At 47.0% G+C, this 136,822-nt stretch overlaps 13 protein-coding genes and 1 pseudogene across 29 annotated transcripts in view; 8 read left to right on the top strand and 6 right to left on the bottom strand.

Annotated features, from left to right (window-relative positions):
- The window catches only part of STAG3 (STAG3 cohesin complex component), a 27,360-nt gene extending 16,651 nt beyond the window's left edge, over window positions 1-10,709 (bottom strand). For 2 of the 8 annotated variants that reach the window (XM_037011794.2, XM_037011801.2), the window contains exons 1-7: window positions 9,204-10,345; window positions 8,216-8,318; window positions 7,706-7,822; window positions 2,675-2,771; window positions 1,891-1,967; window positions 1,391-1,595; window positions 793-944 (exon numbers count right to left, since the gene is read on the bottom strand). In XM_037011794.2, coding sequence (XP_036867689.1) covers window positions 793-944; window positions 1,391-1,595; window positions 1,891-1,967; window positions 2,675-2,771; window positions 7,706-7,822; window positions 8,216-8,318; window positions 9,204-9,493 — 1,041 coding nt within the window. In that variant the 5' untranslated portion in view covers window positions 9,494-10,345. Of the gene's footprint in view, window positions 1-792; window positions 945-1,390; window positions 1,596-1,890; window positions 1,968-2,674; window positions 2,772-7,705; window positions 7,823-8,215; window positions 8,319-9,203; window positions 10,348-10,624 lie in introns of those variants that run through there. The other 6 variants (XM_073215112.1, XM_037011798.2, XM_037011797.2 and 3 more) reach the window with 6 other exon arrangements.
- On the top strand, window positions 10,674-17,068 carry GPC2 (glypican 2). The gene is made up of 10 exons (XM_037011804.2): window positions 10,674-11,020; window positions 11,665-11,823; window positions 12,172-12,494; window positions 13,290-13,370; window positions 14,104-14,266; window positions 14,474-14,604; window positions 14,837-14,986; window positions 15,069-15,208; window positions 15,302-15,477; window positions 16,206-17,068. The coding sequence occupies exons 1-10, from the start codon at window positions 10,858-10,860 to the stop codon at window positions 16,451-16,453; spliced, it is 1,734 nt and encodes a 577-aa protein (XP_036867699.1). The 5' UTR covers window positions 10,674-10,857; the 3' UTR covers window positions 16,454-17,068.
- Window positions 16,142-23,323, top strand: GAL3ST4 (galactose-3-O-sulfotransferase 4). Of its 2 annotated transcripts, none has more exons than XM_073215114.1 (4): window positions 16,142-16,330; window positions 18,892-19,203; window positions 19,382-19,685; window positions 21,893-23,323. In XM_073215114.1, exons 2-4 carry the CDS (start codon window positions 19,079-19,081, stop codon window positions 22,904-22,906), a joined length of 1,443 nt encoding a protein of 480 aa, XP_073071215.1. In that variant the 5' UTR covers window positions 16,142-16,330; window positions 18,892-19,078; the 3' UTR covers window positions 22,907-23,323. The 2 variants fall into 2 exon arrangements, with proteins under 2 accessions (XP_073071215.1, XP_073071214.1); XM_073215113.1 differs by lacking the exon at window positions 16,142-16,330 and adding an exon at window positions 17,626-17,755.
- A 205-nt stretch (window positions 23,324-23,528) lies between these two features.
- On the top strand, window positions 23,529-27,870 carry TRAPPC14 (trafficking protein particle complex subunit 14). Of its 3 annotated transcripts, none has more exons than XM_017666122.3 (11): window positions 23,529-24,157; window positions 24,357-24,452; window positions 24,559-24,688; window positions 24,788-24,874; window positions 25,032-25,152; window positions 25,337-25,406; window positions 25,551-25,633; window positions 25,722-25,885; window positions 26,421-26,575; window positions 26,804-26,997; window positions 27,093-27,870. In XM_017666122.3, the coding sequence occupies exons 1-11, from the start codon at window positions 23,759-23,761 to the stop codon at window positions 27,244-27,246; spliced, it is 1,653 nt and encodes a 550-aa protein (XP_017521611.1). In that variant the 5' UTR covers window positions 23,529-23,758; the 3' UTR covers window positions 27,247-27,870. The 3 variants fall into 3 exon arrangements, with proteins under 3 accessions (XP_017521611.1, XP_017521610.1, XP_036867702.1); XM_017666121.3 differs by having other exon boundaries at window positions 25,259-25,406; XM_037011807.2 differs by lacking the exon at window positions 24,559-24,688 and having other exon boundaries at window positions 24,088-24,157; window positions 25,259-25,406.
- A 215-nt stretch (window positions 27,871-28,085) lies between these two features.
- Window positions 28,086-31,366, bottom strand: LAMTOR4 (late endosomal/lysosomal adaptor, MAPK and MTOR activator 4). Its single transcript, XM_017666124.3, has 4 exons — window positions 31,220-31,366; window positions 30,634-30,714; window positions 28,758-28,875; window positions 28,086-28,415 (listed from the first exon to the last, which is right to left on the bottom strand). The coding sequence occupies exons 1-4, from the start codon at window positions 31,220-31,222 to the stop codon at window positions 28,318-28,320; spliced, it is 300 nt and encodes a 99-aa protein (XP_017521613.1). The 5' UTR covers window positions 31,223-31,366; the 3' UTR covers window positions 28,086-28,317.
- Window positions 31,367-58,938: 27,572 nt separating this feature from the next.
- MBLAC1 (metallo-beta-lactamase domain containing 1) lies at window positions 58,939-88,292 on the bottom strand. Its single transcript, XM_073215110.1, is given in 5 exon segments — window positions 58,939-59,320; window positions 71,531-71,602; window positions 81,247-81,404; window positions 86,740-87,058; window positions 87,060-88,292. Coding segments are annotated over 4 exon segments (1,257 nt in total). The 5' UTR covers window positions 87,815-88,292; the 3' UTR covers window positions 58,939-59,320; window positions 71,531-71,577.
- Window positions 67,308-75,805, top strand: LOC108392038 (paired immunoglobulin-like type 2 receptor beta). 2 transcript variants are annotated; one of them, XM_017652001.3, is made up of 4 exons: window positions 67,308-67,492; window positions 67,794-68,183; window positions 73,277-73,472; window positions 73,622-75,805. In XM_017652001.3, exons 1-4 carry the CDS (start codon window positions 67,438-67,440, stop codon window positions 73,656-73,658), a joined length of 678 nt encoding a protein of 225 aa, XP_017507490.2. In that variant the 5' UTR covers window positions 67,308-67,437; the 3' UTR covers window positions 73,659-75,805. The 2 variants fall into 2 exon arrangements, with proteins under 2 accessions (XP_017507490.2, XP_036867688.1); XM_037011793.2 differs by lacking the exons at window positions 73,277-73,472; window positions 73,622-75,805 and adding an exon at window positions 68,915-69,045.
- Window positions 84,965-85,513, top strand: LOC140843684 (NXPE family member 3-like; annotated as a pseudogene).
- Window positions 88,293-88,413: 121 nt separating the features above from the next.
- CNPY4 (canopy FGF signaling regulator 4) lies at window positions 88,414-93,010 on the bottom strand. Its single transcript, XM_017651999.3, has 6 exons — window positions 92,765-93,010; window positions 90,427-90,553; window positions 90,232-90,328; window positions 89,874-89,996; window positions 89,256-89,373; window positions 88,414-89,168 (listed from the first exon to the last, which is right to left on the bottom strand). The coding sequence occupies exons 1-6, from the start codon at window positions 92,877-92,879 to the stop codon at window positions 88,996-88,998; spliced, it is 753 nt and encodes a 250-aa protein (XP_017507488.1). The 5' UTR covers window positions 92,880-93,010; the 3' UTR covers window positions 88,414-88,995.
- A 3,605-nt stretch (window positions 93,011-96,615) lies between these two features.
- Window positions 96,616-101,318, top strand: TAF6 (TATA-box binding protein associated factor 6). The gene is made up of 14 exons (XM_037011788.1): window positions 96,616-96,796; window positions 96,888-96,974; window positions 97,067-97,220; window positions 97,432-97,488; window positions 97,592-97,711; window positions 97,980-98,125; window positions 98,228-98,305; window positions 98,419-98,520; window positions 98,624-98,806; window positions 99,038-99,112; window positions 99,238-99,363; window positions 99,856-100,029; window positions 100,285-100,482; window positions 100,806-101,318. Exons 1-14 carry the CDS (start codon window positions 96,641-96,643, stop codon window positions 101,184-101,186), a joined length of 2,037 nt encoding a protein of 678 aa, XP_036867683.1. The 5' UTR covers window positions 96,616-96,640; the 3' UTR covers window positions 101,187-101,318.
- AP4M1 (adaptor related protein complex 4 subunit mu 1) lies at window positions 101,253-105,312 on the bottom strand. 2 transcript variants are annotated; one of them, XM_017651997.3, is made up of 15 exons: window positions 105,069-105,312; window positions 104,879-104,967; window positions 104,402-104,508; window positions 104,226-104,322; window positions 103,991-104,101; window positions 103,820-103,900; window positions 103,527-103,589; window positions 103,363-103,429; window positions 103,202-103,255; window positions 102,950-103,056; window positions 102,751-102,845; window positions 102,402-102,446; window positions 102,125-102,175; window positions 101,864-101,975; window positions 101,253-101,707 (listed from the first exon to the last, which is right to left on the bottom strand). In XM_017651997.3, exons 1-15 carry the CDS (start codon window positions 105,310-105,312, stop codon window positions 101,483-101,485), a joined length of 1,548 nt encoding a protein of 515 aa, XP_017507486.3. In that variant the 3' UTR covers window positions 101,253-101,482. The 2 variants fall into 2 exon arrangements, with proteins under 2 accessions (XP_017507486.3, XP_017507487.3); XM_017651998.3 differs by lacking the exon at window positions 103,202-103,255.
- A 115-nt stretch (window positions 105,313-105,427) lies between these two features.
- Window positions 105,428-112,860, top strand: MCM7 (minichromosome maintenance complex component 7). 5 transcript variants are annotated; one of them, XM_017651992.3, is made up of 15 exons: window positions 105,428-105,570; window positions 106,761-106,840; window positions 107,136-107,300; window positions 107,478-107,602; window positions 107,675-107,855; window positions 108,161-108,298; window positions 108,596-108,745; window positions 108,946-109,057; window positions 109,143-109,274; window positions 109,487-109,570; window positions 109,816-110,209; window positions 110,504-110,587; window positions 111,309-111,477; window positions 112,223-112,332; window positions 112,511-112,860. In XM_017651992.3, the coding sequence occupies exons 1-15, from the start codon at window positions 105,540-105,542 to the stop codon at window positions 112,710-112,712; spliced, it is 2,157 nt and encodes a 718-aa protein (XP_017507481.2). In that variant the 5' UTR covers window positions 105,428-105,539; the 3' UTR covers window positions 112,713-112,860. The 5 variants fall into 5 exon arrangements, with proteins under 5 accessions (XP_017507481.2, XP_017507480.3, XP_017507483.2 ...); XM_017651991.3 differs by lacking the exon at window positions 105,428-105,570 and adding an exon at window positions 106,048-106,165; XM_017651994.3 differs by lacking the exon at window positions 105,428-105,570 and adding an exon at window positions 106,096-106,116.
- A 489-nt stretch (window positions 112,861-113,349) lies between these two features.
- Window positions 113,350-116,025, bottom strand: COPS6 (COP9 signalosome subunit 6). The gene is made up of 10 exons (XM_017651978.3): window positions 115,867-116,025; window positions 115,535-115,660; window positions 115,180-115,311; window positions 114,789-114,877; window positions 114,647-114,709; window positions 114,279-114,326; window positions 114,085-114,199; window positions 113,902-113,994; window positions 113,714-113,814; window positions 113,350-113,604 (listed from the first exon to the last, which is right to left on the bottom strand). Exons 1-10 carry the CDS (start codon window positions 115,922-115,924, stop codon window positions 113,464-113,466), a joined length of 966 nt encoding a protein of 321 aa, XP_017507467.1. The 5' UTR covers window positions 115,925-116,025; the 3' UTR covers window positions 113,350-113,463.
- Window positions 116,026-125,547: 9,522 nt separating this feature from the next.
- Window positions 125,548-134,392, top strand: ZNF3 (zinc finger protein 3). The gene is given in 8 exon segments (XM_037011787.2): window positions 125,548-125,683; window positions 126,869-126,987; window positions 128,323-128,398; window positions 128,862-128,992; window positions 130,126-130,202; window positions 130,476-130,602; window positions 132,279-133,259; window positions 133,262-134,392. Coding segments are annotated over 6 exon segments (1,512 nt in total). The 5' UTR covers window positions 125,548-125,683; window positions 126,869-126,987; window positions 128,323-128,336; the 3' UTR covers window positions 133,396-134,392.
- The last annotated feature ends 2,430 nt before the right edge of the window (window positions 134,393-136,822 follow it).

The raw sequence follows: 136,822 nt of genomic DNA, 5'->3' as shown, positions 1-136,822 counted from the left end.
AGCTGGGAAAGCAGCCGACTGGTTCAGTCAGGTCTGAAATCCCGTGGGCCTCATGGTGGGGGAGTCTCAGATACTAAGAGAGGGTGTGTGGTGGGGAATCAGTGCTAGTCTCACTACAGACCCAGCTGCTTAAAGGTTTAATCAGCATGAAAGATTCTGTTAAGAAACACAGGAAGTACCTACCATGTGCCAAGTTAGGCAATTCACTCATCTCATTTAATCTTCACAAATGGTACAATTATCCCCCTTTTAAAGAGAAGGAAACTGAAGCTCAGAGGCTACAGAAGGCCATGGAGCTAGTAGCTAATTGGAACAGAATTAAAATCCAGGAGTGAAAGGCCTGTGCCCTTTCCATTCCTTGAAACCCTGGCCTCCCTTGTCAGTGGGGGTCTTTAGTACTCCTGTAGTGACCTGCAGACTCTGCACTTGACAAAGTATCCAAAGTCAAAACTGAACTCCTTGCACAAGATGCAGGCACAATACTTACACACTTCTGATAATGAATGTAGACAACAGAAACTGAGCAAAAGTGGAATTAGAGAGAATTTTAACATTTACTCTAAATTAGATTTACTGTGCCCATATCCCAGAAACAAGATGAGCATGCAATGACCTCTGGGAGAAGGACAGGTCTGCTAAACTATTGCCAGACTCCATCATTCACAACCTGCAAGGTCGCATAGGGGCTTGTACCTAACTGGGAGAAGTGCTTGGGATCCACGCGGGATGAGGCCGGGAGGGGTTGGCACTGGATGAGCTGGGAGGGAGGGAAGGGGCAGGGCTGGTTTTCACCTCCTTGCGTTTCTCCAACAGGCTCTCCAACCGCTCAGGTGCTCTCTGTCCTGGCCCCTTGTTTCGTTCAGCCTCATACTGACGCTGATTGTTGTCTTTGTGCAGACTCAGTTGGAGGGCAACTCTTACCAGGGAGGTCATTAGCTTCATGGCTTTGTCAGGGAAAAAAGATAAAGGAATCATCACTGAAGTCAAGGAGGGAGGGTAGGCTCAAAAAAGAAAGAACAGGGCAGTGAAAATGAAAAGCTAGAGCAGGGTGAACCTAAAATCCTAAGACTGACTGTTCTGGAGTGGACTTTTTTCCTCCCTAACTCTTTTGGGCTTCTTGTAATCCTCAGCATATTCCCAGTGCTGAGCTATGAGAAACATGCTAAGGCTGGAAACTGTCACTGTAATCCACCCATTTACAATTCCACTAGTGAGAAACTGGACCAAGGCTCAGGATAAAAGCAGCATGGCCTTGAAGTAAAGAGCTAAGATGCAGGTAGGAAAGAAGATCCAGGACTGGAGAACAGAGGAAAGTCCTACCAAATCCCAGAAGATCTATAAAATTTATAAAAATGAGTATTTTTATACATTTGTAAAAACTAGTGCTCACCGGCCAGTGTGCTAGTGTGACGGAAGGCACGGACTTGGGAGTCTGAAAGGCCAGTGAGCAGGGAGATGAGCTTGTCCATAGGGAAGCCATCATAGAGGAGGCTGTACTGGCACTGATAGACCAATGTCTTCACAAACTCACAGAAGCTGCTCTGGAACTTCTTCCAGGAAGGACCTGGAGCTGTCAAGGGATAGTCTCCTGAGTCCTAGGGGTTTGTGAAAAGGATGGGGAAAGTTATCACCAGGTCTATGAAGCCACAAGGACTTTGGACATCAAAACCCAATAGTAGAGTAAAAATGTACCTCTGTTATCCCTCAATTTCCTGCTATTTTTAACTCTACAGGCATATTCAGATAATATCTATGGGTCCCATTTGCCTCCAGGAGACTGAACTCCTCCTTCCAAAAGCTACCCTATTTCCCAGATTTAGAAAAAATGGGATAATGGGCCTTGTATTTTGAAATAAGAGTGGCAAGAAGATCCTGATTGTCTTTCTGCACCTCATTAAACTGTTCTGTTAGGTGCTGGATGATCTCAGAGTTGGACATCTTCTTGAACATCTCGCGGGTCACAGTGCCTGAAGAATGGAGAAGATGAGGTACTTAAAAGGAACATAACACGACACTATGACCATTTACACATACATCTAAAGGCAAGGTAGGGAATATACTGAAATATCCCAGAGACCTGAATCCTTGTCATAAATCTGCCGCCATCTAACTTGTATATCTGTTGTTAGGCAACCTCTCTAGAAAATCCAAAGTAATCAATCAGTAGAAAACAATGGTGGAAAAAAATCCAAACCAAAAAACAAAGCAATAAAACTATACTGATTGTAGATTCTTATAATACCACCTGCCTGAGACTATCTTGCCCCAATAAATTAGGTCATACATAGCCTCTGGGATATGGGCACCCACAGTTTCAGTGGAGAAATATAGGATGAGGTGACTAATAAGGAATAAGAAGATAAAAGATGATTCTATCTAGAGGAAGGAAGGCTAAGGCATCTGATGGTCATTTTCAAATATGTGAGTATCACTTTTATCACAGTAGCATGATTAATTATTTTTCCACAAAGGGTCCTGTCTCCAAACCATGTAATTCCCCCCAGATCACTTACCTATTTACCAATAAACAATGTAGTTACATACATGAAAATTTCTTTATGCTTTACCTTCTCCTTTTACTTGGGAAACACCAAATCCCATTCATTTCAATGGAGGAGACGTTTCGTAACATAGGTGCAAAAGGCTAAGCACTAGAAAGGGATAGTTTACTCACCTTTACATCCACAAGATTGGATGAAAAAGTTAATGAGCTCCAGGAATCCTGCATCCTGGTCTTGCTTGTAGCTATCCAGCCACTCATCCACCAAAGACTAGGAAAACAATGTGGATGATTTCTATTTCTGGCAATGGGACTAGAAATCCTGTATGATCTTCTCAATTGAAGCATCTAAACTTCTGAAACATCTTTTAAAATGTATCACTGAACTGGAATTAAAGGTAGGATTCTATATAGCTCAAAAACAAAGTGAAGGTAACAGTCCTGGGACATAGCAAGTTGATTTTTGCACTAAGGGGTCTGTTAAACTCTGGGAACCCTGACCTCCTGTCCAGATGGCTACATGAAATGCAGAACATAGGAGATAGACCCTAATGGCTTTCCAAGAAGACTAGTCCAAAAGAAGGTCCTGCATAAAGTTGATTCCTAAAAAAAAATCTCATTCTCCTGAAAGCAAAAATGAGAAATAAATCTACAGGTCAGAAGGGGAAGCCAGAAAACTAGCTTATTATGACCTTACTAGGCAGCTGAGAAAAAAAAACTCACCCTTGAGACTTAACCATAAGCCAGCTAGCTCTCAGGTCTGGATTTGCAGTCCAGATCCTCAATACCTACAGGTCAGAATAACGTTAATCAGGGAATTTAATTAAAAGTGATTCTAGAGTGTTTCTAGTTAACTGCCAGAAGCAAATGCAGGTTCCTCTCTTAGAAACCCACCTTCAACCCAGACCCCAAAGAATTTCAACATACAGAGCTTCATGGAAAATCAGCAGCTCACAGTAAAACCTAGTAAAGAAATAAGCCCCTGAAAGGAAGACTCAGCAGGAAAAAACAGAATTCTATTCACAGACTTAAGACACTGACATTATCACAGATTATAAAATTATTATGCTATGACTAAGGAAATAAAAGCTTGGAAGCAGAAGCAAAGAATAATATCTAAAAAGGCCAAACACAACTTGTAGAAGTGAAAATAACTAAAATTTAAAACTTCAGTGAATGGATTAAAAGCAGATTGGACACAGGAACAACAAATGCTGGCAAGGATGCAGAGAAAGGGGAATGTAAAACAGTTCAAGCACTGTGGAAAGCAGTATGGAGGTTCCTAAAAAAAAACTCAAAATAGAAATACCATTTGACCCAGGGATTCCACTCCTAGGAATTTACCCTAAGAATGCAGCATCCCAGTTTGAAAAAGACATATGCACCCCTATTTTTATTGCAGCACTATTTACAATAGCCAAGAAATGGAAGCAACTTAAGTGTCCATCAGTAGATGAATGGATAAAGAAGATGTGGTACATATACACAATGGAATATTATTCAGCCATAAGAAGAAAACAAATCCTATCATTTGCAACAACATGGATGGAGCTAAAGAGTATTATGCTCAGTGAAATAAGCCAGGCAGAACTAAGAACAACAAATGCTGGTGAGGATGCGGAGAAAGGGGAACCCTCCTACACTGCTGGTGGGAATGTACGCTAGTTCAACCATTGTGGAAAGCAATATGGAGGTTCCTTAAAAAACTAAAAATAGAAATACCATTTGACCCCAGAATCCCATTCCTTGGAATTTACCCAAAGAATACAACTTCTCAGATTCAAAAAGACATATGCACCCCTATGTTTATTGCAGCACTTTTTACAATAGCCAAGAAATGGAAGCAACCTAAGTGTCCATCAGTAGATGAATGGATAAAGAAGATGTGGTACATATACACAATGGAATACTATTCAGCCATAAAAAAGAAAGAAATCCTACCATTTGCAACAACATGGATGGAGCTGGAGGACATTATGCTTAGTGAAATAAGCCATGTGGAGAAAGACAAATGCCAAATGATTTCCCTCATTTGTGGAGTATAACAATGAAGCAAAACTGAAGGAACAAAATGGCAGCAGACTCAGAGACTCCAAGAATGAACTAGTGGTTACCATAGGGGAGGGGTGTGGGAGGGTAGGTGGGGAGGGAGGAAGAAGGGAATTGAGAGATATTATGTTTAGTACACATGGTGTGGGGGATCATGGGGAGAACAGTGTAGCACAGAGAAGGCACATAGTGGATCTGTTGCATCTTACTACACTGACGGACAGTGACTGCATTGGGGGTATGGGTGGGGACTTGATAATATGAGTATATGTAGTAACCACGTTGTTTTTTCATATGAAACCTTCATAAGAGTGTATATCAATCATACCTTAATAAAAAATTAAAAAAAAAAAAAAGAAAGAAGCCAGGCAGAGAAAGACAAGTACTAAATGATTTCAGTCATACATGGAGCGTAAGAACAAAGCAAAAACTGAAGGAACAAAACAACAACAGACTCACAGAACCCAAGAATGGACTAACCGTTGCCAAAGGGAAAGGGACTGGGGAGGGTGGGTGGGGAAGGAGGGAGAAGAGGAATAAGGGGCATTACAATTAGCACACATAATGTGGGGGGGTCAAGGGGAAGGCAGTATAGCACAGAAAAGACAAGCAGTGACTCTATAGTATCCTACTATGCTGATGGACAATGACTGTAATGGGGTATGTGATGGGGACTTGATAATGGGGGGAATCTAGTAATCACAATGTTGCTCATGTGATTCTATATTAATGATACCAAAAAAAAGGCACATTGGACACAGAATAGAAGATGAATGAACTGGAAGATTAAATCACAAAAATTATTCAAAATGTAGCTTAGTAAGACTAGCAGAAATAGTGAAGAGGTATAAGAAACATGGAGAACAGAATGAGAAGTTCTAATGATATCTTAATGGAATTCCAGAAGAAGACAGAATAAGGAAGAGAGAATATTTGAAAAGAATTTTCTGTAGTTGTTGAAAGATACCAATTCTCAGAGCCTGGAAGCTAATGGATCTCAAGCATGACAAATTGAAAAGGGTATTTATACATATAAACATCCTATAAAAACATCAGAACAAAAAAGCAAAATGGATCTTGGAAAATGTAATAGCAAAAGAGATCTTTAACAATGGATTTGCATTTAATACTTACAAAATATTTATAAATTACATCTGCACAAATAATTAGCTCTTAGCCATATGTGGCTACTAATACTAAATCAGATAAAAATTAAGAATCTAGCTCTTCAGTCACACCAGCCACATTTCAAGTGCTTAGTAGCCACACGTGGCTAGTGGATACTACACTAGACAATATGATATCATTCCCATTGTTACAAATTGTTGTATTAGACAGTGCTAATGTAGACTGATAGCTGACTTTCAGCAGCAATAAGGGAGTTAGAAGGCAGTGGCATAATCTCTTAAATGTGTTGAGAACTATCATCTTAGAATTCTATAGGCAGAAAATAACCTTTCAAGAACAAGGGCAAAATACATTTTATACAAGCAAAAAATGAATTTGTTAACAAACTCTATCTAAGGGAAATTTTAAAGGATAAAGTCTGGGCAGCAAGAGAATGATTCTGTATGTAAGATTTGAGAGAAATGACGAACAAAGAAAATAAATGTACATAAGTACTATATGTAAACATATAAAACAGTAATGTCTGCTGTGTTGGGAAAGGGGGAATGGACAGAAGTGAAACACTATAACAACATGTAAGTTGGAACGGGCAAATGGATTTAAGTGTGCTTAGGTCATTACAGAAGACAAATCCAAAATCAATCAAGGAAAAAGGAAAAAGAAACAGAAAATGCATGATAAAGTGAAAGCTCATAAAGTGGTAGAAATAAATTAATCAGTAGAGACAATACATGTAAATGAATTAAATTCCTTGTAAGGAGATTGGCAAAATGGATTAAAGAACATAATCTAGATTCACGTTGTATGCAGGAGACAGACTCCAAACATACATAGAAAGACAGATAGGAAGATACTAGGCAAATATTAACCAAAAATAAAGCTAGTGTATACATATTAATATATAACAAAACAATTTTTGTCTTAAAGTATAAAAAAGTGTCACTATATAACAATAAAAAGTTTTATATACCAGGAAACAAAGCCTCAAAATATCTAGCAGAGAGGGGCATGAAAATGAAAGGAATAACTGATAAAAGTCACCCTTGTTTTAACATACCTTTTTCTGTAATTGTTATACCAGACCAGAAAAAAAGAAAGAAACCCAGTAGAAATATCAATATCACATTTAACAATTTGATGTCACCCAAGAGAACATTGTAGCCAACAACTAGAGAACACACGTCTTCTTCAAGCTCATGCAAAATAGTTTTAGAAATGGACTAAATACTAGGTCATAAAGCAGGTCCTTTTAAATTTCAAAGACCACATATTCTGAACACAATTCAATGAAGTCAAGTAACAAAAATATAAACAGAAAAACTCCATGCTTGAAATTTTGAAACTTTTCTAAAAATTTTAAGAATCAACTTTACATACCTACATGGCTGAATCTCAAACAACTAAAATAATTAAGTCACAGAATGCTATATGAAGAATGATTCATTTTTAAGTTAAGAACACATTCCTTAGTGATAAACTATAATAATATAGAAAATTTGCTCTAGTGGTTACCTCTTAGTGGATGGTGTGGGCAGAGGTGGAGAGAAGCTATACTACAGCACTATTAATGTTTCATTTCTTGAGTTGACCCTAGAGATGTGGGTGATCATTTAAAAGAATTTTTAACTACATGTAAGCCTTACACAATTTTAGGTTATAACACAATTACAATAAAATTACAGGAAAACAATGGAGGGAAAAAAGAATATTGTTCAAAGTGGAGCTAATAAGTGATGGGGTGAAGAAGATGCCACCCATATTTCCAAGCTTATTCTCTTGATTACCCAATGTCCCTCCCTTGCCTCCTCCATCAGTCACTACAGGCAAAATCGATCCCACTCTGTGATACTTCTAGGAAACTCATGCACAGCCTCCCTTCTAACACTCCAAGTCACTCTATAGTTTTATCTGTCCTTTCTGATATAGGCTATGTTCTCTAAAATATCTACATTAAATCAAGTTTGTAGACAATGGTCCTATAAAAGTTATGATGGTATCAAGAAACAGAAGTGAGACAATCTATTTTACCTGCATGTCACTTTTGGCAGCTTTCACAGCATCAAAGAGATAACTGGCTGGTGGCTTGGACTCTTTCTGGCTATGCCCACGTACCATTTGGGACCCCTTTTTTGGCTGTTTTGCCACCTAGGAAGTATAAAGAGATCAGGAATGTTTTTAAAAAGTGAAGTAACATTAACACTTGGTGTCATTATTGCACAGGTAGACTTAAGCTGCCAATTCCACAGCAGTTTGAGTTACTGACTCAGATCTGAAATAGCTGATTTTTATATTGTGAACTTGATTATTTATAACTTTATCTCTTTTTAAAAAGTCCCCAAGCCCCATTTCTGTTCCTCTATACCCTAACACCTTCTTCTTTCATTCTTATCTCTTTAAAATTTACCTTTTTCCTACTCTGTCCCTTGACACTCCTTAAGTCTTATCCTTTCATCAAATATATTTCCTGAGCCTCTTGTGGGCTTTCTTTTGTCACTTCCCAGACCAGATTCAAAAACAAAACAACACTGACTGACTCACTGGGGTTGTTTTGAGTGGTCGTTTTGCAGCTCTCTTCTTCACATTGCGTCTCAAGCTGTCTTCAAAGTCACTGCCTTCATCGGCTGACAAAGAATCACTATTCCTAGGAGGGAGTACGGGTCTCTTTAGATACAACACCCAGTCCCTCCAGGTGAAAGGGTAAATGAATTACAGTTTCTGTCTCTAACTATACCTCCTCTCCCTGAGAAAAATATATTCAGATTTCCTTCAAGAAGAGATGAGTTTACTGTTACCTGGAAGTAGGGACAGTATTAAAGGAAAACTTTCACTTGAATAAAGCAATGAAGGTGAAGAATGAGGAACTGAGGTGGGTGAAGGACAATCCCTTCCTAATCTCTCTGAATAAGATGATCAAATGATACTTCAGCAGGCAGAGGGAAAAAAATCAGTGTGGTTCAGGAAGTCATATACTACTTATACATACACTGGAGAAAACAGGAATGACTCAGAGGAGGCCAATTAAAATAACCAGGGGACAAATCAGATCTTGTATGATATTATTTTTCCCTGAAAAGATTTTTAGAAAGATATGCTATTACAACCTTCACAGAACAAGCTCGTAAATGGTAATAGGTAAGGATAGACATACCTGTTTATGAAGTCCCCAAATAAAGGCTCTACAGGACACCAACTAAAAAATGTATACCATTCTCAGGTTACAAATAAACAACTCTTTACTTCCCCTTCCCCATCTTCCACCAGAGGTCGTATACGCCCAACATAGAAATGTGTTCAAGAAAGGTATGGACAAGCTGGATGATGAATTTAGAACAGGATGTATTATTCTTGATGCCTACAACATGTAGAGCAGCCAAGAAACAGCCAGTGTAGGTGGAGGGGGTCACTGTTCTGATCCAGGACAGCATCTCGTTTCCACGAGGTCACTTGCAGGGGGAGGGCAAAGCTGCCCCTGCCTGCTGCAGGAGAAGGCCAGACAAGGTAACAATCTCTCCCCAACTCCACTCACCCCTCTGAAGCCTGGTCCGAGTTCCTGTCGTCACAGGGCACATTGACAGATGAACTAGAAGATGCAGACAAGCCCCTCTGCCCACCTCCTATTTCTCTCTGCAGTGGGGAGGACACGCTGCTTGGGGACGAGGAGCTATGCAGCCGGGAGGAGGACCGGAGGGTAAGCATAGTGGTCCAGCTAGGGGAAGACAAGAGAGGCAAAGGCTCCTGCCCCACCACTTCTCCATCCCCAGCCATGACCATCCCCCTTCCTTCCAAGCGAACTGCTCTGGAATTCCGGGTGGGCATGAAAAACTTTTGACCTAAGGCAACTTTAATCCTAAGGGGATTAAAGACCTACCACCCAGACACCCACAATGGGTTTGGAGTTGCTCCCCAAGCACAGAGCAAGGCACACACCAGGGCCCCTAAACAGATCCCGCTCCCGAGGCTTCGGAAACGTCAATTGCCTGGTGCAAGGGAACCAGCTCAAACAGAAAAAAATGAACAAGCAAAACTCCAAAGCACCCAGGCTTTCACTCCTAGAAAGTTGGACCCTGATTCCACATGGAATGGCTGAGAGGTGCCATTAGAACAGGGCCGGTAATGCTGTTGGAGTGAGAAAAGCTGGCGTTCTCTCCTCTTCCTGAGCCTGGTTTCTCTGACCCTGCGGTAAGTGTGCTGTGAAGCCTTCTAAAACGCTCGTTAGATCGGCTCTGGGGCCGGGTTTCTTGGCCTCGGTGGAGCAGGCCACTGAGGCCTGCGTCCCTCTCAGGGCCGGGAACTCCCGGAAGGAGGCGCGTCGTATTCTTGGGTCAAAGAGGAGCCTCACTGTCTGAACCCGGAACGGGGACTTGTGGCCGAGCAGGGTTGAGGAAAGGTCGCGGCCTCGGGACCCACAGGTTTCTGCAGTCACACCACCTCCAGCACAGACGCCCGCCGCTTCCCTTCCGGTGGCGGAAGAATCCAGAAAAACGCGGGAAGAAGTGAGGCGGCCGTGCGCAGGCGCGAGTTTAAGGACTAGTCTCAGGGCTGGTAATTGTCGCGAGGTTTGAGCCTGTGCATACTTGTGCCTCACCACGTTCCAGTCACACCGCTCCAGCAGCCTCGTGCGGCCTTGAGCTCTGCCGTCACGTGGGTTTGGGCGCGCGGGCCGCCCACTTAGCCCTACTCCACCCGGTTCCGCCCCTCGGCCCCCAATCCGTTGGCGGGGCTTCGTACTAGACTACTTGCAGCTCCTTCAATCTGGCTTCTCAACTGCCATTGGCTGGGTTCTACACGGGCTCCGTCTTTCGAACCGGATAGCCACGCCCCCCAAAAAGGCCACGCCCCTCCCCACCAACCTCCTTAGTTCTACTGAGTCCCGCCCCCCCTGCCGAGCTTCCCCACGACATTGGCTTAATTTCTCCCTCGACCCCGCCCCTGAGGCCGACTCCTTACCGTCACTGGCAGGACCCGGTCTCGGACCCCGCCCCCTGATCGGCTCCCCGCTCCCATTGTCTCCGCAGATGTCGCCTGGTCTGGCTGTGGTGCTCTCGGTGTTCAGTTTTCGGAGGTTGCGCTCTTTCTCTGGACGGCGGAGCTGTTCCGCGGCAGGGAAGCAGCTTCCGAAGTTTGGGCGGCTCTTCTTTCCTCTGTAGGACCCTCTTTGCTGAACCAGGGCGGCTGCAGCTATGTCCGCGCTGAGATCTCTTCTGCTTCTGCTTCCGCTGTGTCCCGGTCCTGGTTCTGGACCCGGGAGCGAGGCAAAGGTCACCCGGAGTTGCACTGAGACCCGGCAGGTGCTGGGAGCCCGGGGATATAGCTTAAGCCTACTCCCTCCCGCCGTGATCTCAGGTGAGGAGAAAGAGGAAGACTAGAGAATTGGGGGCGAGGGAGGGGCGGGATGGATCCTCAACTCACAGTAACTCTCTTCCCCTTTCAAAGTGACCATTATAATAACCTTTTCATCCCATGTCCTTCTCCTGAACTTCCTTACCAAGATCACAGTAACCTTCCTAGGAGTCCACATCACAGCTCCCTCACTCCACTCCTACCTCAGGACTCCCTTTTCAGTAACAAGAGCCCTTCTCTGCTTTCTTCACAGCCCAATTTGCTCCCGTCGCTATTTCTAAGAGCCCCTTCCATGATAATACTTTCTTGCTTACGAAGTAACTCCACCCCTCCAAACCCCATTCTTTTCATAGAAGCTGTCCTGTAGTCCTTCGAGGCCCAGAGTGTGCGACGTTGGGGAGGTCACCTGGAGACTTTCTGATCCCTAATTTGGCCCATCACTGTTTGATCCCATGGCTAATGGCAATGGACTTGGGATGGGCGAGGGACAGTAAGGTGCGGGTAGGGTCAGGTGGGGATGAGAGGGCAGACAATGGAAAAGAGACCTGACAGAGGTGGAAGAGAAAGGCTAGCTCCCAAAGATCAGCAGGAGAAAGAAGGATTTCATGATATACTTCCCTTCATTCCTCCTCGTCTCTTCTGTCCAGGTGAGCACCTCCGGATCTGCCCCCAGGAATACACCTGCTGTTCCAGTGAGATAGAGCAGAGGCTGACCTGGGAGACTGAGTCCATCTTCCGAAGCTTGGTAGAGGAGAGTGGCTCCTTTCTGGTTCACACACTGGATGTCCGACACAGAAAATTTGATGGTGAGGACTTGGGGTCCCCAAACCTGGCCTCTCCTTTCTGTGCTCATGACCCCAGGAAGCATCCTGTCCCCATTCCCTGTTCCATCCCTAAGGCGCCCCAGCCCTGGCTTAGCCCCCACCCCATCCCAGGCTCTCTCCAGGGTCCTGTGCCCTCCCCCTCCACCCCCCACCAGTTCCAGTCTGCCCAGGGCTCTGAGAGTTGCTCAATTTCTAACTCACCTATCTTTTCTCTCCCCATCCCTATCTCTTTCTGCCTTTGTCCTTTCACTTCCCATCCTTCTCTGGCCTAATCCCCACCTACCCCACACCACCACCCCACAACCATCCCTTTCTCTGGATTTGCCACAGAGGTTTTTCGAGAAGTGCTCTCGTCTACTGAGCACTCCCTGACCCTGCTCTTCCACCGTTCCTATGGCCGCTTATATGCCCAGCACACCCCCATATTCAGTGCCCTGTTCTCCCAGCTGCGGGACTACTATGAGAGTTCCGGTGAGGGGTTAGATGATGCCTTGATGGATTTCTGGGCCCAGCTCCTGGAGAGAACATTTCCCCTGCTGCACCCACAGTACATCTTCTCTCCCGACTACCTGTTCTGCCTTACACGTCTCTCCTCCTCTGCTGGTGACTCTCTGAAGCCTTTTGGGGACTCACCTCGCCGTCTCCACCTGCAGGTGAGGGACCCCAAGGCCTGAGCTTCAGCCGCCTCTGACCTGATGACCTCTGAACTGTGCACCACTCACCTCCAATCCAGTGACACCTCCTCCATGCCCCAGTCACCCCTCACTGGTGATTCCCCCTATCCTGGATGGTAGTCATCTCTGACCTGGTGACCCCTGTCTACAGCCCCGGTCACCTCTGCCTGACCCAGTACTCCTTGGTCTCCTTTAATTGGACATTCTGTGCCCTAGTTTCATGCACTGAAACTAGTTTTAAATCTCTGACCCACTCACCTGCTCTTGGCCCCCAGCCACCTTTCTGCCACCTCCTCCCAAGTCCTAATATCTTGACTTCCTTTGGTTAAATTCAATGTGAGTTAGGCACTTAATAGTTGAGAAGGATTTTCATTTATGTTATTTCCTTTACTATCATCATCACTCTACCAGGTAGGTAGTAGTGTCCCTATTTTACATATGAGAAAACTGAGATTCCCAGAGGCTAAGATCTCACAGCCAGTAAATGGTAGAGCTGTGTGTCACACCCAGGTCTTTTGGCTTAAAGTTCATTGTTTGTTCTGATACACAGTTCTTCCATTGCTTCCCAAGCTCAGTTTCCCCTGATCCTTCTAGACTGCAATTCCTTTGAGCCTCTTGAACCCTCCTCCCTGTACCACTTGATACTCTAACTACCCCAATATAACCCCACAAACCTAACCACTACTGCTTGTCATCTTGGTGCAATCTCTTGGCTCCAGTCTTGATTGAACCTCAACTGACCCTGTGGTTTTTCTCACCTTTCCCTTCCTCCAGATAATTCGAGCCATGGTCGCTGCCCGGGCTTTTATTCTGGGCCTGGAGACTGGAAGAGATGTGGTCAGTGAGACCCTTAAGGTTAGAGGGGTCTGGGTTTGGGCAGGGTGGTAGGATGGAGAGGCAGAAATAGGAGAGGCCCCAGGAGGAAGAGTCAGGAGCCATCTGGCAGGAGAGTCTGGGGGCCTTCCCATATCAGCCTCCATGCCATGGCACCCCATGGTGAATTAGGAAGGAGGGGAGTGTAGGGAAGTCTCCCTTGTGTTATGATCCATGAGCTTCTCCTACCTCTGACCCACTGACCCTCTCCTGCCCTCTGACTACTCATCTCCCCAAACCCCCCCGCCAGCCTCTGGGGGCCTGCGCATCTCCATAGCAGCCCAAGATTGTAGTACCTGCGCCCCCTAGTTTCCTCCAGGACCCCTCAGTGGCCACTCAATAACAGATTCCTGGCTTAGCCTTCAAGGCCCTGACCTCTCACCTTGCATCCTGTCTCCTCTGTCCCTAACCATGATGGCCTCACTCTTGTCCTTGAACCTTTTGTCAGACCCCACTCTGCCTCTCTAATATATCCCTTCCAAGAAGCAGTGTCTGCAGCCTGGTCCCTATCAACCCCCTTTCTCAGGTGTGGCATTCTTGAGGTCTCCCCTGCTGCCACATAGTTCACCAACGCTGGATATTCACATCCGGCTCTCCATATAGAGGCTAAGGGAGGTGGAGAGGGATATTTGATTACCTTCTGTGCCCAGCACCAAGCTTGGCTGAGAGCAGCCACTGTGTTTGTGGATGACTGAGCTCTGTTCTCTACCCACAGGTGCCAATGAATGAAGCCTGCAGGCGGGCTGTAATGCGGCTGACTGGCTGCCCACTTTGTCGGGGGGTCCCCTCACTGCCACCTTGCCGGGGCTTCTGCCTCAACGTGGCCTATGGCTGTCTCAGCCCCCAGGGACTGGATCCTGACTGGGGAGCCTATCTGGGTGAGGGGATTCAGGAAAGCCTGGGAAGACTGTCAGTTTTGGAGGTGGGTGGGCGGGGGAGGGACTTTTAAGCCATATTGAGGAGGCCTCTTTTCAAGTGAGTTTCCCCCATCCAACACTTGCTGCTTCCCTCCAGAGTTTGTGGGAACATGCTAGTTCAGTGTCTCTTTGGCTGTCCCCTCATTTTGCCTCTACTCCTCCTTCAAGACAGTCTCCTGTTCCTGGCTGAGAAGGTCCAGGGCCCCTTCTCCTTTGAGGGGGCAGCCCAGTCTATTGCAGTGAAGATCTCCGAGGGCTTGATGTTTCTGCAGGAAAACAGTGTGACCCTGTCAGCCCAGGTACAGGGGCATGAGCAGGCTGGGGGTGTCAGCCTGGGGGTGGGAGAGACAGTAGGGGGTGTCAGCTCGAGGACAGGAAAGAGAAGGGTGGAGGTGAGGGCCTTGAGTTGGGGGACAGCGTGGGTGTCAGGAGACAGTGCAGGATATCTGGGGAGATTGGGGCACTGGAGCAGGGACATGTGTGGGTTTCACTGCAGCGTGACCCATATGGGTTCTCTTCCCCGTGTGGCAGGTGTTTCACCAATGTGGGACCCCTCCCCATGCACCGGCGCGCACCCGCCGAGCCCCAGCGCCGCGGGAAGAGGTGGGCCGGCTTTGGGCGGCGGCGGCGGCGTTGGAGGAACAACCCACGACGGCGGCGGGCACTAGCCTGCCTCGCCTAGTGAGTGGGACGGCGCGGGCGGGCGGCCTGGCGGGTGGCCGGTGGGGCGCGCTCCAGCTGCCGCCGCTCTCTGCCCGCCCAGGTGTGGGAGCTCCGCGAGCGACTGGGCCGCGTGAGGGGCTTCTGGGCTGGACTGCCCCTGACGGTGTGTGGAGACCCCCGCATGGCGGCGGACATCTCGCAGGAGGCGGCGCCCTGCTGGACGGGAGCTGGGCGGGGCCGGTGAGACCTGGGCGGTGGCTGCAGCGGGTGAGCCAACTCCGGGGTCGGGTCGGGCCGGGCCCGGCGGAAGCTTCGGGGCTACTCTGCTCACAGGTACGTGTCGCCAGTGGTCGGGGGCTCCCTGCCAGAGCAGCTCAACAACCCAGAGCTGGATGTGGAAACTTCGAGCCCCGACGTCCAGACGCGGAGGCGGCGGCTGCAGCTTCGGACGGCCACAATCAGGATGCGGGCTGCCGCCCTGGGTCACGACCTGGAACTGGAGGACTCGGGTGAGCCCAGGGCGCCCCGGGCCTCGCCCTCCAGGCCTCCGGAAAGCCAGCCTGGGCCCCGCCCACTGCCCTCAACCCCACCCCTCGCATCTGGCTCAGCTGTCATTCATTCATTCACTCGTTCGTTTAAGGCGCGTTTACTGAACACTTGCCTCAAAGGTGAGGGGAGGAAGGCCGGTGAGGGTCCCTCCTTTCATTCCTGGCCCAATGGGGGAGACACCGAAACATCTTAACAGAAAGCTTCTCAGGAGCGACGTGCTATGGGTTGGGGAGGGCAGGCAGCCTGGAGGAGTTGGAGAAGTGGGTGGGGAAGCTGTTGGGCTGGCTCCCCAAGTCAGTTTGCCAGAGAAGCAAGGCACTGACTTTCATTTTTCTATTGCACTTGTCTCTCCTGTCTTTCCTACCCTACCCCACCCGACTTCACCCCACCCCACCCCATTCGCATCTGCTCGTTGCTTCTGTGTAAGTCTTCTTTCTCTGTCTTCCCTGTTTATCCTCTCTCCTCATCTGTCCGTCTCCCTCTTTTCTGTCTCTGTCTCCTGTCTCTTCATCTCATTCTCTAATTCTGTGTCTTATCCCTCTCTTTTCCTGCCTGTCACTTTCTCCCTCCCAATTTCCATCTCTGTGTCTCTCCTGCCTTCCTTTTTCTTTGTTTTTAATTCGAGTTCTCTTCCTGTTTGTGTGTGTATCTTACTCAACCTTATCTCTGACCCGCTCCCTTTTTACAGATGAGGATGCCAGTGGTTCTGGAGGGGGCCAGCATTATGCGGATGACTGGATGGCCAGGGCAGGAGCTGTGGCACCGCCAGTTAGGCTTCCTCGCCCTCCTCGAAGGGATGGCACTGGGGGCAAAGTAGGTGTCCTTGTCCACCACAACAGGGGCAGGGGCAGCTCTGGGGGTTCATCTCTCTGTTTTCACACCCAGCCCGTCCTCATTCTCATCCTCTCAGTCCTGGCTCTGCTTGGACCTCGATAACATGGGAGGGGTGCCCTAGCATCAGAAGGGTTCACGGCCTTTCCCCTCCTCCCTTGACAGCTGGGTTTGGGGAGGAGTTGAAGGGGGCTGCAGAGAGGGTAGAGAGGGGACTTTTTGGGTGAATGGCTGGGGCCCCAAATTCAGGAGATTTTCATTGGTGGGTTGGGGATGGGGGTGTTCACAATATTTATTTTTTCATTTAGTGTCTTGGGGGAGGGGCTGGGGGTATTTATTTATTTAGCAAGGAGGTATGGTCTCTCCAGCCAAGCCTTTACAGTTGGGCCAGTGATCGGCCCCAACAAGGAGAAAGGGAAGAGTTTTAGTTCCAGTTGGGGATGTGTTTGAAGGAAGCTGGAAGTGGGGAGGGGTGGGGGCACCCAGTCTAAGAACTGGATAAAGCTGGGTGCTAATAGGGTGCAGGACAGGGTTATATGTGAATAGGATGTCAGGATCCATATGGACCTGGGTGCTGTTGAGTTTTCCCATCAGTTTCTTAAAGATAGCAAAAAATAAGTAAATGAATATTATGACCTCTGCTAGCCACATTTTTCACAAGCTTCCTCATTTCATGTTTCAGTATTTGACTCAGTGTTTACAAATAAATGGCTAATTGGACCGTATGTGTGACTTTCTGTACCTTCAGCATCCCCTCCCTGAGCCCTGGCTCCTGGCAGAGGCCCCAGAGCCTCTGTGACCAGCTCCTCTGCCTGCTTCTCTCTTTTGGAACCTGTCTCCTGGGTTGCATTTGGGCAAGTTGTCCACCCTCCCATTCTGAGCACCTTCCTCTGTAAATGGGAGAACTGTCGGGACTGGCATAGTTCTTTGAACACGAGGCATCATTAATATTACCATACCTTGCCTGCATGGTGGGGGCCCCTGTTCTCTGTGTGTCAGCCTCTGGCACCCTTGTCACATCCTTGACAATGTCTGCTTTGAACTCTTGTTTGTTACTTTCTCCTTAACTTTCTTTCTGTCACCTGAATGAATCTTTTGTTCTGCCGAAAGCCCAGAGGAAAAGGTGTAATTGATTCCTAAGTGTAAACGGAGGTAGAAGTGGTGTCTTCCAAGGGCGGGCTGGGTGCCCTGACGGAGAAGGCAAGATGCAAGGAGGAAGAGACCAGAGAGTGATCAAAGCCGAAAGCAGCTGCAGGGACTGGCGGGACAAAGGGAGGGTGGGGGAGGAGCCTGGGCGCTGAGAAAGTTTATGGGGAAAGTTGAGCTGAGCTAGGAGTGGGGCGGTGGCTGCAGCGGGCGGGCGGCAGGGCCAGACTCGGCTTTCCCTGCTGCTGCTCAGGTGACCTGGTGAGTGGCCACGTGAAGCTGAAGCCGCAGCCAGCGGGGGGCTCTAGAACTTATGGGAGGAGGCTTAGGGGGGGTCATAGATCCTCGGAGGGCGCCAACCAAGGGCTGGCGGCAGACTTGAGCAGTCATCAAAGCTGGAGGGAACAGGGCTGGGATCAGGGTAACCAGAGGAGACAGATGGAAGCAATAGAAGAAATCTGGACAGGGGAGGGAGTCCTTCCTGTTGGGGGGCTGGTTCCTGGGAGCTGTTTCGGTGGGGTGATGCCAGGTCTCTAGGTAGCAAGTGTGGGTTCTCTCTGCATGGGGTTACTCCCGCCTTATCCTAGAAGGGTGTTGTCGGAGCTGTGGCCTATGATTGTGGGTTGTAATCTGAAGGGATGAGTCTGGACTCTCAGAGGAAGCAGAGGACCTGGAAAAAACTTGAAACTCAGTGTTTTTGTCTGTCTTTTGATATCTTGTGCAGCAGAGTCTTTCTCCCCCTCCCTCTCATTCTCTCTCTCCAGCCCCACCCTGTCAATCATCTCTGAAGACCCACTGGGGTTGGCAAGTGGGAAGGGGGTGTCAAGGGGTCTGGGCTTCACAAGTAACCCCACGTCCACCCGAGCCCTGCACACACTGGGGGCTGCCCCATGCTGAGAACTCTGTGAGGGAGAAGAGATGCCCAAATTCGGATGAGATGGCTGACTCCTACTCATTACAAAGTTGCTTCTGCAGGCTGACCTCTCTGGGCTCATCAGACTGTGCCCTGTCTGACCTTCATTCCCTCCTTACGGCTGCCCCAGTCAGCTTCAGAATGGGGCCGGCCCTTCATCCCCATCTGTCACAGATGGAAGCGCTCAGGAGGAAGCCTGCGAAGGCCACCTCACTGTCATATGAGCAGACTGGTCGGTTTGTCTCACAGGGTCTCTGTTTCTCCCCACATGTCCCAACCTCTGAGGCCCAGGGAGAAACTAGGTGGGGATTGGGGGAACTGGAGGCTGTCAGGAGAGGAGTAGTTGAGGGGCCACCTGGAAGATGTGGGTGTAGAAAGCACACACCCCTGGCCTCAGGCTCCTACTCCCTGAAAAAGAGACGGCAACAGGAGAGAAGGCTCTACCCTCTCCTTAGACTCCCTTCCCCCCTCATTTCCCTTCTAGACGCTGACCAAAGCAAAATCGGCTAATCCAGGGGGCAGACAAAAGCAGGACTGCGAGCAGGCCTGGGGAATGACCCCCCGATCTCGAACCAGCGCCTTCCGCGGCTGCACGGCTGTCACCAGCTGTCCCTGCCTCTGTGCCTGGCCCGTGCCCTGTCCCTCTCTAGCACTACCCTTCCCTCTGCCACATGGGCCCCCTGTCTCCAACCAGGACCATGTGCCTCCGGGGGCCTCGGAGCCTGGGGGTGGCTCTGGGCATCTTCATGACCATTGGATTTGCCCTCCAGTTCTGGGGGGGGCCCTTCCAGAGGAGGTGAGTTCCCATCTTGCCCTGAGACCCGATAGATGTCCCCCACTTGTTCCTCCCCATCCTACCTAGGGCTGTGACTCTTGGGGACTCAGGAGGCTCTGTGCCTTCTGTCTTTGCTCCACAAGACCCCCACCCACCTGCTGGTGAGGGACAGGACACTTCCTTTCTCATGTCTCCCCAGGGTACCTGGGCTGCAGCTCCAACAGCCCTGGGCCAGGTCCCCGGAACCAGCTGTTCCATCCTGCCAACCCCTTCAGCGACTTGTTTTCCTGAAGACGCATAAATCTGGGAGCAGTTCTGTGCTAAGCCTGCTTCATCGCTATGGGGACCGGCACGGGCTGCGCTTCGCCCTCCCTGTCCGCTACCAGTTTGGCTACCCAAGGCTTTTCCAGGCCTCTCGGGTCAAAGGCTACCGCCCTCAGGATGGAGACACCCAGCCCCCCTTCCACATCCTCTGTCATCACATGAGGTTCAACCTGAAAGAGGTGAGGGGTATGGAGGGCTGGGTGGGGCTGGAGATAGAGGGCCCTAGGTGGGGGCTCCCCAAGATCCCTTCACTCAGAAGGTGGGCATGGGGGCCACAAGGTGAGATTAGTTCCCTGTCTTCAGCTGACCCTTCCCCAGTGGTTTTTGGGAGTCAAAGTCCTGCCTTCCCCACTCGGGAGCTCACTCCAGCTCTCCTCAGTCAGTTTCTCCCATTAGTAACCTGCTCTGAAGACTCCAACCCCCCCCAAACTTTCCCTCCAGATGCCCCTTGCCCTTCCTTGTTGGTCCTTCCACCGACACGACCAGGGCCCAGCACTGCTCAGCACTGCCTTCTGACCTGTCTTCCTCTCCCTTCTTTAATACATCTGCCAGACTTAAGGAGCAGCTAAATGCCAAGCCCTAGCCCAGCCCTGACCACTCCCGTCAGCCTCAGTTCTAAAGACGTGTGCATGCACTTACATGTTCATCTGTACACACACAGGAACCTGAGCGCTCTTGAAGGAAGAGAACAAAGGTGCAAATGAAAACATACAGAGAGGAAACAAAACTTTCACTGAATACTGAGTGTTGGGTACTAATCTTACTATCACCTTGCCAGGAAGGCATTATAAATGTCTCCATTGCAGAGATGAGATCAAGTCTCAGAGAGATCAGGTGACTGGCCTCCATCAACAGATAGCAGCAGAGCTAGGATTTGAACCTGTCTGCTCCAAGAACCCATCTGCTCCAAAGTCAAAGTGCCTTCTGTGGCATGTGTGGGTGAATATATGTGTTTGTATTCGGAACTGTGAGGACAATATTTGTGAAAAGAGATGGGGCTTTCTGAAGAGGTGGGTTTTAAGGGGGGAGTGGACATGACTTACTAAGGAGAGTATCAGGAATTCGTGGAGCAAAACATAGGCAAAGACATGGTTATGGTGGTGCTGGTATGTGTGAGAGAAAGGGGGTAGAGAGGTGTGTGGAGGTGGTAGAACTTGAGTGGGAGCTGCAAGATACTCCTATTGAGGCTGGAGCTGGAGCAAGCAGCTGAGAAGCATGAGAGTGATCTAAGAGGCAGCCAGGGGCCACAGCGAATGAGGCGATGGCAGTGATCTTTGAGGCACATTTCTCCAGGGGTTAGGATGATGACCTTCATCGTCACCACCATTCACTGAGTACCTACCATGTTCCACGCACTTCCACATTCTTCAGTGCAAGTATTAACTGATTTATAGATGGAGGAAAGAATGCTCTGAGAAGTTCAAAGTTACGTAACTGGCATATGGCTGACCTGGGATTTTATTCCAGGTCTACCTGATGCCACAGACTGTTCTTGATACTGTTCTCCTTTGCCTTCAAAAAGATACACAGTTCACAGGCTCTGCCCTGCAGGCATGCCCTAGGAGAACAGATTGGAGGACATCATGTCAGGGAGACAGGTTCAACAATAGAAGCTAGTTCAGAGGGAGAAATCCTTAGGGGTGCCCAGGAGTTGGATCTGCCTACAGTACCATGTTAGGGTATGGCTCAGCCCAAATCCCACCTTTCTTCTTGCTGAGAAGTGGGATCACATGTCCCTGGCCTCAGGGCAGCACCCTACCAAATGGCCACGACCCCAGTGCCCAGTCCAGGGTTATCTTTTGCTCTCCAAGATGCCTCAGAGCCCAGAAGTGTCCTGTCCTTCAGCCATCCTGGACTTGCCCTGCTGACCTGACACCTATATCTGAGCAGCATTATGATTGCCTGCTTCCTCTCTCTTTGCTGCCAGTGACTCCTCCCCACCAACCCCCTTCAAGGAGCTCTGAGGCCAGTTCCTTTCTTGGAGCTGTGACCAAGAGTCTCAGGTAGGCACTTATTAGGTTTTTGTTGGAGAAGTGGACACAGAGTTTGATGCCTAGAGGTTTTACTGACCAAGGCAGATAGAAAGGCCCAAGGAAAGGAATGTTTGCCAAGAGCATTTCATGTTCCAGGTATCTTCAGAGCCTTCATCTCATGTAACCTCCAAAATCAGCTGGGAAGTTATGAGTAACCCCATTTTACAGATAAGCAAATTGAGTGTCACAGACATTGAGTAATTTGCCCAGTATCCATCAGGTAGTGAAGGAGCTGGGGGTTCCCAGCAGAGCTGTTGGAAGGCATGAGGAGGCTGCAGGATCAGCAGGCACTGGGCTTGCTCTTAGTTTCTCTCTGGCCCAGTCCTTTCTCCCTATGTCTGTTTTCTCTGCAGGTACTTCAGGTCATGCCTTCTGACAGCTTCTTCTTTTCCATTGTCCGAGACCCAGCGGCTCTTGCTCGCTCTGCCTTCTCCTACTATAAATCCACCTCATCAGCTTTCCGCAAGGCGCCGTCCTTGGCTGCCTTCCTGGTCAGTCCTCAAGCCTTCTACCGGCCTGGGGCCCGTGGGGACCACTACGCACGCAACTTGTTATGGTTTGACTTTGGCCTCCCCTTACCACCAGAGATGATGACCAAGAGAGGGAATCCTCATCTCCCCCGAGAACCCACCCCCCGACAGCTGCATGTCTTGCCTTCTGGCGCTGACCCTCGAGCCCACACCCTGGAGCCCAGTGCTCTCTTCCATCCTGCTGCCACTGTTGCTGATGGTCACAGCCAGATGTCTAGCCCTGCCTCTTTAAATGTGGGGTCTCCATCCTTCATCCAGTGGAACCTGGCTTGGCTGGACTCTGTTTTTGACCTGGTTTTAGTGGCCGAGTACTTTGACGAGTCATTGGTTCTGCTGGCAGACGCCCTGTGTTGGAGTCTGGATGATGTGGTGGGCTTCATGCACAATGCCCAGGCTGGAGGTGTGCATGGCAGAAGCACTGTCAGTGATGGCGGGCTGACTGCTGAGGACAGGCAGCTCACTGCACGGGCCCGAGCCTGGAACAACCTGGATTGGGCTCTCTATGTTCATTTCAACCACAGTCTGTGGGCACGAATAAAGCAATATGGCCAGAGTCGGCTGGAGAGTGCCGTGGCACAGCTCCGGGCTCGCCGAGAAGCCCTGGCTAAACACTGCCTTGTTGGGGGTGAGGCTTTAGAACCCAAATACATCACTGACCGACAGTTCCGCCCTTTCCAGTTTGGGTCAGGTAAGGTTTTGGGTTATGTACTTCGGAGTGGACTGAGCCTCCAAGACAGGGAGGAGTGTGAGCGCCTGGCTACTCCTGAGCTACAGTACAAGGACAAGTTAGATGCCAAGCAGTTTCCCCCAGCTGTCTCTCTGCCCCTCAAGACTTAAAGGCTTCTCTGCCCCTAGGCATCAGACCACTAAATCTTAGGCTGAGGAGCAGCTAAGCTACACGTGATGAGTATGGGGGCAGCCAGATACACTTCTGCTTCCTTCAGAAAGCATGTCTGCTCCCTAGAGGAATGGACCTTTGCACAGATGCAGGCCCCAAGTCCCCCAGCCACTGCCAAGGAATCCCAGTTGTTCAGCAATTAGCAGCCCCCATTTTGTACCTCCCCCTTTCTAGCCCCAGGCATATCCGATCAGCGTCAAAAGCCCCTAGAGGAGCAAACCATGGTGTAAGCCAGAGAAAGTTTGGGAAATGGTGGATTGGAATAATGTGTCCATTTCTTTCTGAAATATTTGCTACCGGGCTATGCGTTTCACTATAAAATGTTTTTTGAATGAATAAATAATTTGAAACTTCGACCTGCTTTACGAATAGCTGAAAGGTGAGGGGATGGCGCATCTTCCTGGGAGAAGCGGGGCTGGAGGGGGTCTTCTTACTTCTCTAAGAAGTAGTGAAGTGCTATAGTGCCCCCTGAATGCCTCCAGCGGCAGCCAGAAGCCCGACGGAGCCTGCCCCCTCTCCTCCGCGGTCAGGTCACCCAGAGATTTGGAGGCCACGCCCCTTTCTTTCCGCTTCCGGTCTCTCCAGTCATTCGGCCCCGCAGCCCGGCTCCGGCCCCGCCGGGTCTCGGTTCCGGGTTCGTTGCCCCGGTTCCCGGCCCGGGCTGGTCCCTCGGGCCGGCTTGACCGCGCGCAGCACCAACCGGGTATCGGGACACCCGGCCCACTCCAGCGGTCCCTCGACCTCCGCTGCCCGACCCACCTCGCTCCGGCCCGCGCCATCCTCGCCGTCCCATGGAGTCCCAGTGCGACTACTCGATGTACTTCCCGGCCGTGCCGCTGCCGCCGCGTGCGGAGCTGGCGGGGGACCCGGGCCGGTACCGGGCACTGCCCCGGCGCAACCATCTCTACCTGGGGGAAACTGTCCGCTTCCTGCTGGTGCTGCGCTGCCGGGGCGGCGCGGGGGGCTGTGCGGGCTTGGGCTCCCGAGGGGCCTGGGCAGAGCTGGCAACCGCCCTTGCCGCCCTGGCCTCGGTCAGCGCCGGGGACGCGGCGTCCGGGGGAGGTAGCACCGGAGACCAGGATTCCGAACCCCCCGGGGGTGGAGATCCTGGCGGTGGGGGGTTGTTTCGCAGCTGCAGCCCACTCCTCACCCATGGCCCGGGTCCTGCTACCTCAGGGGGAGCGACCACGGTGAGGAGCTTGGGATGACAACAGCACAGGACGGAGGGGCGGCTTGCTGGGCTCCAAAGACTTGAGGGGAAGGACTCCAGCGGCCTGAAGCAGCGGCAGATGATGGATGAGAAGGGAGGGACTGCGGATTCTTAAAGGGAAGGCTGCAGGCTGCCTTTTTGACTCTATCCTGCCCTCTTCACCCCTTTCACAACCCCAGCTGCCTGTGGAGGAACCAATTGTGTCCACAGATGAGGTCATCTTCCCACTCACCGTGTCACTGGACAGATTGCCCCCAGGGACACCTAAGGCCAAGGTAAGATTGGCAAGGGGTGGAGCTGTCAGCCTAATTCACACTCCCTTTCTAAGGCCAGGCTGGCTGTCTCTCCTCTTGACTGTGGACCTGTGTCCCCTGTGCTCAGATTGTAGTAACCGTGTGGAAGAGGGAGGTTGAGGCACCAGAGGTCAGAGATCAAGGCTACTTGCGCTTACTGCAGACCCGATCTCCTGGGGAGACCTTCCGGGGCGAGCAGAGTGCTTTCAAGGCCCAAGGTGGGGGAGAATGCAGAGAGGAAATGTTAGTCTAGAACCATGGATCAGATGTGAGGTCAGTGCCCAACCCATCAGCCTTTGCTTCCGCCCTCCCTGCAGTGAGCACCCTGCTGACACTACTGCCCCCTCCTGTTCTGAAATGCCGCCAGTTCACTGTGGCTGGAAAACACTTGACCGTGCTCAAGGGTGAGTAGATGGGTGACTCAGGTCTTGGATAGCAGCAAGGGCATTGGGTGGCAGTTACTCAGGTGAGACTGTTGGGGATAGGTTTGTTTTGGGGAGATGGTAAAGATAGAGTCTGAGGGGTCCAGATACTCTGAGCTGAGCTGGGTACCTCCCACAGTGCTGAATGGCTCGTCCCAGGAGGAAATTTCCATCTGGGACATCCACATTCTCCCAAACTTCAATGCCAGTTATCTACCTGTTATGCCTGACGGCTCTGTGCTTCTGGTGGACAATGTCTGGTGAGGTCCTGGGGAAGGGCAGGGCCACAAAGTGGTGGGGATGGAGGCAGGGCCAGGAGCCCGGCAGGGCAAGGAGCCAGCTCTGTCCATCTTTCTTCTGAACTAGTCACCAGTCTGGGGAGGTCTCCATGGGCTCCTTCTGCCGGCTCCCTGGCACATCTGGCTGCTTCCCCTGCCCGCTTAGTGCCCTGGAGGAACACAACTTCCTGTTTCAGCTGAGAGCGGGTGAGCAGCCCCCTCCTGGGGCCAAGGAGGTGAGTACAAGGGGCTGGCTGTTGAAGGAAAAAGGTTAAGACAAAGCAGAGGGAAAGGCGGGGGAGAAGCGGGGAGGGACAGTGTGACTAGGTATGAGAAGGGACCTCTGATACCTGAGAGTGTACCCTGTGTCCTTCACACAGGGCCTAGAAGTTCCCCTGATTGCTGTGGTTCAGTGGTCTACCCCAAAGCTGCCCTTCACCCAGAGCATATACACCCACTACCGGTGAGTTTGTGGGACCACCCCAACTAGGCACCATCCCGTCCACCTTTGTCCCGCATCACACATCCTGCTTCCCTCTCACTGCTCCCAGCCTGCCTAGCATCCGCCTAGACCGCCCGTGCTTTGTGATGACTGCTTCTTGTGAGTCCCCTGTTCGGACCTATGAGCGTTTCACTGTCACCTACACGCTGCTCAACAATCTCCAAGACTTTCTTGCTGTGAGGCTTGTGTGGACCCCAGAGCACGCACAGGCTGGTAGGTCCACTGCCAGGCTCTGGGATCTTATCCTGAAGGCAAGGAGGGGAAAAGAAGAAGTCATGGGGGTGACTGGCTTGTGGCAGACGGCTTCAGCTCTGTACTGGGATGGTCTCCATATGGTAATAGATGGAGAGTTCGGAGAGGCAGTGAAGCAGGTGATGTTAAGGACACTGACCTGGGTGCTGGGCTCCTTGGTATGTTTGATTTCTGTCTCTGTCTCTGCCATTTACTAGCTGTATGACCATGGGTAGTTTACTTAACCTCCCTGAGGCTCAGACTCCTCATCTGTAATGCAGAGAAATAATACCTCATGGGGTTGTTATGGTGATTTAATAATTTAATATATGGTTAGAATAGACCTCAGCATGCAGTTTTAGCTATTGTTACTTACAAAATTTAGCAAAAGATAACATATACTCAGTTTACTCCACGGAGTGGCTTTGAGGACCAAATGAGACCCAGCTCGGGAAAGCCCTTTGTGAACCAAAGAACACTGCACAGATGTGTTCACTGTCGCCGTTTCTGCCCCCAGGAAAGCAGCTGTGTGAGGAGGAGCGCCGGGCCATGCAGGCAGCCCTGGACTCCATTGTCTGCCACACGCCCCTCAACAACCTCGGCTTTTCCCGGAAGGGCAGCGCGCTCACCTTCAGTGTGGCCTTCCAAGCTCTAAGAACAGGGCTCTTCGAGGTAGGCTGAGCTGGGCAGGGTGGGCTAAAGGGGTGCTGAATGTTGAGGTGGGAGGAGGCAGGGCCATCTGTTTCTGTGGATGAAATTGATGGGAGGCACTGATTTCAAAAGCTGGGCAGGGGGAAGGTGGTATTTGGATCCAATACTTGGCCTAGCATGTGGGGAAGGTGATTTGAAAGGAGAGCTGGGGCCTGGAAGCTGAGCTGATACTCTGTATCTCCATCCCAGCTGAGCCAGCACATGAAACTGAAGCTGCAGTTCACTGCCAGCGTGTCCCACCCTCCACCCGAGGCCCGACCCCTCTCTCGCAAGAGCAGCCCCAGCAGCCCTGCCGTCCGGGACTTGGTGGAGAGGCACCAGGCTAGCCTGGGCCGCTCTCAGTCCTTCTCCCACCAACAGCCCTCCCGCAGCCACCTCATGAGGTATGGAACCACCGGAGGGGTGGCAGCCGGAGTTGGCGGGAGCAGGAAGGGGTCCTGGGCTCTGACTAGAGCTCACAGCCTCTGCTTTCCTCCAGGTCAGGCAGTGTGATGGAGCGCAGGGCCATCACACCCCCTGTGGCCTCTCCTGTGGGCCGCCCCCTCTATCTACCCCCGGACAAGGCTGTGCTCTCTCTGGACAAGATTGCCAAGCGTGAGTGCAAGGTCCTGGTGGTGGAGCCTGTCAAGTAGCACCCTGCTGGCTGTCCTCCCTCTTACACTCCCAGAAATTGAAAGCCCCCGAGCGGGTCCTCACTCCAGGCTGTGCCTCTCCTGGGATGCCTCCCGCTGTGGGTGAGGAGGCCCAAGGGCTGGCCACCTGTCTGTGTCTGCTGATGAGGGACAAGGGAAGAAGCTGTGAAATGGGAGGGTATGGCTGCAGCACGAAACCAAGAGTATTTCCCTAACTTCCTGGGGCGGCTGGCCCCACCCCTCGGCCAGGGCAAGGGCTCCAAGTGCTCCCTTGCCCCCCACCTTGTACCTTGGTTCTAAGTTTACAAAGTGTTTTCTTCAGTCCTAGTGAGTTCTTTTCCGCCTCTGATACTCCCACCCACCCACCTGCAGGGCTGAAATTAGAGGGTGGTGGTGGTAAAGGGACCCTGACAATGACCCTCCTGTCTCAGGGGTCAGGGGAGATAGCAAGGTGGCCTCCCCGGCCCTTCATGTTTACGTTTGCAGCCCAAAGCACTTTAAGTTGTGTGGGGGTTTTATTGTCTGTCTTTTTTTTTTTGGTCTGTCTGTTTCTGTAACTTATTCTCCAACTACTGCTTCCAACTGAAATAAGACTATTAAATGCCTGTTCAGGAGGGAGAAAAATGACTGTCATTTGTGTTTTGGTGGCAGAAGTCAAGACCAGGGGTTCAGAATACAGCTCCCCTCAGCTGCCTTACTGACTTTTATCCTCTGATTTCCAGTGTTACACAATAGGTCCACCCCCCTGGGCCCAGGTACATGACTTTCTCCCTAGGAGATGGCAAACGGATGTGTACTATGACTCTGCTCTCCCCATAACACACATCCCTGGGCCTGGCAACATCATACTCATGTTTATTAAGAAGGAGGGAGGGAAGAGGGAGGTCCTCTTGCCCTCAAGCTTCTTAACATGGTTCCTTAACACAGCATGAAGTCCCCAAGCCTCTGTCCTTCCAGGTAGTGGTGGGGAAGAGGGTGAGCAGCAGGCCACAAAAGAGGTGGAGATTTGCATCCTCCCATCACAGAGGCTCCTGGACCCGGTCCACCTGTGTGCCTTGCCATCTGGCAGGCTCAGACATCAATGGGCTCCCGGCCTCGGTTCTGCCTCTTCACCACAAACACTCTTTGTCCTGACACAGTCACCAGCAGAGTGTGTTCTCCAAAGACCACTGGAGGGGAGATACCACCCGCCCCCCGAGAGGGGAAGGGAGCACAGTTAGTGGGGTGTTATGTGGGGTCTCACACTTCCTGGCTCTGGGGTCAAATGCCAAAGAAACATAACAGTTCAAGGCTCAGAGATTTGAAGATGGGAGGGTCTCCATTAAATCACCTTCTTTCTCTTGCTTTCTCAGAACCTGATGTAGGAGTGAATCCCAAAGGGGAGGACACAGCCAGAACTGGGGACCCCATGGGAAGATGGTGAGAGGTTGGGAGGAGACAGGTGTTTTTCCCAAAGAAGCCTCTGGGGAGCACCCCTTCCACGGCTCCCTGGGGTCAGGGCAGGGCCTCACCAGAAAGGCGTTTGAAGGGTATATTTGAGCTGTGGTGCAGTCGGAACCCACAGGCTGTGCTGACCAGCTCAGAGATGGCACTGGCTGCCTGCTCGTCATTCTCCAGATCCCCAGATGACTGCATGCACACAGAGGAAGGAGGAGAGCAGGGAACACAATTAGGAAAGAATTCCAGGAACATCACATGGCTCTAGCTTTTGTAACCTCTCTCTGAAGATCACCCCATTTTGGAAAAACAAACCTGAAACTTTCCTATGATGCTGCCCCTCTTGATGCCATCCTGTTTCTCGTCCATGTACTACTCATGTCCCCCACAAGCAAAGACTCATCCATTTCTTTACTGACCATTCTTCCCTAATCTCTTGAAACTCAGTTTTTCTCCCTGTCCCCACTTACATGATAAAACCACATTCATCAGTGCCCACCCACCACTGACTTGGTCAAGGCCCCATCTTTTCCTCAGCCTTTCCACTGGGTGCTCTGTCTGCAGACTCTGAAATTAAATATCCCCTTTGTCACTGAGCCCTTCTCTACTACCTAGGCCTTGGGCTTCCTCTTTTCTAGTGACTGTCTCAACTTATTCTTTCTACCTCCTCAATTACCTCCCTCTAGGAGATAGTGGCCTTTACTCTCTTGAACATTTTGTACCTCACAGTTTCCTTATCTGTAATCTGGGGACAATGGTACCTATTGTATAGTCATGTTGTGAGGGTTATGTGACACAATGTTGGGGAGATACTTAGAAAGCTCCCAGCAATATATACAAACTTGCTGTTAGTCTACAGTAAACTCAGTGTCTAAAGTCAAGCCATCAAAATTTCCCTTACCTCCCCCCACCCCAACCAATTTCCTTTCTTAATTCCCTGTTAAGGCACCATTGCCGTTATTCTAGGCTTGACATCAAAGTCTTACTGGATAGAGAAGTATCTCTTCTATTACCTGTTTCTAGACACTACAAAGAATATGTAGATTCTTCCTTTAAAATCTCTCTCTTTGCTCCTCTCTCACTAACACCAGCCCAGTCTTATACCTGGATTTTGGCAGCACCTTTCTGCTTCTGAATCCTACCCCTTCCAGCCCACCTTCACAGCTAATAGAAAAATCCTGTTCAACTGTTTCTTCAGATCATGTTCTGTTCAAAAACCTTTCAAAGCTCCTATTACCCTCAAAATTAACCCAAATTTCTTAACCAAGCCCTGAAAGTTGTCCACAGCAGATCCTTCCTCATCATATCCTCTTCTTCCCCCAAAGCTTTCCAAATATTTTCAAGACCAACCCACCACCAATTCAGACAGCCTGCTGTCACACTCCTACCATCGTATCAACCTTCTAGCCCTGAACACTCTCCTTTTCTGCCTGTTCATAACCATCCATCCTTTAAGCCCAAAGAAAGCCTCTAAAGAAAGTTTCCTTGTCTTAACACAAGGTAACAGAAAGGATTGAATCCTTCCTTTTCCAGACTCCTTCAGTAACCTGTACCACTCCATTGCTTTTGACTTTCAACCCTAAGCATGTCTCTCTAGCTTGATGGAGAACTTTTAGAGTTAACAATGTAACACTAATACTATATTGCACTATGGAGCAAAATACAAAACCCCTCCAATAAATACCAGATAAAGACATATTTGAGAATGACTTGGACAGTATGAGTCATCCACAAACCTGTAACTAGTTGTTTGACTTTGGTAAAATTAGTAAACCTTTTACCTCAGAACCGTTACCAGACTAAGAGTTGAGATTTATTTAATTACTGAACGCTTACTATGTGCCAGAAATAAAACCATCAAGACCAAACAGAAACAAATTAGGCCAAACTGGGCAATGTCCGAAGGGGCCATGTATATTTGGGGGACTCCCTCCCTTGCCCAGAACGCACCGCCAGCACTGCGCCTTCACTCAGCACCAGGTAGCCGAGCTGATCTGGGATTCGCTCCAACCCCTGGGTCAGTGCAGAAGTCTAATGGGTAAAGATGCAATCAATGAGAAGCATGCCAGAAGGATGGCCCTCCACACCCTTCCCTTGCAAACCCACCTCTCCTGACAGTGGCCCCCCAAGCCCTTCCATTTCCCAGCCCTTCCGACCCTCTTGTATCCACATAGCCTTCAACACGGATCTTCTGGAGCCTCCACCTGTCTCATCCGGGACCCCTGGGATTCCCCAGGCTTCTATACCCAACTTTTGCTAACCCCGAGAGGCCTTCGCAGCCTCACGGCCCCTTGCTTCCTCTCCAAGTCTCCCTGCGGCCCTCCCTCCCCCGCATACTACTCCCCAGCCCCCCGTTCACCTCCCACAGTTCCCTCCTTAGCCCTCTACGTCGCTTCTCCTATCTCCATTCCCCCTCTATCCCGGGGTGGATAAGCAGTGAAAGCGGAGTGCAGGCCCAGGAGAAGACAACCAAAAAGGATGCGGAGCAGGGTCGCAGAACCCCCAGCGCGTACTTAGCGAATGCGCCTTCACTCACCATCGCAGCCTCAGTTGCTGGGGGAGCTCCCTACCAGACCGGTAGCTTCCGGCTCCGGAGCCAGGTCACGTGCTTCTGCCAGGCGGTTTTCCTCCTCCTGCCTACCTGCTTTATCCCCGCCCCCAGAATGCGGATTGGCGCATAAACGTCATTAGACAATCTACCAATGCGGAGCGCCGCTTCCTACAGACGCAGGCGTATTGGCCTCAGCCCTTCTTTGACGCCCATCTCCGCGCCTCTTAGCTTCCCGCCCCTCCAGGAGAAGGCGTGTCGGTGAAGGGGTGGGGCTCAGGGCAGGCGCCTGCGCCTAGAGAGACTCGGTGATTTGGCTAGACTGCCAGCGTGACCGCAGGCAAAAGGATAAATTGAGAAGTGGGTGAAATGCTATTCAAATGCTACTCTTACACCTACTCAGGCGGTTACCTGTTTAAGACCAGTTTGTTCCCAAAGCGGTTTTTCCTCCTGGGATCTTGTGAGGGGTGTGATGGTGAATTGAGTCCCGCGCTGGTCCAGGCAGCTGCAATACTTAATATTCGCCAGGCAAAGTTAGAAACTGTACCTTCGAGCCATTTTTTAATATTCGAGTGTCACACAGAAGTTTTTTGTTTTAATTGAAATAGTTTGTAGAGCTCCAAGACTAATGTGACTAAGGGAGTGTTGGTGAGGATAAACGAAGGGTGATTCTAGAAATAATAAGTACTTGGCGAGGATATGGAGAAGCTGGAGCACTCGCACATTGCTGGTGGGGATGTAAAGCGGTGCAGCTGCTCTGGAAAACGGATCAGTGGTTCCTGGAAAAGTTAAGAGTTACTCTGTGACCTAGCAATTCCACTCCTAGGTATGTATCTCAGAGAATTGAAAACACACGTCCACACAAAAACTTGCACACAAATGTTAATAGCAGCGTTTCTCATAACAGTTCCCAAATGGAGACAACCCAAATATCTGTAGATTAAAGAATATTTAAATAAAATATGGCCTATCCATACAATTGAATATTATCCAGCCATAAAAATGAAGTACTGACATATGCTCAATGTGGATAAACTTTGAATGTACTATGCTAAATGAAGGAAATCACACACATGGCCACATACTGTATGATTCTACTTATATGAAATGTTTAGGTAGGCAATCCATAGAGACAGATAAGGGGTTGCCAGGGGCAGAGGGGGAGGGAGAAATGGTGAGAGATGCTAACAGGTGATGAAGATGTTCTAGAATTATATCAGTGATGATCACAACCCTGTGAATGTAATTTAAAAAACCACTGAATTGTACACTCCAAAATGGTGACTTTTCAAGTTTTAAAGCAAACAAAATTTTTAAAAATCTGGATTGAGAAAACGAAGAGTGCTACGGTAGGCAGCAAAGATGGAAGACTGACAGAAACAAACTAAATTCATCACTGTGCTAGGGTTCTTCAGAAAATATGGGAGATTATATATGTATGTATATGTATATAAAATTTTGTTACATAATATATAACATTATATGATACATAACATATTGTAAAACATGTTATTTTATTCCTTAAAATCTCTCTCTCTCATTCTCTTATGTTACCTGTTACATTAATTAACTTACACAATTGTAAGGCCTGGCAAGTCTGAAATCTGAAGGGTAGACCAGCATTCTGGAAATTCGGGAAAGAGATGAGTCTGAATCCCACAGGGCAGCAGGCTGAAACTTACACAGGGTTTCTGTGTTATCATGTGGAAGAGAATTCATTCTTCTCTCGGAAATCTTTTTTCGTAAGGCCTTCAACTGATGGGATGAGCTGACTCAGATGATGGAGGCTAACGTGCTTTATTCAAAATTAAATATTCATCATATCTAACAAATACCTTTCTGGTGCAGGGGAAGCAAAAATTTACCTCTACCTTCTTAGGGATTTCAGCTAGGTCTGAGAATTAAATTGACATAAGACAGATTAACAAGAGAAAAGCATACAAATTTACTTAATATAAGTTTTACGTGATTCAGGAGCTTTCATAAAGAAATGAAGACCTAAAGAAGTGGCAAAACTCACATGTTTTTACACTAGGTTGAACAAAGAGAGGCAACTGTGGAAAAGTAACTGAACTATATATGGGGAGGCTTAAGGAAGCAAGGATTATTTTAATAATGTCTGTTTTATGGAATTTTCTAGGTCTCAACTTCCAGTCCTTGATGATAGGAACGTTACTTTACTTCTGGCATAGGGAGGACAGCTTCCATATGACCATCTCATCTCATGCGGAAAGGAAGAAAAAGGGGAGAGTCAGAGCTTCCTCCCCACACCTGTGGTTTTTATCGGTGTCTTTAGCTCAAAATAATTTTTATACCCAAGAGTCATGTTTTGAGATAACATATTCTGGTTCCCTTCAACAGCAACATTTTGACTGGTATTTGATCAAACAACTTGGTACCATAGCCTTGCCAGTTTGACACATAAAACGAACCATCACAGCCACAAAGCCCAAAGACGGTGGGTGCCTCTTTGCTGTGATGGTGTCTGTGGCAGCATGTAGACTGGGCCTGCACTCCTAGGAAACCCTTTCCTGCCAGCTTTCTGTATTTTACCCCAACCTCCACTAAGGATTATTATGGGATAACTGAGCAAAAAATGAAGGAATGTGCTTTATAAGTACATGTCTGGGGGAAAGCTTTGGTGAGTCAGGAGGGGAGGAGTCATTTGAGGGTTTGGGGCCTGGCAGCCTATGGGTGCTGCAGCCCATATCATGTTGCAGAGGCCATTTCCTTCATTCTCCTGTGGCCAAGAGGGGACAAAGCCTATCTGATATATGCAGGCTTTTGCAAAGCCCAGGCCATTTCCATTTCTCAAACTTAATAATATGTGAAAAAAAACAAAGAGAAGCAAAAGCAGGGTTCGAAAATTGTGGCATGATTGAAATAGCAACATTTAACAAATGAATGCTTTTAACTCAGGGACATTACGAAGCTTTATGATTTTGATAGCCATGCAATAAATTATAGGTTTAAAAAGTTACTCCATGGGGGGAGATTCAAGATGGCGGAGTGAGCGGTGAGATGGAGAATTCCTCCCAAAACCATAGATAGTATGAAAATGTAGTTAATTGATACAACTAACCCTAAAACAACAAGAAAGAAGACTGAACCAGACTGCACACAGACCTCATGAACAGAGCAGACCTCACGAAACAGGGTAACCTACCAAAGCCTTAATCAGGCGGGACCCGAGCCCTTTCCCCACCCCAGCTGACCACTAGGAGGAAGAGAAATGGAGCGGGGGTGGAGGCGGAAGCCTGGGACTGCTGAACACCCAGCCCTGGAGTTCTGTTTTTGGGGAAGAAACCTACAGTGTGTGGTGCTCTGGACATAGGGGAGCTCAAACAGGTGGAGTGCTTGAGAGACAGATTCTGGCCATTTCTGGAGGATGGGATCCACACCCGGCCACTCTGGAAGAAGGGAAAGGCAGGCAGTCTGAGAGGCTTCCTAGCAGCGGGAGGGCTGCTGAAGGAGCGGGTTTGCATGGAGCTTGCTGCACAGGGGAGGGGAGAGCTGGACAAGGTTGTCTGGGTGTGCTCTGCCCAGCTGGTTGGGAACTTTGAGGAGCTTCAGGTGCCCCATCCCCCCGGCTGCCTACTCAGCTCTGAGGCCCCCCACTGTGTCACGCAGCCTGCTGCGCCTTCCTCCTAGCCTGCCAACACCGGTTCACAAACCTGCAGTCACTGTGCTGGCATCAGGCCAGCCAGAGGGAGGCCCTGCCTATAACAGCTAGAGAAGCAAAGCACAGAGGCTTACACCTGTGTGCTTGGCCCACTGGCTCTGACTTGGGAGACAGGCACGCAGATGGGAATCAGTAAACAGATCTTTCCTCACCCCAGGTACCAGCTCTGCTCCCCTACAAGCCCCAACCTCACTCAAGGGGCTGAGCAGCTCCAGAGACTGGAGCCTCTGGGCACTAGTGGGCACCACACAGAAATATGAAACATCAAAAGAACATGGTTCAGACCAAAATCTCACAAACCCCAGAAAAAGGGTCAAGTGAAACTGAACTCATCAATCTGCCTGAAAGAGAGTTCAAAATAAAAATCATAAACATGCTTATGGAGGTACAGAAAAATATTCAAGGACTCAGGAACAAATTTAGGTCAGAGATTTAATCATTAAGAAATTCCACATATGAAATGAAACAGACAATGGAGGGATTTAAAAGAAGATTAGATGTAGTAGAAGAGATGGTAAATGGAATAGAAATTAGAGAAGAAGAATACAAAGAAGCTGAGGCAAAAAGAGAAAAAAGAATCTCTAAGAGTGAAAGAATATTGAGAGAATTGTGTGATGAATCTAAATGGAACAATATTCATATTATAGGGGTACCAGAAGAAGGAGAGAGAAAAGGGGATAGAAAGCATCATTGAGGAGGTAATTGCTGAAAACTTCCCCAATCTGGGGAAGGAGACAGTCTCTCAAGCCGAAGAGGTGCAAAGATCTCCCAACACAAGGGACCCAAGGAAGACAACATCAAGACATATAATTAAAATGGCAAAGATCAAGGATAAAGACAGACTTTTAAAAGCAGCTAGAGAGAGAAAAAAAATCACATATAAAGGAAAACCCATCAGACTATCATCAGACTTCTCAACAGAAACCTTACAGGCCAGAAGGGAGTGGCAAGATATATTTAATGCAATGAAGCAGAAGGGCCTTGAACCAAGAATACTATACCCTGCAAGGTTATCATTTAAATTTGAAGGAGGGATTAAACAATTTTCAGATAAAAAGTTGAAAGAATTTACCTCCCACAAACCATCTCTACAGTGCATTTTGGAGGGACTCCTATAGATGGAAGTGTTCCTAGGACTTACATAATGATAAAGGGGTCAATCCAACAAGAAGATATAACCATTATAAATATCTATGCTCCCAACATACAAGCACCCACATATGTGAAACAAATACTAACAGAATTAAAAGGGGAAATAGGATGCCATGCATTCATTCTAGGAGACTTCAACACTCAACTCACTCTGAAGGACAGATGTGTTCTTATGGCTAAATAGATGTCACTCAAGGTATAGACAAAGAGTACAGAATATGATTCATAACATACAAATAATACAGTAGGAAGAAAAAGGAAAAAAAAAAAGAACCTTTAGGTTGTGTTTTTAATAGCACACAAAGTGAGTTAAATTAGACTGTTAGAAAGTAAGGGAATTAGCCTTGAACATTTGGTACCACGAATCTAAAGCCTGCAATGGCAATAAGTACATACCTATCGATAATCACTCTAAATGTAAATGGTCTAAATGCGCCAATCAAAAGACATAGAGTCACGAATGGATAAAAAGAAACAAGACCTGTCTATATACTGCTTACAAAAGATTCACTTCAAACCCAAAGACATACACAGACTTAAAGTAAAGGGATGGTAAAAGATATTTCATGCAACTAACAGGGAGGAAAAAGCAGGAGTTGTAGTACTTGTATCAGACAAAATAGACTTCAAAACAAAGAAAGCAACAAGAAACAAAGAAGGACATTACATAATGATAAAGGGGTCAGTCCAACAAGAGGATATAACTGTTATAAATATCTATGCACCCAACACAGGATCACCTACATATGGGAAACAAATACTAACAGAATTCAAGGGGGAAATAGAGTGTAATGCATTCATTTTAGGAGACTTCAACACACCAATCACACCACTCACTCCAAAGGACAGATCAACCACACAGAAAATAAGAGACAGAGGCACTGAACAATGTATTAGAACAGATGGACCTAACAGACATCTACAGAACACTCCATCCAAAAGCAACAGGATACACATTCTTCTCCAGTGCACATGAAACATTTTCAAGAATAGATCATATACTAGGCCTCAAAAAGAACCTCAGTAAACTCAAAAAGATTGAAATTGTACCAAACAGCTTCTCAGATCACAAAGGTATGAAACTAGAAATAAACTGCACAAAAAAAACCAAAAAAGCTCACAAACACATGGAGGCTTAATAACATGTTCCTAAATAATCAGTGGATCAATGACCAAATAAAAACAGAGATCAAGCAATATATGGAGACAAATGACAACAATGATTCAACAACACAAAAATCTGTAGGATGCAGCAAAGGCCGTGCTAAGAGGGAAATATATTGCAATACAGGCCTACCTCAGGAAAAAAGAACAATCCCAAATGAACAGTCTAAACTTACAATTAATGAAATTAGAAAAGGAAGAACAAATGAGGCCCAAAGTCAGTAGAAGGAGGTTACATAATAAATATTAAAGCAGAAATAAATAAAATTGAGAAGAGGACAGAAACCACATGATCATTTTCATAGATGCTGAAAAAGCATTCGACAAAATTCAACATCCATTCATGATAAAAACTCACAACAAAATGGGTATACAGGGCAAGTACCTCAACATAATAAAGGCCATATACAACAAACCCACAGCCAACATCATACTGAACAGCAAGAAGCTGAAGCCTTTCCTCTAAGATCCGGAACAAGACAGGGATGCCCACTCTCCCCACTGTTACTCAACATAGTACTAGAGGTCCTAGCCATGGCAATCAGGCAAAACAAAGAAATACAAGGCATCCAGATTGGTAAAGGAGAAGTCAAACTGTCACTATCTGCAGATGACATGATATTGTACATAAAAAACCCTAAAGACTCCATTCCCAAACTACTGGAACTAATATTTGAATTCAGCAAAGTTACAGGATACAAAATTAATACACAGAAATCTGTGGCTTTTCTATACACTAACAATGAACTAATAGAAAGAGAAATCAGGAAAACAATTCCATTCACAATTGCATCAAAAAGAATAAAATACCTAGGAATAAACCTAACCAAGGACGTGAAAGACCTATACCCTGAAAACTACAAGGCACTCTTAAGAGAAATTAAAGAGGACACTAACAAATGGAAACCCCTTCCATGCTCTTGGCTAGGAAGAATTAATATTGTCAAAATGGTCATCCTGCCTAAAGCAATCTACAGATTCAATGCAATCCCTATCAAACCAACAGCATTCTTCAACGAACTGGAACAAATAGTTCTAAAATTCACGTGGAACCACCAAAGACCCCAAATAGCCAAAGCAATCCTGAGAAGGAAGAATAAAGTAGGGGGAATCTTGCTCCCCAACTTCAAGCTCTACTACAAAGCCACAGTAATCAAGACAATTTGGTACTGGCACAAGAACAGACCCACAGACCAATGGAACAGAATAGAGATTCCAGACATTAACCCAAACATATATGGTCAATTAATATATGATAAAGGAGCCATGGACATACAATGGGGAAATGACAACCTCTTTAACGTTGGTGTTGGCAAAACTGGATAGCTACATGTAAGAGAATGAAACTGGATCATTGTCTAACCCTATACACAAAAGTAAATTCGAAATGGATCAAAGACCTGAATGTAAGCCATGAAACCACAAAACTCTTAGAAAAAAACATAGGTAAAAATCTCTTGGACATAAGTATGAGTGACTTCTTCATGAACACATCTCCTTGGGCAAGGGAAACAAAGCAAAAATGAACAAGTGGGACTATATCAAGCTGAAAAGCTTCTGTACAGCAAAGGATACCATCAATAGAACAAAAAGGCATCCTACAGTATGGGAGAATATATTCATAAATGACAGATCTGATAAAGGGCTGACATCCAAAATATATAAGGAGCTCACACACCTCAACAAAAAAAAAGAAAATAATCCAATTAAAAAATGGGCAGAGGAGCTGAACAGACAGTTCTCCAAAGAAGAAATTCCGATGGCCAACAGACACATGAAAAGATGCTCCACATCACTAGTCATCAGAGAAATGCAAATTAAAACCACAATGAGATATCACCTCATACCAGTTAGGATGGCCAACATCCAAAAGACAAACAACAACAAATGTTGGTGAGGTTGTGGAGAAAGGGGAACCCTCCTATACTGCTGGGGGGAATGTAAACTAGTTCAACCATTGTGGAAAGCAGTATAGAGGTTCCTCAAAAAACTCAAAATAGAAATACCATTTGACCCAGGAATTCCACTCCTAGGAATTTAACCTAAGAATGCAGTAGCCCAGTTTGAAAAGACATATGCACTCCTATGTTTATTGCAACACTATTTACAATAGCCAAGAAATGGAAGCAACCTAAGTGTCCATCAGTAGATGAATGGATAAAGAAGATGTGGTACATATACACAATGGAATATTATTCAGCCATAAGAAGAAAACAAATCCTACCATTTGCAACAACTTGGATGGAACTAGAGGGTATTATGCTCAGTGAAATAAGCCAGGCAGAGAAAGACAAGTATCAAATGATTTCACTCATCTGTGGAGTATAAGAACAAAGAAAAAACTGAAGGAACAAAACAGCAGCAGAATCACAGATTCCAAGAATGGACTAACAGTTACCAAGGGGAAAGGGACTGAGGAGGGTGGGTGGGAAGGGAGGGATAAGGGGGAAAATAGGGCATTACAATTAGCACACACAATGTAGGTGGCGGAATAGGGGAAAGGCAGTATATACGGAAAAGTCAAGTAATGATTCTATAGCATCTTACTGCGCTGATGGACAGTGACTGTAATGGGGTATGTGGGGGGGACGTGATAGTGGGGGAAGTCTAGTTACCATAATGTTCAAGTAATTGTACATTGATGATATCAATCAATCAATCAATCAATCAATAAGTTACTCCATGGGACAGAATGCTGTAATATGTTTCCAGTTAAGTTGTAAACTGAAAGTCTTCTTCCCTTCTTGTGGGCATGTCTCTATCTGGATATATAAACAACCCCCAGTAGAAAGAATGTTCAAAACCTACATTTGAGGTTTTCATGAATGTGATGTCTAGGCAACAAGTCCTTCTTGCCCTGGGCTAGGCTCCAGATGCAGTGTTAATATGCCTCAATTTCTAGTTATTCTCATGTTTGTAAGAAGGGGTTCCCAGACAGATTTAATAATATGGTCATGAATCACATCCTCAGCTCTGGCCTCATACTTTTTTCCCAGTTACAGATTCACACTTAACTGAATTTATAGTTCCTTCTAGGATTTAAGTTTTCCCCCTCAGGCTTGATAGGCTGCATTTGTTCATCATTGAGAGCTACTTTGTGGCAGGCATTGTAATACGGGCTGTGGATAGAACAGATATAGACAGATCTCTACCTCATGGAGTTTATACTAACAAATGGAGTCAGAAAATAAGCAATACATATAAAAAGAAAAATAATATGTTAGAAAATGATAAGAGCTATGGGGAAAAAAAGCAAAGTAGATCAGGGTGAACAGGATCCATAGTGTAGAGGTAAGGGTGGGCATGGTAGGTCTTTCTGCAGAAACATTGAGAAAAGTCAAGTGAAGATTTGAAGGAGGTGAGGGAGTCAGCCTGGAGAAAATCTTGGAGTAGCCACAGCAGAGGTAACAGTAAATGCAAAGGTCAGTGTGTCCACATGTGTGCGTGCCTGGTGTACTTGAGAATCAGCAAGAACATCAATGTGGTTGGAACTGAATGATCAGGAGAAAGAATAGTAGGAGATGAGTTCAGAGATGTAATGGGGGATCACGCAGGGCTGTATAGGAATTTGGTTTTTCCTCTGAGTTAGTGTTTGCCAACCTTTTTCATTATTTATGCCCTTTAGGAATCTTCTTATAGAGTTTATTTTCCTAATTGCTACCCTCACATAAAATTTGAATACCATAAATATGACATATATTTATGTATGGTGGCTGTTTGGGAGGCCACAAACCACTATAATATCCAAGATTTTTTTTTACCCCCTTTTCCCCCAGGAAATAACTTTCTTCCCCTTGGAGATGATACTGCTTTCATTGAGAGTACATGTTCTGAGTGGAATAGACAGCCACTGGGGAGTCTAAACAGAGGAATGCCATGATCTCACTTTTAAAAGTATCATTCTGGCTGTTTTGCTTAGAAAACATTAGGAAGACAAGTGTGGAAGCAAGGAGACCTATTAGGTAAGAGGTTTAACATACTAAAAGAGAGTATGTTATTACTGAAAGTAAAAATAGTTACATAAACTAAATAGTGTGCTTAGTGATTGTGATGGTTCATGTTATGTGTCAAATTGGAGGATGTTTTGGATGAGATTATATTTAAATCAGTGGATTTTGAGTAAATCAGATTGCTCCCAATAATGTGAATGGGTCTCATCTAATCAGTTAAAGGCACGAATATAACAAAAAGACTGACCTCCCTGAGCAAGAGGGAATTCTCCAGTAGACTGCCTCCAGACCTCATCTGCACCATCAGCTCTCATGGATCTCCAGCTCATTGGCTCACACGGCAGAGCTTTGACTTGCCAGCCTCCACAATTGCAAAATTTTGCAAAATAAGAAATGTTTGGTACTAAAGCTTTTGAGATGTGATGTACATAACCAGATTTGCTTGTTTGTGTGATAATTTCAGTATCAGTGATCTTGGTCACACGCAAGGAAGCAATGTAAATATATTTTTCAATGGCAGATGGTATCAAAGTACAAAAACAAAAATTGGAAGGTTGAAGGAGCAGAATTTCTATAGATTATTGTGTCATTCCTTAACCTCACAAAAGTTATCAGTGAAACAGGTGATGATTTTGATATTGAAAATGCACAAAAGTTGTCACCAAGCATCTTAATATTTGTAGAACATTTTGAGTTTATTTTGCATCAAAAGATCAATAGTCAGGAAACTAACAGATCCAGCACATATTTGTTTCATCAAAGCCTAATTTACATTTATGGCTTGCTGGTTATATAGTTGGTTTGAACTGGTTACCAAGGAAGGTTGAGGATGAATTTTGAAAACAATTTTGTATTAAAGTTAAAAATGAATTATCTTGAGTCTACGGAAATGCTTTACCTTCATCCATTCCCTTCACACATGTCTGTGGGACTGGTTGCTTTAAAACAAGTCATGGAAACAGTTTACATATATATTATCCCTGTGGGTGGTGGTGCTCTCATCCAACCTAGATTAGGTAAATTAACAAGTAGGAAGCAAGATTACCTGTTACATTAAAAACTTAAAATATGGCCAACAGACACATGAAAAGATGCTGCACATCGCTAGTCATCAGAGAAATGCAAATTAAAACCACAATGAGATATCACCTCACACCAGTCAGGATGGCCACCATCCAAAAGACAAACAACAACAAATGTTGGCGAGGTTGTGGAGAAAGGGGAACCCTCCTACACTGCTGGTGGGAATGTAAACTAGTTCAACCATTGTGGAAAGCAGTATGGAGGTTCCTCAAAAAACCCAAAATAGAAATACCACTTGACACAGGAATTCCACTCTTAGGAATTTACCCTAAGAATGTATGAGCCCAGTTTGAAAAAGACATATGCACCCCAATGTTTATCACAGCACTATTTACAATAGCCAAGAAATGGAAGCAACCTAAGTGTTCATCAGTAGATGAATGGATAAAGAAGATGTGGTACAAATACACATGGAATATTATTCAGCCATAAGAAGAAAACAAATCCTACCATTTGCAACAATATGGATGGAGCTAGAGGGTATTATGCTCAGTGAAATATGCCAGGTGGAGAAAGACAAGTATCAAATGATTTCACTCATCTGTGGAGTATAACAACAAAGAAAAAAACTGAAGGAACAAAACAGCAGCAGACTCACAGAACCCAAGAATAGACTAACAGTTACCAAAGGGAAAGGGACTGGGGAGGGTGGGTGGGAAGGGAGGGATAAGGGGAAAAAAAGGGGCATTACTATTAGCAGACATAATGTATGGGGGTGGCACAGGGAGGGGTGTACAACACAGAGAAGACAAGTAGTGATTCTATAGCATATTACTATGCTGATGGACAGTGACTGTAATGGGGTATGTGGGGGGGACTTGAGGATGGGAGGAGTCTAGTAAACATAATGTTGCTCATGTAATTGTAGATTAATGATGTAAGGTTGAAGGCACTGGTGGGAGGGGTGAGCACCTCAGACACTGATGACGTGCCAAAGTCCCTGGCTGCTGCCCCCTCCCAACGTGAAAAATGTGCCTTAAGCTAGCCAATCCTCCCACCGCTGTAAATCTAAGCTCTGCCTCCCCCTACCTTCTTTAAAAGCTAGCTGCCTGCCCTGCTGAGTGTGACTTCCCCGGCCTGTGATAGCCAGACCACGGAACATCACCCGGGAATTTGAGTTCAAATAAACTACCTGGCCCTTTGTTGCCTCTCTTCGCCTGCTTATTTCAGCTAGAATTTATCTTACAAATGATACAAAAAAAAAAACTAGTTGTTCTGCTTTTAGCATAGGCATTGTGTTTTGACATTTGAAGATTACAGGCCAGAAGAGAAATAGACAAAAAAAAAAACTTAAAATATTTATATACTTGGCATTTGTTGAGAGTGTGCAGTTAGACATTTAATACAATAAATTGCTATTTTGTGTATAACTTTATTTAGGTTATGGAAAGATTAAAAAGTCATGAGTGTGATAGCTTCTCTTTCCATTAATTGTCTATGCAATGATTTTCAGCAAATAATATGTACCATTTTTGTAAGTCTTTGTTTGCCCCATGTTATGTTTGTTCTAATTAAATTAAAATTACTTGTATGCCTGTTGAACCCAATAATAAACAAAATCAGGGCTTCTATTTTGTATGTCTTTTTAAAATTTCTTTTGTCTGGTCATTTGTTTTTGTCATATTTTGCAAAAGCATTAGTTCATGACAGATTGGAGAAAATATCAGCCTGGTTCTTCAGCACAGAGAGTTTATGAAACACTGCTCTAGAGAAATCATCACATTTGCCCACAAGGACTAGTATGAGGATGGGAGTTGCAGTTTTGTGTCTAAGAATGAAAACTGGAAATAACCTAAATGTCTATGGACAAGAGAAAGGATAAATAAATTTTGACATAGTTACACAATGGAATATGATTCAATTCTAAATGAATAAATCAGTTACAGAGTTACATATATCAACAGGAATAAATCTCAAAAACATTGAAAAAAAAGCAAGTTGCAGAAGGAGAGAGACCACCTCCACTTCTACATATGTTGAAATCAGGCAAAAACAATCATACGTATGTACATATATACATATGTATTGTATGCATTCATGTACATTTTTATGGATACATTTTAGGGATGATATAAACCTTACATGGAAATCATAAACATTGTGAGGTTATCTGAGAGAGACTGAAGGGAAAAAAATTAAGGAAGTATTTCATTACTTTATATACCTTTGAGGTGTGTACAGCAAACTGTTGTGATCTGATAGAGCCAGGTGATGGGCACACTAAGATTTAATTGTTATTTTCTTATACTTCTCTGTAAGTTTGAAATTTTCCTAAATACATTGGAAACCTGAAGCTTTCCTTTTGTAGATATTATTTTTCTCCCCAAAAATGCACATCTGTAAATTTTTACAGTGAATAAGTTTAAAGAAAAATATGACATAAAAAAATAGTATAGGCAAAATCATGTGAAATTTGTAATACATGACAGAGGGGTAGGAAATACTGATGTGGTTTGCACCGTCCCTTTATACTCTGGCTGATTCAGAGTCTCAGAACCAAATTTGAAGTTCAATTAACAATAACAATGTTGATCAGTTGTAAGTTTGTCATTCACTTGTAAGTTTTTGTAAACTGTATTTGGTATTCGTTGTTATTTTCTTGATGTATTGCAACTCTATAATGAAAGGATGTATAATGTAAGGTTTATATCATCCCTAAAATGTATCCATAAAAATGTACGTTTAGGGGGCGGAGCCAGGATGGCGGTGTGAGTAGAGCAGTGGAAATCTCCTCCCCAAAACACATAGAGCTATGAAAATATAACAAAGAAAAATCTTCCTAAAATAGAGACCACAGGACACAGGACAACATCCAGACCACATCCACACCTGCAAGGAACCAGCGCCTTGCGAAGGGGGTAAGATACAAGCCCCAGCCCGGCGGGACCCGAGCGCCCCTCCCCCCGGCTCCCGGCGGGTGGAGAGAAACCGGAGCGGTTTTTTTTTTTTGGCGAGCGCTTTTTGGAAGCCTTAGAGGGACGGGCCCCCGTTGCTGGGGAGGTAGGGTGGCGGGACTGGTGAGCAGGTGCCTGGGAACAGCGCTGGAGGACAAAGAACACCCCGCATTTCTCCCTGCGGGACTGGCGGGCGGGTGCCTGAGACCGGTGCCTGAGGACGGAGGAGGTGGCGCGTTTTTCCCCCTTTTTTTTTTTTTTTTTCTCTTTTTGGCAAGCGCTTTTTGGAAGCCTTGAAGGGACGGTGTCCCCAGTGCTAGGGAGGCAGGGTGGCGGGACTGGTGAGCGGGTGCCTGGGACCGGCGCCTGAGGACAAAGAATATCCCACGTTTTTCCCTGCGGGACCGGTGGGCGGGTGCCTGAGACCGGCACTTGAGGACAGAGGAAATCGCGCGTTTTTCCCCTTTTTTTTTCTCTTTTCTGCGAGTGCTTTTTGGAAGCCTAAAAGGGACAGGGACCCCGGTGCTAGGGAGGAAGGGCGGCGGGACTGGTGAGCGGGTGCCTGGGACCAGTGCCTGAGGACAAAGAATATCGAGCGTTCCTTCCCAGCGGGACCGGTGGGTGGGTGCTTTTTGGAAGCCTTGAAAGGACAGGGACCCTGGTGCTAGGGAGACAGGGCAGCAGGACCAGTGAGCGGGTGCCTGGGACCGGCACCTGAGGACAAAAAAAAAAAAAAAAAAATCGCTTGTTTTTTCCTTTTTGTTGCTGTTGTTGTTTTGGTTTGGAGAGTGCTTTTTGGAAGTCTTAAAGGGGCAGGACAGGTCACTTAGACCAGAGGCAGGGAATCTGGGGATCTCTGGGCACTCTAACCCCCTCGGCAGCAGGGAACACAGAGGCCCCTTATGGAGATAAATAGTCTCCTGGCTGCTCCCCCTCCAACGGGGCTCCACCATTTTGGAGGAACAGCCCCAGCCAGGCCAAGCCCACAGCAACAGCGGAGATAAACCCCAAAGCAACTGGGCAGGAAGCAGAAGCCCTGTCTGCGCACAGCTGCCCAGCACAAGCCACTAGAGGTCGCTATTCTCCCAGGAAAAGGCTACAAACCAACAAGAAGGGAAGCTCTTCCAGCGGTCACTTCTACCAGCTCTGCAAACTATCTCTATCACCATGAAAAGGCAAAACTACAGGCAGACAAAGATCACAGAGACAACACCTGAGAAGGAGACAGACCTAACTAGTCCTCCTGAAAAAGAATTCAAAATAAAAATCATGAACATGCTGACAGAGATGCAGAAAAAAATGCAAGAGCAATGGGATGAGATGCAGAGAAAAATGCAAGAGCAGTGGGATGAAGTCCGGAAGGAGATCACAGATGTCAGGAAAGAGATCACAGAAGTGAAACAATCCCTGGAAGGATTTATAAGCAGAATGGATAAGATGCAAGAGGCCATTGAAGGAATAGAAGCCAGAGAACAGGAACGTATAGAAGCTGACATAGAGAGAGATAAAAGGATCTCCAGGAATGAAACAACACTAAGAGAAATATGTGACCAATACAAAAGGAAAAACATTCATATTATAGGGATACCAGAAGAGGAAGAAAGAGGAAAAGGGATAGAAAGTGTCTTTGAAGAAATAATTGCTGAAAACTTCCCCAAACTGGGGGAGGAAATAATCGAACAGACCATGGAATTATACAGAACCCCCAACAGAAAGGATCCAAGGAGGACAACACCAAGACACATAATAATTAAAATGGCAAGGATCAAGGACAAGGAAAGAGTTTTAAAGGCAGCTAGAGAGAAAAAGGTCACCTATAAAGGAAAACCAATCAGGCTAACATCAGACTTCTCAACAGAAACCCTACAGGCCAGAAGAGAATGGCATGATATACTTAATGCAATGAAACAGAAGGGCCTTGAACCAAGGATACTGTATCCAGCACGACTATCATTTAAATATGATGGTGGGATCAAACAATTCCCAGACAAGCAAAAGCTGAGGGAATTTGCTTCCCACAAACCACCTCTACAGGGCATCCTACAGGGACTGCTCTAGATGGGAGCACCCCTAAAAAGAGCACAGAACAAAACACACAACATATGAAGAATGGAGGAGGAGGAATAAGAAGGGAGAGAAGAAAAGAATCTCCAGACAGTGTATATAACAGCTCAATAAGCGAGCTAAGTTAGGCAGTAAGATACTAAAGAAGCTAACCTTGAACCTTTGGTAACCACGAATCTAAAGCCTGCAATGGCAATAAGTACATATCTTTCAATAGTCACCCTAAATGTAAATGGACTTAATGCACCAATCAAAAGACATAGAGTAATAGAATGGATAAAAAAGCAAGACCCATCTATATGCTGCTTACAAGAAACTCACCTTAAACCCAAAGATAAGCATAGACTAAAAGTCAAGGGATGGAAAAACATATTTCAGGCAAACAACAGTGAGAAGAAAGCAGGGGTTGCAGTACTAATATCAGACAAAATAGACTTCAAAACAAAGAAAGTAACAAGAGATAAAGAAGGCCACTACATAATGAAAAAGGGCTCAGTCCAACAAGAGGATATAACCATTCTAAATATATATGCACCCAATACAGGAGCACCAGCATATGTGAAGCAAATACTAACAGAACTAAAGAGGGAAATAGACTGCAATGCATTCATTGTAGGAGACTTCAACACACCACTCACCCCAAAGGATAGATCCACCGGGCAGAAAATAAGTAAAGACACACAGGCACTGAACAACACACTAGAACAGATAGACCTAATAGACATCTATAGAACTCTACACCCAAAAGCAACAGGATATACATTCTTCTCAAGTGCACATGGAACATTCTCCAGAATAGACCACATACTAGCTCACAAAAAGAGCCTCAGTAAATTCCACAATATTGAAATTCTACCAACCAATTTTTCAGACCACAAAGGTATGAAAGTAGAAATAAATTCTACAAAGAAAACAAAAAGGCTCACAAACACATGGAGGCTTAACAACATGCTACTAAATAATCAATGGATCAATGAACAAATCAAAATAGAGATCAAGGAATATATAGAAACAAATGACAACAACAACACTAAGCCCCAACTTCTGTGGGATGCAGCGAAAGCAGTCTTAAGAGGAAAGTATATAGCAATCCAGGCACACTTGAAGAAGGAAGAACAATCCCAAATGAATAGTCTAACATCACAATTATTAAAACTGGAAAAAGAAGAACAAATGAGGCCTAAAGTCAGCAGAAGGAGGGACATAATAAAGATCAGAGAAGAAATAAACAAAATTGAGAAGAATAAAACAATAGCAAAAATCAACGAAACCAAGAGCTGGTTCTTTGAGAAAATAAACAAAATAGATAAGCCTCTAGCCCAACTTATTAAGAGAAAAAGAGAGTCAACACAAATCAACATAATCAGAAATGAGAATGGAAAAATCACGACAGACTCCACAGAAATACAAAGAATTATTAAAGACTACTATGAAAACCTATATGCCAACAAGCTGGAAAACCTAGAAGAAATGGACAACTTCCTAGAAAAATACAACCTCCCAAGACTGACCAAGGAAGAAACACAAAAGTTAAACAAACCAATTACAAGCAAAGAAATTGAAACAGTAATCAAAAAACTACCCAAGAACAAAACCCCGGGGCCGGACGGATTTACCTCGGAATTTTATCAGACACACAGAGAAGACATAATACCCATTCTCCTTAAAGTGTTCCACAAAATAGAAGAAGAGGGAATACTCCCAAACTCATTCTATGAAGCCAACATCACCCTAATACCAAAACCAGGAAAAGACCCCACCAAAAAAGAAAATTACAGACCAATATCCCTGATGAATGTAGATGCAAAAATACTCAATAAAATATTAGCAAACAGAATTCAACAGTATATCAAAAGGATCATACACCATGACCAAGTGGGGTTCATCCCAGGGATGCAAGGATGGTACAACATTCGAAAATCCATCAACATCATCCACCACATCAACAAAAAGAAAGACAAAAACCACATGATCATCTCCATAGATGCTGAAAAAGCATTTGACAAAATTCAACATCCATTCATGATAAAAACTCTCAGCAAAATGGGAATAGAGGGCAAGTACCTCAACATAATAAAGGCCATATATGATAAACCCACAGCCAGCATTATACTGAACAGCGAGAAGCTGAAAGCATTTCCACTGAGATCGGGAACCAGACAGGGATGCCCACTCTCCCCCACTGTTATTTAACATAGTACTGGAGGTCCTAGCCACGGCAATCAGACAAAACAAAGAAATACAAGGAATCCAGATTGGTAAAGAAGAAGTTAAACTGTCACTATTTGCAGATGATATGATACTGTACATAAAAAACCCTAAAGACTCCACTCCAAAACTACTAGAACTGATATCGGAATACAGCAAAGTTGCAGGATACAAAATCAACACACAGAAATCTGTAGCTTTCCTATACACTAACAACGAATCAATAGAAAGAGAAATCAGGAAAACAATTCCATTCACCATTGCATCAAAAAGAATAAAATACCTAGGAATAAACCTAACCAAGGAAGTGAAAGACTTATACTCTGAAAACTACAAGTCACTCTTAAGAGAAATTAAAGGGGACACTAATAAATGGAAACTCATCCCATGCTCATGGCTAGGAAGAATTAATATCATCAAAATGGCAATCCTGCCCAAAGCAATATACAGATTTGATGCAATCCCTCTCAAATTACCAGCAACATTCTTCAATGAATTGGAACAAATAATTCAAAAATTCATATGGAAACACCAAAGACCCCGAATAGCCAAAGCAATCCTGAAAAAGAAGAATAAAGTAGGGGGGATCTCACTCCCCAACTTCAAGCTCTACTACAAAGCCATAGTAATCAAGACAATTTGGTACTGGCACAAGAACAGAGCCACAGACCAGTGGAACAGATTAGAGACCCCAGAAATTAACCCAAACATATATGGTCAATTAATATTTGATAGAGGAGCCATGGACATACAATGGCAAAATGACAGTCTCTTCAACAGATGGTGCTGGCAAAACTGGACAGCTACATGTAGGAGAATGAAACTGGACCATTGTCTAACCCCATATACAAAGGTAAACTCAAAATGGATCAAAGACCTGAATGTAAGGCATGAAACCATTAAACTCTTGGAAAAAAACATAGGCAAAAACCTCTTAGACATAAACATGAGTGATCTCTTCTTGAACATATCTCCCCGGGCAAGGAAAACAACAGCAAAAATGAGCAAGTGGGACTACATTAAGCTGAAAAGCTTCTGTACAGCGAAAGACACCATCAATAGAACAAAAAGGAACCCTACAGTATGGGAGAATATATTTGAAAATGACACATCCGATAAAGGCTTGACGTCCAGAATATATAAAGAGCTCACACGCCTCAACAAACAAAAAACAAATAACCCAATTAAAAAATGGGCAGAGGAACTGAACAGACAGTTCTCCAAAAAAGAAATACAGATGGCCAAGAGACACATGAAAAGATGCTCCACATCGCTAATTATCAGAGAAATGCAAATTAAAACTACAATGAGGTATCACCTCACACCAGTAAGGATAGCTGCCATCCAAAAGACAAACAACAACAAATGTTGGCGAGGCTGTGGAGAAAGGGGAACCCTCCTACACTGCTGGTGGGAATGTAAATTAGTTCAACCATTGTGGAAAGCAGTTTGGAGGTTCATCAAAATGCTCAAAACAGACCTACCTTTTGACCCAGGAATCCCACTCCTAGGAATTTACCCTAAGAACGCAGCAATCAAGTTTGAGAAAGACAGATGCACCCCTATGTTTATCGCAGCACTATTTACAATAGCCAAGAATTGGAAGCAACCTAAATGTCCATCGGTAGATGAATGGATAAAGAAGATGTGGTACATATACACAATGGAATACTACTCAGCCATAAGAAGTGGAAAAATCCAACCATTTGCAGCAACATGGATGGAGCTGGAGAGTATTATGCTCAGTGAAATAAGCCAAGCGGAGAAAGAGAAACACCAAATGATGTCACTCATCTGAGGAGTATAGGAACAAAGGAAAAACTGAAGGAACAAAACAGCAGTGAAGTTACAGAACCCAAAAATGGACTAACAGGTACCAAAGGGAAAGGAACTGGGGAGGATGGGTGGGCAGGGAGGGATAAGGGGGGGGAAGAAAAAGGGGGTTATTAAGATTAGCATGCATGGGGGGGAGGGAGAAAGGGGAGGGTGGGCTGCACAACACAGAGAGGACAAGTAGTGACTCTACAACATTTTGCTAAGCTGATGGACAGTAACCGTAATGTGGTTGTTAGGGGGGACCTGATATAGGGGAGAGCATAGTAAACATAGTATTCTTCATGTAAGTGTAGATTAAAAATTTAAAAAAAAAAAAAAAAGAAAGAAAGAAAGAAAGAAGGAAAAGGGGGATTACTCCTTAACAGGATAAAACTATTGGTAAATCAAAGATCAACGCATGCTTTAAATATCCTTAATGTTGATCACTTAAAGGGTGTCAGATGATCAGCTATGGAGGTACTCTTTTCTGATAATATTCCTTTCTCTTAATTTAAAAAAAAAAAAAAAAAAGCAGTTACTGTGTGCTGACCTCCAATGAGTTCTGCACAGTGGTATAGAGGGCATGTCAAAGTGTGGGCAAAGGGTCTGTTTGTTTCTATGCAGGAGATCAAGGCCTAGCTTGGATACCCAGAAAATGAACTAAGATACGATATGAGGAGGAGCTTCCGGCATCAGCACTCTCTGGAGGACTTGTGCCGGGGGATGATCATCAAAAAGCCTCCACAGGGATTCGGACGATGCTGCGGTTGTGGCTGCATCCAGCCCACCATCTCCTGGACTTGCCATAAGAATGAGGAGGGAGATGTCTAGGCTGGCATGTGCATACAGTGAGACAACGAATTTGACCGGATCTGTACTGTTGGAACTCAACCAGGAGTTGGGAGGGGTGCAAGTTGTAGCACTCCAAAATCTCATGACTATAGACTATCTATGGTTAAAAGAACATATGGGATGTGAACAGATCCCAGAAATGGGCTGCTTTAATTTGTCTGATGGTTCAAGTACAGTTGGACAATATCCATCATATCATAGATAAATTTTCACAAATGCCTAGGGTGCCTAAATGGTTTTCTTGGCTTCACTGGAGATGGATGGTAATTATAGATTTGCTTTGTTTATGTCACCGTATTCCTATTATGTTAATATATGTGTGCAAATTAGTAGTTTAAAACCTATACATACTTAAGGTACTATACAAGAAGATATGTCAAAGAAATAATCAATCCTCCCAAGTTTCCTTCGTATGCTACATCTATAGCTTTTCTTCTTCCTTCCTAATTACAACCCTTAAATAGAATTTGTGCCTCATATCGAATTTACCGAGTATCATAATTCCTCCAGGTGGTAAAGATACCTTGAGACAAGTGCTGGGCATAGAAGCCACAGGGCATAAATCTGCAAAGAAGTAAAAAGCTAACCTTTGCAAACAATATGGCTTCTCTCTCACTTACCAACTTTACATTTCCCTGTATGGCCCCGGAAGATGACTGGTTAGCCAAAGACGGGTAAGATTCCTCAAGGGAGGAACAACCTAAGACAGGCACAGTCGCAGGGGGGCCATCAGGTGAGAATTTGGGGATCAACAGAGGTGAGGCTCAGAACCTCACCCCCCCTGCTTTGAGAGAAATCTTCTGCATCCGTGGATGTCTTGATGCCCTTGTCTAGCCTGGACTAATACTTAGTCCATAGGCACACACCTGATCATCTGATCATCTACATTTGCCTTCTTACAGCACTAAACTATGTTTTCTACCTTTATCTTGCATCTACCTACCACTTCAGCATTTTATTAAAAATAAAAATAATAATAATAGTAGGAGAAATGGGGGATCAACATATAGATCAAGTACAAAAATCAAACGAATATTCATATTTGACCTGATTGTTTATAGGTCATATTGCATGATCAAAACCGAAAGTTTCTGTGATGAATGCCCTTGTACTGTTCACCATGTAAGAATTTATTCACTATGTAAGAATTCGTTCACCATGTAAGAACTTGTTCGTTATGCTTCAGAAGATTGGAGACTGACGAGAATTAGGCTTGAGATGGATTAATGATTGTACATTGAGCGTTGACCCCCCTATACTGAATTTTATTGTTGTTAACAACCATTTGATCAATAAATATGAGAGATGCCCTCTCAAAAAAAAAAAATGTACGTTTAGGCATATTTGTATTCTTTTTCTTTAGAATTGATATTCCAGCTTTTCTTCCTACCTTATTATTGTATCATCATATGTATTTCAGAGTAGTGGGCACCAACACATGCTGAATTTCACCCTAATTCTTGCAGACCTCAGTCACCTCTGTGCCATTCCCTGGAATATTTCACACTGACACTCTCAGGGAGATGCTGTCTCCCTGTACTGGGAATCTGTCATGCCAAAGTCCTCTCATTATAGAGTTGCAATATATCAAGAAAACAACAACGAACACCAAATACAGTTTACGAAAACTTACAAGTGAATGACAAAATGCAAGCTCTCTCTCACCGATGGTTTTTGGATATGGCCAATTATTACCTAAAACAATTGTGAAAGAGGTAATTCCTCAGGTGTGTAAACCAAGGGGGGCCTTTGGTACCCCAAAATGGTATCCGCATGTTTACAAGAATCTGCATTGGTTCCAAAGGCCAGAAAGTGAAACTCTAGGATTCCAGGGGTAAATTAGGACTTAGAAAGGGGGATTTTGAGAGACACACGGCCTGGAAGAGTTTGCAGTAGCAAGTAGAACATGTACACAGGGCACATAACAATTTTCCTGCCCTTGCTTGGAAAGATGCCAGAGTTCACTCACTCTTTCATGTTGAGAGGACCTAATAAAATTGTGTTGTTTTGTGCTCCACTGAGTCTGTGGTTCACACTGGTTATTTCAGAGAAAAGTCAAGGCTGCCATAGGTCCATTCATGGGACAGTTCAAGGGGTACAGATTCTGACTGTGGTGTTGGTTTTCCTGGTTTGGGTGGGAACTACCCTGCCTCCCTCCCTTTCACCACTGGCCCACATGCTCTCTTTGGCAGCCACAGACTTGGATTGGTTAATGCCTTCATCTGGGGGACGGGATTGAGGGGAGCTTTCAAGCTCCTGACCTTGGCTCCCACGGGAGCAGAACAGTAATTGCAGATGGGGCTTCATCCTTAGGAGGAGGGTGAATGGTTGGGTGTTGGGGTCAATTAGGGAATCCAAAGCACAAATCCAGAGAAGACTGTTGCAGGGAAATCCCAGGGGAGGAGAAACCACCAAATTCCCAATATTTTTAGTACACTTAACCCTCAAAGGCATTTTCCTTTCTGTCCCAGGATAAAAGAAAGAGAAGTCTATGGTGTCCGATCCTGCTTTTTAGCAGAGAGAAAAAGGGTGGGGATTAAAAAAAAATTCCTGTCTGGAAGGGGAGTGGGCAGTTGGCCAAAGTGACCTTTGTTGTATCTTTTGGAAGCTTTCTTATGGCAAGAAACTAAGCATACCTCCATGAGAAGGCATTTCCCTGTCTTTGCATAGCTCAGAACTGGAATTCTGGGACTAAATGTACCTATAGATGCATTTTGTTTGCATCTGTTTAACTCATGTTTAAAACTTATGTTTAAAACAGTTGAATGAGTTGTTGATAATTAAACAGTAGGAACTCTCACACAAAATATATGGATTTCTGGTTTCTCTTAACTGGCTGATCTGGCAAGATGGGCTCACACATTGGTCTTATATTCTAACAGTATGATGGAACTTGGCAGGGAAACACTAATCTCTTAATGATCAGGTCTAAAGAAAGTGATTTCTTTCACTGTGGGTGGGAGATTGATGCAGCAGCCAAGATTTTCCACCTTTTAAAAAAGCTGAACTATAACATACATACAAATACAGAAATCATAAGTGCTCAATGAAATAAAATGTAACATACTCATGTAATATCATCACTCAAGGCCAGAAATAGAAGTTACCAGTACCCACTGAAGTTCCCTTTGATGCCTCTTTCCCCATCCTTACCATCCTCTCTTCTTTCCAACTATAAACATGATAGCTTATTTTTGCATTTTATAAAAATGTAATCATAAGCTATGTGCTTTTTTATCAATATTTCAATTTTTTTGTAAGATTCATGCACATTGTAGTATAAAGCTATTGTTTGTACATTTTCATGTCATTATACTATTCCAGTGCATGGATATATAACAATTTACTTATCCATTCTGTGGTCGATGGGCATTTGGGTTTTCAGTTTTCAATTACTGTAAATATTGCTACTATAAATCTTCCTGTCCATGTCTCTTGGTGTACACATGCATGCCTTTCTGTTGGGCATATAGCAATGAGCTAAATTGCTTGGTCCTAAGGTATACATGTGTTAAACTTCAGTGCATACTGACAAACAGTTTTCCCAGGTCACCCTTTTGCCAGCACGATATGAGACTCAGCTGCTTCACATCCTCACTGACATAATGCTTTTGAGAGCCAGCCAAGTTGTTGCGTGTAGCGATAATCCCTTCCTTTTTATTGCTGTCTGGTATTCCATGGTGTAAGTTTATTCACCCATTAAGGAGATTTGGATTGTTTCCTGTTTTCTATTATTATGAATAAAACTCCTGTGACTACTCCTACATAGGTTTTTATGTAAACACAAGTTTTCATTTCACCAGAATAAGTGCCCAAGAGCAATCACTGGGCTATGAATCAGGTCATGTTTAGTTTAATAAGAAACTGCAAACTATTTTTCAGAGTGGCCGCATCACCAATAATGTCTAAGAGGGCCAGTCCCTGCAGCCTCCTTAGCATTTGGTGTTGACACTATTTTTAATTTTAGCTATCAACCTATTTCTTTCTGAAGAAGGATCTAATTCTAACCTTGCAAAATGTTGAAATCCAATAAAGGTGAATGATGGGTCCACAATGAAGTAACTTTAAAACTGTGCCTGGGAGGTGGAAGAAGACAGATACAAGGGCAGGTGAGTCTTCTGAGAAGTTGCCCTATGAAATAAAGAGGGGCTTTATTTAACGGAGCAGGTGTGATTGTATTGCTTCTGGAAAGAGAAGTAGAGGGTAGAAGTTAGAGGTGGTGCAGAAAAGGAATGTGGCGCAATCTGAAAGATGCAGGAGGAGGTAGCATTAGGGTACTTTTTTGTACCTCTGGAATGGGGCAAGGAGGAAGTGAGGATGCAGGCAGAGGTTGATATGTTTTCTGCAAGAAGGTTAACGTTAAGATTTCTTCTGTAAATTAAAAGGCGCTGCCCCTGCCCCCCTCTCAGGTTTCCTCATGGTTGAGCAATTCTCCTGCATCCCCTCCTTCCACACTGTGCTCTTTGGACATCACTCCCTATAGCCCACACTTGAGGAGTGGGAAGTAATGCTCCCCATAGTCTGAATCTTTCTGTCACAGAAATGATTCTTCTCCATGTTCCTGCCAGAATTTGCAGCCAGGAAAATTTCTCTCTCTGGGCAGACCTGTGTACTCACATTTATCAGACAAGGAGAACAACAACATGATCTAGCTCGGATGTTCTTTTATTACCTGGACTGTCAGTATATTGAGAACCTGTGGGTGGCCTGAGAAGGTTTTCTCTTCCTTCCATCATTTTTATCTAACTCTTTAACATCATTGCCTCAAATTATAAATGTGCTATTGTCTTGTAACTACCTCAGACTCTTTTTGGACTTAAGAGTAGAAATTACAAGTCCACCATAATGTGCCTATATATGTGATTGACACTAAATCAGGTGTCCTTAGGTCCATTTGTTTTAGGGGCTTTCTATTCTGTTTAGTCAATCTGTTTGTTACCACCAGTCTTCATTACTATAGTTTTGTAATACTTTTGGATTTCTGGTGGACAAGACCTACAGTTTTGTTCTTTAAAAGGGCCTTGGCAGTTTTTGGCCTTTTGTGCTTGTATATGAATCTTTTAATCAACTTGAGGAACTGCAAAAAAAAAAATTCCTGTTGGGGTTTTAATTGTGATTATATTGAATTTGTAGTCCAATTTGGTTTCAACTGAGATATTATAAACATGATGTGACTTTCCATTAATACTACTTTTGCTGTTGATTTCTAATGTCATTGCATTATGACCAAAGAACATATTTCATATTATTTAAATCTTTTGAGATCTGATGAGACTTGTTTTTTGGACCCATGTGCAATCAATTTCACAAGTGTCCACATGTGTAGTCTGCAATTGATAGCTTCATGGTCTAAATAGGACAGAGATTAAAATCGTATTGTTCAGATCCTTTACTTGACGACTGATCTTTTGTCTACTTATTTTACCCATTACTGAGAGATATGTATAAAGGTCTCCTAGAATGACTGTGAATCCATCTGTATTTCCATGTTGTGTGTATTTTGAGATTTGCTTTATTTATTTAATGCCATATTATTAGATGCATAGCTATATAGAATTATTACATGTTCCTGGCAAATTGAACTTTTTGTCATTATGAAGACTTTCTTATGTCTAATGATGTTCGCCTTAAGGTCTATCCCAACATTTTTGGGGTACTGTTTTTACATAGTTTATCTTTTTTTTACTAGATTTGTTCGAGTCAGAGTTCAAATACAGTGCACATTGCATTTGGTGAAGTTCTTACTTGTCTCTAAACAGTTATAGTGCTATTCAAATTATCTATTACATATTAGGGGAGTTATAACAATTTCCACTTTCAATGAATTGGTCCATTTCATCTAAGATGTCAAATTTATGTGTGTAGTGTTGTTTGTAGTTTTCCTTTGTACTTTTGATGACTGCAGAGTCTATAGTGATAGCCTTTATTGTATTCCTGGTATTAGTAATTTTTGTCTTATTTTTCATTTTTCTATAGTTTCATTCAAATGTGATTAAATGTGGGTTTTTCAGCAAATTCTACTTTGGTTTTGTTGGAGTCTCTGAAACAGTAACCTGACCCCTTCATTACATTTTTATTCTGGGAAATTCTCAGCAATTATTTCTTTAAATATAAACTCTTCCTATTTTTTTCCTTTTTCCTCTGGGACTCCAATTACATCATGTTCTATTTTCTCACTTTATTCTCTGTATCTTCTCTCTCTTTTGTGCTTTTCACCTTTTTCCCTCTTCACTTAATCTGGATTTTTCTTTGTATATCCACTTTGCAATCTGTATATCCACTCACTTATTTGCTCTTTGGTTGTGTCCACTGTGCTATTAAACCCAACTTTGGTTCTACATTTTAGTTACTATATTTTTTACTTGCATAATTTCTAGTTCTTTTTCAAATTTCCATTATTTTTAAAAATCAAATGTACATCACAGTGGTTCAACAGTCCCCCTCCCCGTTCCCTCACCTCCAACCACTCCTCTCCCCCTTGGTAACCACTACTCACTTCTCAGTGTCTATGAGTCTAATGCTGTTTTGTTCCTTCTGTTTTGCTTTGTTTTTATATTCCACAAATAAGTGAAATGGTATTTGTCTTTCTCCACCTAGCTTATTTCATTGAGCCTAATACCCGCTAGATCTACCCATGTTGTGTAAATGGCAGGATTTTCTTTCCTTTTATGGCTGAATAATAGTCCATTGTATATATGTACCACAGGCTTTATTCTGTTGTCTATTTTTTCTATTACCTCTGGCTCATTTTGTCTTGCTTTTTCGTATGTATTATGTTATCTGATTGTTTTCTGGACATTTTATTTGAAAGACTTTAATGTGGAACATAAGGCCTGAATAATGTTATTCTGAAAAAGAGTTTTCATTCAGGCAGACAACTAAGAGTGCTTACAGTTCAAGAACAAAGTTTTAAGCTTTGTGGGCCATCTAGAGCATCCCTGGAGGTACAGTACACACCAACATCCAGGGTAAGGCTCTTCAGTCTCTAGCCCCATGCAGGGATGTTACACTAGGGTTTCTCCCTTGGTGGATGTTCCCACTGGACTCCCATTGGTCCAGCCTATGAAGTTACCAAAAGTACATCTTGGCCTTTCAGCGAACTTCCACGGATTAGTAAATGATCCCAGGCCGGTCTTTTCGGGTCTCAGCCAAAAACAGAAAATATTTCACCAAAATCTTCCTCCTTGATTGCCAAAGGATTTTGATCTGTGTTCATTCATCACACCTGTTGAGAATGGCAAAAGCAGAGTTTTATATCTTTGTTGTCTTTACTCACCAAATACTCCTAATCTGCCCTAATCCATCTCTTTGAGCTCCAATCCTTTCTTCTCTCCTGCTAATTAAAAAAAAACTGTTTAAATTACTTTTTTAAGTTGTCTTCATCAGCATAGTTGGGCTGAATCCTACAGTATACCACATTAGCCAAAGGTAACATTCAGTATAGACTAATCATCACCTTTTTTCCCACCTAGTATATTTGGGATCTATCTCTTTATCAGTACATTCTTTTTTATTGCTGTACAAGACTCACTGTATGAATGTCCCTTATTTCTGGACACCTGGTGCTTTTCAAATTTCTGCTATTACAAACAATGCCATCGTGAATAAACTCATACATATGATATTTGCTATTTATACACGTGATCCTGTAGGATAAACTGTTGGTCAGTTGTACGTGTCAAATAGTAAATCAAGTGTAAATTTGTTTGATATGGCCAAAATTCCCCATTTTATACTTCCAACAGTAATGAATCAAGGAACCTCTTTCCTCATAGCTTCAACAGACCATGTGGTTTGAAGTTTGGATTTTTGTCAGTTGAATAATGGGAAATCCAACTATTCAAATATAATCACTATTTTATTGATGTTCGTGTCACTTGCACTTGGTTTCCTCTTATTTTTCTAGTCTTTCTTTCTCAGTCTCTTCCTCCTCCATGCATCCTATAAACAGTGAAGTTCTTCAAAGTTATTCTTGGACCCTCTTCTCTTCTCCCTTGTCATGATTTGAGGTCTGAGTTTTATCTCCGTGGGACTCCCTGTAAGTTTCTAAGTTGTCATCATCCTAATGTTTTCATTTTGCTCCTCAAGGGTGGTAGCTGACTCCTGATATCCAGCATTCTTGTTCTGTGTTTTCTGTTACCTGTGAACAACTCTTTATACCCAGTACAATTCTTTATGTTAAATTCTCTCTGCTAAAATCTGGTATGATTTCTGTCTCCTTACCAGACCCCACTGAAACACTATCCTCTCTGCTTTCTGAGTTTTCCTTTTTGCAAATTAATCTTTCTTATCTTGTCTAATCAAACTGTTAAGCAGAAAGACAGAAATGAGCAGGATGGAAAGGAGAAAGGGCCCCCCAAAGATGACTCAGGGAGTTATCAATAGAACCAGAAAGCCAGAAAGGTCTCAAAGAGTTAATCAGATGAAGCCAAGAGTGACTCAGGAAATGTCCAGGGACCCCCCAGATAAGAAACATCAGAGGCACAGGCACAGCATGGCCCCTGTCCTCATTTCACCAATCAGAACAAGCATAGAGAGCTGACCGCTGTCAAAACCACATAAAAGAAGCCTCAGAATGAGCATCCACGCCTGCTTGTCTTATCTTAGGTAGGTCTGCTCTGCTACTCTATGCAGAGTGTATTAAAACTTACTTTGCTTTCTTGACTTTGGTTTCTTGTCTCACAATATCTGACTTCCCAGCGACACCAAGCTGAGTCCTTTCCTTCCCAACAAAATAATTTGTATATTCTGGAAATAAAAGCTACATAATGTTTTGCTATGTAAACTCTAGATCTTACAGCTTCTCTTTAACCCCACCTTTCATTCATTTTCTATAGCTCTGGCATTTGGAATGCTTCTCTCTGCCCCCAGTCTGAGCCCCTTTTCTCCTCTTGGTGCTTGAATGCTACAAAAAAGACAATGAAAATTCAGGCTCAGGCAAAATGTACTCAGTCTTCAAGCAAGAAAGCAATATACTGTCTCCTGCGCATTTCCCGCATCTGCTTAGATATTGGCTTCAAGTCTGGTTTCTGTCTAGCAAGGAAATACACATGGCCCTTTCTTCAGGACATTGCTTTGTTCTACAGGCATTAGTAGAAAAAAGGCTTTCAGGCGAGTGGGAAGTGTAAGTTATTATCCTTTGTCTGGGGGTTTGGACCAGAGTGTTCTACAGCGATTAAGCAAATCTTGCCTACAGCTTTATTCCCACATTTTCTTGCTGCCCTGTTCTCAGCCTCTAAATTTATTCTGCTCAGAAGCACGGCACCCTCTCCTCTTGCAGCTGCCCCCTCCCCACATTTGGCCTAGTTCTGGGTGCCTGACTGGCCCCACTGGCCTGTGTGGAGATGCCATATCTGGGCAGTAGCTGATGCATCGGAGGGGGTTAGCTGGTGAGCAGCCAGAAAGGGCGGAAACAAAATTTCAAGAGAAGTTGAGAGGCATCCTGTGATGAAGTAAGGGAGCTTAGGTTTCAAAAAGGAAAAGTGCAGGGGAAGCAGACAAGTGGGCAGATTCAGGTTTAGAGAACAGGACCTTTAGTCTATTTGTCAAGCAACAAAAATGGATTAAAATCACACTCTGGGCAAATTACTGTCCTTGTTGTGTGAGATACAACGAAGGGCATAGGATTTGGTGCCCTATCTCAAGAAGTGATGTGTACAGGGCTTATGTGGGTAAAACTAATATTTCCAGGATATCTCACCTGGCTTTAGTACATCTGCATATCAATAAGAATCGGAGGTGGAAAGAAGTATGGCTTTAGTGCATTTGCGTCATTCCTCAGGGGTGGAGAGAAGTTCATCTACATATCAGTGGGTAATTACCTGGGCACCCCAGGGCTTGTCTGTACCTGAGAGGTGAGGGGAAGGGCCAGTTTTGCTTCTGCCAGAGCAGGAGAGAGAAACAGCCCTGGACCACAGTTTGTAAGCAATAAACAGGTTTTAAACTTTATTTCTCTCTTTGACTGATTGAGGTTTTTAGAGGTATTTTGCCCTGGGATTTCCTCTCCCTGGACTTAAAGCTTAACAAATGGAACACTGGGGGTAATGCCTAGAGATGGGGGTAAGGCAGCATCTGAGTGGGTCTTTTATTTCTAGAAGATGGGGAGTATCTCTGGGATACAATACTGGGTGTCTACTCCCTGAAAGCCAGTAGCAGGTGTCCAAGACGGCAGAAGCCACAGGCAGTGGCTACAAAGCAACAGAGTACAGTATTCTCGCAGGAGGCCCATAGCCGATCCTGAAATAGATGTGGCCAGATTACCTTCCAAAAAGGCTTGTGCACATCAAATTCCAGCATAATTTCCTTTCTCCTTTTCTTTTCCTCCACATTCAGGCATAGGGAATTGTGGCTTTAATTTTCAGTTTTCTGGCTTCAAGGGAGTTTGAGCATTTATTCCTATAAATGCTATTTTGCAACTGACTTTTGCCCATTTGTCTATGAGATTATCTTTTTCTAATCAATTTATAAGAGTTCTTTGTTAGAGGTTGTGGTAGAGAGAACATTTATTCCTCACTTCTGATGTTTCCACTTAGCAAGAATAGCCATTAGTGTACATCCTGTCTGCTTTCAACTCTTTATCTACTGCTCTACTTGGTTTAGAGGGGATTCAACCTGATAGGTGAGTTTAGGAGGAGAGATTGGGTGGGGTAAGCCCAGCCTCTTCTTTCTACTTTCTGGGAGAGTGAGTTGTTCACTGAGAGCATATGCTCTTGATCGCAGTTCACTGTCTTTTAATTGGTGAGTTTAGCCTATTTGCATTTATTGCAATGAGTGTATAGTTAAGGGTTGTTTCCTCCAATTATTTTAGATTTTGTATTTATTGTACTTTATCTTTCCCTGCTTCCCAATGGATAATCAAATATTTTTTTCTGATGATTTAAACATTTTATGTCCTATTTTGCATCTTATATTGGTATTTGCACTTATGTTTATTTACCTCTATTTATTTCTTATGTACAGCTTCCCCCTTACTGATTTCAGTATTATACTGGAGGTAGCCAGAGAAATTAAGGAAGAAAGTGAAATAAAAAGCATATAGATTAGAAAGAAAGAAGGAAAACTTTCTATTTTCAGATGATATGATCTTGTATATATAAAACTCTAAGGAATACACTAAAAAACTATTAAAGCTAATAAATAAGTTCAATAAGGTTGCAAGAATCAAGACCAATATATAAGGATCAATTGTATTTCTATTCACTATCAATAAACAAACCAAAAACAAAGTCTATAACCAATCCCATTTATAATAGCATCAAAAAGAAGTCTGTTCAGCGCAGCACAGACAAGTAGTGACTCCGTGGCATCTTACCACATTGATGGACAGTGACTCCAATGGGGTATTGAGGGGAGCAGGGCAGCTGGGACCCTCTATCAATTATGCTCCCCTAGTTGGAGATCTGCAAGCCACTTCCTCCAGTGGCTGCCATGTTCCCTGCGTGGCTGAACTGTATTTCATGCTTAAAAAGGAAACACGGGGTAGTGTCAATCATTTTTGCAACTGATCTTTTAAATCTTTTATCATTTGAAGTTTGAATTAAAGGAGTGGTGTGGCAGACACCAATAATTCCCCACTCAAGTCCATTCTTCCCTTCCACCTTATTAACGAAGTCTTGATTTTTTTCCCCCCCGGGTAGCCAAGTGCTTGGTGAAAAAGCTACATTTTCCAGGCTTACATGCAACTAGGTTCTAGCTGGTGACCTGTTTAAGCTGACATGTCTGAGTTGGGCTTCAGGAAAGTTCTTTAACAGGCAGAGAGAGTTGACGGGTGGGAGTCTTTTGCCCTTTTCACTTTCTCTTCTTTATCTCATAAGATGCAGATACGGTGCTGGGAGGGAGCAGGCATCCTATGGCTACAGGAAATGAAGCACATGCTAAGGCTGCTTGAAAGGGAAAGAAACAGAGAGCCAGGGCCTCTATGGCACCTTTGGGCCAGCCCTGGGCTGCCTACTTGCAGACTTCTCATTATTTGAGAAAAATCTTTTTTATCTAATTTGTGTAAGCTCCTGGGTTTTATTTGTTTCTGTAATTCACAACTGAACACAATGTCATAATTCACATAATTGTGGATTTGTCAACCTGTAATTCAGACCACTTCTCTTTCACATTTGGAGTCTTTGTTATTACATGCAAACCAGAAATTTGACAAAAAGCTACCAGCAGCAAGGGTCATTAGTAAAATCACTGATTTTTAAAGATAAAGAAAGACTCCTTTGGATATTAAAGCACACACAGGTGTAAGTCACCAACAAGACAAAATTTAAATTGGCATAGATTAATAAGCAGCAACATTCAAGACTAGAAGACAGTGGAACAAGTCTTGCAAACCCCCAAACTAAAAAAAAAAGACAACAAGAATTTTATACTCAGCTAAACTATTCAGCCACAAAGGCAACAAGCATTTCAAATACATAATAGTTGGTTTTCTAAAAGATGACAAAACTCAAACCAAATAAGAAATTACTAATATGATCCAACAATTCCTCTTTCAGATATTTATTGCAAGGAAAGCAAAACATGAACACAAAAAGACATCTGCACCCCCATGCTCACTGCAACAATATTTGTAATAGACAAAACAAGACATGGAAGCCATCAACGGATAAATGATGAAGAAAAAGTGATGTGTGTGTGTACACACACACACACAATGATTATTTAGCTATTAGAAAGAGGGAAATTGTGCCATTAATGAAAACATGCATGGACCTTGAGAGCATCATGCTAAGTGACATAAGCCAGAGGATGATAAACAGTGCATGATATCACTTATATATACAATTTTAAAAAGCTGAACCCATAGAAACAGGAGAATGGTGGTTGCCAAGGTGTGTGTGGTGGGGGCCATGGGAAGATGGCAGAAGGAACAAGTTTCAGTTAGAAGCCGAATAAGTCCAGGGGATCTAAGCACAGCATGGTGACAGTACTGAACAATACTGTAGTATATATACTTGAAAGTGGCCAAGTCAGTACATAGATCTTAAATGTTCTTACACAAAAAAGAAATGGTAATGATGGAGGGTGACAGGGATGTTCCCTAACCCCACCGTGGTGATATTTCCTGATTTATAAGAGAATCAAACCATACAGCTGTAGTCCTTAAATGGACACAATGTTATATTTCAAGTATATCTGAATAAAGCTGGGGAAAGAAAGAAACATTGCCCTATTTGGCATTGCCAACAACAGAAAATACTTACATGGAAATATTGTTTTTAACAACATATTTAGTGGCTTTGTTGAAGGAAGATAAAAAATAAATTTTATAACATAAATATGTAATAATTTAAGAATTCCATATCTCTTAAAATTCCTGCAATATCCCCAGTCCATTAACATCCAGGCTTGTACAACAACAGTAACACAGTTGTCATTGTTTTGTTATCTTTCATTCATAACAAACACATATTTCTCAGTTTTGTATTAGAAGCTGGTATCCTTCAGGCAGAGGAAATATGTAGCAGACATCATCCGGCCTTTGAAGGACCTCTTTCTTCCTTGGTTTCTCCCTTGGTCCCTCCCATGGGGTCGCCAGCCTCACTCACTCACTTCACACACAAACTCCCTCCCTCCCTTCTCTCAGGGGTCTCATTCAGGGTTACATGCTTGTGTTGTCTGCCTTTCAGTGTTGACTGTTCCCATCATGATTTTTATTTACCCTTCAGGGAACACGCCCTGGAGCCATGGACCCACTCTGCGAACTGGGAATCTAATAAAACCAGTCAAGGTAGACAGGTGAGGTAGAAACTGAGTGATGCGTCCACAAGCCCCAGATGCCCAGGATGCTGGAGGCCCCAGAAGCTGAAAGAGGCAGGAAGGATCCTGCCTGGAGCCTTCAAAGAGTGGAACTCTGCTTCCCAGGTCTCAGCCCTCTGCTCACCTCTTAGCAGCTCAGTCAGCATCGGTCAGATTGACCAGGAGCTGACATGCAGCCTGGTGGCACCACAAGGAGGCTGACAGGTGAGGACGTCACAGTTACGCGACCAGTGAAACTTGTCGTTATGACAGAAGCAGAAACTACAGGTGGCAGGCCTGGGCTCAGACTGCTGGGGCAGATGACGTCCCTCCCTCACTTTTCTCATCTGTAAAGTGGGGACAATAGCAGAACCACCCTCCCCACACCCCCAAACCCCAAGAATCTGTGAGGACAGAGGAGGTGATACAGACACATTGCCCAGGCCTGGAAAGCTGCATGGATTGTCACCTCCTGACACCACCCTTACAAGCCTCCCCATCTTCCCAGCACACTGCTCAGCACAGAAGGCCCAGCTCTCTGCTGGTGACGGGGACCTAAAGCTTCCTGAGCCTGAGCCCAGTCAGTCCCCGGGCACCTTCCTGGGAGGCAGGGCTCTTACAGCTGTGGAGGGAATCACCTAAGGAGCATTATAAACACCCAGAGAATTGGTCACCCCCAGAACTCTGCACTTGGGAGCCAAGCCCAGAGACTGTGTGGTGCATCCAGGCGGAAGCATCCAGAAGGAGCAGAAGGCTCTGTGCACTCAGTGACTCTGGAGTCCTGGTCCTGGACCTGCCACTGGAGAGTCATGTGACACTGGCCTCTCCTCTGTGAGTGGAGGACAGAGGGCCCTGCATCCTGCGTCCTGTGGGGCAGGCCTGGCCTCCAGGGCCCACTCTGGGTGGGTGGGATGGGAGCCCACCCTCACCTCCTAACCTCAGGGACAGTGTAAGACTTCACAGGGGGGCCCGCTGGGTGGGAGGGGCCTGGTGGGCCTGGTTCTGCAGGGGAAGGACAGGGGGGCAGCCCCTGATGGGAGAGGAGGGGCCAAGAGCAGGCTGTGTGCCCCTGGGGCTGGGGCTGGGGGCTTCTGACCACCCACCCCCTCCTCCTTCTCTAAGGGGTTGTAGCTAGACAGACACTGCCGGCCGCCTTTCCTCCTGAACGATCCTGAGCAGGTCCCGCTGCCACCCCTTCCCCTGGGAGGAGAGACACAGAGGCCAGGAGACACTCAGGAACCAGAGAGAAGGAGACGGGCGGACTCTGAGGCCTTGGAGATGTGGAGGGTGCTGGAGAGCTCCAGCTGGCCAAGGTCAGGACCACAGCCCTTGGTATGAGGTGGGGGCTGGGCCCCTACCAGGGCCCTCTGGGCCCTGACCACAAGGGAGGCCCTTTTGCAATACAGGGAAAGAAGAAGCAGATTAATAAAGGAAGTGCTGGTCGCCCTGGGGGTGGGCGGGGTTGGGGAAGGCCCCCACCCTCCCTCTGTCCTCTGAAGGAGCCTGATCTTCACTCCCCTCATCCCCCAGTAGCCCCAGGTGGCCCCTCCTAGGCCCCCCGCCTGACAGCACTGTGTGTCCTCTCAGCCCCTGGAGGACAACCAGGCCATGGGGCGGCCCCAGCTGCTGCCCCAGCTGCTGCTGCTGGCATCTCTGCAGGCTGGTGAGTGGGTGTCCAGCTTGGATCTGCCTGGGGCCTGGGGGAGCCCCGGGAGGGCTGTGACCTGCATCTGGAGCAGGAGGACTGCTGGGGAAGCCGGCCAGGCTTCCACCCCAACACTCAAAGGGCTGGGTCACCCCAACCCCTCACCCTCCTCCCACCCCAAGCCTGGAGAGGGCGACACCCAGGCCAGAGGGCCAGTCCTGCCGTGTGTCACACTAGTGCCCGTGGTGAGGGTGCCAGACGGGATGGGGTTGTCATCTCATCTCTCCAAGGCCTCAAAGTCTCTCTCTCCCTCCTCTAGGCAGCTCAGCCAGATCCAATAGACAGTTCTCCTATGGGGTCGACCAACCAGCGCACCTCTCAGCCCCTGAGGGCGGCTCTGTGGACATCCCCTTCTCCTTCTACTACCCCTGGGAGTTAGCCAAGGAGCCCAGGGTGGATATAGGCTGGAGACTGACACACTTCCACGGGGAGTACCTTTACAACAGGACGCTGTCTTTGACCCATAACAACTACAAGAACCGGATTGAGCTGACCTGGACCAAGGGGTCCAAGAATGGTTCCCTCAGGATCAGAAACCTGCGGAAAGAGGACGAGACTACGTATTTCTGCCAGATCCGACTGGACACACGGACAGAGGGCAGCAAGGCGTGGCAATCCATCAATGGGACCAAACTGTCCATCATCCCCGGTGAGTCCAACTGCCCGGCAGCCACCGTGCCCACCGCTGGGGCTCGGAGGCCACTGGGGCCCTCTTCCCCAGGCCTGGCCCAGGCCCCACTCTTCCTGCCTTCTCTCAGACCCTCTCCGTGCCCCTGACTCCTCCCCAGGCCTCTGCCAACTTGACCCTTTCTCCTTAATCTTCCCCACACCTGGAGTGCCCTCCCTGCCCATCGCCCTCTGCCCCCAGATCCAGCCCCCACCCCGCCCCCAGGCCTTAGCACCTCCTGGGACCCACTTATCCCCGCTTCCTGCCCCCAGCTGGGGCTCCAGCCCTGCCCCCTGCCCTCACCCCACGTGGTCAGGTGGACTAGACTCCAGGATGTGGCCAGCCTCCCCTTTGCCGTGTGTCAGTGTGTGCAGTCCCAGCCAGCCCTGAACTTGTCCTCCTGAGGCTATGACCTCAGCCTGGCACACAGGAGGTCCTCAGTGATGACCCTGGAGTCCCAGTCCCATGGCACCGGCTGTCACCAGTGTCCCAGCCTCACCACTCCCTTCTCCTGTCTGCTGCCGAGAACACAGCCTCAAATGAAGCTCTCAGAGCCCACAACTGCCCCAAGTCATGTTCGTGGTGCAGGCGGGACCCCAACTCAGTTTGACCCCACAGCCTCTGCTCTTAACGCTTGGCCTCACCTACTGACTTGGCCAGATTGTTGTCTTGACCTATTTTTAACCTAATAATGGCATGTGCTGTATTCATAGATCTTCCTATACTACGCACTGGGGGCTTGGAACTTAAACCTGGTTTACCTGTCTCCAGAGCAGTGGGGGAAGGGGTCTCTCCCAGGCCCAGGCAATAGGAGGTGCATGGTCTGCAGAAAATTATTGAGAAAATGAAAAATCAGTAAGTTGGTTTGATTTGTACAACCTCTTGTGCTGGCAATTCTAAACCTTGTCAGTGATGCATTGCTGTCCCTTAGCCCCTGCCTTCCCCCTGCTAGGCACAGCCCCATCCTGCCACCGAGCTGCTGTAAAAGCAGTGACTCAATCCTGAATCCAGCAGAAGAACCTTGGATTTATATTTCCTACACTTCCTCCCTATTTCTTCAAATGGTCTTTTTTGAGAGATTTCCACCCTCCTGAGATCCCTCTTCCTCCTCCTGTATTCTTGTCATGTCTCTGTTAAAGTCACATTTGTTATATGTTTTTTCTTCAATAAATTAATCTTTCAAATAACTCAATTAATAAAATATTCCTGCTCATTAAAACACAGACCTGAAAAATAATATAAATGCTTTTGCTCCTAGTGAAGTACCACCACCAAAGACATCACACTAGGGCACTATTTGCAGTAAACATCTGAGAAGTTTGTGGTTGGCTTATTAATTTTTTTAACTATACATTTTATTTTTACAGCCAAATCTAATTGTATTAATAATTTTTCTCATTTATTTCTAATACCCAAATCTCATACCCCACTAGGGGTTGAAAATAATTAAATTTTTTCTACATTTTATATAATTTCTCTACACAATAAAGCTCTTTAATGTAGTGAGATTTTGTTTGGGTGGATGGTGTGAGGTGAGGAACTACATGGATCTTTATTCCAAGAAACTAACCAAGTGTCCCCACCCCAGCTATGGAATATTTTCTCTTCTCCGCTGATTCATAGGCCTGGTCTCTGTGCACAGTGTCCATTCTGGTCTATCTGTCCTGTTCCAATGGCTCTTTCTTCCATCACTACCACACTGTTTCAGTTATTGCAACTTTATCATCTTTCAGTGGCTCACAAGACTATTTCTATCTGCACCGCATCACTTCCTCAAAAAACCTCATTATTGTATCCACCTTTTCTTTCATATAAATATTAGAACAAGTCTGCCAAGTTCTGAGAAAAACACCTATGGGGATTTTTAAAATCAGAACTGAATAAACCTATAAAGCAATTGACAGAAGTGGAAGTCAGTTTAACACGGGATCTTCCCTGCCAAGGAGGGGCTCTGTTTAATATCCCTCAGGAAACCTTGGGAGTGTTCTTCTAAAGATCATGTTACTGTTTCACAAGATGTTTTTCTTGTATCCTTTATTTTATTATGAATAAGCAACATTATTATTATTTGAATGTTCAATTCTTATAATTTTCACTGTGAAAATAATGTATGAATTCAGGCCAAGATGGCAGGTTCTATGCACATATTTACATCTGATCCTCCCAAAATCTTCTAAAATGACAGCAAAGGGCATTTTTTAAGACAAAGATCCCCAGAACAAAAAATATGTGAGCTAGGTGGTGAAAAACAAAATTGGGTGGCTGGACACAGACAGAGGAATGTGACTGGCTGCGCAGAGCAGAGGAGCTGAGCCCCAAGCCCAGCGTAGGGGAGGCCCAGGGACAGAGACTGACACTGCAGTCCCCAGGAAGGCTCAGCAGCAGCGCCCCAGGCACCCCTGACAGCGGGAGTGAGAGGGCGTCACAACTAGAGGGTGAGCTGGCAATCTACTGAAGAAGCAAGGAAACCCCTGTGCCCACTGTCCACCCAGCAGAAAGCTGCAGATTTGCTTCCCAGAAGAAGGAATCAGAGGGACTCTGGGGGGAGGACCCCAGGGATTTCTGGGGCCACAGTTCACCCTTAGAACTTGGCAAACTGGTGAACTGATGAGACCCTAAACGCCTGGACCCCTTTATGCCTCCCAGGACTCAGGCAGGCAAGCTGGTGGCCCACAGTCCATCTAGGGCAAGAGATGAGGAGATGGTTCTCTGGAAATCTATCCGATGCCCCAAAAGATCTAGAAATCCTGACAGATGCCCCTACAACCCAGTAGCTGGCCAGCACTTGCCTGCAGCCACCCACAGCTTCCAGTCAGCGTGGCTTTGTGCACACTGGGAGACACGGGGCAGGGCGGGGGTGTTGGCCTGCACAGAATTCCCCAGCCCTGAGGATGGCACCCTCCCCTCAGCTGTGCCTGGGATGCCGGGGGCTAGAAACACTATTTACAAATCCTGTGAAACTAAAAATTTGAGTAAGCCTTTCCCAAGACCCACAGAGAGCAAACCAAAGCTGGGGGCAGGGAGAGGGAGATGCAGAACCACCAGAAACCAGGGGTGGGGGGTGTAGAAGGACACCTTCAAATAGTTAGAGATGGTCCACCTGTACCAGACAGGGGTTACCAAGGAGCTTTTCAAACAGAAAGGAGCTCTTAGAAATTAAAGATATAAGAGCAAAAATGGAAAACTGGGTAAAAAGATTGAGATACAAAGTATGTGTGAATCTCTCAGGAAGTACAACAAAGGTCAAAGATTTGAAAGCTATCAAGGGTTGGATAGAGGCCCTATAAAAGCATGTCCATATCCCAATTCCCAGAACCCGTAAATATTACCTTATATGGTGACACGTGATTCAGTTCAGGATTTTGAGATGAGGAGGTCATCTGGGGTTAGCTGGCTGGGCCCTAAATGCAGACACAGGTCCTTTTAAGAGGGAGATTTGACAGGGGCACATTCCCAAAGGTTCTGCCAACTTATACTCCCCTGTACCAAAACTGGGTGTTTTCCTCCACTCACATTGCTTAAAAAAAACAAGGCCTCCTGTTTAATCTGCATTTTAAAAAATTATGAAAGGAGATTAGCATCAGGGTTATATTATTTTCTGCAGTGAATTAGAATGGCAGAGAGTTTTCCCTATTTGTCTATGTTCTGGAACCTTCTGTTTGGGAATTATCTTTTCCTTAAATTTTCTCATGAATTTATCCATGAAACCCACCTGCACTTCAAATGTTTATGAAAGGCATAAACACTTATTATTAATAGTGTTCTCAATTTCTTCTTGGTCTACCCATTAGTTAAAATTGACTGTTTCTTAAATTCATTAAAAAAATTTTGTTTCAGAAAGTCATCCAATTTGCAGAGGTTTTTCATTTATCCACCTACAGTTGGGCACAGGCTCACTCGTAATTCCAGCGGACTCTTGTTGGGTTTGTTTCTTTGTTTTTTCTCTCAGTAACCACTTCTGCATTTATTATTCCTACTGCTGTCCTGTTTCCTAATAAACTGATTCCCACATAGGTTTTCATTTTTTCTTCTGCTCAGTTTTCTCAGGGCTGGCTTTTGTGTTTGATATTTTTTCTTTGGAAGTTGAGTATTTCATTAAAAAAAAATGTTTTCATATTTAAATACTAGAAGTGTTGAATGCTATAAATTTAACTGTTAGTGTAGCTTTAGTTTTGTTTTCCATACATATTATTCTTTTTATTTTATCTGGCATGTTGGCTTATTTTATCTTTGATTAAGAACTTTCTATCTAAATTTTTTAATTCTCAATTGAGGGATAGTATTTACATCTTTATCATTAATTTCTAATTAGAGTGGACAATAAATTTGTTCCACACTAACATGAAAATTTTATTGGAGTTGGGTTTTTTACCTTTATTTGCCCAATTTTTTAGATTAAAAGAAGGTGCAAGTAAAAGAAGGTAGGATTTAGGTATTATTTTAATCTTAAAACCACATTCCAATATAACCTAGGTGCTTTACAGATGTTGTTGCACTTATGAAAGCAAGCATGTAAGAGGGCAATTACTGGATGATTCCACTTATATGAGTTCCCTGGAGAAGTAAAACTGATAGAGACAGAAAGTAGAAGGGTGGGTGCTCAGGCTGGGGTGGGTGGAGTGGAATGGGGAGTTAGTGGTTAAGGGGACAGAGTTCAGTTTGGGAAGATAAGCATATTCTGGTGATGGATGGTGGTGACAGTTGCACAATAATGTGAATGTATTTAAAGCCATTGAACTATACCCTTAAATATGACTAAAAAGGGTAAGTTTATGGTATGTACCTTTTATCACAATTAAAAAAAATTTAACCCTGGGCACAGTCATCCCTGTTTGTAGTGATGCACTGGGGCTGAGGCCACACCCCTGACAGGCAGTAGCTTCGAGGTTCACACTGAGTGATATGGAGTCTAAGCCTTCAGAATCCCACCTTGCTCCTCCCCTCCCCATGTGAGAGCTTCAGACATCTGTTCCCCACCTCCTAGAACCCCCCAAACTGGGGATCAAGGAGTGACAGTTTCACCCAGATACCTCCTGTCCTCCAGGTGACTTTGCTGATTTTTCCTGTCTTTTTAGCATCCAGGACAAGCCAGGGCCCCACCTACACCCCCACAGCCACCACCGCTGACCTCAGGGGTCCGGGGAGCAAAAGGAGCTCAGGGTCTTGGCCTCTGAGTGTGGAAGCTGTGGTCGGGGTGGCACTGGTGAGCGCTCTCCTCAAAAATCCCAATTTTGGGACTGATGGTCTACCAATGGTGGGAGAGAAGCAAAGGTAAGTGTCCAGGACCCCCACCCTCTCACCAGGTTTCCAGACTGGGTGTTTCTCAGAACCCACCTGCACCAGAATGTCTGGAGCAGCCCTTTAAAAATGCAGATACCCATGTAGCTTAAGGGCCCAACCTGGGAATCTGCATTTCTAAGGCCTCCTCAAGTGGTGTTTGTGAGTGATCAAGTTTGAGAACCACTGTTCCAGCGGAAAGAGCAGAAGAACAGGAAGTTGGCTGGGCTCAGCAAAGAAAATACTGTCACCTTCAATTTCTGTCCTTCTTGCCTAAAATGAACTATAATAGCTAGCTCACACTCAAGATCCCTGTTGCCTACAAACTCCAGGGAATAACCTCTTGGATTCTTTCCTAACATATCTAAAGAAAACACCAAACCCTAACCAGATCTGTACAATCCAGTAACCTGAAAGTAAAGATTTCCCAGAATTGAAGTGGACGACATCTGATGAGATGGCTTTCCCAACACGGCCAGTCTGGAAGATTCAGAATTCACAGAAGTTTCTCTGTTTCATCTGCACTGTGACATGACTCTAGATTCTTACCCAAATTCATGGTTCCTGAATTTATAACTTTATAAGCTTTATTATTTGTAGCACATTTTGACCAAATGGTTCTTCTGAGGTAACTGTACCATTTTAAAGCATCTTTTAAGTTTTGCTTTTTGCACCACATCCATCATCTATTGCTTCATGATTGTGCCTGCACTGTATGTTTCCAAATGTACTGGGTAATTCTTGCAGTGTGCTCTTGCATTATTCACTGTTCTGCTTTTACGGCTGCTTTAAGTGAGGACTTTCAGAAGGCATAGTGATTTCAGGTTTGCCTCAGTTAAGGAGAACTTTTCTTCTGTGCCCATAAATATTACAGGTGGCTACTTTCAGATCTAGGTTCCTGGCTTAGAACCATTCATACAATTTGAAATTGTCATGTTATTTTTGATTCTGTATTTGTTGCCTGTCAAACCTTTGCAAAAATGATGTCTCCAATACTTATGGTCTTGATAAATACGGACTATAGATGGGAAGAGCCTAAGAGTTCTCCCTCCTACCCCTCCTTGTTAATGGAATGTGATCTCAGTAGGTTACAGTCTGTCCAATTTCCCTCTGATGTAGGACATGACACCCAGGAAAGATCCTTCCTAGCACCCAGAGACAAAAAAAAAAAAGCCACTGAATTAAGAAACCTTGACTCCTGATCAGCAATGCTTTCAGGGAAAGATCTTTATCAAAATATATGAAAATTGGTAAAGGGAAACCTCACTAAAATGGAGTTGGGAAGCTAGAAGGCAGAGCTCTTATGCCATAGCACTGGAAGTCAAAATTCATCAACTACAGGCTCCCAGCAGAGGAATCCTCAACAGGAAAGAATTATCAGTTACAGGCCCCAAGAGGAAAAGATGTGCATGCCCACAGGAAATTTACTACCCCAGCAACTCAGCCAACAAGAAACCCTCATCACCCTGAACTTTTATTTTTCCCAGTGGACTTTTCTAAACAATCCCTCCCAACTTCTTTCTTCTCCACAAAATAACATTCCTTTTCTTGTTTGTTGGATTAGCATATGGTTTTTTGTCATACCTTGCTTGTCCTGAATTGCAATTCTCTGCTATTCCTGAATAAACTCATTTTTGCAGGGAAAAATAACTGTTTTATTTTTAAGGTTGTGAGTAAAATTGCATTATTTCCAGAATCTCTTGACTGGCCTTAGTTCATCTCCATATCAGTAGGTGTTTCCAAGAGGTGGAGAGAAGTAGTCCATCTCCATCCATATCAGTAGGTGATTACAAGGCGGGTGGAGAGTGAGTGCACACCTGGACTGGAGAGGTTTGGTGGGGCCTTCATAGCCGGGTTATGAGAGACTTGGATGAACGGGAGTAGATGACTTCTTGTAAGCAATAAATGGGTTTCTCACACTTTATTTTTCCCTTTGACTGCTTTCAGCTTCAAAGGTTTATTTTCCCCCAGAGTTACAAAGGTCAACCACCCCAGGAGCCCAACTAGGTTCTCACAGAAAGTATGAGAAAACTCCCTGTGCTTCTAGCAGGTGGACAGCAAAAGGAACCATTGTGAAATTTGCCAGGGCACTCTGTTTTTCTTAACTGGGTGTGTCCTCAGGAAATACTAGTTAACCAGAGCCTAACCTACTGGGGTGAAACCAGAGCCTAACCCTGAAAACCAGAGCCTAGCTGCACTTATGGATGGAAAATACCCAGTTCCAGCCCACTCTAGCCATCTTGTCTCACCTAAGGGGGAAGGAAAAAACTAAGAAGCATTGTATGGTTCACAGTACAGATGCATAGGCTTATTAAAAGACTGAGACCTAATCAGATTACCATAGAGTGCTTCTACATGTCCCCCACTTTATCACCAAATTACAAAAAGCCTATTTATAGCAGTTCCTTTTACCCAGTATACCATGTCTAGTTATCAAAAAAAAAAATTGCAAGGCATACCAAGAGACTAAAAAAAGTCTGAAGAGACAGAGCAAGAACCAGAATTAGATACTGCAGGGATGTAGAAAGTATCTGAGAGGAATTAAAAACACCTATGATTAATATGCTCAGGGTGCTAAAGAATAAAATAGCATTCAAGAACAGATGGGCAGTGCAAGCAAAGAGATGGAAATCCTAAAAAAGAATCAAAAGGAAATACTAGAAATCAAAAACACTATAACAGAATCCAGATTGGTAAAGAAGAAGTCAAACTGTCACTATTTGCAGATGACATGATATTGTACATAAAAAACCCTAAAGACTCCACTCCAAAACAACTGGAACTAATATCTGAATTCAGCAAAGTTGCAGGATACAAAATTAACACACAGAAATTTGTGGCTTTCCTATACACTAACAATGAACTAATAGAAATCAGGAAAACAATTCCATTCACAATAGCATCAAAAAGAATAAAATACCTAGGAATAACCTAACCAAGGAAGTGAAAGAACTATACCCTGAAAACTATAAGACACTCTTAAGAGAAATTAAAGAGGACACTAACAAATGGAAACTCATCCCATGCTCCTGGCTAGGAAGAGTTAATATAGTCAAAATGGCCATCCTGCCCAAAGCAATAAACAGATTCGATGCAATCCCTATCAAATTACCAACAGCATTCTTCAATGAACTGGAACAAGTAGTTCAAAAATTCATATGGAAACACCAAAGACCCCGAATAGCCAAAGCAATTCTGAGAAGGAAGAATAAAGTGGGGGGGATCTTGCTCCCCAACTTCAAGCTCTACTACAAAGCCACAGTAATCAAGACAATTTGGTACTGGCACAAGAACAGAGCCACAGATGAGTGGAACAGCATAGAGACTCCAGACATTAATCCAAACATATATGGTCAACTAATATTCGATAAAGGAGTCATGGACATACAATGGGGAAATGACAGTCTTCAACAGATGGTGCTGGCAAAACTGGATAGCTACATGTAAGAGAATGAAACTGGATCACTGTCTAACCCCATACACAAAAGTAAATTCAAAATGGATCAAAGACCTGAATGTAAGTCATGAAACCATAAAACTCTTAGAAAAAAACATAGGCAAAAATCTCATGGACATAAACATGAGTGACTTCTTCATGAACATATCTCCCCGGGCATGGGAAACAAAAGCAAAAATGAACAAGTGGGACTATATCAAGCTAAAAAGCTTCTGTACAGCAAAGGACACCATCAATAGAACAAAAAGGTATCCTACAGTATGGGAGAATATATTCATAAATGACAGATCCAATAAAGGGTTGACATCCAAAATATATAAAGAGCTCACACACGTCAACAAAGAAAAAGCAAATAATTCAATTAAAAAATGGGCAGAGGACCTGAATAGACAGTTCTATAAAGAAGAAATTTAGATGGCCAACAGACACATGAAAAGATGCTCCACATCACTTGTCATCAGAGAAATGCAAATTAAAACCACAATGAGATATCACCTCACACCAGTAAGGATCGCCATCATCAAAAAGACAAACAACAACAAATGTTGGTGAGGTTGTGGAGAAAGGGGAACCCTCCTACACTGCTGGTGGGAATGTAAATTAGTTCAACCATTGTGGAAAGCAGTATGGAGGTTCCTCAAAATGCTCAAAATAGAAATACCATTTGACCCAGGAATTCTACTTCTAGGAATTTACCCTAAGAATGCAGCAGCCCAGTTTGAAAAAGACAGATGCACCCCTATGTTTATCGCAGCACTATTTACAATAGCCAAGAAATGGAAGCAACCTAAATGTCCATCAGTAGATGAATGGATAAAGAAGATGTGGTACATATACACAATGGAATATTACTCAGCCATCAGAAAAAAACAGATCCTGCCATTTGCAACAACATGGATGGAACTAGAGGGTATTATGCTCAGTGAAATAAGCCAGGTGGAGAAAGACAAGTACCAAATGATTTCACTCATATGTGGAGTATAAGAACAAAGGAAAACTGAAGGAACAAAACAGCAGCAGAATCACAGAACCCACGAATGGACTAATAGTTACCAAACGCAAAGGGACTGGGGAGGATGGGTGGGAAGGGAGGGATAAGGGTGGGGAAAAAGAAAGGGGGCATTAGGAAAAAGCAAAAAAAAATTAGGAACCTAACCATGTTACAACCCATGTTACAAACCTGATACTAAACCCTGGAAAAATACGAGAATGGATAGACTTGCATTTACCTTTAAGGACCTTACAGTCCGGTCGGACTTATCCAGAATAATCACACAAAATTAACTCTTTGCATAATTGTGATGAATACTACAAGGAGGAAGTATTGGGTTCTGGGCAGGGGATGCTAACCAGCTTTGTTAAAGGGGTGAGAGGGTCAAGGAAGGCTTCCATTAGGAGGTGACTTTCATTCTAAGACCCAAATAATGAGCAGAGATTTCTCAGCCTCTAGACAGAAGTGCCAATAAAATTATTCCATTTCTGAACTCTGTTCCTATCACTTCCTTAAATCTAAAATTACTCTATACCTTCGGCCTCTTACCAGACAAGTAATAAGACAAAATTTCATAGAGAGCCAAAGCCATTATCTGAATGATTCCTGAGGAAAGTGACTGTTAACACCAACAGAATTATCCAAACAATTCCCTGAATATGGAGCCTGGGTAGTAAGAAGTAGGGCAAGAATTTCTATAATGTTTGTTCATAAGCAGCTAATCTGCATGGTAGCAAATACAGTTTTTAGTTTTATGCCATCCATAGTAATGTTTTATGTATTTAACTGTTGGAAACCAGTGTTTTTCCCCATGATTATTTCTTGTCTTATTGCTATCTGGTAAAAGAAAAAAAAACACTACAACAGAAATGAAGAATTAGAGGGCACTATGCTAAGTGAAATAAGCCAGGCAGAGAAAGACAAATACTATATGGTTTCACCCATATGTGGAACCTAAAAACAAAACAAACAAAATAGCAATCGTCTCATAGACACTGAGAAGTGACTGGTGGTTACCATGGGGAAGGCGTTGGGGTGTGTGGGTGAAATAGGTGACGGGGATAAAAATAAAAAAGAAATGAAGAATGCCTTTGGTGGGCTTATTAGTAGATGACACAGATAAGGAAAGAACCTGTGAGCATGAGGGTGTCTCAACAGAAATCTTCAAAACTGAAAAAGAGAGAACAAAGACTAAAAAAAGAAAGAATAGCCAAGGATTGTGAGACAACTACAAAATGTGTAATGTTTATATGATGGGAATTTCAGAAGGAAAAGAAAAAGTAAAAGGAACTGAAAAAATCTTGAAAACAATAATGACTGAGAATTTTCCTAAATTAATGACAGACACCAAACCACAGATCCAAAAACCTCAGAGAACACCAAGCATGAAAATTGTCAAAACAGCCACACCTAGGCATTTCATTTTGAAACTACAGAAAATCAAAGAGAAAGAAAAAAATCCTGAAAGTTGAAGGGAAAAAAAAAACCACTTTACCTATAAAGGAACAAAGATAAGAATGACATCCAACTTCTCCTCAAAATTATGCAAGCAAGAAGAAAGTGGAGTGAAATATATAAAATGTTGAGAGAAAAAAACCTCACCAACCTACAATTCTGAACCCTGTGAAATTATCATTAAAAAGTGAAGGAAAAATAAACATTTTCTCACCCCATAAAAACTGAGGGACTTTGTTGCCAGTAGCTCTGACTTGCAAGAAATGTTAAAAGATCTTTAGAGAGAAGGAAAATGATAAAGATCAGGAACTCAGATCTATATAAAGTAAGGAAGAGCATTAAAGAAAGAATAAGTGTGATGAAATAAAACTTTTATTTTTCTTATTCTTAATTGATCTAACAGCAGTCTATGCAAAATAATAATAGCAAGAATGTATTTGATTATGTATATATCACATGTATCATAATGAATGATGCCAATGTTACAAGGGACAAAAGGAATTAGATTATTTTGTTATTATAAGGTACTCACACTATCCGTGAAATGGTACAGTGTTATTTGAAGTAGATTTGGATTGTTTGTAAATGTATAATGCAAACTCTAGGGCAACTGCTAAAAAAAAGTTTTAAGGAATATAAGTCTTATGCTAAAAAAGAAGACAAAGAAATCAGAAAATGCTTAATTAAAACAACAGAAGGCAGAAAAAGAGTGAAGACAAAAATGGGAATAAAAAACAAGAGCAATGAACAGAAAACAGTAATGAATATGGTAGTACTAATCCAACTGTAACAAGAATCACTTTGACGTCAATGGTCTCACGCATAATTAAAAGACAAACCAAAAAACATGGCCCAGTTACATGTTGTCTACAAGAAATCCATCTTAAAGGTAAAGACATGTAGATTAAAAGTAAATGAATGGAGAAAAGTATAACATGTTAACTCTAACCAAAATAAATATGAGTAGCTATCTTAATTTCAGACAGAGAAGATTTCAAAGTAAGGAAGTTATCAGGAATACAGGCCATTACATAATAATAAAGGAGTTAATTCTGCAAGAAGACATAATAATGCTTAACATGTATTTGCCTAACTAACAGTAGAGCATAAAAATGCACGAGGCAAAAACTGATAGAACTACAAGGAGAGTTAGATAAAATCCACTATCATATTTGAATATTTCAACACCCCTCTATCAGAAATTACTCTCCAGTGGGCAGAAAATCATTAAAGACATAGCTGAACTCAACAATTTCCTCAATCAACTGGATATAATTGACATCTACAGGCTACTTCATCCAACATCAGCAGAATATACATTCTTCTCAAGCTCACATGGAACATACACCAAGACAGACCACATTCTGGGCCATAAAACACACCTTAACAAATATAAAAGAATAGAAACCATATAATTTCTGTGTCAGACCACAATGAAATTAAACAAGAAATCAATAGCAGAAAGATAACTGGAAATTTTCAAAATACATACCGATTAAACAACAAACTTCTAAATAACACCAAGGTCAAAGAAAATATCAAGAGAAATTTTTTAGTATTTTTAACTAAGTGAAAATGAGAAACACAACTTATCAAGATTGTGGGGCATAGCAAAATCAGTGCTGAGAGGGAAATTTAAAGCATTGAATGCATTTATCAGAAAAGAAGATCTATAATCAATAGTATAATAGCTGTTGACCTGTAATCATACCACAAAACTACCTTTGAATTGAGACATTTCAAGGCAAACAAAATGATGGGTGATAAAAGAGATGCAAGTAGAATTCTGCATATAAAAAGATAAAATGCTAATATACATGAAAATGTAGATGAAAATAGATGAATTCCCCAAAAATATAACTTACCAAACCAAAGGCATGCAGGTGTCTGCTGGGTCTATCGAGCGGTTGCCGACTGAAGATCGCTCAGTCCTCCACTGAAGCCTGGTCTGCAGTTCCCATTGCTTAGGCCACTGAATGGGTAGGACAACCCTTGAGTGGTCTTGGATGTTTTTCCCCAGACTCTTAAGCAGAAAATGGAAATAAGGCTGATGGAAAATAAACTGTCTCTTAAAAAATAAATTCATTAAATAAAATATTCTTGTGACTACTTAACATTTAACCAAAAAAAAAAAAAGATTGTTTCAGAATATTTAAGGTGCATAAGGAGAAAGAGGAGCCCACAAAGGGAACTGAGGGAAGCAGAGAACAGAGCAGTAGGTGTCCAGTTGAGGAAGCCAAGGGGACTTGCAAGTTTTCAAGAAGGAAAGTCAAGGGCTGTTGGTGGTCAAGTAAAATGAACTCTAAATGTCCTCTGGATTTGGCAATTATGAAGCTCATGAGCAATAGAATCCAGATCCCTTTCAGTGGAATGATAAGGGAGAAAGCCAGAGGGACAGGGCAGCGAGTGGCAAGTGATGCAGAGGGTCAGCAAGGACCTAGGGGAAATATCTGTGTGAATGGGTGAGTGAGAGACTGCTACTCTTCTGGAGGTGAGCCTGGATGCAGATGCTGCCAAGTTTCCTGGCCTGGTGGCTTGAAGCAGAGACACCTGGGGCAGTGGCCTTTGCTGTCGTGGTGAAGAAATGCTGCCCCTGCTGGAAGTAAGGAGGGAATGGTATGGTGTGACACAGTCAAGTGCTTTGGGGAATGGGAGAAGGCCTAAAAGGACTGCTTTTAAGACCTACCTAAAACTGGAGAAAGTGAGCTTTTAGCATCACCATATCATGTACACACCCATCATGGTAGACTGTAACTGAAAAGAAAGGACCACAGATTCTGTGCATCTCCTTCTATCAAGAGGTGAAATCTCTTTCCTCATTCTTTAAATCTGGGCCAGTCTTATGACTGGCTCTGACCAACAGAATGTGGGGTAAGTGACATTGTGCAATTTCTGAGCCTAGACTTCAAGCGGCCTTGCAGTTCCGCTCTAGTGCTGGGAACCCTTCTGCCACCATGAGGACAAGCATGAGTTAGAAACCCTGTATAGAGAGCGGCCACAGCCATCCCACCAGGTCCAACTTCAACACCCAATGCATGAGCGAGGCCATCCTAGACCATTCGGCACCAGCCATGGCAGTACAGATGGATTACAGAATTGTAAGAAATAATAGATATTTATGGCTTTAATCCACTAGGTTTTGGCATGGTTCGTTACACCATAAATGTTCATTGATATACCATTCATTCGTTATTATTCAGACAATTTTTAAAGTCTGTTCATAACTGACTGGTTATTTCTGGTCATTACCCTTTTGTCTGAGTTTTCATCTACTCCTTGATCCTTCTAGAAAGTAAACTCAAGGAAAAATTTCTCTAAGTTCATGTTTCCTATACTGAAAAAAGGAAAACTGCAAGCACCATCGTGTGTGTGTGTGTGTGTGTGTGTGTGTGTTGCTAGGAAGTTCAGGGCCAAATGTAACATTTCAAGAAGTGTCCTGATAAAATTTCCAAGTTCCTAATAAATTTATCGTATTCTATCATATTCTATCTCCCTTTTAACCTTTATTTTCATTACACTGTATTGTATACACACATCTATGGTAGCCACTTGGGATCCTTTTTGAAAATAGGCATAATTAAAATTATGAATATTCTCCTACCTGAACTCAAACTTTTGGCCCCTTGCCTTATCTTCATTCTTATCATAAACATTTGTCACTCCAGAAATGTGACTGACAAAGCTCTCCTTCAGGGCCTGTCTCTCATCAGAGCCAGATGGCAGCTAAGAGAAGGCAAATGCTGACAGCGTGGGTGAGTTACTCTGGGGTAGTTTGGGGTAGAGGCTGACTTACCTGCAGAGTTATGTCCATTACCAGACCAGTCTCTCCCTACAGTGGCTAACAGGTGGGCAATGGAGTAGGGAAGCCTGTGTTCACATGCTTGGTCTGACATTTGCCAACTCACTTCACTTAATTGCCCCACCTATTCTAAGAGGATAGTCATAGTACATGTGCCCGACACAGAGTAAACACTCAAAAACTGTTGGCTTTTTTCACTATTTAGCATTGTTATGTTTTCCTCCTTCCTATTCCTGGCCCATTGACCCCCATACCACCCAGGGATCCTGGCCCCAAAGCGCTCGTTTCTACCATGGACATGTGTGGGACCCTTGCTGTCCTGCTCTGGCCACTTCTTCTCTACTGTTGACAGCATTCTGGACTGCCTGGCTGGCCATGTCATCCACACAATGGGGGGGCTCCACACTTCAGCAGTGGAAGGAGCATAAACACGACACTGTGCCCTGAGAGTGGCCATGACAGGAAAGGCCAGGACCCCTGGAGCCTCATGTAGGAAGAGGTGAACAGGGAGGGCTTTGAGAGACACCCCATTGTTTGCAAAGTGGACAGGCTGCTGGGACTTCTCCAAAGGATGGGCAGGGGACAGGCATCTAAGTCCTGGACAAGGCGTCAGAGCTGAGCCACACGTAACAGATCCCCAGGTAAATCAGAAAAATAGCAAGCATTTATTATGTGGTGTCTATAGAAACACCAAGCTGTGCAGTATTCAGAGAAGCATTTGCTTTCTTTCTGCCCTTATGGTGGGAACAGGATGTTTTCAGAAAAAAATGACCAACAACAGGCATTATCTAATGCTAAGTGAATAACAGAGAGAATGCATTACAAGGGTTTAAGATAGGGTTGGAAAAGCCAGAAGAGGTTTTCTGTAGCAGATGAGCTGAGCCTGAATGTTCAGGATGATGTGGGAAGAAAGGCCTGCAGAAAAGGCCACAGGCATGTCTGGAGAGCAGCAGGCAGTCCAGCCAACTGGAGCAGACGTTGTCTTGGAGAGGCCTGGGTGGGAAAGTTTGAGTTACTCTGCAGGCAATGTGGAGCCACTGAATATTTTTAAGTAGAGGAATCTAATCATGTAAGTCAAGTTTTCCTAAGAGTTTTCACAAAAAGGAAGCTGAAAGAAACTTCTAAGAATACAAAGCTCTGGGCCCAACTTCCTAACACTTGAAGCACTGCTTTCTCTCTGTTATCACTATCAACCCTCTTTCCACACTGTCCACACTGCCTCTCTCTAATGGTTTATATCCATTCAAGTGTCTTCTTGCTGCAAGTGACTGAAACCAGTCTGACCATCTAGGGCAGGAAAGAAGGAAAGGAGGTAATCAGCCGGGGTGAAGAGGTAAGGAGTGGGTCTGGCTCTCAGCACTCAACCTGCTCATCAGGTCTGGTTCTCTTAACTGCACACTTCCACCCCCTACTGTTTAGCTTCATTCTCAGTTTTATGTGGTAGCTCAAGCAGCAGTGTGCTCTTCTGACATGGTGACCCATCCTCCCAGGTCAGTCTTGAAGGAAAGGACTAGACTTTTTTCTACTAATTCCAGCAAATACCCTAACCAGCTTAGGGGACTGGATTAGTTTAGGGGACCCATCCGTCCTGGAGACAGTGTGGCCAAAGGGATGTGTTGTCATGGACAACCAGGCCTGTCATGGGCAGAGTACTTATGTTCTGGAAAGTAAGTCAGGACTGAAATTTTTATTTGTACAAGTTGAGAGTGCATAGCTCTAAATAACCTCTACCCCCTCCTCCTCATCCTTCCCACACCCCTGAAGCTCTTGGAACTATATGCCACATGGGATCCCAGATGGCCATGGAGAGTACTCAGGGCACAGTGCTAGACTGGCAGGCATACAGTTGGCCTCTGTGCTCTCTCCGCACACCAGCGGCCTCCCTGCACTCCGTGACTCAGGAGCTAGGGGACGTGGCCAAGGGCCCCAGATCATGGTGTTCTGGGCTGGGTGCCCACTTCACTGTTTTCCCTCCATCTTTATGTGATGATTGGCGGAGATCCAGGCAGCCATGGCTATACTATTGCCCTGGGAACCCCACACTCTGGTGGTCAACAAACTGGCCAACACCAACTACAAGGCTGAGTATGGCAGTGACTGGTTCACCCTCTGGGTGAACCGGCTCCTCCGAGCTGCCTTTGCTGACCTGTGTGGCCCTTGTGGACATTTGAAAAATGACCTCCAGTCTGGCTCTGCCCGACAGCATCCACCCAGAGTGGTTCGTCATCCACAATGAAGTGGACTTCCTCCTCTCTTTTGTCTGCCCTACTGGAGCGCTTCTGCAGTTCCTGGGCCATGGGGACGAAGGGCCTGGGGACTGGGACATGGTTTGAAGAGGACCACGGCCATAATAGGACTTCTGGGGTAAGAGCAGGTACCATCAACTTCTCTTGCCTGGAAGACTGCAATACCTTCCTCACTAGTCCAGCTGATTCTATTCTTGCCTCATGTCAAACCACTTCTCCCCTCAGAACAAGAATGATTATTTTAAAACATAAATGAAACCATATCATTAGCCTGCTCAAAAGACAAACGCTTCTTCATATAAATCCAAACCCCTTACCGTGGTCCACCTGCATGATGGCTGTGGGGGCCCGGCCTACGGCCGAGGCTGAGCCCCACTCCAGCTGGACAATGCCCTAAAGATGGCGCCTGCTTCCCTGTTGGGGATTGGCCCAGCAGACTTCCGTACCCGTGCACAGCTCGTGCTGCCCGCTTAGAGTGGCGCGTGACACCTATCCGCTTAAAGGTCACGCATGATACTGTCCCGGATTGTTTGGGTGACTGAATATAAGGGAGCCCACCAGGAGGGAAAAAGAGCTTCCCGACAACTGCTGTAACCACCGTGAGAGATTAGACAATAAAGCCTAGAGAAGAATCAAGACCTTGGGCATGTTGCTTCGGTCCCTGAAGGGTCGCAACAATGGCCTTGCCTAACTGCAGCCTCATTTGCTTCCACTCCTCCTGGCACTCTGCACTACAAACCCATAGAATTCTTGCTGCTCAAGCAGGTCAAGCTTTCCCCCTTACCCTCAGGACGTTTACACCTGCTGTTGCTGTGCCTGGAAGTCACCGCCCCACCGTGCCCCAGATCCTCTCTGGCCAGCTTTCTTCTCCTGCAGTTCTCTGATCACCCTAAATAAAGCTCATCCTCCCATCCCAGGCCTCTTTCCCCTTCTTGACTCCCCACCTTTTTAAATCACTAACCAAAACCTGTAATTACTTGATCTATCTCTATTATTATTGCTCTTGTTTTCTTTAAGGGGCAGGGAGTTTATCTAGCATGCTCACTGCTGTATCCCCATGACCTAGGCAGTGCTTGAGATACTGCAGGTGGTAAATAAATATTCACTGGATGAACAAATGAATGAAAGTCAAGATGACTAAGGTATTACTTCCATGCCCTGCACCTTCTTTCAGCAACCTGTGTCCTATGACAAAAGTGGCCCCTTGCTGTAGCTGCTGATTGTCACCTTCACATGATTAGCACTACTAATGCTTCACATTTACATTAGGGTGGTATTTTCAAAGCAGTTGCCTGTTTTCATTTTGGACAAACCTCCCAAGAACATTCTTCCATTTTACTAGAGAAACCGCAAAAGATGGCACACGACTGAGCCCATCCTGGGTCCCAGTTTGGTTGTGGTAACAGTGACACTGGTGGTGGCAGAGGCAAGAGCACTCTGTCCTTGCTGGAAAACCGGCCTCCGGAAAAGGCTGGAAACGGCCGCCCAACTCCTCTGACTCGGCTGATTGGGGCCTGATCGTCAGTTCCTCGGCTGAGGGGCTTCCCTGACAGAAGTCCAGTCCCTCTTAGGGCTTGTAGGTGCACCGTGGGCTCCTTGTCTCCAACCATGGTATCCCGGCGGCTGTTCCCCGGACACTGTCTCTGGCTGCAAGACTTTTCTGACCACCCGAAAGGGGCCTCCGTGACCAGGCACGACCACGTCGGCCGTGCCAAGGACTCTCTCCCGGCTTCGCTCCTGGGCCACAGGGTCTTCGCTCAGCACCTGCCACGAGTCTTCGTCTCCATCGCGTTCAAACACATCGCCCACCACCACCACGGTGCCCAAGGCTGTGCCCGCCACCACCACGCTCACGTCGCGCTGGCCCCCATGGCCCGGCGTGGCCCACACCTCGAGCCCTGGCCCTAGCCGCAGGGGCCGCTCCTCACTTAGCCCGTGGGGGAGGTAGCGGCCCCCGGGAAGACAGAAGTCGTGCGACACCAGCAGAGCCGCCCCGGGAAACAGCCCCAGGTTCCCGATGTGATCCGAGTGTCCGTGGGTCCCCACCACTAGAGTCACGTCCCCGGGGTCCACACCCTGCCCTGCCAGCGCCCCCAAGAGCGCCTCCCGAGCCCAGGGGCCCCCGGTGTCCACGAGGATAGGTCCACGGGCCGCCTCCTCCAGGGCAGTCTTCGCCTCGCCCCCCACGGACAAGGGTGCTCGGTGGCTGGAGGCTGGGGCCCCTACTTGGGGCAGAATAAGGGTCACAGAGCCGTCGGCGTACACTGCGCCTGCGACCCCGTCGGGCTCTGCGTAGCCCCGCAGCAGAACCACCACGGAGTAGGGATCGCCCGTCACCAGCAGAGGGGGCTCGCCGGGCAGCGCTTCAGTCCGCACCTGACTATTCATGGCCCGAGGGCGTCAGGTTCGGGAAAGGAAGCGGGGTTCTGGGGGATGTCCAGTCCCTTCGGTTTCCCACACGCGCCCGGCCTCCGCCAAGTGGCACTTTCCAAGTCTCAGTTATTTGCCACGCCTCCCTTATCCCCTTAAGGTGGTATCGCCCTCAACCCCTTTTCGAAGATGGTGTGGCTCAACCTTCAGTTGGCTTGAATCTGCCCGGCCCTCAAGCGTCCTTGGCTCCGCCCCGCTCCTCTCGCGTGGTCCTCACCCTCTAAAGGAAGTTTTTTACTTCATTCGCTCTCACCAGAGTTTTATCACTTCCCGTTTGTCTTGCTTCCGACGGTAGAAGTGACAGTGGGGTTGGGATTTTGCCCTCTGCGGGCTCCCGTAAACCCAAGTATGGCGGCCGAAGAGGAACCACACGTTGAATTTTAATTCGGGCTCACTCTCGGGCATGCGCAGACAGCGACTACACGGACCCAAGCCTAAGAGGGGCTCAGCCCAGTGAACCCTGCCAGGCTGCTTGGGCTGCAAAGCGACTAAGGCCATTAGCTTTTAACAGGGCGGCGGCCAAAGGTCCCCTTCTCTGATATATATATATATATATATATTTTTTTTTTTTAATTTATTAGCGGTATAGAAAATTTGGCACCTGTGAAATTACATGGTGGACCCTCGGTGAAATTAATATGAAATAGAGCAAGTATCCTCACCTAAATCCCCATCCACTGTCCTCTTGTTCCCAGTTGGTTGGCATGTAGCCTCCAAGGCGCAGGTAGTATATATAGACTGTAAAGAATGTCCATTCTGACTTTCTTGTAAGGGTATAAAAACAGACCCCAGAGTTAGAGTGACTTTTCCAAAGCCTATAGCTCTTGTGCCATCGCTGACCTCTGAGACGTTTAAAAGGGAAGGCCTTCAATACTATCACCACTCACACCAGACAAGGGGCCAGATGTGTTGGGGCAGGGCTTCCATCTACTACTCCCACCTTGTTCCCTATACTCATGCCATGCTGCGCATCCAGGATCCTGGCTGAGATCAGATGGGAGAGAACAGCTACAAGCTCTGGGATGGGGTCACTCACACATGTGCACACACACCCTTAAAGCTGTGGGGCGAGGAAAGCTCAGACTTAAGAAGGTTCTTTTCCATGGTTCCTGCCCCTCCTGGGGGCTAAAGGGCAATGGTCAAAGATCCTCTGGGTCATGCTTGGGGTACCCTGCTATGTTGATTATCTCTTCCTCCCCCTCCTCCTCTTCTTCTTCTTCCTCTTCATTCTCCTGGTCTTGCTCCTCCTCTTTTGTCTTTTCTTGCTCCTCTGTGATCTTCTCCTTTCCATTCCAAGTTTCCTGTAGACATGCTAGGTTGGGTGAAAAGAAAATTTAGATATTGTCCTGGGGGTAGGAGACATTGTAGCCTGGCAGGAAAGGGGCCAGCTCACACTTACCAGTTTCAGCAGCTGGGAGCACATGACCTTCACAGAGAAAGTACTGTAGGGGCTGCTCCTGATGGTGGAAGTACCAGTCTCCTATGACATCTTCAAACTCCTCCAGCATTGTCTCACACTGATCAAGTGGAAGGGTCAGAAGGGTATCTGCTCTGCTGGGCTTTGGAAACCCTCCTCTCTGCATTTCCCTCCCTGACCCCACCCCTTTTTGGAGAGGGCCAGGAGGTTAAACTTGGCTCACTAGATGTCTGTCCTCATTCACACAACAAACATTTACAAGCACCTACTCTGCCAAGTAGGTTATTAAAGTCTGAGTCTCAACTGCTTGCCTGTAAAGTGGGAAATGGAGTTGATACCTACCATGTGAGGTTGTGAGGATAAAATGAGGCTGAGGCTAAAAAATGTGGCCCTGAATATGGCACATACTAGGTGCTCAGTAAGTGGAAATGGATCTCATCACCTCTGTTATTCTTGATATGCTCTTGGGCCCACTTCAATCAATGGCAGAGCCCTCACCATGTCCACTTTCCCGGTCAGCAGAGGACCTCTCTGGGATCTAGCTCTGCCCCTCTCAGGTTCCCTTCTCACCTCCCTGGGCAGTGCAGAATCCTATCCTACCTGCTTCTTGAGAAATGTGACCTCCACGCTGGGCTCGTCCCACAGCTCCAGAGGGATTCCCAGATCCACCTTCACCCCCTTCTGCACCAGGTCTTTCAGCGTTGCCATGGTCTGACTCTGACCCTGAGAGATGGGGATTTGGGATCAGCCTGGCCAGCTGCCGCACCTCTGCCCTCCTCTTTCCCCCAGAGCAGCATTGTCAACACGAGGGACTCACTAGGAATGAGCTGCATGAGGGTGTGGTGAAGGACTCTAGCTATAGGGAGGGAATACTCCAGATCTGGGGGGAGATAGGCCCCAGGAGAACACAAATCTTTGTTTCTGAGAAGTGGGATCCTGCCCTGGGGATGAGTCTGACCTTGGCGTATCTCAGTGAGCCCTTGCGCTCAGCATGAACACTGTAATCCAGGATCCGCTCACACAGATTCTCTAAGGCCTCTTCCAGCCTCATCTCTCTGTGGGAAGGGGGGAGACAAAGACTCCTTGGATACTGAAGGAGCTCCCACGGCTCCTTCAGGGGTTGGAAGCTAGAGGAGCACCAAGAAGGACTCACGAAATGCTGTAAGGGACATGTCTCTTCCTCTTGCCTGTGTCCAGCACCTGCCCCAGCTCCAGCACTTCTCGAGATCGGCCAGTGCGACTTAGCTCTTCCTGTAGCTCCAGGCTCAGCAGCTTACACACTGGATGTCCAAAGGGACATGAAAGACAAACAACATGCCAAAAACTTGTTCTGAGGATGAGCAAGGCAGCAGCACATGATAGCTACAAATGCAGACTCTGGAGCCAGACTGGTGGGTTGGAACCCCAACTCAGCCATTTTGCTGAGTGACAGTCCTGCTATACCTCTGTTTCTTGCCTTCTAAAAATAGAGATAATTATATAGACTCACTCACAGGGGTGTGGTGAGGATTAAATAAATCTATGTGCCTGGCACATAATGAGCACTGTATAAGCATTTTCTGTTAATCTGCAGTTATTTATTGAGCTCCTGTATGTGCAACAGTAATACAGAGAGCAATAAAACCCATAATCCCTATCCATGGGACATCGCCAGTGTGGCTGGGGACAGATTAAAAAATGGTAACAATATGGTGTGATGGACCCTACACTAAGGGTTGAGACCAAGAGACTTAATCTAATTAGAAAATGCAAAATTCATTCAACAGTCATTTATTGACTTCCTATTTGAATTCCTTAAGCATTAGCAGTACCTAAAATGTCCTAGGCAGGCACTATACCAGGACCTGGGATACAGAGGTACTCTCCTTCTCTCCAATGGCTTACACTATAGTAGAAAGTAACAGAAAAGGAAGAAGGCTTCCAAAGGAGGTGACATTTAAACTGGGTCTTGAGTAACCAAATACAGAAGGGAAAGGGTCATTCCAGGCAAAGGGAAAGACACGCAAAAGCACAGAGGTGTAAGGGAAGGCAGCTCAGTGACCCCTGAGAAGTTCAGTGTGGCCAAAGCACAGGCACTTTGGGGATAGGAGCTGGAGTATGGCAATGTAAGAAAGGTGGGGGCCTTACAACAGAGAGACTTATATGCTATGCCAAAAATGTTGGTTACTGTCTGATCACTGCAGGAGGCCTGCAGATGTGTTAACAGGACTGATGCTACTGGTCTGTGTTTAGAAAAACTGACGGGTGTCAGGGAGAAGAGAGGGGACACAAGTGAAAGGAGACAAGAGAGCAGGGCCAAGTCATTTACTGATATTGAAACGCAGTGTGGAGGGAGATAACAGCAAAAGAATCCAGGCTAGAAATTAAAGTCAAAAAAGGCAACAAGCTAGGGAAGCAGGGCAGTCAATGGCCCAGCTCTGAAGGGGCCCCTCCCACCCGGCCCGACATGTGGTGCAACCACATCAGATGCAGTTGGTTGGAAAGTCCGTATGTTACACACCGTTCTTGTGTGGCCTCCTCCTTCATTTATGAGCTTCAAGGGCTGACTTATCATCCTTCCCTCAGGAGATCATAGGGCCTGTAATTTGGGAGCATCTATGCCTGGGTGGAGCAGAGGATCTTCACCTCATGCCGCACTCCTGCTGGCTCCCCAGACTTAGTTGTAGTGGCATGGGACTGGGAGACACACACACACACACACACACACACACTGAAGATGGGGGAAACACACACACCCTGAAGATGCTCAATACACACACACACACACACACTGAAGATGGGGGAAACACACACACCCTGAAGATGCTCAATACACACACACACACACACACACACACACACACACTGATGGGGGAAACACACACACCCTGAAGATGCTCAATACACACACACACAAACACACACACACACACACACTGAAGATGGGGGAAACACACACCCTGAAGATGCTCAATACGCACACACACACACACACCCTGAAGATGCTCAATACACACACACACACACACACACACACTGAAGATGGGGGAAACACACACACCCTGAAGATGCTCAATACACACACACACACACACACACACACACACACACACACACACACACACACACACACACACACACACACACACACTGAAGATGGGGGAAACACACACACCCTGAAGATGCTCAATAGAGTGGGAGATCCTGGGCAGATAGTCTATGAACCAAAATTCCCACAAACTATTAGGACTCAGCCTAGCAAAAAAGGCAGGCTCCCTCTGGAAGTCTCCTGGGAATTGTGGTGCCATAGTTTTGGGGTCGCGCTATGTGTTCCCTCCCTTGACCCTGTTCGAATTCCGCCAGGCTCCACCAGAACGTCCCTTGGATCTTCAAGGACATCGAGTATATATGATCCACGGTCACACGGACGGACTCACATTCCATTTGGTCCGACAGGCGAAGGAGATGGGGCAAACTCCCTTTGGGAATGGGGGGCAACTCCCTTTAGATACCTTCGCATTTGCTGGGCAAGCGTTCTTTGTCATCGTCCTCCTCCTTCGCCGTCCCAGCCCGAGCGCCGTACACAGCCAGAATGAAAAGCAACATGCCCAACCGCACGGGTCCCATGACAAAGTGAAGTCCACAACCAACCACCCCTTGCTTTCAAACCAACTTCGGGAAGGCAGCGGGCCCTTTAAATTCTGAGGCAGTCGGCGGCAATTTTAATCCAGCCTGGCACGGAGGGCGCACGCGTAGTGAGGCCCGAAAGCGGGTGGGGCCTCTTCGCGCTTGAAGCTATCCCGCCACGGATTTGTGACGGCTCCTGAAGGTCCTGGCCGCTGGGTAGTGAAGGAATAAACTGAAGTAATTAAACGAGCAGTTGTGCTCCTTACACGCAGACACAGAAAAAGAATTTTTTTTCTTGTTTTAGGCCTGAAGCTTAGGGGATTTATTCCGGGTCGGGGACGGAAAACAGTGACTTGCTCTCTGTCCCTACCAGGACCCGCTGTCGGGAGGGGGCGGGGCCAACATGGCGCCCAGCGCCGGGTGAGCGGCGCTTCGGCGGCGGTGAGAGACTTTCCCTGCACTGGGCTGTCGGCTGGCGGGGCGGGTCTGAGTGATACCCGGGACTAGCGTCTTTGAAGGGCCCGTGTCGTGACTGGGAGGAGGACGATTGGTTGTGTGTCCGTGCTCTTGGGGGCTCTGGGATGTTGAGGGGATGAGGTGGGCTCTCTGCGTCTTTCGCGCTGGTCACATTGCGTGGGGACTTGGACCCGCTTCCCTGCTGGGGAAACCACCACACAGATCTAGCTCAAGTTAACCCTCTTCTGTGAAGCCTTCCCGCCAACTCCACTGATCTGAGGGGCCCCTGAGGCCATAGCGTGTTTTACGAACCTTTCCCGGCTGAGGGTACCGCAGGGTATTGCAGGATTAGTAGGAGTATTCCAAGGAACTGGACACGACCGCTTCTTGAATACCCGGCTCCAGGCACGGAGTATGTGTTAAGTACAGGTGTTCCCTGCAGATAGAGCTCATAAAAATGGGGGAATGACCTAGGATGGCTTGAGAACAAAATTCTCTTTCACCTCCATCTTCTCAGCCCTCCAGCCCGCTCCCACCTAAACCCTAGTCAGTCCCTAAACACTTTTGTTAGTCTTCCTAATGCCAGTTTCAAATGAGCCACATTTCTTTGGCTGCAAAGTAGATTCCAAGCTTGGGCATATATATTGTTCATCTTTATAATAGTGGTACTGGGTATTTATTGGGCATGTACATCACTAAGTCTTACAATTCATTCATTAATACAAGTATATATTGAGTGTCTCAGGCACCCATGTGGGGTACTGTAATACACTGGTGAACACAACTAAGATCTTTGTACAGTGTGGGAAGGGGAGGCGTACTGGTGATAAACAAGAAATGATACAATATATATTAGCAGGTATTAAATACCAAGGGAAAAAAAGCAGAGTCGTGGTGCAGTGTGATATTAATAGGTTGGCAGGAACAGGCGGCCAAGCTGACATCTGGGAAGAAACATTCCAGGCAGAAGTAACGGAACAAAGGCCATAAAGCAAGAGCATGCCTGTCAGGTTTGAACAGCAAGGACAATGGGGCTGGATCAAGATGGAAGGAGAAAGGAAAAGAGGTCAGAGATGTAGTGGGGAGAGGGCAAATCATGCAGGGCCTTCTAGAGATCTTGGATTTTACTCTGTGGCAAACAGGGAGTCATTACAAGATTTTGAGCCAAGAAATGACACAGTCTGATTTATATTTTGACAGAATCACTTTTGCTGTGTTGGGATTAGATAGAGGGAACAAGGGTGGAAGCAGGAAGACCTTCCCTGGAGGCTATTGAAGTCACCCAGGTAGATGATGACTTGGTCATGCACTGAGAATGGAGGAGTCAGGTTGGATCACCTGGTGGGTTTGATTTGAGGGCTCACATAAAGAATGAGTGCCTGGATGAATGGCGTTGTCCTGAAGATGAGGAAAGCTGAGACTGGAGCAGGTGGGGGAAATGCAGAGACAGTTTTAGAAGAGGTTTTGACATACAAATATGGAATTGCTCGGGCTTGGGGATATACATTTGGACATCATCAGCCTATAAACAATACTGAAAAGTGAGGATGGTTGAGGTCACTAAGGGAGTAAGTATAGCTAGAGAAGACAATCAAGGACTGAGCCAAGGACACCCTAACATCAGCAGATAAGAGGAGGAGAATTAGTAAAGGAAACCCAGGGGTGGCCAGTGAGGTGGGAGGAAAACCAAGGGGAGGTGGGGTGGCAGTGGTGTCAAAGTATTTTCAGAAGGGAGTGGTCAGCAATGCTATTTGCTGCTGAGAGGTCAAGTAAGATGAGAATGGAGAGTGGACCTTGGATTTGGCAATGTGGAGTCATTGGTGACCTTGAGTGGTTTCAGAGACCTAATGGGGTCCTAAATGGGATAGGTTCAAGGGAGGAGCAGAGTTAGAAACGGAGTTACAATTCTTAGGGGGTTTTGTTGCAAGGAGGAGCCAAGAAAAGTGCACAGCTTGTAGAAAAAGGGAAGTTTTTGTCACATGAATAGTGATGCAGGAAGAAAATATTTTTTTAAGTTTTCTAATTGCAAAATACACATAACATAAAACTTACCATCTTAACCATTTTTAAATGTACAGCTCGGTGACCTTAAGTACATACTACTGTGTGCAACCATCACCACCATCCATCTCTAAAACTCTTTTCATGTAAAACAAAGTGTAGCTATTAAATAGTAACTCCCATTCTCCCCTCCCACATCTCCAGGCAATCACCACCCTACTGTCCAATGCTGTGAATGTGGCTCCTCTAAAAATGTCACATAAGTATAATCCTATAGTCCTTGTCCTTCTGTGACTGGCTTATTCCACTCAGCATAGTGTCCTCAAGGCTCATCCATGTGGTAGCCGGTGTCAGAATCTTTCCTTTTTAAGGTGGAATAATATTCTAATGTATGGATAGATCAGTTTTAAGATGGGAGAAATAACTGCATTTTGTAGGCTGATGGAATGATCTAGTAGGGTGAGAAACTGACAGTGATGCAGGGAGATGGGAAAAATGCTGGAGTGATGCTTGAGTTGGTGAAGGACATGAATAGTTGCTGTACAGTTACAGGTGGGAAGGTAGGGTACAGGGACGGTGCTGCTAGAGAGGAAGGTGTGGTGGTGGGAGTCCAGAGGTCTCTTCTGACGGCTGAAAGTGAGGAAGGTTTCCCATCAGACAGGGAGACCCAGGGCTCTGAGGTATAGTGTGATAGTCTGGCAGCACCAGGGGGTCCACTTGAGGTTTGTGACCATCAGTTCAAAGTGAGAACTGGTCAGGAGGATTGAGCATTTTCTCATCACATTCAATTATATGTAGGCTCAGAGTGGGAGGGTTGTATTGTATTTTTGTCACACATGAATAGTGATGCAGGAAGGGGCAATAGAGACGAAGGTGCAAAACTACCTTCAAAAAAGGCATTTTCCACATTTTATAGGAAGAAGCCCAAAGCAGGGAAAGTTGAAATAATTTGCCCAAAAAACAAGGCCTGTTGTGCCAGGGCTGGGATTTTAATTGAGGGCCACGTTCATTCTACTATACCTCACTCGTACAGGGCCTGGCACAGAATCAGAGCTCAAATTGTGTTGACCTGGATCAGATTGCCACCTCCTTCTCTTACACCTGGTGCTGACTTGTGGAGATGGACAGAGACCTTCCCTCTCTGCAGCCACAGTCCTCCGTGTTGTGCCTTCTCCTGACAGGACAGCCTCTTTCCTTTGGGTCTCATGTTTCTTTTTCTCTTCTGCCCATCCCATCCCCCTGCCAGGGTCTCCAGCGCTCCACCCCGGGGTATCCTTTGGGGGAGGGCCTGCAGGGGCTCCAGAATGGCTGAGGAGAAGAAGCTGAAGCTCAGCAATACCGTGCTGCCCTCAGAGTCGATGAAGGTGGTGGCTGAATCAATGGGTATCGCTCAGATTCAGGAGGAGACCTGCCAGCTGCTGACAGATGAGGTCAGCTACCGCATCAAGGAGATTGCCCAGGTAGCCCAGCCCGCATGGTACAGACAATGTCGCCCAGGCCCCTTCTGCCTCCAGGTCTTGGGCTGATTGATGTGTGTTCTCCTACCCGCAGGATGCCTTAAAGTTCATGCACATGGGGAAGCGGCAGAAGCTTACCACCAGTGATATTGACTATGCGCTGAAGCTCAAGAATGTTGAGGTGATGGGGACGCAGGCACCTCCCAGACCTGCATTTGCCTGAGCCACGCCTCTGCAGGTTCCCTTCTCATCTATGTCTCTCTCCCGGTACAGCCACTCTATGGCTTCCATGCTCAGGAGTTCATTCCTTTCCGGTTTGCCTCTGGTGGGGGTCGGGAGCTTTACTTCTACGAGGAGAAGGAGATCGACCTGAGCGACATCATCAATACCCCTCTGCCCCGGGTGCCCCTGGATGTCTGCCTCAAAGGTTGGAGTGGCGAGCAAGGTAGTGGGAGGAGGGGAAACATATATGGGCAAACATATATGGGCTTGAGGAAGCTCAGGCTGAGGAGACCCTCAGTGTGAAATTCTGGGGAGCTGCAGGAGGTGGAACAGGAAGACACTCTTGCCTAGCGTGGAGTGACCCCCTTGCGTCCTTGTCCAGCAATCCAACCTGACAATTCTTTCCTTCCTCACAGCTCACTGGTTGAGCATTGAAGGCTGCCAGCCAGCTATACCAGAGAATCCACCCCCAGGTAACCTCCATGGCCAGAACCCACTCCTCTCTGTTCACCTCTCCTCCTTCCCTTACAACTGCTGCCATGCTCATCACTCCGGCTGTGACTGCTTTCTCACCAGCTCCAAAGGAGCAGCAGAAGGCAGAGGCCACAGAACCCCTGAAATCAGCAAAGCCAGGCCAGGAGGAAGACAGCCCCTTGAAAGGCAAAGGTCAAGGGGCTGCTCCAGCCGACGGCAAAGGTCAGCACTGCCAGGCCAGGCCTCTTCTGGCTCTCGCCATGAAGCCAGATGTCTCCTGTGAAGTTGGGGAGGTCAGGGCAGGGCCTGAGACCTGAGGCCAGAGAGCCCCAGAAAGGAGCAAGAAGCCTGAGAGGAAGCCAGGGCTCCCAGGCCCAGGGAGAGGAGGGTCAAGGCATGTCCCTGGCGTGCCCACACTGACCAGCTTTGTCTCATACTGATGCCTCTTCTGGAGCTTTCTTTTGCAAACCCATCTTCCCAATTCACACAGGGAAAGAGAAGAAGGCACCACCCCTGCTGGAGGGGGCGCCTTTGCGACTGAAGCCGCGAAGTATCCACGAGTTGTCTGTGGAGCAGCAGCTGTACTATAAGGAGATCACTGAGGCCTGCGTGGGGTCATGTGAGGCCAAGAGAGCGGTGAGACCCCACCATCCTGCTGTCCCCCAGATCCTTTTCTCACAGGCCCTGCAGATTCCCTCCCATCTCTGCCCCCACATCACCCGCTCCCACCTCCCACAGGAGGCTCTACAGAGCATTGCCACGGACCCAGGGCTCTATCAGATGCTGCCGCGCTTCAGCACCTTCATCTCGGAGGGGGTGAGCAGATTCAGGAAGGCTGGGACCTAGGATGAGGTTGCAGGGGGTGAGGTGGTGGCAGGGGGAGCTCATGGGAGGGGTCTCACTAACCCCCTCCCGCCTCCTTCCCTCAGGTTCGTGTGAACGTGGTGCAGAACAACCTGGCCCTGCTCATCTATCTGATGCGCATGGTGAAGGCACTGATGGATAACCCTACACTGTATCTAGAAAAATACGTGCGTGGTCCTGCCTGCCCCCCACCCCCCATCCCAGGGAATCTCGCTGCCACCAACAGGAAGCCCTTCATTAGAATTAGCTAACTTACCACTTCTCCTTTAGGTGCATGAGTTGATTCCAGCAGTAATGACCTGCATCGTGAGCAGACAGCTGTGCCTGCGGCCAGATGTGGACAACCACTGGGCGCTCCGAGACTTTGCTGCCCGCCTGGTGGCCCAGATTTGCAAGCATTTCAGCACCACCACTAATAACATCCAGTCCCGGATCACCAAGACCTTCACCAAGGTGATCACCAGTATCAGCTGTTCCACATCCCTACCCTGGGGTTGTGACCAGGACAGTGTGAGCTTCACCCAAACCAGTGGTGGGTCAGTTGTGGATAGAGGAAAATGACACTGAAATTGAGGGTTTGGAGGGACTGGGCTTAGCCACATCTGTAACAGCTGGCCCATGAGTGCATTGACAAGCCTTTCAGAAAGTCCCCTTCATCTGGGTTTATTTTCCATCCTCTTACAGAGCTGGGTGGATGAGAAGACTCCATGGACAACACGTTACGGCTCCATCGCAGGCCTGGCAGAGCTGGGACATGATGTGAGGCCCCAGTGGTGGGAGGCAGCTTTCAAGGAGGGGAGGCTTTGCGGCTCATAGAACGCAATGACTCCCACCTGGGAGGCGAGGTGGTTACCTCAAGGCCTTAGCTTCTCTCTTTCCAACAGGTAATTAAGACTCTGATTCTGCCACGGCTGCAGCAGGAGGGGGAAAGGATCCGCGGTGTCCTGGACGGCCCTGTACTGAGCAACATTGACCGCATTGGAGCTGACCACGTGCAGAGCCTCCTCTTGGTGACCAGAGCCCCCCCACCCCACACGCCCTCCACCACAGGCACAATGTTCAGGAAGCGTATGGTGCCTTTATTCACTTCTTCCGTCTCTCTTGGATATCCAGAGTCCAGTACTGTTTTACAGGTGGAAAGACAGACCTCAAGCTGTTAAGTAAGAAATCAGAGGTTGTCACTTTCAGCCTGTGACTTCTAGACTGCACTGTCCTCCCTCCCCTGCCAGGCCTCTGCCTTGCTCTGTGGCCCATTCTGTGCAAGGCAGACACCCTGTGGACCAGCTGCCCTTAGATGTCACCAGTGTATCCAGCAAGAGCTCCATCCACACCAGCTGGTGCCTGAGAAAAACCACAGCATTCCTCACACACTGATAGCCCAGCAGACTGGCCCCCAGCAGGGCCATCCTGAGATAACCGGCAGTGTCCTTTTCCACCCCTTCCCCATCGCACTTGTGCGGGTTCCAGCCCTTCCTCAGCAAGCACCTCTGCCTTCTCTGCAGAAACACTGTGCCCCTGTTCTGGCAAAGCTGCGTCCACCGCCTGACAACCAGGATGCTTACCGGGCTGAATTTGGGTCCCTTGGGCCCCTCCTCTGCTCCCATGTGGTCAAGGCCCGGGCCCAGGCTGCTCTGCAGGCTCAGCAGGTCAACAGGACCACTCTGACCATCACACAGGTCAGTGACTGTGGGAGGAGGGCAGGTGAGCCAGTAGAGAGGAGGGGTGAGGTGAAATGAAGAAAAATAGGGGTGGGATGGAGCCGAGGTTCCCTTCAGAGTGCAGACTCAAAGACACGAGCACACTTTAAAACACAGGGCCCTGGGTCAGCCATCTTGGGGAAGTCTGGGCCTCCCAAGTGAATGGAGACCCACCTGAGGACAAGCCCTGCTTTTTCTTTGACGTTGACATCTTTTTGCCTTTTCTTCTCACAGCCCCGGCCCACGCTGACCCTCTCACAGGCCCCCCAGCCTGGCCCTCGGACCCCTGGCTTGCTAAAGGTCCCTGGCTCCATTGCGCTGCCCGTCCAGACACTGGTGTCTGCGCGTGCTGCTGCCCCGCCCCAGCCTTCCCCTCCTCCAACCAAGTTTATCGTAATGTCATCGTCCTCTAGTGCCTCATCCACCCAACAGGTACATGGAGCCGTGTGGGACCAGGGGTGGTGAGGAGCATGTCATCATGCTGCCCCAAGGGGCCTGGGTTATACAGAGCATTCTAGGGAGCCACACACTGGAGTCACCTCTGGGGCCAAAGACAGGAGCTGAAAGAGCCACCTCCCAGGGACTTGAAAGGCTATAGCTGCTCATCGCGAGCAAGGCTCTCAAACTGACAGCAGCCTACAGGCTCCTGAGGATGGGAACTGGTTGTTCCCTGGTTGGAGCAAATGAAGGATTCCCCCAGGCCTGGGGAATGGAGGGTGCAAGGCAACTGGCACTGTCTTCCCTCTTTGCCCCAGGTCTTGTCCCTCAGCACCTCAGCCCCTGGCTCAGGCTCCACCACTACTTCTCCCGTCACCACCACAGTCCCCAGTGTGCAGCCCATTGTCAAGCTGGTCTCCACCGCCACAACCGCAGCTCCCAGCACTGCTCCCTCTGGCCCCGGCAGCGTCCAGAAGTACATCGTTGTCTCTCTTCCCACAGCAGGGGAGGGCAAAGGAGGCCCCACATCCCATCCTTCTCCAGCCCCGCCCCCAGCCTCCGCCCCCTCCCCGCTTGGGAGCAGTGCCCTCTGTGGGGGGAAGCAAGAAGCCGGGGATAGCCCGCCTCCAGCTCCAGGGACTCCAAAAGCTAATGGCTCCCAGCCTCCTGGGTCTGGCTCCCCTCAGCCTGCGCCTTGATGCTGTTGCACATCTGCCAACCGTACCCCCCAGGAATCACACTCGCCGGAGGAAGTAACAGTCTGCTTCCCCCGTGGTAACTTTTTTAGATATTGTACAGTCAGTTCCTCAGAATAAAAGTTTGGTTTGTAAGTTCTGATCCATCTCAGTCCTTCCTGTGCCAGTTACACACAAGGATCCTCAGGACTCAGGACCCTTCCAACCAGATCTGGAGCTGCAGGCCAGAAGGCTGGAAGAGAGCACAGTCCTCTCATTCCACAGACCACTGCTCGCCACCCAGCCCTCGTACGGGAGCCTCAGATCCGAATGACATAGGCATCGCTGTGGCTCAGGTGTCGCACCCACTTGTGGGGGTTGGTGTTGCCGCACGGTCTGAATGCCAGCCTGAGGAAGCGGACCTGGAGGCCAGAGCACGTGTGCCGGGGAAGTTCAAAGGAGAGGCTGGCAGGGCCCAGTCCCAGAGGAGGGGCTGCGGTGGAGGGCCCTTGGCGAGTAAGTCCAGGGAGGCCTGGCACATCCATCTGAGGGGCAGAGGCAGGGGTTGGGTGTTGAAGGCACAGAGAGGAAAAAGGCCCAGGAAGCTAACCACAGTGATGAGCTGTGTGAGGAGGGCTGGGTCAGGGCTGACAACAACAGTGGCTGGGTGGGGAGCAGCTTAGAAAATTGGCAGCTGATACCTGGAAAAGGCCTGAGAGCTGAGAGCCCCCCTGCACCCGAGGCAGGTCCCAGTGAAGGGCTCCACTCCCCAGCTCTGCCTTCTGCTCTGGGCTGCTCAGCTCCTGCGATAAGCTGGAGTTTGGAGAGAAAAAAGTGCTGTGCTCAACCCCTGCCTTTCTTGGGCAGGCCAGTTCCTCCCCACAGCTGACACCTCCTCCCCAGTGTTATTAGGAAGCTGGCAAAACCACCCGGCTCCCGCCCTGCGGTGCACCCATGCTAACCTGACCACCCCTCGAGGCAGGGGCAGGTGCACCCTGACGTTGAGAGCTTGGCTGCAAAGAAGAAAGGAGGACTCAGCCCCAGGAAGGTGGTGACTTGCCCCCACTCTTCATTAATGTCACAAGTAGAATTCAGCACAAGTGCCATCCCAGTCCCTTCCCAAACTCTGAAACTTCTAACTAAACCGATTCTGAAGCTGCTAAAGGCGAAAGCAACAAGCATCTGAGCCCTGTCTCCCACTGTACACAGCTGAACTAGGCTTGGCTACCCGACTCTTACCTCTTTGGGGGCAGGTCACATCTTAACTTCAGATAAACCTGGAGCCTGGGTAGGAGGGTACAGTACTGTTATTCACGCCACATCCTACCAACATCTCACCGCACCCCCCCCCCAAGGCCTCCACACGTGGCTGAGTAGTTTGTGCCCCAAGAAGAAGAGAGGGGCTGAAATCCAGGCCAACCCAACTGGCATTCGTGGGGCTCAGTCCACAGGGTGGGGAGAATGCCTTATTCTGACTATGCCCTGTTATACCACCACCACCACCACGAATCTTCCACAGTGAGTCTAGGGAAACTGTGTGTATTGGTTGGGTTCCAAAGAAGTTCTAAAACAGGGGAAATGGTCTCACCTGCCTAAGCCTCGGTCCCACTGCACAGAGGGAAAGAGCCGAAAGGGGAGAGGGGAGGGGAGGTCATCTGAGAGTTGGTACCGCATCACAGTCAGCTGAGACAGAGAGGAACCGAGCTCAGTTTGGTCTCTCTCCTTACACCTGAGCTGCCTCCCTTCCCCACAGAGGATGGAACATGCTTGGCCGGCCTGATGCTAACCTCGCCCTGAGGCGGCTGCAAGCGGAGGATTCGATGACTCTCAAATTCATCCAGACGCACTGAGCTGTGAAATGAGACCTCATCCACCCGAATTCCAGGCCCATAACCTAGAAAAGAGGGAAAAACTCCTCTCCCAATCCATATTTCGGAAGAGAAGAGCAGGGGGTGGAGGGAAGAATCTGTCTCTAACATCACTCCATGCAACCTGCAGTGGAGACCTACACCTAGGAGAAAAAGACCCATGGCCCTCACCTCTCAGTTCTGACTTGCCCACACAAAATTCTTCTGTTAAGCCAATGCGCATTTCTATTAGAGAAAAGAACATCAGAAAAGGCCACCAAATACCACCATACATGCCACCAAGGAGCCTGTCCCAAACCCCACCCTGAGGCCAGCCTGCAGATTTCTCTCACCAGAGCTGCTGGGAAGAAAGCTCTTGAGTCGGATCTCTCCCTGCACGTCCACCTTCAGTAGCGAACCCTGAGAGTGGGAGGGAGGTTAACGCCCATAGGTGACCTCCCTGACATGCTTCCCAAATGCCATCTGTCCTTAGCTCCAGGGCAGGGTCCAAACTTACATTTGATGCCATCAGTACGGACAGTCTCTCGACCACATCCAGAAACACTTCATTCTTTTGGCTCTGAGGACAGGAGGGGATTTGGGTGGTTGGAGGCTGCATGGCCTGTGTGCTACAATGGACAAGCAGAAAGGACAGGGCAGTGGTGGCTAGGGCCCTGGAGTGGGAACATGGGGGTAAGGAAGGGGATTATCATCCACATCTAGGGGAGGTGGAAAGATACACCAGGATCTTGGACTCTGGGATCCCAGGAAAAAAATCAGAGGGTCTGAACTTGTAAATCTCTCCATCACCTGGTCAGAGCGGCTGGACAGGACAGGGCGGCTGGCTGCACTGCTGGGGGCCACTTTGCTCTGTTGCGTCTCTGCCCCAAACTGTAAAGCACCCAATGCAATCAATCCTCAGGTTTGACATGCCCTGCAAACCCTCCTTCTCCCTTCATCTTCTTCTTTCCAGAGACTGACCAGGCCAACACTGCTGAGGTCAAAGAGGCTGAAGGGCTTGCTGACCACAGCTTCCATCTGGATGAAGTTCCTCAGCATCTCTGTGGATGTCGTCTGTATGTAGCCATAGTCCTATGGGTGGAGGGAGAACAGCCTTTGGGTGGTCAGTGGAAGGATGGGTGAAAATGAGTGGACTTAGCTTCCCACAGAACACATCATCAGGGAGCGGACAGTGAGAGAAATCCTTGGACCTCACCAGCACTTCATCCAGGAGTTCATAGACAAGAGCCACGTTTCGGGAGATGGTTCCCTCTCCCAGGGAGCCACAGTAATCGCCCAGGAGAGTAGCTAGCCTGAGGAGACAAGGCAGAGTGTGCATATCCCTTCCTCTCTGCCCCCCCACACCCAGGTGCCTGGCCCTGCCCTCCTCACCGGGAAAGCAGCTCCAGGAGGCTGAAGGGAGAAACGTTTTCTGAAGTCGTGGCCACCAAATAGAGGCCGCTGTGCCTGATGTGAATGAAATGACGATCACCGTGGTGCTGAGGCACAGGCGGGGGAAAAGTGTTTGAAAGAGAGAGTTGCTGTGATTAAGGGCCCGTGAGACTTGGGGTTGTATCCTGAGTTCCCAACTCGCTGGCAGTGTGACTTTGGGCGAGATATTAAACACCCCCTACCTTCCTGATGTAATAATTGGAGTTCACAACAGTACCCACCCCAGAGGTACTGAGGACTGAGATCTGTGAGGAGCTTTGTTTGCTGTATTACTAGCATTTAGTAAACTTGCGCTGATACTATTTGAATGTACCCACCAAGTGGAAAACAGTCCTGGGAGGAAGGAGGCGCCCCTGTTCCTGCCCGCGAGGCGCACCCCCCAGTGATACACGCCCCCCCCACCCCGCAAGTGGTTACCATGACAACCGGGGACTCATCTCCAGGCAGTCCCATCAGCTTCCGGTAGAAGAGCTCGGCTATGTCGCGGCCGCCACTGTCCCCGCGGACTGACCGGGTGGAAGGACAGCTAAGGAGCCGGCGACACAGGCTGGCTCCGGGGCACTACTTCCTCCCAGTCCCTCCCCACCGTCCCGCGGGTCAAGGATACAGTCCTTGTAGATGAGAGGGTCCCCCTTGGACGACAGAATGAAGAACTGGGAAATCATGGCCGCTCTGGCGAGCAAACAAGACGGCGAGGGCCCCGCCCTGCGGCCCCGGAACAAAAGGACGCGCGCGGGCTGGCCCTTTAAGAGCGACGCGCCTCCGCCCGCTCCAGACCAGACCGCGGGAAACCCGGCACCCTGCCCACCCCGCCCAGCCCTTCCCTCCCGGGACTCGCGCCGCTTCCCCATCACTCAGCCCTGGCTCGCCCGCTGAGTGGCGAAGGCTGGGGCCTGGGGAAGTGGGCGGAGCGGAAGGGCTCCTCCCCGATTGGCCCGCAAGCAGTGGCGCCGGTCACGTGGGAGGCGACGTTTCGCGCCAATTTTGGTTGAATGGGCAGTGGTCCGCCGTGCGGACGCTCTCTGCTACCTGGGGCCGAGATCCTTGAGTCGGACAACTGCTGAGGTCCCCGGCAGCGATGGCACTGAAGGACTACGCGCTCGAGAAAGGTGAGGGTCTGCAGACCTGAGAGGGGCGTCCTGCGGAGGAAGCCTTTCCGGCCAAATACTTGTCAATGTGAACTGTGGTTCTGGGGATCTGGGATTGGCGCGCGAGGCCAGAGGCAGGGCCGGGAAGCGGCGGGGCTGTGCCTGCGGGGCGCGCGCGGGGCACCGTGGTCGGAGAAGAGCTGCTCATCGTGTCCGGAAAAGGAGTGGGGGTCGTGGGGGTGGAGGCGGACAGTGGTGCTGGGGATTCTAGAGGGGAGGGTCGCGCCCAGGAGAGACCGGGACCTCAGGGCTTTTCCTCCCCGCGGACTGGCACCCCAGGCCCGCTTCCTTCTGCGCCTTTAGGCACTCCGAGTGCCTGAGTGCTCCCAAGAAGCGCCGAAACCCCGGGGGCGGGCAGGCCCTGGTTGCTGCTCGCCGGGATTGGCCATTTTAGGCCAATCTCCAAGCGGAAGTGAAGGCGGGCGGAAGTCGCGCGACGTCGGTGGAGGGAGTGTCGTGTGTAAACAGTGTCCTTCCGCGCAGCGGTCTTGGATGGAGTTGCTGGTGGTGGGACGGCCCTGGAATCGGGGGACTGAGCTGGAGGCCGAGAGAGGAGGTGGTGGGGTGGGACGTAGTGGCCCCAGACGAGGCGGCCAATCGCCGGGCGAACTCCCGCCTTGGGCGGAGGAATCCGGGCTGTGAGGAGGCAGCATCTGATCCCATGTGCTTCTTTGTTTACTAAGAGCGGAAGCAGTGGCGGGAGAGGTGGTGGGGTTGAAGAAGGACCTACTGGCTGAGGTTTACGGGACCGAAAGAAGGGGGGGAATCGTACGCCTCCAAGGAAAACTGAGAACCTTGAGATCTGAGTGTGTTGCCGGGTGTGGGAGGCTTTTAGGAAAGAGTACTGAGGTTTCTAACTAGGGCAGAGGCAGGGATTCCTCCGGGGGGAGGATGTTGGGTAGTACTTAAAGCTGCTAGGGTTCCCTTATTCCCCAGGTGGAAACAGACGTGTTTGAAAGGAGTTCTGCTTAGTTTGGGGAGAATGATGGAGGCTTATTTAAATGTTCATGTAACTAGTTGGAAGGTGTTACGTTAAACAAAACTGGGTTTCTTAGATCTGGATCAGAGAATTTTGCAATAAATTCCCTTTCAGATATTGCATAATATTTGAGACGAAAGTTGATCCTCGTGATTTTACATTTGTGTTATAGAAAAGATTAAGAAGTTCCTACAAGAGTTCTACCAGGATGAGGAATTTGGCAAGAAGCAGTTCAAGTATGGGAACCAGTTGGTAAGTCTAAGATTGAATGGAAGGAATAAGGTGGTTGCTTAAGGAGTTGTAGGGGTGGCTGGACTGGCTTATTGCAGCAAGTGACACCTTTAGCAGGATGCCTGGTAAGTGAATATAATACACTCATAATGATTAAAGGGTGTTAGCAATTTTTGGGGACTGAGAAGTGAATATTGCTCTGTTCATACTGTTTCAATCTTCCCCTGAGGAGGCCAGAACCTGTGTGCTGAGCTCACGGATGTGAACACTGGTGAGCACAGTAAATTTGACTCTTGCTGCCTCTTCCCCACCCCAGGTTCAACTGGCTCATCGGGAGCAAGTGGTAATGTACATAGACCTAGATGATATAGCCGAGGACGATCCTGAGTTGGTGGACTCAATTTGTGAGAACGCCAAACGCTATGCAAGGCTCTTTGCTGATGCTGTGCAAGAGCTGCTGCCTCAGTTCAAGGAGCGAGAGGTGAGTGGTTGCTAATAAACACAGGGCAAGGGACTTGGGTTTCTGTTAAGAAGCTTTCCAGATATTGGTGTTTTCTGAATGGGTAGACAGGCAGTGATTTCTGCTTGGCCACTCTTAGAATGCTCTCCCCTTTCCGCATCCTGCTACTTATTTTTCCTGTCCTGCTTTTTTCATTAGGTGGTAAATAAAGATGTCCTGGACGTTTATATTGAGCACCGGCTGATGATGGAACAGCGAAGCCGGGACCCAGGGACAGCCCGAAGCTCACAGAACCAGTACCCTCCTGAGCTCCTGCGCAGATTGTGAGTGGTCTTGGTGGGGAAGGGTATAGGAATTTGTTTTTCAAGACCTTAATAATGACTATTTTCTTTTAGTGAGCTGTATTTTCAGGGCCCAAGCAGTAACAAGCCTCGCGTGATCCGGGAAGTAAAGGCTGACTCTGTGGGGAAATTGGTGACTGTGCGTGGAATTGTCACCAGGGTCTCTGAAGTCAAACCCCGAATGGTAGTGGCCACTTACACTTGTGACCAGTGTGGGGCAGAGACCTACCAGCCGGTATGTATGGAGCAAGAACTTGGAGCACATTTAAATGTTAATGGTTTGTTTTTTAAGAATTAATTTTGTCTTCTGGTATCTATCTGTTTATCATAGAACACATTCAGTTCTTTTTCTGGTATGTTGTCTGTCCACATCCATTGGTGTTCTCGCTTCTTATCATTATTGACCTAGGAGAGTTGAAGGTGGCCTTGACTGTTTTCATGGTATCTGCCCTGAAGAGGAAATGTGATTCAAGTGACTGGCTGACTTGGAGAGGCTCATTTCCTACTGATTCCTTTGGTACTTCTTTTTTTACATCCTAGATCCAGTCTCCCACTTTCATGCCTCTGATCATGTGCCCAAGCCAGGAGTGCCAGACCAACCGCTCAGGAGGGCGGCTCTATTTGCAGACACGGGGCTCCAAATTCATCAAATTCCAGGAGATGAAAATGCAAGAACATGTGAGTTGGGGGTATGTGGTCCAGGGCCCAGGGAAGGCAGAGCATGGCTCAAATCCTGCAGTTACTCACACAGTGGAAGAAAGGAAAAGAGGCTGAGGCAGAGAAGTCACCTAGAGCAGGGGGGGCGGTTTACCTAGAACTTGCTGGTTGAGGTGGTCTTAGCTTCCTCTCCTGTCAGCTTGTCTGAGGTAGGACGCTGAGAAGTAGAGGAGTGGAGTGGGATGCCAAGACGGAGGGTTAGGTCCTTGTAGACCTCGGGTTCCTTTCTGTTTGCCTATGTACTCTTCTCCCCTGTAGAGTGACCAAGTTCCTGTGGGAAATATCCCTCGTAGCATCACCGTGCTGGTGGAAGGAGAGAACACAAGGATAGCCCAGCCTGGAGACCACATCAGTGTCACTGGTATCTTCTTGCCCATCCTGCGTACTGGGTTCCGACAGGTGGTGCAGGTAAGGAAGGGAGTCCGAGGTGAGGAGGTGTGCCCCCTTTTCCCCCATCTGCTTGGTGTCACCACACCCTCCGAGAAAACTGTCAACAGCCAAATACCACACAGCAGAACAAAAGGTTTTGGCAGAACTCCCAGTGGAGGAATGGTGTGGAAGGGCAAGTCAAAAGGATTTCATTCCTTTCCTGGCATTTCCCGTCCAAGGGTTTACTCTCAGAAACGTACCTGGAAGCCCATCGGGTCGTGAAGATGAGTAAGAGCGAGGAGGAGGAGTCGGCTAGGGAGCTGAGCAGGGAGGAGCTGAGGCAGATCGCAGGTGAGAAGCCCGGGGAAGGGCAGGGAGTTGGGGGGGGGTGTTCTTTCTTCCCCAGAAAATCCTTTTAACTCTCAACTTACCACAGAGGAGGATTTCTATGAAAAGCTGGCCGCCTCTATTGCGCCAGAGATATATGGGCATGAAGATGTTAAGAAGGCGCTGCTGCTCCTGCTGGTAGGCGGCGTGGACAAGACTCCTCGAGGCATGAAGATCAGGGGTAAGGGGAGAGGAGAGGCTGGTGTGCATGTAGGCATTTGGAGGAGAGGATGAGGGGGTCACAAAATAAGAGTTGGCATCTTGGCTTCGAGGGCACACGAAGGGTGGGATTAAAAAATAAATGCTGGGTGTTGGGGGGGCCTCAAAAATATTTGCCTCTGTCATTGGACCTCATTGAAAAAAGTCACCCAGGAGCTTCTTCCCCTTCTCCAGGCAACATCAACATCTGCCTGATGGGGGACCCGGGTGTGGCCAAGTCTCAGCTCCTTTCTTATATTGATCGCCTGGCCCCCCGCAGTGAGTAATCGGGCCCTGGGAGAGGTAAACAAGACAGGGATAGGACCACTGTGCTTATCTGCTTTGGGGGGTTTGGAAGGTAGGAGAGGAAGAGATGTCAGCACTGACACCCCACAGATCTTCACCTGCCTCAGGAAGGCCTGGGCAGGTGGGTAGAGCAGTTGTAGTTAGTCACTGTCTCCATTTATTGTGGATTTTTTCCTAAACATGTCCACTTAACTTCTCTTCCTAACCCTGCCACTCAGGCCAGTACACAACAGGCCGGGGCTCCTCCGGAGTGGGGCTTACAGCAGCTGTGCTGAGAGACTCTGTGAGTGGGGAGCTGACCCTGGAGGGGGGGGCCCTTGTGCTGGCTGACCAGGGGGTGTGCTGTATTGATGAGTTCGACAAGATGGCTGAGGCTGACCGCACAGCCATCCACGAGGTCATGGAGCAGCAGACCATCTCCATTGCCAAGGCAGGCATCCTCACCACACTCAATGCCCGCTGCTCCATCCTGGCTGCTGCCAACCCTGCCTACGGGCGCTACAACCCTCGCCGCAGCCTGGAGCAGAACATACAGCTCCCTGCTGCGCTGCTGTCCCGATTTGACCTCCTCTGGCTGATCCAGGACAGGCCCGACAGAGACAATGACCTACGGTAAAGGAGGCTCAACACTGAGAGACATTAAGTAATGATGTGTAGGAAAGGAGGAGAAACTGGAGCCGCCCACCCCAAATTCTCTCATGGGAACTCCAGAGCTTCCCCTCTCACTGCAGGGACTGGCCCGCGGTTCTTAGGGAAACTGGATCAGGGCTGAAACCACTGATGAGGGTTTCCTGTGGAAGCTTGTCATTGTCAATACTGTGAGGAGATGGCAGGGCTGAGATGGGCCATAGAGTTGGGACAGCAGGTGTGTAGCACCACAAAGTTTTCCTGCTTGCCTCTTCTTAGGTTGGCCCAGCACATCACCTATGTGCACCAGCATAGCCGGCAGCCCCCTGCCCAGTTCGAGCCTTTGAACATGAAGCTTATGAGGTAGGAGAGCTGGGTAAGGACCTTACGTACTTTACCACCCCAAGTGTCGAGGTTCTGCGCCATGTGTGTGCGCTGAACAGCTTTCAGTCTTCGGGGGTATAGTTCTCACCACTGCTCTGTCCCCTTCTACCACTGTCTTGGCTCTGAGGATATAAGTATAAGGCTAGGTTACTGTCTCCCTCACCCATATCCACAGTCCTAGCCTGGCCATACGAGCAGCACATGGCAGTAGAGCCTGCCTTTTACATGTCCACCAGCCACCCATCTCAGGATCGAGGCAGATTCTCATCTTGGGCAAAGCTGGGTCTCGCTCTGTGGATACTTGATAGCTCTATATTTTCTCTGTGGGGTCTGTCCAAGGGTCCCGTGATCCCTCAAGATTTACTTCCTCTTATACTCTTGAAGTGAAATGAAATACATTTTTGTTCCCTTTAGCCATGTTGTATGTTCAGGGGAGGGGACTTGACCATTTTCATGAGAAGTAGATTTGTCTTACGCAAAGGCCTTTTTTCTGAAAAGGAAATAATTTGAAATGCACCATTGGGAGAAACCCATCAGTGAGGTTTAAGCCAAGCAAATAGTTATCCACTAACTTGTTTTTCCTATGTTAAAATCACCCATCTCCCCTGCTTCACCAGGTTTTCTTACGTGGAACAGTTATGCAGAAAAAAACAGTCCCCATCTCCCTTTCCTGCTTTCCCACAAACCTTGTCTTCCACAGACGTTACATAGCTATGTGCCAGGAGAAGCAGCCCATGGTGCCGGAGTCCCTGGCTGACTATATCACAGCAGCTTATGTGGAGATGAGGCGTGAAGCCTGGGCAAGTAAGGATGCCACCTATACTTCCGCCCGGACCCTGCTGGCTATCCTGCGACTGTCCACTGCTCTGGTGAGTACCAGGCCTGTTCTGCCGGAGGGTGGTGTGTGCTGGCTTTCTGGGCAGCCTGCCTTAACTGGCCTCTCTGTCGTCTCCCCCTCGCACTCAGCCCTGCTGGGGCTAAAGTGCTGACAGTGCAGATAGCGGTCCTCTGAGCTACCGCACTGTGGGTACTTGCTGCTCCAGCAGGGCATGCGCAGCACCCTGAGGGGAAGGCCTTCTCGCTTCCCACACCTACAGCGGGGCGGATGGGTTAATTTCCCTCACTGTGTCCTAGATCTTGTGCTAGACACCTTCATTTTTGTCCTCACATCCTGGACCTTAGTCCTGGGGGCTCCAAAGTGCTGTTCGTGCAGGTAGTGTGATTGCCTGACCTACTGCTGAGCTAGCACTTCCCGAGCCCCAGGGACATGACCTCTGCCAATCACCTTCTTGGCTGAGCTCCCCAAGCTCCATCTGTCATGGTGGGGGAGCCCAGTGGAGTTCAGAAGCTCTCCCTCACAGGACAGCTGAACACCGGGACTGGCCAGTGTTGAGAGGCGGAGACTTGGGCAATTGCTGGACGCTGCCCTGGGCATTGCACTTGTCTCGGTCTGACAGTGCCGGCCCCACACTGCAGATGTTGGCGGGTGGGAAGGGTGCCTCCGCTTGTTTTGTGAGTAGGCAACACACGGGGTTCCTGACTTTGAGCAAGGGGGCACCCTGACTTTGTTCCATCCTGTCCTCCTGTTCCCATCTTTGCCTACCTTCCCCTTAGGCACGTCTGCGGATGGTGGACACAGTGGAGAAGGAAGATGTGAATGAAGCCATAAGGCTGATGGAGATGTCAAAGGACTCACTCCTGGGCGACAAGGGGCAGGCAGCAAGGTGAGTGGTTCAGTGAAGGATATCAGGAGTCACCTTTGAGCAGACCATTCATCCTTGGGGTGTCTGCATCACGTGCACATGACGCTGGCTTCAGTTCTAACACTGACCTCTGTTCTCTGGCGTGTTAGGTGTTCTTGTTTGTACCCTGACCTTTCACACCCACATTTGTTTTCTTCAGGACCCAGAGACCAGCCGATGTGATATTTGCCACTGTCCGTGAGTTGGTCTCAGAGGGCCAAAGTGTCCGCTTTTCCGAGGCAGAGCAGCGCTGCATCTCCCGTGGCTTCACACCTGCCCAGTTCCAGGCAGCTCTGGATGAGTATGAGGAGTTAAATGTCTGGCAGGTCAATAACGCTCGGACATGGATCACTTTTGTTTGATTCCAGCTTGCCTGAGACAGTGCGGTCTGCTCTGCATACGGTGCTCACCTGCCCCTTCCTTTAATGGTCTGATGATGCTCCTGAGGGAAACGTGCCTTGTGCTACACTTGATAGATTCCCTTTGCTAATAAAGTGTTTTGAAACAGGGTATTATGAGTTTTCATTAAGTCCTGTTACACAAAGACAGTGTTTAAGCTGCCACTCTGGTCCCCTCATTTTTACTGTACCTCATGCTCTTGGGGATACAGCTCTGGTATAAACCAGGCCAGTTCCTCTCCCATTTCTACATACTGAAATGCCTCCATAAGACCACTTCTTGACTTCTACCTACCTAATCTCTAACTCCCACTGTACAGCCTTGTGTAGGGTGTGATGAAAATGCAGGAACTTGAGGGTGGACTATGGAAGTCTGATACCCAGCCCAAGTGACTGCGTTTCATAGTCCCATGTTTGGCTCATGTGAAGACAGTCCACCTGATTGGACATGGGTCACCAAGTGGCAATGGCCTCCCAAACACAGGGCAGGTGTCAAGGAGAGCTGATAACAGATGCACATACCCCTGAGCAAGGCTGGAACTAAGGGCTTTTAAGATCTGAGGTGAGACACCTGTGCTACTTAACAGAGAGGGACAGAGCCTTTCGAAGGGGTGCTGAGGGGCTGTTACCCTTTTATTAATGACCAAGGTTTCTCCAGGAGTGTAGCACCCCTCCCCTCGAGGACAGTCATCAGACTCGTGTCATCCAAGTACCCTCAGAAGAAGAGCCCTCGCATGCGCCTGCCAATGCCTTGCCGATCATACAAGACGTTGAACTTGTTCACAAACTGGTTCATGGTGTTGCATGTTTTGGTGATGGTGCCAAGGTAGGCCATGAGCCCCACATCGTTGCATTGCTGGGAAGGAGCAGAAAGAACCAGTTTCCCTGGGAACACTTGAGTCCCATGTCCTGCATGCAACAGTGATGCATAAGCCCCACCTCCCCACCCTGGGTTATATACTCACATCATAAAAGTCTGTCTTGAACTTGTCTGTGCTGAGCACTGGGAGGCAGTGGCACAGAGCATAGGCCTCCCGCAGGATCTCATGATTAAAGGGGACCTCTCCTAAAGCCATAAAAAGGCTGCATTAACATGGATGCTGTCGCTTCCCCAGGAGGGAGATGAAAGTGGTGCCAGGGACACTTAACCTACCGGCTTCAGAGGCCTTGACATACTCCAAGATGAGCTTGACACGACTGTGCAGCATCTTAATTGCACTGTGTTGTGCTATCAGGTGTTCAGCCACTGTAAGGAGATGGACAGGCCAAGGCTGAGAAGGCATGGGGCCACATCTTCCACCCCCACTTCCAAAGAAGCCTCTCCAGGCTCCATTACCAGTAGAGTTCTCGCCACTGCCCGTGGCCGTCATTCGAGCCACGTGGTCTACACCAATGCGTTCAGCTTCCTCTGTGGCCAGAGTGTAGGTTAGCTCAGCAAACAGCATTGTGGCCTACATGGCACATAGGGAGAGTCAAAAGCAGGAAACACCAAGAGCAGGCTCTGAGGGTTGTTGAAGGGTAGGGTATTACCTCTCCATTGATTATGTCAATGACAGACTCAAAAACGCTGACGGGAAGCTGTAAAGGAGAGATAGGCAAGAGCTCTTAACATCAGAGGCACCCGCGCCTATATTACATGCCAAAAAATAGGGCTTGGCCCTTTCACGTTAGATATTCTTAGCTTGTAAGACCCAGTCCAGTAGGGATTATCCCCATTTGACACATGAGGAAGATGCTGTATAGAGGTTAAATGACTAACCCAGAGTCACAAAGCTGGTAAGCTGCCGAATGGAGATTCAACTCCACAGAGATGTCATGCAGTGAAAGACAGCAGGGGATGAAGGTAGAAGAGGCATGGTGCTAGACAAGCACTGAACTGTGAGGTCAGTGTTACTTACGTCTGTGTGCTTCGTCATGGGATTCAATTTAAGAAAGAGGGGGCTCTCGATTATCTCGCACACCTGTTAGAGGGGACGATGGACATGACTTTCTTCCCCTCCTTTTCTCTGCCCCAGCATGCACACGTGTAAGCATGTATACCTGCTTATGGACGTGGATGTCGGAGGAGTCAGGTGGACCCCCTGTGGTATACCAACCCAGAAACTCCAGCTCCTTGAATACCTGTTTAACTGAAGAGGAAGGAGTCAGAGCGTATTATTTCTTTAAACCATCCTTCCTTAATTGTAAGCTCCTGGCGTGTGTTTTCCCCAATTTCTCTCCTCCCAAATCCCGGCTCAATTTAATTGATCCTTCTTGTCTTCTCTCATCCTCTACCTTCTTTGGGGAATACTACTCAATGTAATCTCTTCAGCTACTCTCTCTCCTCACTGTTCTTGACCTAGTCTTCTCTCTCTTCCCAACCCTCTCCAGCTTCCCCATTCCGCTGGTTTTTAACTTCCACTTCTCTCCCCCACCTCCATTCCCCTCTCACACTGCTCCTCCTTGGTGTAATAATATTCCTTGTCAATGATAATCTTCTCTTCCACGGTGTGGGACAGCAGCTCAAAGGAGTTCATCACCTCGATATTTCGGCCTTCCTGCTTCCCGATCAGAGCCCCAATCACTAGGGGAGAGCAGGACACAGGAGAGGTGAGAATAGGGAATCCCGAAACTTCTCCCCAATCATAGGAAAACAACTCAGGAGGGTCTGCGGTCGGTGTGAACCAAGTCCTGGGGAAACGGTGACTCGGGGAAGGGGAACTGGCCTCAGGAAAAGAAGGGGAAAGACCACTGTTTGGAGGACGTGACCAAGGAGAGAAGGTCGGAGAATTCGGCCATTCACTCACCCTGCACAGGCCGCCCCTCCTGCGAGCGCATGCGAATCCAGTGGTCTGAGATGTTGAGAATGACCAGGGGATGAAGAGCGACCGAAACACTCCCCGTCACTCCGGAGGCCATCACGCTGGGGACTACTAAGGGTGGAGGAAAAGCAGGGAGGGTGAGTCCGGGCCCCACGTTCTTCCCTGGGGACGCGGGGCTGAAGACACACATCCCTCCCGCAAGTTATCCCCAGGAGCGGCGCTGGCGTCCCGCCCTCCCGACGTCTCCCTGGAGCCCAGAGAGGGCTGGGCGCATGCCGAAGGGCGTCTCCAGGAGCCGCCTCCGCGGGGCCCGTTACCTGCAGCATCCACCTCCATCCCGCTGCTCCCTCCGGTCCCGTTCGCCGCCGCCGCCATTTTCCCCGCGCCGGCCAGCCTCGGCCCCGTAGCCCCTCCCGGCTGCCGTACGGCCCGCCGCGCAAGCTCAGTGTCCTCGGGCGCGCGCCCGGCGGGGCAGGGAAGCGCGGGAACGTGAGAAGCCCGGAAGCGAGCGATTTACGGCGACCGTGGTCCCGCCCCTGCCCTGCTGCTGACCTAGAACTAATTTTAATCCCGTCCCGCCCCAATCTCATCAACCCTGTGGGTAGAACTGGGATAAAGCTGACTGCCTACTCCCAAGACGGTGGCAGAATGAATGAAAAATCGTGTTAGTGCTCTGAAGTAAAGCCCAAGCTCTTCCCACGACCTGCAAGGCCCTGCGTGGTCCGGCCCTGTCGGCCAGCCGGCCTGGCCTCTGCTTTTCTGCCCCTATTTCTCCGTGCTTCATCCACACCGGCCCTCAGGTCTGTTGCCTTCACACGCCCCACTGACTCCCACACCAGGGCTTTCAGTCTTCAACACTGTGTCCCCTGGGACCAACACGGTACCTGACATAGGGGCACCTAAATAATTTCTGAGTGAATAAATGAATAACTCGATTACCTGCAGTTCTAGCAACTTCCCCAGCATTTCCTGACTACTTTTAGCCTCCCTCCGCGCTCCATCAGTCTTTCATAACTCAAACAGTCCACTCTGGCAAACAGCCCACTCCAGCCTCTCCCCACCCCTGCACCCAAGCAAGTTGTGTACACTGTCCTTTCTTGTTGTCCCCACAGTTAGGCTGGCTGGCTCTTTTGGCATGTGATTGTTCAGCACCCAAAGTGTAAGCTCCTTGAAAGCAGGTAGAGACCTGAGTCTTGACCCTGCAGAGCCTTCTCTGGTGCCCAGAACTCACAGGTACCAGGAGATGTTTTGTGGTGATAATGTTGATGTACGTAAAATTTAAGCAACCTCTCCATTTAAGAGCCTGGATGAAGGGAAGTTGAAGGGCCAGCAACCCTCAAGAAATGCAGAGAGAAAGGTCATCTGTCCAAGGGGAAGTTAAGAAAGAGTTTATCTCATTCTAATCCCTAGTGAAAAGCCTGCCAGCCCACTGAGAGAATTAAGGAAGAAAACCATATATGTCTTAGGAAAAACGAAGTCAGAAATATACAGTATATCTCTTATACATGGTAGACAGCGTCTAAGGAGTATAATGTTTCTCAGCTAGATAGAAAGCTAAAATAAAGACAAGAACTAGACTGGTGTTAATAAAGTTGATAGCTTGCTTGGCTGCTTCTCACATTAAAGACCTTCTTTGTCTTTTTGTTGTTTTGACCACTTTTGAAACCTTCAGATAATTACACAACTCATTAAACAGTGGCTATTGTGAAATTTAAGGACGACTTTGAAATTGAGCCTGTTGATTATACATGCTTTGGAAGTAAGCTCAATGAGCTTTTCTTAAAAGTGCATTCTATGTAAAAACTACCAAAAACCCTCAAGTCGAAATTCTTGTGTTAGGACAACAATTCCACTGCTCTCTTCCTACCTTCCCACAAAACTAAACACAGTGCATCACTTTGTTGCTTGGTTAACTGTTCCTTCCACAGGGTGGAGGTGACCAGTCCGGTGGGGAACAGAGAGGGGGTGTGCTCTGACAGTCTGCAAAGAGAAGCCACTGAGGTACAGCATGGCAACTTCAGTTAACAATACTACGTTACTATTTGCAAGTTGCTAGGAGAGTAGGTATTAAACTATAATTTATGATATATGTTGCCTATTTGAAAGTTGCCAAGAGAGAAAGGAAGGAAGGAAGAAAAAAAGACATCCCTCTGGAGCTCAGCCCGGGTTCCCGTCCCCACGTACCCCCTCACCTAGCTGCCCTGGACAGGGCATGCATATCCTGCAAGTCCTGGTTGGTTTCAGAATACATTTTGAAAGTAGAGTCTATAGGATTTGCTGACCCAGCACATGAATTTATATCAGTCACTTTGAAACAAGACAGGGAGGGCCGTGTTCGTGTTGAAGTGTTTCCATCCATGGTGCCAGGTTCAAATAGCTCAGGACTAGCAAATGCAGCGGGGGCCACCTGCCAGCCAAAGCTGCTGCTTAACTCATGCAGACCAAAGGATGGTCTCGCCAGGCTGCGGTGCTGCTGATTTACACGACAAAGAGTAGTAAGTGATCTTCCCCCATTCCTGCACCTCCAGGGGCTAAGGTGCTCCCGCTTCAGGTGCTGGGGGTGTTGCTCTCCTTCCATGGCCACAAAATTGCTGTGTCACATCCTAGTAGCTATGAGTTTTCCTTTTTTCCAATTATCCCCTATTTGTTCCAACTGTCCCCTATTTGCAGACCTTTGTTGAGAAGGGTCAGGTGTAAGATAGGGCATTTTTACAAAATTTGTACAAAGACCCATTACACCATCCACCCTAGCACATGTATTTGTTTCCTTCTGGTGCTCTAATAAATTACCACACTTCATGGCTTGAAACGTCAGAAATTTATTGTCTTACAGTTCTGGAGGTCAAAAATCTGAAACAGTTTTCTCTGGTCTGGAACCAAGACCTGCAGGGCCACGTTCCCTCTAAGCAAGGATCACTTTGACGTCTTTTCCACCTTCTAGAGCCACACTCCTCACACTCCTTGGCTCACGGTCTCTTCCTTATCTTTAAATACAGTACATCAGCAGCACCTTCAAATCCCTTTGTCCCTCTGTTCCCATTGTCACAGTGCCTTCTGTAGTGATAAAATCTCCCCCTGCCTCCCTCTTACAAAGATACTTGGATCATGTGTAGTGCCTGCTGGGATGACCCTGGATAATCTCCCCATCTGAAGATCCTTAACTTAATCATGATTATCTGCAACATCCTTTTTCCCCTATAAGGTCACATTCGCAGGGTTGAAGATTAGGACCTGGGTATGTTTGGGGACTGTTGTCCAGCCTGCCGCAGCATGTACAGTCACAGCAGGGGAGCTGCAGCACAGTGTCCTCAAGGGGTTATTTTATTTGTGATCTAGAACCACTTCAATACAACAAGAGAATCCTGTTGGACCAGAATCACAGTGGAATTCCCTAGGCTGTCTTTTGGCTGGGCTGTACCCAGAGGGTCGGCCAACCAGGATGGCCTGGGGTAGCCATTAGGAGAAGAAAAGCATCGTACAAAAGAATACTCAGTGCAGAATCTTTAATTTTAAAAATGAAGAGTCTGTACCCCATTTCATCCTGTTCATTACTCAAGAAATGGCTGACTGAGAGGAGATTAATGCTTTCAGGGGATGGCCACATCCCTGATGATGGCAGTGACCAGGCTGCCCTGTTAAGGTGTGTGGACTGGACAAGGTGACAGAAGTAGAGCAGACTTGGAGGAGGCCATCCCAGCACTTGGCACTCAGACCCTGTGGATGGTAGGGAGTGTGGAACATCCATGCAACGCCTTGACTGCTGGCCTGTTGTTGAGTGGCTTTCAGGACAAAAGGCATACCAATGTTGGACTGTAGATGGTCGGCAAAACCTAAAACATGACACAGTTTAGTTTCAAGAGCCATAATGGTGTGATCTGTGTCAGGAGATCATCCTGGAACAGGGACACTGGCACCAACAGAGCCCCTCAAGGGTGTCAAAGGTCTGATGGAGCCCATTAGGAGGAATGGGAGAGGGCTTCTAGGTGGTATGGGCTTGATCAGCAGCTTGGTGAGACCGGGTGCCCACTGTGGGCATCCACACGAGTGACCGACTGTCAGAGAGGAGGTGTGTTGCCATTGTTCACTGCCCCAAAGGCTGTGTCCTTAATTTTTCATATCTGTCATCTTCCAAGGGGGTGAACCAAGCTGCCAGGTCATTGGCTAACAGCCCAGATCAATAAAATGTAACTAGGCTCAACAAGGTTCACCAAGCCAGCCAGCTGTGATGAGAATGGCCTTGAGCTCTGCCCACTGAGCAGAATAGTGACATCTGCTTTCCACCTTATGTAGCTGACCTTGAGGCTGGGTGTCAGCAGCCATCCCGTGGACCCCATCAGGTCTCACCTCATCTAAGCCATCAGCGAGCCAAGCCCCAGCCTTTAGGGGAACTCCTGACACTTGAGGGCCCCCAACCCACGTCTCTGCTTTGGGGAGTTTCTTCTAAAGCAGTAACTGACACTTTTTCATGTAAACCCCTCTAGGCTGGCTATGCTCTTAAACATACCATTTATATTTGACTAGTATGGCCTTTTAGGTTCTTCTCATCTTTTTAATGGTCAAGTTCGTCTTGATTCACCCCAAAATAGGGGCATCAAGCCCGAGAGTTTTGAGCTCCCCGAGTCTGGAGTTCTTCAGTAGCAGGTATACCTGGCTGAGCCCAGCAGGTGGCGCTGTTGCACCAAGAAACGGCCTCTGAACGCTGGCTGCAATCAGGTTTTAACACAGCTGAGACTTCCCTTTCTCTGTTTTGCATTCTTTTATTGTTTTGGGGGGACCATCGAGGGGAGGGAAGAGAGGCGGATTGCAGAGTGATCCGTGCGTCCCACTGTTACCTTCTACATGCAGCAGTCTCTGAATGGGAAAATCCCCTCTAACATTTAAGGTACTAGAAGTGTAAGCCTATCAATTCCTTCTATACATTCAAGGACAGAGCAGCAAAGACACTGGGCCTCACACAAGATTTCCACTGTAAACCTTGTCTACACCCATCAGTTGAATTAAGACCTGTCTTCTCTTACAAGAACAAGGCGGGGGCTACTATGCCAACCAGCAGGAGACCTGGCTAATCCTCTGGGCTGAGGGTGCAGGGCAGAGGGGGAAAGCCAGCCGGCAGGGCATGGTGGAGGCACAGAGGGAAATTTAACTGTCAGCCTATTTCCTTCCTTGGCCCTGCCCTCCAGGACCGGCACCAACAGTTCAGCACTGCCTCCCCCCTCATGGGGAGGGTAGCAACTCCTGGTAGTCTGTAAATGCCCCAGCCCAGGGGTCCATTTCTTTCTGCACACACTGCATTTCACCCTGCAGCCCCTGGCCCTGAGGCCACCCTGTGCCCAGCACCTTGTCTGTTCTGTCAGCTCATCTCGGCTGTTAGCAGTGTCTTGCCAGTGGGTTTCAGCCCTGGACAAGTTCACTATGGATTCAATGAGACCGATGAATGATAATGGAACGTTCTTGGGGTGAAAGGGTTTATACCCAACTTTATCCCCATAGTGGCTGGTCAATCACTAGAATCCCATCCACTCAGAGCGAGTCTGCATGCAGCAAGCCCATCTCTGCCTCTGGACCTCTCTTCCCCAGCAGCCGTCTCAGTCTGTCCTCGGCGCTGCCACCACTCCAACCTCTGCTCTCCTGCAGCCAAGCAGCCCTGCCACCGTGTCACCCAGAGCACTGAGTGGAACTCTTTATATATAGAGTCAATAACAACGGTCTCAGCCTCTGCCCTAGGGCGCCACCACTAGAGGCTCTGTCTCTGTCCAAGGCTCTGCTCTTGCCTCCAGCCTCTGCTCTCCCACAGCCTTGCCCCAAGAGCACTGGGCAGAGCCCTTTAATATAGCAGCACAGTCAGTAATAGTGGATTATCAACACGTGTGCCAGCAGCATCTGCCAGCACTGCACGTGCGCAGTGGGCAAGTAGCTTATGGCCAGGTGAGGGTTCTGGCCATGGTAACTTCAATTTTCCCGACACCTTGTTATTGGGTGAGACCTGGACAGGTCTCCAAGTCCGTCGCTTCTGGCAGTGCCCCATGCTGGCAGGAAGAGAGGATGAGCTGACCAGCTGTAGCTCACAGAAGCCTGGGCCCAGGGGCTGACCTCCAGTACGGTACTGTAATCCACGATGAGCTTAGTCATCAGTGGGCAGTCCACTGCTTGTGGGCACTTTCTCCACCCAAACCACTACAGTCACCGTCTCTCTCACACACACACCCAATACCATTAAAGCAGACACACCATCACCATCACCGTCAGACTCTATGCACACACACACACATCTCCCAGCTCTTTATCTGGTCTGAGAGTGGATAAGGTGTTCATTCTTCTTTAAGGGCTGGAGGTGGCCAGGAGAGTTTAATCTGTAAATAAACCATCATTAATTTTCTCATTGATTAAGTCTCTGTAGGGGCACAAAGATAAATCGATCCATGTGCCTCTACCCTAAGAGTAACTCTCAAGAAAAAGAGAGCGAGGAATGTCGCAGGAACCAGCGGACTCTGAGTTGGTCCCAATGCACTGAGGGTCAAAAAATTTCTCCCCAACCTCTGAATCAGGTGCCATGAGCTCTTGTGTCTGCTATGAAATTTCCCATACTGACCCTGTCTACCTGTTTCTGTGGTGACCCTAAAACCACACAGCCCACTGGGCCACTGAGTGCCCAGAATGTCTCTACTCACTGTAACTCATAGGAGGCAGCCCAGGCCTGGGCCACTTGGTGGGAACCCCCATCTCCACAACCCTGCCACTCCCCTCTCACCCTGCCTCCTGCCTGACACAAAATCAATGCTCTTTGGTTTGATTTATCTCAACTTCCTGATCTCTAATCGAACCTAGTAGGTATAAACATCATAGCCATATCAGGTGTAGCTGTAGAAGATAAAACTTAGCTGTATTTTCATCTGAACAGCTTGCAGGAGCTGGTCACGACCCCATGGCTACAAGTTTGCTTGGTGAACAAGCGGCAGTGTAAATAGATGGACCGCAGCCAGTGGGAACCACTCCTGGATATAAAAGTGTATTTCCACCCTTCCTGTAGCCTTAGGGAAGCCTCATTATAGACTAGAAGGTGTGGCTGAGCCCCTAATTTTGCCTTCAAAATTAGTACCCTGGGTCCTTTGTGCATGCTCATGAGGAAGAGGAAGGGTTTCCAGCTCAGAGGGGAGAACCTGGATCGGATGCTTCCCATGCAGTCCCATCAGCATGCCCTGCCTTTAGATTCCTCAGGCTCCCTGCCGTTACTTTCCCTGGAGTTCATCTGGAGAGATGGGACTGTACAGGCTGACAGAGCACTGGACTGCAGCACTAACAACTCCGTGGCACCCTGAACATCTGGCTGTTGCACTTATTCTGGATGCCCGGGAGCTGCTGTTGCCCACCATGGGGACTTGCCTTGTAAAGGGGTGATCTGGAGGAATTAGCACAGCAGTTATGCCCAAAAAGGTAAGGATGATGAGGCCTCTCTTATTCCATGGCTTGCAGAGAATTCCATCCCCATACATATGAAAGAGAACCAGAGAATCATGCATCCACTTCCAATAACAACTAAAAACTACCTGGAGTGTCCCAATTCAGTTTGGGATCCACATAGATCCCCATCACAAGACTCATGCCTGCAGAGCTATACTAGGATGGCTGCATGTCCTGTCTGTCCCTATCCACGGCTTCAGCCTGCTCCCACATTGCATGTCCAGGGCTTCCCAAGTATTTAGATGCACATCTTGAGATACCTCTCATGCCAACCTCACATTTTAGCTCCTTATGCATTGTTCTTTCTTGTCTCTGGGCCTTTGCACTGGCTGTTCTTCTGCCTAGAGCAGAGGGACACTCTCACTGGCTTGCATCACTTCTGGAAAACCTCTCCTCCCCACTGGGCCCTGCTCTTTGCCACCTTTCATAATACATATCATAGTTAAGTGAAATTGGTTATTTAGTGTCCTCAGACTGAAGTCACCAGACAGTAAGTTCTGGATCTGGTGCATTTGCAGAACTGACTCGGTGCATTACAAATATAGGACACAGTAAAAATCAAGACCAAATAGGATGCAGAGCTATCTGGGGCATCAGGAGGACCCTTGTTACTCAGGATATTGCCAGATTGCATTTCACATACACTCCATAAGGGTTTGATTCTGACACGTACAGGGTTTCTCCCATGAGGGCATAAGTGAGTGAGCCATAAAGCCTCGCCCTCATTCCCTCAAACATCTCACAGCAGCTTCACCTGTAACGTCCCTGGATTCTCTGGCTCCCAGCACTTGCAGAGGTTTTGTCCTTACACGGACATGCTGATGGGCTGGCAAGTTTTCTTCTGATTTTAGTAATTTAAAGGGGGCCTTTTTACGTGATACAAACACCAAAGATGGCTTGCTTGGCAGCATAAACTTGGATTACTTGGAGATTTCAAATAAGGGCATATTTTTTTTACATTAATTAATCTTTATGTAGAGCAGGGACATGGGACAGCAACATGATTAATTTTTTCTGCCTGTGATAAAAAATGCCAAGATATAAACAGTATAGTAAGAACAGGAGGGACTCCATCTTAAGGCTAATATTCCATTTTAAAAAGCAGGGAGTAAGGAGGTAACATTCCTAACGTATTTTATGGTGATTAGCATAGAACCAACCATATTGCAAGGCAGGGCATGTAGTCCTAAATGATATGTCTCCACTGCTTGAGGGTAACCACTATCTTGAAGAACAGGATCAGTAAATTCCTTGTGTTAAGTTTATTTGACAGAGTATCTAGAGGACTATGGATGGTGACATGTCTCTCACCAGAGATAAGACATCATGAGACCACAAGTCAAGCCTACAGTCCTTGGCCTTTTACCCCATTCTTGAAATCCTTAAAAGACACTATTCCTAAGCCTTTAAGCACACGTTCTTTCTGAGGCTGCCCGCACTCCCCTCTCTTCAAGTGTGTACTTTGCCTTAAATAAAGACTTCTTGCCATTCAACTTCATGCATTTTGCCTCTGAGCTCTTCCAAGTCCCTTGGGAGATTAATTAAAAGACCCCTTTTCCCAGTGGTAAGCATGTTTGTTATTTCACGATTTCATTCAATTTTCTGGACGTAAGCACAAGTCTTCACTCTCTCTGTTCTACTTCAGACAAGCAGGCTATTGAGAGCTCTGAGAGCTCTGACTTGGGCTTGCCAGTTCCTGTAGCCTGGGTGACCCGGATGGGACGGCAGCTGAATGATCATGCTCTTTGGTAGCCTGCCTGAAAACCTCCTTTCTTTGCCTTTGGGAAGTTCTTAGAACATAATCTCACTCCATCCAGTGCTCTGTGGCTCCCCCAAATCCTGGGGTGGTAGGGACTTAGTTGCTACGCTGTGCAGATTCAAGAGGACACTGGACACCAGGTGACCCTGGCTTCAGGAGTTGGCAAGGGATCTGCCCTATGCGGAGCAGTTCAGTGAGCTTCCCTTTCCTCCCTCTGTTCTTGCTCTCTGCTGCCTACACGCCTGCTGCCATTCACTACTACTCTCGCTTTAATGAACTTCTTCCTTACGTATACTTGTCTCACCCATTCCTGAATTTTCTCTATCAGAGTCAAGAACCTTCTCCCATACACACGTTGAGGTTTCTTTTCAATTAGTGTTGAAGGAGGGGCCTAGTGCTCAACATGGATTTTCAGCTTAGCTTGGTATAAATCCTTTTACCCCCAACTTCTAATGTCCTCCTATTTGCCGGTCTCTCCTCTGTCCTCTGAGGAGCACGGGTAGGACGGATGCCCCTGCCCCCAAAACACATAAGCCCCTCCCCACGCTCCGCCCACCCAAAACCGACCGCTGGAACCCCCGCAATGCCAAACCCTGCTCCGGGCCAGCGGCGCCCGAGCATGCGCCCTGCTGTCCGGGGGCCGAGGGGGAAGCGGCTAGTGTAAGGCCCCAGCGCCGCCACTGTGCTAGGCCCCGAGTCAGCAAACCACCGAGAGGCCAAGACCTCCCACTTTCCTAGAGAGAACAAGAGGGATTGGGGGACACGGGGGGTGGGGTGGGTGGTGAAAAACACCGACCTGGAAGCGAAACGGAGAGAACTTCCGTTCTTTGTTCTATCCCGGTGTGTGGGTCTGTGACAGGTTCCAACAGGGCCTGGTCCGTGGCCGGGCCCCCACATCTTCCGTCCCTATCCCCAGGGTGAGTCCGGCTGCCCCCGGGGCTCGCGGTGAAGACAGAGGCTGAGGTCGTCAGGGAAGAGGGTGGTGTCTGTGCCGCTTGGACCCGCGGGGTCTCCAGGCCCTCCCGGAGCAGGTGCCGGGGCGCGCTTCTTCCTCCCCGCCGCCGGTCCCCGACTCCACTTCCCCAGGGACCGCCCCCGTCCCCCAACTCCGACCCTGGATCGGGACCCTGCGAGGAGGGGAGGAAACGGACTCCGGTTCTGATTTTGTGACTTAAACAGAGCCCAGTGCGAGCACTTAAAAAGTTCCAGGGATAGCGGTAGAGGGATCTTGTAAAACAGCTGATGACAGCGACTCTAACTTGGTAGTTCTCGGAGACGGTTCTCTTTACATTTACTCGCGCTCGTGGCAGGAGAGGCCTGTACTTACTTAGCTGGGTCCGAGGATCTGAGAGTGAGGAGTTCTACGAAGTGTGCGTAGTTAGTACTAGTCTTAGAGGGGCGCAAATTTAGAGTCCGGGAATAATTCCGGTGGCGCCCAGTGAATGGAGTCTTCTACGGAGAGCGGTACAGCTGTGTGTGGCTCCCGATTACAATTGTATTACATCCCAGATTCGATCTGCTTTTGAAGTGGGGTGGAACACAGGTGTTCACGCTCTGAAGGGCATGCGTAAACTGCACGAAAATGTAAGCAGGATGATAAACCAGAAACCCATGGAACAATTAGAAGAACTAAAGATATTTATCCCCAATAAGAGAAGTTTGTGGAGACTGGGCGTCATTTGGTTTCAAATGTTTGATGAACAGTTGTGTGGAAGGAGAAGATTCCATCACTGAAGCCTCATAGGGCACTAGGCCTCTGAGATGAAGGTCCACGGGGATAGATTTTCAGTGTAGCATCTGAAGATCTCAGAGGGCTAAGCTGTGCAACCATGGAACAGACTTCCTACTGAAGTAGTTGAGAGCATCTAGCAAGGTAGCTGACAGAAGGTTGGAAACTTGAGAAGGCATTTCTTACCCTGGGTGGGAGGTTGGCCTGGGGAAACTCCAGTTCCCCTGCCCTCTTTCCAGGGGTGTGGTGCAAATACTGGTTGTACTCTTAGTATTTATTAGCGTATGTCCCCTCTTTTTTTTTTTTTCCTTTCTACCTACAGTAAAATTGAAGTTTACATGAGTATTTTAATTTTTTTTCCATAATCATATAGCATTGGCATCAGTTAAAGTCAGAATTCCAAGAAACTTGAACAGGCCGCCAGATTCCTAATAACCGCTACTCAGGTCTTATAGGAACTAACTCCAAAGAAGGGAAGAAGGAATCCAGCAGGTAAAGCTTTCCATGACTCGTTCTCACTGCCAGGTCTTTTTTTCTCAGTCCCCAAGAACTTCAGACTCGTTCTCACTGCCAGGTCTTTTTTTCTCAGTCCCCAAGAACTTCAGGGAGAGGGTTCAGCAGCTGAGCAGGGGAAGGACCCTGCCTGGACCTGAAGCTGTGGGGGCACAATGGAGATTTTGTTTTCTATAAGAAACATTGTTTACTGAACCAGACACTGGGGACTTATTCTTGACAGTATGCCTTTGAGGCCCAGCTTTGGCTGACACAGCTATGAGGAGGGAGTGTTGATCTTTTTCTGTGGGGTCAGAGGCTCTGACTTACCTTTCTAATGAGAGTTTGGACTGGACTGTGAGCTGATTTGTTGGGGGTGTCTGCTTATAAACAGTCCTGGAAATTGAAAGTTGGTTTATAGGAACAAATAGATGGCTGGTTCTGAGACAGTTGAAGGGTGATGGTGGGAAGAGCATGTGTCACATTGATTGCCAGCGGGCCTGGCTCACGTCCAGGCAGGTTCTTTCTCTATGTAATGACATCGTTGGTGGGCATTCTGTGCCCCTTTGTGACTCTCAGACAGGACCCCTCCCCTTTTTATGCATTAATATGAATGCAACAATTTGCAGTAATGAAGCAAATACTTTTGCACTGCTGTTTTTTTTTACTCCTTCCAACATTATTGGTACAGTTGCACTAGAGTTGGCACTCAACAAATGATTGTTATGTGAGCAACTAAATAAAGGGAGGTAGACAAACTAAGGGCTTTTTCGTTTGCTCTTACATAAATGTAAGGAATATCTGATGGCTGCTGCACCTATTCTGGATATGTTGATTCTTGCCTCAGCCTTCAAGTGTGAAGCAGAAACTTCTTGAGATCAAACCTCAGTCTAGGTCCTTCTGTTTATTCACTAGAGTGTCAAAGAACAAAGCTTTTTTGATTATCATAACAACTGAGGAATGGAGACATTAGGAGGGATAAAAACAGTAGTTAAGTAATCTTAAGTTTAAAAAAAAATATTGGTCTCTGTTTTAGGAACTTACATTTCCAAGGAAATTTATTAGAGAAGGGAGATTGAAACAAAGGCTGACGGCTGACTTCTCAGTAAGAGGAAACACTCCCCCAAGGACCATATAAAGGCCCAAGTTGCTCAGAAATACCCCATCTTTCACTGAGACTGGGAGCAGAAAACTACCTTAGAAAGAAAGAAAGGAAGAATTTATCCTATTTAATTTGATGAATCTGAGCCATTTGCCCTAGTTAAGTGAGACAGGGTGGTTTCTCCAAGATTTTTAAAATGAGAACTCATGGAAAGTTTCTCTGCTCTCTGTTAGGTGGGTGCTATTTCATGGCCCCTTTTCCTCTAAAGATAACACCTGAATTTAATGTAGCAGCTACACACCTAAGAAGGTAAGATTTTTTTTTTCTCCTACTAATTCTGTTTATGAGGGTTTTTTCAAAATCTGTAAACTGCTTTATTCATTATCCCAAATATTCTTAAAAGTTGATGTATGCCACATATAAATTCTGCAATATGTATGTGTACACACTCTTTTTCACTTTACTCTGATATTTTTGAATTCAATAGTTGCTTAGTATTTCATCCCGTTAGTATGATTATTCGGCATCAGTGTTGGGGGAGCCACAGGTGGGATGTCGCCAAGGAACTCGGGCCCTTTTGGGGTTCTCACACAGTCTTGTTGCAGGGAGCAGGTGTGTATCTTCACCAGGATCTGGAAGACTGGACCCAGTTGCTGTGTTTCCTATTGCAGTTCTTGTTTAGTAACTGAAATGCTAGGTCCCCTCTTTCTGTATTCAGGTGTTTTTTATTTTTTATTTTAAATCATTGAACCTTGAACTTTTGGTTCTACAGTGCTTCCTCGTTTTCATTCAAAAACTTGCTGAGTCTGCAACTGGGAGGCCAGAGGCCAGAGCTTCAAGCCCCACCCATGGAAACTCAGGCCAGTCGTGTATCTCAGGAACCTCAGGCCCTGCTTGAGAGTAGTAAGTCATAGGTTTTCATTCATTCTTATTTAGTCATTCAGCAATCTTCTGTTGAAACTCTTACTCATCAGGTGCTAGGCCAACCTCTAGAATCCACATGTGGCTAAGACACAGTCCTTGCCATTCAGTAGCTGATAGCCTGATGGGGAACGCTGACTGGCACCCATAATTAATGTATAGCTCGATAGGTTTTATAGCTGAGGCATTTTGAAGGGCTGTGGGTGCCTCATGCAGGATTGAGAAACAGGATCACTGGGTTCCATTTTCCAGGTGTTCTGTGAGAGCTGGCTTCACAATCCTAGTTTGTGTTCTTTAGGGACGTGCGCTTAGATGAGGCTTTTGGGAATCGCTTTGTAGGCCACGGGCGAAAGGTAAAGTGGATAAAAGGTGCTGAAGCATTGGTACTTTGGTTTCATAGACTGTACCCCTGACTTTGGAGCCAGTTTCAGTCCTAAAGGGTGTTATTCCCATGCTTACCAGGAAAAAGCACTTATGGACCTTTTTCTCTGGGTGATTCTGCAGAATCTATTATTTCTAGGGGTTTAGGGTCTCTAAGGGACAGAAAGGTTAAGAATTACAGAAGATGTGCACTCAAGCACAGCACCAGGAAACATCTGTAGTAAAGAGATGGGAGCTGGGGTTGGAGGAAAAGGAGAAAAGTTACAGGCATCCTGGCTTCAGTCAGGGTTGGGGTGACACTGCTAGTTTTCCTATGGTCTGAGAGAACTTCATGCAGGAGTTTGAGTTCAGGGATCTAGAGAACGGTGAGCAGGAGAGCCAGTGTTTCTGTCCTGCTTTGGGCGGATGGACAGGAATCCACTAGTGCCCTATGGTGGCACTGGGCATGTTCATTGAGAATAGAGTGACTGGAGAGAGGAGGAGCCTGGGGCAGAGTGGAGAGGGGGCAGTCACAGGCTTTGGGACAGCTCCGTCAGGCAGGGGACCTCGCTCACCACATGTGGGTGTTGTGAGCACCTTTAGTGGCTGCAGAGGAAGTGACCCTGGAAGTAGTGTAAGAAGGAGTGGGGCCTTGGTTGTCTCAGACACTGTGAGTTTCTGCAGATTGGGAGACCAGAATGCAGGCAACCTCACTCATGGACCCTTTCACTATCTTTAAGCTCTTCCTTCCTCAGAATTTCCTGCATTTTCCAACAAGGACAGCCTGGGGGATGAGATGTTGGCAGCTGCACTCCTAAAGGCCAAGTCCCAGGTGAGCCTTCTTTTCCTCCCATCTTCTGGAAATATTTTGTGTGGCAACATACCCCACAGTGCCCTAAACCATGATTCCCTCCATCCAGATGATGGTCCTTTTCTACTGAATAGTGGATCTTAACTTTCTATCTTGGACTCTCATCTCCTCCTCCTCCATCCTTTCCCTCCACTTCCCAAATGTGTATTATTTAACCCCATCCCGAGTTATGTCTCTGGTGCTGCCAGTCCCATCCCTTACCCTGAAATTGCATGGAAGAACGTGTCATTGCAGGAGTTGGTGACCTTTGAGGACGTGGCTGTGTACTTCATCCGGAAGGAGTGGAAGCGTTTGGAGCCTGCTCAGCAGGACCTCTACAGGGATGTGATGCTGGAGAACTATGGGAACGTGTTCTCACTGGGTAAGAGTTAGGCTTTCTCAGGAAAATTTCCTTGTCATTTCTTTATATTCTTGGTTGCTAGTAACAGTTGAGTCACTGAAAATAATTAGCTGAGGACTGACTTAGTCCAAGAAAATTCTAACAACAGTAAAGATAATATCTCCATTTGTATAGTAATTTGTAGTTTATAAAGGGCTTTCACGTCTACTGTCTTGGTAGGTTCTCACAGTAACACAGCAGTTGAGGTACTCGGGTTCCCATAGTGCAGGTGAGGAAAGAGAAGTCAGGTTGTAAGTGCTTTACGTGTGTTCGTACAGCTAGCAGGTGGCAGAACTCGAGCCCTGGTCTTTGAACTCCAAGTCTGGTACCTTTTCCCATGTTATTCTTACCATATAATCTGGAGACCTTCCCAAAAGATTAGCATATTGGGATCCTTAACTGCAGGAGGTGCTGCTCTGTGCTCAAGGGGACATGCTAAGACTCACCCTCCCGTCTCTGCTGGACCACCTCAAGGGCCCTGTCACTCTGCTCAGGACCTACTGCAGGTGTAGCTGCTGCTCCTGTCGAAATTTTGTCCTGTTTTAGGGAGCATTTCCTTCTTAACCTTTAGTCTGTGGATTGTTAATTCCTCGTCTCTCACCCACTTGCAGCAATGATGTTTTCCTGAGCGGTGCCAGGGACATCTTCCTAACTCCCATTTGAGACCTCCCTGTACATTTCCTTTCTGTCCCCTGCAGGTCCCAGGTCTGGGCTTGAGCTCTGGGACCACTCAGTCAGAACAAGATAAACCTTATCCCTGTCTTTCTCCAAGAGCAGGATTCCCATTTCTGAATTTTGACATGATCTCTGGGCCACAGTGACAGGAAGAGCCGAGGTCCTGGGCTTGAAGGGAACAGGGGGTTCCTGAGAGGTACCATTCATGTGGGGGAGAAGCACCTGTTCTGTCCCTAACACACATTGCCCTGTCTTTACTTCTTAAAGTATAGACAAACTGAAAATGCTATCTAGTAGAGCCCCTTCACTTATTCTCTGTGCCCTCAGAGCAGTGAAAGTAGAGATGTGGAACATGGAAGTTGTTTATATATCCTCACATCTTAGTGTAGACCTGTAGGCCTAGGGCCAGAGCTGGGTGGAGCTGCCTTGCCTGTTTCTGTGGATTTGGCATGTGTGGCACTACAGACGTGACTGACCCTTTCACCTGGGGCTGGGGGGTCCTAGGTGGCCTCACTCTCATAGCTTCCTCCTGCTCTGCTACTGTTTCTCAATGCCAGTCTCTGTTTTTTTTATATTTGCTCTCCCCTGTGATTGTTAAGGTGTTCTGGTCATCACTACCTCCCCAGTTTTATCTACAGTCTGATCTTGCTGAGAACTTTGTCATTTCATTAAACATGTCCTATCTTTTCTGTTTTTGGTTCCCTGCCTTTGCCTGATCCATCTTCCTCTTCCTTATATATCCACGTTTCTCTATACTTCCAGCTCTTTTTCACTTTGATTTTGCTTCCTGCTTTTCTCCTTTCCTGTTTACTTGACCCAGTTCTCTCATTCTGCCTTGGCTGCACACAGCCTGGGCCTCTTTGCATACAGATAAGCATGTGCTTTTCTCCCTGTAAACATTAATCATGTGATTATCCTGTCCTCTGGTTTTGATTGTTTTTCCCACAGAAAACAAATGATGTTTATGTTTTGTATTGTGCCAGATGGTGAGACCAGAACTGAGCATGATCCAGAAATTTCTGAAGATACAGGATCACACAGGGTGCTATTGGGAAGATTCCAAAAGGATATTTCTCAGGGTCTTAAGTACAAAGAATCCTATGAACAAGAAGTCAGTCTAAAGAAGCAGTTGGGAAACTCCTCCGGGGAAAGACTGAGTAGGAAGGTACAAGATTTTGGTCAAGTGACAGTTGAGGAGAAGCTTGCCCCCCTGGGAGAAAGAAGTGAGAAATACAGCTTCACTGTGAGTTCCAACCTTCTTTCACATCAGAGATTTCCAGTGGGAGACAGACCACATAAGTGTGATGAATGTAGCAAGAGCTTTAATCGAACTTCAGACCTTATCCAGCACCAGAGAATCCACACTGGGGAGAAGCCCTACGAATGTAGTGAGTGTGGGAAGGCCTTCAGCCAGAGCTCACACCTTATTCAGCATCAGCGGATCCACACTGGAGAGAAGCCCTACGAATGTAGCGACTGCAGGAAGACCTTCAGTTGTAGCTCTGCCCTCATTCTGCACCGGAGGATCCACACGGGGGAGAAGCCCTATGAATGTAGTGAGTGTGGGAAGACCTTCAGCTGGAGCTCCACCCTTACTCATCATCAGAGAATCCACACTGGGGAGAAGCCGTATGCTTGTAATGAGTGTGGCAAGGCCTTCAGCAGGAGCTCCACCCTTATTCACCACCAGAGAATTCACACTGGGGAGAAGCCCTATGAATGTAATGAGTGTGGGAAGGCCTTCAGCCAGAGCTCACACCTCTATCAGCACCAGAGAATCCACACTGGAGAGAAGCCCTATGAATGTATGGAATGTGGTGGAAAGTTTACCTATAGTTCAGGCCTTATTCAGCATCAAAGAATCCACACTGGGGAGAATCCCTATGAATGTAGTGAGTGTGGGAAAGCCTTTAGGTACAGCTCAGCTCTTGTGCGCCATCAGAGAATTCACACTGGAGAGAAGCCTTTGAATGTAATGGGAGTGAGCAAAAGTTCTCTCAGAGTTACTGCTGGAGTAAATATCAGAGAGTCTACGTGACAGCCACACACCTGTTTTCCTCACTTTCTCCAAGTCTAATGAGCTCCTGCCTTACTGTATAAGTATGAACAACTTAGGATGGGTCCCTTAAACTCAAACTGTTCACTCTAGAGAATGGGGCCAGTGGGCAAGTCATCCTGGCACAGTGGTTAGCGACCTAGTCCCCCCAGGAATGATACCAGCCATGAATGGTTAGGAGATGAGTAGTCGATTATGTGCTGGGAGGAGAGGGAGGCTCTGGGACCTTCACCTTCCATTTTGGAAGGGAGTTTGCACTAGACCATTTTTTCACACCAGAGGAGCCTTTCTTGCCATGGTGGGGACGGAAGCACAGTAGGGTAAAATTCCAAGGGTTCTTCTAGTCGGAGTCAGAATAGTCAGCACAGTATGTTCTGGGTCCTGTTAATTTGCTAGGAAGGAGAAATGGAGGCTGTATTTCAAAGCCACTGTTCCTAGTCCAGCTTCAAGTTTAGATAAAGAATGCTCTTTTGTTTCATGACTTAATTACAGAAATGCAGGGCTGAGGGATTTATTTTACTGGGAGGGGCCCTCAAGAGGTTCTCTGATCCTGTCATTTGGGGCTTGGAACAGTGAGAGCCATTGGAGATCCCCTTGCCCTTCCCTGTTAGGGGAAATTGGGAACACCATCTAATCAGCGGGTCTGACAGGAGGGAGAGGGCCAAGGCCATTTAGTGTTGGCCTGTTTCCTTTGTCCCATCTTCTTGCCAATCCTGTAATGAAAAGTGATTTAATCCAAAACCCTAGTTACTTAAGATGCTTTTAAGGAGCTCAGCCAGCCAGCTGCCCTGCTCTGTCCCCTTGACCTATGACACCTGGCCCCAGCAGCTGGACCTCTCCTGACCCCACCTCTGACTTGAGCAGCTGAGTGTGGATGCAGACAGCACAGCCCTGAGGCAGGCTCTGGCCTGAGCCTGGCCACAGGGCTCCCTGCCAGGTGAGGGGTTCCCCAGGCTTCCCAGCTGAAGGGGCCTCATCTTTTCCCAGGCCCGCTCATTCTGTAGCGCAAAGTGCACTATTAAACAGAATAGTTTTTCAGAAGGGGAGATGGAGTGTGTTTTTGTGCTGAAGCAGATTTATTTTCAATTTAAACAGCAAACAGTGACTATAAATGGAATCTTTCAAAATATTTATAGACACAAACGTGAACTCTTTCCCAAGGCTGTATCATATTCTGCTAGGTGTTGCCACAGACTCGTTACTCACACTGTCACTCCCACCTTCACACCCACATGTAGGATATGTGCTGCATCCCATTCTGTGTGGCAAATACTTGGGGTCAGCAACCTAGAGAGGTGTTCTGGGTGTGGCGTCCCTGACAGGCACACTTGAATGTTGGGTGGCCCTGGGCATACTTTGGTTTCTTGGTTTGGCTGTTGGTGGGAGGATGTCCCAGTGATGGAAAAGTAGTGGAGAAGATGAGGAAATGTCTGGAACTCTGGCCTCTGAACAATTTTGGATCATATATATTGTGAATGACCACCTAATGTTTTTAATTTCTTAAAGCCATAATGAAACTCATCATTTTGACGTTGACATTCACCATATACTCGCAGATTGAGTTTGTGCCTCAGAGTGTAGACCATGAACTATGCATATTGGAATCACTAGGCTGCTTGCTAGTAATGCAGATTTCTGAGCCCTAAACCAGACCTATAAAATAACTTGAGAATGGAGCCTAAATATTTACACTGAGAAGGAAGAACCAGTAATGGAAATGTTAAAGGAAAATTCCTAGGAGATAAACTTGAGCTAGGTCTTGCAAGGGAGATTATGTGGTAAAGGAGAGGCGGGTCCAGGCAGGAAATTTGGGGTGGACCAGAGCATGGCCACTTACACAGAGGTTCTTGTGGAACCGTGAAAAGATCTCTGTACAGGCAAAACTGCTGATGATGAATAGGCACTGCATGTGGAGGCTCCGGCCCTTCTCTGCTCAGATTCTGAACTCCCCACCCCGAAAAGACTACATGACTCAGTCCTTCAGAGCATCTCAGTGGGACCTGAGACAGATCAGAGCCATTACACTGTACTGAAAAACATACTTAAAAAAAAATTGAAACTCCTATAATGTTCATCTGATTACCGCTTTTTCCTATTTCCCATAATGCTTCCTGTTCCTTTCTCAGTCTCCAGGTACCCTTTTAATGTTCTGTCATGGTATCACTTTGTTTCTGTGCCATCATTCTTGGAACCCATTTATTCCCATGGCCTCAACTCTGAGCAAAAAAATTTTACATCTGCACATGTGGTTTCCAGCAGATGGCAGGGCATTTACAAATGGGCCTCTAAAAACTTCAAATTACACATTTCAAACTAGATATGTCTTATAAATGCCCTCAAAATGTCTATAAACCTCTCTGGGTCAAAACTTTGGGGTTTTCTTTGATTATTCTCACCCTACTTCTAACCAGCATCAAGTCTTGGGCAAGTTCAGTGAGCATGGAGTAGAAAGGGATTGTCAGAGGGGAAGGTTTCAGATCTGGGGTGATGGAGGTGGGATTTGCAAGTTATGGTAGCAATCGCAGCTGACCCATGTTGTATACTCTGGCCCCTTTCCAAGCAGTCTTCATATCTTAAATCATTGAATCCTCACACCGACCTGTATACCAGCAGGGGAGGAAATACTTGAAGTCATCCAATGAGGTGGCCATGAGCTCAGAATGGTGGGAGGTAGAAGCACATGACCTAGATGTGAGGTGGGGGACATGACAGTCCTGTAAGTCAGGATTCTACAATCTTCACAGTTCCTCCCCTTCATTTGATTGCTAATTCTACAGTATTATTCCCTTCCAGATATATAGTTTCCTAATGGATTATTGCATTTCCTCTCAAGTGAGTCCCCCCACAAAGCACTACACCCATCTTGCCACTCCTTTATCAGAAAGTTGCAGTGGCTTCTCCCTTCTTACAGAATAAAACTCAGGCTTGTTAGCTATAGAGTCAAGGCTTTCCTTGAGCTGCTCCCTACATACCTGTCCAGCTTTCTCTCTTACTGTTCCTCTTCACACGCCAAAAACAGAGCTGGATGGTAGTGGGAGGAGTAAAAGCAGGTTTACTCAGAACTGCTGCACTAGGGGAAGAGACGTCGGTATAAAAAACTGGGCTCAGTTCCAAATACAGCAGGGGCATGTGGGAATTTATAGCCAAGGAGCAGGATGGGAGTCAGTGGATGGGAAATAGCTAAGATGAAGCATTGGAGTAAGAGGTTTTTGGCTAAAATGATGACAGAATTCTTGCTGAAGACAGGCCAGGGTGATGGTGAAGGATGAGGAAGCCAGGAAGATACTGAGAGGGATGAGACTTGCCAGGGTTCTTGCTGAAATGAGATGTCACGGGGAAGTGAACAGATGACTCTAGGAGGCTCAGGGGCTTGGGTAAGGAAGGTGTGGACAAGCAAAGAATCATGACATCTAACATCAGGATGATGATAAGACCCTGTACACACCGAACATCTATGCCCTTGAGTTTGTT

Source organism: Manis javanica, chromosome 10, assembly GCF_040802235.1.
Source record: "Manis javanica isolate MJ-LG chromosome 10, MJ_LKY, whole genome shotgun sequence".
Classification (NCBI taxonomy): domain Eukaryota; kingdom Metazoa; phylum Chordata; class Mammalia; order Pholidota; family Manidae; genus Manis; species Manis javanica.
This window is presented reverse-complemented; position numbering and strand designations above follow the sequence as displayed.

Coding starts and splice junctions, on each gene's coding strand:
- GPC2 (XM_037011804.2), top strand. CDS start 10,858: ATGTCCGCGCTGAGATCTCTTCTGCTTCTGCTTCCGCTGTGTCCCGGT. Junction 13,371..14,103: donor TGGTCAGTGAGACCCTTAAG/GTTAGAGGGGTC, acceptor CTCTACCCACAG/GTGCCAATGAATGAAGCCTG. Junction 14,267..14,473: donor TGACTGGGGAGCCTATCTGG/GTGAGGGGATTC, acceptor TCCTCCTTCAAG/ACAGTCTCCTGTTCCTGGCT.
- GAL3ST4 (XM_073215114.1), top strand. CDS start 19,079: ATGGGCCCCCTGTCTCCAACCAGGACCATGTGCCTCCGGGGGCCTCGG. Junction 19,204..19,381: donor GGGGGGCCCTTCCAGAGGAG/GTGAGTTCCCAT, acceptor ATGTCTCCCCAG/GGTACCTGGGCTGCAGCTCC. Junction 19,686..21,892: donor TGAGGTTCAACCTGAAAGAG/GTGAGGGGTATG, acceptor TTTTCTCTGCAG/GTACTTCAGGTCATGCCTTC.
- TRAPPC14 (XM_017666121.3), top strand. CDS start 23,759: ATGGAGTCCCAGTGCGACTACTCGATGTACTTCCCGGCCGTGCCGCTG. Junction 25,407..25,550: donor CCCCTCCTGGGGCCAAGGAG/GTGAGTACAAGG, acceptor TCCTTCACACAG/GGCCTAGAAGTTCCCCTGAT. Junction 26,576..26,803: donor TAAGAACAGGGCTCTTCGAG/GTAGGCTGAGCT, acceptor TCTCCATCCCAG/CTGAGCCAGCACATGAAACT.
- LAMTOR4 (XM_017666124.3), bottom strand. Junction 28,876..30,633: donor GTGAAGGCGCAGTGCTGGCG/GTGCGTTCTGGG, acceptor GTGTGCATGCAG/TCATCTGGGGATCTGGAGAA. Junction 28,416..28,757: donor ACCCTTCAAACGCCTTTCTG/GTGAGGCCCTGC, acceptor TCTCCCCTCCAG/TGGTCTTTGGAGAACACACT.
- LOC108392038 (XM_017652001.3), top strand. CDS start 67,438: ATGGGGCGGCCCCAGCTGCTGCCCCAGCTGCTGCTGCTGGCATCTCTG. Junction 67,493..67,793: donor GCTGGCATCTCTGCAGGCTG/GTGAGTGGGTGT, acceptor TCCCTCCTCTAG/GCAGCTCAGCCAGATCCAAT. Junction 73,473..73,621: donor ATGGTGGGAGAGAAGCAAAG/GTAAGTGTCCAG, acceptor TGCATTTCTAAG/GCCTCCTCAAGTGGTGTTTG.
- CNPY4 (XM_017651999.3), bottom strand. CDS start 92,879: ATGGGACCCGTGCGGTTGGGCATGTTGCTTTTCATTCTGGCTGTGTAC. Junction 89,374..89,873: donor TCACATTTCTCAAGAAGCAG/GTAGGATAGGAT, acceptor CCACTTGATCAG/TGTGAGACAATGCTGGAGGA. Junction 89,169..89,255: donor GCTCCCAGCTGCTGAAACTG/GTAAGTGTGAGC, acceptor CACCCAACCTAG/CATGTCTACAGGAAACTTGG.
- TAF6 (XM_037011788.1), top strand. CDS start 96,641: ATGGCTGAGGAGAAGAAGCTGAAGCTCAGCAATACCGTGCTGCCCTCA. Junction 96,797..96,887: donor GCATCAAGGAGATTGCCCAG/GTAGCCCAGCCC, acceptor TCCTACCCGCAG/GATGCCTTAAAGTTCATGCA. Junction 98,306..98,418: donor GCACCTTCATCTCGGAGGGG/GTGAGCAGATTC, acceptor TCCTTCCCTCAG/GTTCGTGTGAACGTGGTGCA.
- AP4M1 (XM_017651997.3), bottom strand. CDS start 105,312: ATGGGGAAGCGGCGCGAGTCCCGGGAGGGAAGGGCTGGGCGGGGTGGG. Junction 103,901..103,990: donor ACCTCAGCAGTGTTGGCCTG/GTCAGTCTCTGG, acceptor GGTGCTTTACAG/TTTGGGGCAGAGACGCAACA. Junction 103,590..103,819: donor TGTCCAGCCGCTCTGACCAG/GTGATGGAGAGA, acceptor TCCTGTCCTCAG/AGCCAAAAGAATGAAGTGTT.
- MCM7 (XM_017651991.3), top strand. CDS start 106,102: ATGGAGTTGCTGGTGGTGGGACGGCCCTGGAATCGGGGGACTGAGCTG. Junction 109,058..109,142: donor GGAGCTGAGGCAGATCGCAG/GTGAGAAGCCCG, acceptor AACTTACCACAG/AGGAGGATTTCTATGAAAAG. Junction 109,275..109,486: donor TCGAGGCATGAAGATCAGGG/GTAAGGGGAGAG, acceptor CCCCTTCTCCAG/GCAACATCAACATCTGCCTG.
- COPS6 (XM_017651978.3), bottom strand. CDS start 115,924: ATGGCGGCGGCGGCGAACGGGACCGGAGGGAGCAGCGGGATGGAGGTG. Junction 114,200..114,278: donor TTGACATAATCAATGGAGAG/GTAATACCCTAC, acceptor TGTGCCATGTAG/GCCACAATGCTGTTTGCTGA. Junction 113,815..113,901: donor TGTCAAGGCCTCTGAAGCCG/GTAGGTTAAGTG, acceptor TTATGGCTTTAG/GAGAGGTCCCCTTTAATCAT.